Source organism: Telopea speciosissima, chromosome 7, assembly GCF_018873765.1.
Source record: "Telopea speciosissima isolate NSW1024214 ecotype Mountain lineage chromosome 7, Tspe_v1, whole genome shotgun sequence".
Taxonomy (NCBI): Eukaryota; Viridiplantae; Streptophyta; class Magnoliopsida; order Proteales; family Proteaceae; genus Telopea; species Telopea speciosissima.
This window is the reverse complement of record NC_057922.1, coordinates 56,431,468-56,575,646: the sequence shown is the minus strand read 5'-3', so window position 1 is coordinate 56,575,646 and position 144,179 is coordinate 56,431,468. Positions and strand designations below refer to the sequence as shown.

The 144,179-nt window shown below is 40.5% G+C and overlaps 4 protein-coding genes and 1 non-coding gene across 7 annotated transcripts in view; 4 read left to right on the top strand and 1 right to left on the bottom strand.

Moving 5' to 3' along the window:
* Positions 1-12,270, top strand: part of LOC122666845 — a 20,459-nt gene extending 8,189 nt beyond the window's left edge. Inside the window, exon 8 of the mRNA XM_043862935.1 lies at positions 11,882-12,270. Within this exon, the coding sequence (XP_043718870.1) occupies positions 11,882-12,037 (156 nt within the window). The 3' untranslated portion in view covers positions 12,038-12,270. The remainder of the gene's footprint in view (positions 1-11,881) is intronic.
* A 14,123-nt stretch (positions 12,271-26,393) lies between these two features.
* Positions 26,394-27,753, top strand: LOC122669455 (E3 ubiquitin-protein ligase ATL42-like). Its single transcript, XM_043866221.1, has one exon. It carries the CDS (start codon positions 26,430-26,432, stop codon positions 27,723-27,725), a length of 1,296 nt encoding a protein of 431 aa, XP_043722156.1. The 5' UTR covers positions 26,394-26,429; the 3' UTR covers positions 27,726-27,753.
* Positions 27,754-47,242: 19,489 nt separating this feature from the next.
* On the top strand, positions 47,243-50,634 carry LOC122667045 (ankyrin repeat-containing protein ITN1-like). The gene is made up of 3 exons (XM_043863217.1): positions 47,243-47,749; positions 49,088-49,503; positions 49,627-50,634. The coding sequence occupies exons 1-3, from the start codon at positions 47,296-47,298 to the stop codon at positions 50,590-50,592; spliced, it is 1,836 nt and encodes a 611-aa protein (XP_043719152.1). The 5' UTR covers positions 47,243-47,295; the 3' UTR covers positions 50,593-50,634.
* A 5,722-nt stretch (positions 50,635-56,356) lies between these two features.
* TRNAT-CGU lies at positions 56,357-56,428 on the bottom strand. Its single transcript has one exon. It is a non-coding gene; the product is annotated as a tRNA-Thr (tRNA).
* Positions 56,429-56,602: 174 nt separating this feature from the next.
* LOC122666573 (asparagine synthetase domain-containing protein 1) lies at positions 56,603-137,971 on the top strand. 3 transcript variants are annotated; one of them, XM_043862585.1, is made up of 15 exons: positions 56,603-56,762; positions 58,836-59,196; positions 68,373-68,566; positions 68,711-68,846; positions 82,549-82,863; positions 83,009-83,106; positions 91,392-91,506; positions 103,217-103,322; positions 104,734-104,827; positions 117,252-117,448; positions 132,181-132,280; positions 132,361-132,477; positions 134,005-134,061; positions 137,704-137,850; positions 137,946-137,971. In XM_043862585.1, exons 1-14 carry the CDS (start codon positions 56,673-56,675, stop codon positions 137,815-137,817), a joined length of 2,094 nt encoding a protein of 697 aa, XP_043718520.1. In that variant the 5' UTR covers positions 56,603-56,672; the 3' UTR covers positions 137,818-137,850; positions 137,946-137,971. The 3 variants fall into 3 exon arrangements, with proteins under 3 accessions (XP_043718520.1, XP_043718521.1, XP_043718519.1); XM_043862586.1 differs by having other exon boundaries at positions 82,567-82,863; positions 137,704-137,971; XM_043862584.1 differs by having other exon boundaries at positions 137,704-137,971.
* The last annotated feature ends 6,208 nt before the right edge of the window (positions 137,972-144,179 follow it).

Here is a 144,179-nt window from a genome sequence, read left to right as displayed (position 1 = left end):
GGAGCTAAAAGAGCTAGGGCAGGCCTAAATGACCATAGGAGAAGTTCTGAGGAAGGACATGCATAGTCTAGGTCTTGTGCTAAGTATGACCTCGGCTAGAGCCTATTAGAGGGCAAGGATCCATGTAGCAGGCCCCATTTAGCTGAGATTCTCCTGACTTGCTGGGCTGTGCCTCTTTGCTCTAACTTTCATTTTTCATTTTTCTTTTTATTTTCTTCTTTCATGTGTCATTTTCCATTTTCCATTTCTCATCTCATTTCCCATTCCTCTTTTCACTTCTCTTCATTCCCGTTTTTGGTGTAGACCACATTTTTCCTTTCTCTGTTTTGTTTGGATCCATGTAGCTGACCCTATTAAGTTGGGATAAGGCCGAGTTTGTTGTTGTTGTTGCTGAACTTGCCCAAACAGAGAACCACTTGAAAGTTGGAGAGCTTTGTCCAGTTATCAAATCCATGGTGTGTACAAGGTGTTTAGCCCCCACCCCTCTCTTGTGGGATCATTTGTTCCAAATGTAAGGGAACTGCACTACAAACAACCTGTGTGTTAGTTCATCACAGCATTTGAATCTATGTCTGATGATGCCTACCTTAAAGCCTCAGTTGTTTCATTCGTCATTTTGGTGGCACGCTCTTATTTCAAGGGATGAAGAAAGATGAAGGTGAAGATATTTATTTAATTCTCTGAATAAATTATTCGGCCAGTCCGAATAATATGAATTATTTAGCCGAATCCAAAACAGAGCCTATGATTCAGGAAAAGTCGCAAATCTTTTTATATACCGTGAATAATTTGCCCAGACCGAATTCTATGATAATAATTCGGGAATTATTAAAAGGCAGGAAAACCCCCTTTACAGTTTTGTAGGGTATAGGGTTTTTAGCTGTTCAACTTTGTCTTGAACCATTGTTCACTTGTTGCAGGGTCGAGGACTCGATCGTGATATGCAAACCCTCTTCCCTCTCCCTCTGTCTCTGAGACCCCGACTCTTCAACTGAGGCAGTGCTGTATGATGTTCGACGTTCAGATTTCTCCTGGAGTTGTCAATATCTTGGCTGGAAAAAGGTCATAATCTGTCGTTTGAATAATTCCAGAGTTGTTAATCGTTATCATGTTCCACAGGGGCATCTGAGATATCTTTTTTCCAATCAATCATAGACTTTAGACGAAATCAGGTCAGGTTTTCCTGCACTGTGCTTCTGCAACTGCAAACAACCGTTTTGACTTTTCACATTCACCCACCTCAAGCTTTGGAAGCTCCTGCGATGACCCTTCTTGTTGGATGACCTGCAAATACAACGTCTGATCCCAAATCGTCTGGTTCTGCAATCAGGTATCTGCCACATTTCTTGCTTTCACTTTTTCCTTCACATCCCCTGTTTTGCAATCAATCTCGTTCTCAATTTTTTTTTTTAATTGGCTTTTTGGGTCATTGGAGAAAGTACCCAGATGGGAAATGGACTGGACTTGAGAAATGGCATGGAAATGAAGTGGATTTGAGAGAGAGAGAGGATTCCGATCAGAATCAGAGGTTGCGAACATTGGATTCCGATCTGAAGTTTCAGTAATGGGTTTCTGTTTTATGTTTCATGGATTTTCCTTTCCCTTCGCAATTTTGTGGAACGCTGTTTTTGAATCTGTCTTCGACTGATAGGTTTCTTTATATAGGATTCCTGTTATTCTGCTTGCCAATTGCGACATAAGCTATGGTACTGGGCATTTCATCATCCAGCTTAGAGTGAGATAGTTATAAGAAATTAGATGAAGGGCTAGTTGTATAAGCTTGCCATAGAAAATGTTTGATCTTGTACAGAAGAATTGAGACGTAATGATGCTGTAAATGTTTTATTGGGGATTGGGGGGTAAATTGTGGTGTAACTGTGCTCTTTTATTATCTGGTTGGGAGACAGGCGCCGAGCATCTTGATCCATGTGAAAAAAGGAGGAAGAGAGTGTTGCTGTAATTTGATCAAAATACGGTATTAAAATATGGCTGATGAAGGGAGATCCTACTGAATACTGTGAAGATTGAGGAGGGAACCAGTTTGCAATTGCTAAAGTTGAAGTAGAACTGAAGTGATATTACTATATATGACCTATAACTCCTACATGAAAGTCATGCCAAAGTTTAACTTGAGATCCCTGTAGGGAGATCCTATTGGTTACTGGGATGCTATGATTATGAATCTTTGTTATGCTTTGTGATTAATGAATCAAATGTCGTTCCAATTTGTATATCACTTGTATATTACAATCTTTGTTTTTTTGGTATAGACTTGTATATTACGCCCATATGATAATTGATTGATAATGTGAAACATAGATTACAATATTAAAAATAACATCCGAATTTTTGCCCGAAAGGTTTTTTGGTAAATGAATAATTCCCAAATCCGAATCCAATCCCAAATTTTGTTTTGCCTGCTTTTTTTGACCGGATCTTTGAATTAGCAAAACAAATTGTTTTGAATAACTCTCGATCCAAATAGTTTCCAAATCCAAATATGCTAAATATGGGTAGGGGGTACAGTGTTGTCAAAAAGGGTAGATTGGGTATTCCCCATCTCGTGATTAGCGTCAGATTCTTTGGCGCTAATATCGAGAGGGGATCCCCCCTCTTCCCTTTATTTTATTTGGTTTCCTTTTATGCCCCTGTACACAATCCCTCTATATATGTTATTATTCTTGGACTCTCTCATTCAACGAGAGTTCAGCCATTCTCTTGCTCTGTCTTCTCTTCTCTTCTCCTTTCTCATCTTCTTCTTCTTCTATTTCTCTGTTATTTACATGGTATTAGAGAGAATCTGATAAAGAAGAACACGCTTCCATTCCTTTCTTTCGGTCCTTTTATTACTTCCACAATCGACAGAAGAAGGTGGGATAAGACTCGATCAAGGTTTTGAAGACTTTTGGTTTCTTCTCTGCCGCAGGGGTGTCTTACCCCAGTTTTGAAGTTTTGAAGTTTTGAAGACTGCCATGATGATTTAAAGACATCGATAATCACTCAAACTTAGGTTTGATGTCTTTTACATTAGTTTATGGTTGATTGGATCAATTTTTTGGTCTGTTTTAAAGTCTTACTTTGATATCGTTTTTTAGATTGATTTTTTAGGGCTGTGATGCTGCTGGTTTGTTCTCAGTATTGCTGCGATATATGTTTAAATCGATTTTATCGATTTTTATGGACTGTGTGATGTTCGGTTCACCTGCTCCCACTTTCTGGTAATTTTTTGGTGGATGTGTAATGATCGGTTGATCTGCTACACACTTTTTGGTGGATTTTATGGACTGTTTTGTGATTCGGTTGACTTGCTCCATATATTGCTGGTGATTGCTTGAGGGCTGCTACTGTTTGTTTGGTATTTTCTTGGTGTTCTCTTTTTGGTGGCATTTATGGGTGAGACATCGAAGGATACAAAGCTGGTGACTGAGGTGGTATCCTCTTCGTCAAATTTCTTGACTTACAAGAATTTGGAAGGTAGTCAGAATTATCAGCAATGGCACAAGATTGTGTCCTTGATTCTCACAGGTAGAGGTGAGAAAAATCATTTGATTGGGAAGAATCCTGATAGCATGGATGCAACTACTTGGGAGATTACTGATGCCCATATCTTGGGACAGATGTTGAACTCTATGGAAAGTAATATCGTAGATCTTGTGACTCACATTGATACTGTTCAAGAACTATGGGATTATCTAGCTGTTTTTTCTGGACACAATAATCTCTCCAGGATTTATGAGCTGTCCCAAGAGTTTTATCAGGTTGATCGGAAGGGTTGTCCTATTACCCAACATTTTGCAGACTTTAAAAGAATTTACGAAGAATTGAATGCCTTGCCGCCCATTACATTTGATGTGACACAAATGCAACAACAACGTGAGCAATTGGCAGTTATGGGTTTCTTGGGTAGCTTGGGCCTAGAGTTTGAATCTATTCGATCTCAGATTCTTGGAGGTGTTACAGTTCCATCTCTTGCAGATACCTTTTCTTGGGTTCTACGTTTGTCTCGTGACACAACTAGATCCTCTTCTTCTAGTGATAGCACTGCTCTTGTCAGTAATGGCCGCGGTGGGGGTCGTCAACCTGCTAAAAATCCTCCCGCTACAATACCTGTTATTGCTCAAGATTCATCTGATAAGTCTGATAAATCTAGTTCTGTGAGGACTTGTCATCATTGTGGCAAACCTGGCTAGTACTGAACTAGCAGCCCCATTTGTCCCTATGGGGGACCGTTGTGTGACTTTGACCATGACAAAGGAGGAATATGCTCGCTACAGCCAGGGAAAGGCCTCTCAGGACATTTCTTTCACTGCTAATTTTGTTCAGACAGGTAATGCCACTGCGTGTCTCTCCACTTTTAGACCCTGGATTATTGATTCAGGGGCCTTAGACCATATGTCTGGAACCTCAGGTATCTTTTCCTCCTTACAGACCTCTAATTCTTGTGTTACTCTTGCTGACGGTTCCTTTGCTACAGTTAAAGGTACTGGTACTATTCAATCCACTTCTTCCTTGTCATTATCCTTTATATTGTATTCACCCAAATTTTCTTTTAATCTCTTGTCTGTTAATTAACTCACCAATGCCTACAACTGCTCCATAACCTTTTTACCTGATTCTTGTATTTTTCAGGATTTGCAGACGAAGAAGACAATTGGTAGAGGCAGGGTATCCGGGGGGCTATATCTTCTTGAGGACACACCTTCGGTTGCCTGTTCGAGTACATCCTCCCCTCATCAGATCCATTGTCGGCTTGGTCATCCTTCCTTGCAGAGTTTGCAGAAACTTTTTCCTAGTTTTCGTTCCCTTTCAGTTTTAAATTGTGAGTCGTGTCAGTTTGGAAAGCTTCACCATGTGAGTTATCTATCTCGTGTCAATAAACGGGTCACACATCCTTTTTCTTTAGTTCATTCTGATGTGTGGGGTCCTTGTCGTGTAACGTCTAAATTGGGCTTTAAATATTTTGTTACTTTTGTTGATGATCATTCTCATGTTACTTGGTTATATTTAATGAAATGTCGATCTGAATTGTTTTCCATATTTTTCTCATTTATTGCTGAAATTAAGAATCAATTTGGATGTTAGGTTAAAAGTTTGCGTAGTAATAATGCACGGGAATATTTTTCTACTCCCTTTTATGACTTTATGACCACTCGTGGAATCATTCATCAGTCTTCCTGTTCTGACACACCCCAACAAAATGGTGTGGCAGAAAGGAAGAACCGTTACTTGATGGAAGTTACTCGGTCCCTTCTCTTTGAAATGAAAGTGGACAAGTCTTTCTGGGCTGATGCAGTGTTAACTGTTTGTCATCTTATTAATCGTATGCCTTCTTCTCTTTTAGGTGGTGGCATTCCTTATGCTTTGTTTTTTTCCTTCTGAATCTCTTTTTACATTGCCACCACGTGTCTTTGGGTGTGTCTGCTTTATTCAAGACCATACTACGGGGCTATCTAAGTTAGATCTCAAAGCTATTAAATGCATTTTTGTGGGTTATTCTCGTGTTCAGAAGGGGTATCGGTGTTATTCTCCTGGTCTTCGTAAGTATTTTGTTACTGCTGACGTTTGTTTCTTTGAGTCTCAGTCTTATGTGGATGAACCTATTGTGGATCCTTCCTTGGATGAGGATATTCCTCTTTGTGTTATTCAGTCTCTTTTGCAGCCTCTTGTTATCAATGTTTACCGTCGTCATCCAAGGGAAGAAGCTGCTGCCCCCATCGATCCTCCATCTGATGCCGCGTCTTTGCCGTCTGCTGATCCTACCCCGCCCCTGTTTTGTCTGACTTGGACCAGCCCATTGCCCATCGGAAAGGTACACGTCAGTATGTTCAGCATCCTCTATCTTCTTGTTAACAGGAATAAAAACTAGAGTAAAGCTTGGAGGCTTTGATGATTAATGATCACCCCAAGCTCCTAATTCATATTAATAAAAATAGAGGACAGAATTACAAGTAAACAATGTGGGACTAAACCCACATAAGAATAAAACAGCAACATAAGAATAAAACAGTAAAAAAGGTCCAGAATACCCCCCACGGTATCTGGCCCATATAATCCAACACTTCTCATGTTTCTTATTTTGGTTATCTTCTACCTTTCAAACCTGTCTTTCCACTGTTGCATCTTGTTGGTTGAACCGCGGGTCAGAGAGAGGGAATAAAATAATGGAATGACTTGTATTAATGATAGAAAGGCCCCTCTATTTATAATAGAGGGGAAGTTACAAAATAAAGTAAGCTAGGCGATGTGGGACTAAAACCCACATAGCCGACATAAGCTAAATACACTTAATAACATAAAAATACCCCAAAAGGACTAGAATACCCCCTCGGTATTCTGGAGTACATATATTTTAACACTCCCCCTCAAGCTGGATTATACTAATATTAAAGAAAGAAGATCCAGCTTGGACTAAAGGAAAAAAGAACTCCACAACAATGCTAACATTCCACCTCAAGTTGGCGCATACAAGGTACTAATGCCCAACTTGAATAAAATGGGAAAAGATAAGTTGTAGTTGAATCCAGCTTCAAGATGAACGCAGCTCCCAAATAAACCTTCAAGAACTTGTAAAATTAGATCTTCAAAAGTTGGGCAGACTTGATCAGTAAACTTTCACCAATCTTCAGTAGCTGTCCAGTGATGAATCTCGGACTGATAATCTTGAAGATAAGTGACTAGGGTAGCGAGCAGATGTATCAGGCAGCAATAAAGAGCAAGCAGCGGAAAAACAACCCAACTGTAGAACCTCATATAGGCAGGCAATAACCAAACATCTTCAAAATTTTAAGACCACCCTCCCCCTTGCGGCAAACTCAACCCAATTACAAAGTAGATACCCATTGGCAATGGTGAAACCTCTGACCTTCTATGGTTTGCACCAAGTGTTCCTGCAAGTTCTGCTTTCTGCAATGGCTGCAGGTATACTGTATATAATCTCCCCCCTCACGTGTAATACAAGTGGACATAACAGGGATGATGTAAGATATAGGGCAAAACATAATATTCCAGAATTTTCCAAGAGCTGCCAAGGGTAATGGAAAAAGAAGAAATGGCAATGAAGAGAATACCATTAACTTCTAAGGTGGTTATGGGTTATGCCAAAGGGATGGTTTGGGAGGTGGTGAAGAAAAAAGCAGTGGAATAATGAAGTACAGAGTAAGTAATGCAACACATAAATCTCCAACCATCTTCAAACGATCAAACAAACACTTTTGATGGAAACTCCTGCAGGGGAGAAACTCTTAACTCTAATATTCAAATCTGACAAGTATACAGATCTGATTTGAAGTAAGGAAAGGCTCCATTCTTCAAGGCTTGATCAATCTTCAAACAAGGAGGAACAAGTGTGCAAAAACCCCAATGTATAAACTCCCACATGCTTAAAAGAACAAACGAAAATATCTGGACAGCAATGGATTGTAGAAGCTTCAACAAAAATTGGATCAGATCTGAATTAGTAACAATGCTAGGATTCAAGCTCCAAGGTGAGCCAGATATGGACCAGAAAAGCTTCACATAATTGAATAGGTTCGTAGTTGCAACCAAGAACCGTGGAACACACTGTTGTAGTCCCAAATAAACTGATCTCCAGGATAGCAGATTCGAATCTTCAAAAATGAAGGAAATTCGATCTCCAATGGTAGGAAACTCTGTCATAATAATAGGGCAGCAGGATACCACATAAAGGCAGCAGTAACATATCAACCGGTCATGGTTACAGAAGCCAAACAATAATACCAGCCATGTAGGTAGTAAAGCTCAAACTAACCAGCAAATGTAAGATAAATAACCAAATAGATCCATAGGTAGTTGAAGCAGCTAGCCATATAGGAACAAGTAAGAAAAATAGGTTGATAATTGGAGAAACCGAGCCATAAGAATGAACCTGAATTTTTCCAAAAAGAACTGATGAATGATGCTGAAATAGGGGCTGAATACTCCTATGATTTTTATAAAACTCCTCAAAAAATCAGCAATAGTGGACTGCCCTAACCCTTAGATTGATTATAGTCAGGGTTTTGGAAAAAACCCTGAAACGGAAGATCGATTGTAGGGAAGGGGGCTTCAACAAAGTGATGATGACTTGTTAAAGGTGATGTCTTCACCAAAAAATTGCAGAAAAATAGGGCAGCAGCTATCATGTGCAATAGACCTTTGTCAAGTCAGGAATAGTTGAAGTAGAATGTCCTTGATGGTAGAAACACCTCCCAAAAAACTCCAATAGCAGCAATCAACCCTAACCCTAAAATCGATATTTGGTAGGGTTTTGAAAAAACCCTGAAAAGAAGGATCGATTGGGGTTAGGGGTCTTCAAACACTTGGAAAGAGGCTGAAACTGAGGTCGAGTGATTCTTGTAAGTGGAGTAAGCATCCCTCCAAAAGGCAGCAAAAACTGAAACCTGTAACCCTAATGTCGATTTGAGTCAGGGTTTTAACAGGTAACCAAAAATAGCAGGTTGAGAAGATTTTGCTGTAGGTACAAATCCAGCCATCAGATAGTGGCCAAACTGAGGTCGATTAAGGCTGGTAGTAGTAGGAAATTATCCCTGAAAAATTAGCTGCATCTGACAAGGGAAGCCCCAAAATCGATTGGAGTCAGGGTTTTGAAAAAAACCTTGACAAGGTGAGATCGATTTAGGGATTGTGCCTGGAAAACTTAATAAAAGATGGAGAGACAGAAAAAAAGGGAAGTTAGGTTTTGGAGTAGGACAGAATAGGGCTGGAAAAGGCTGCATGGGGTGCTCCAAAATTGGAGGATCAGTTTTCATTAGGTAATAGAGATCTGATCTCCAAAGAAGGGGGGAACTCCAAATCGCAGATGTGGCTCCAGCAGGGTTTGAGCAGAATTTTTAATAAAAAGATAGAAAGGAAAGGGTGGGCAGCAACTAAGTCATCGATATTCTTAGTTTACCTTATTAGTGCTGCCCCTTTATAGGCTGAGAAGAAGAACAGGAGAAGGAGAAAACCGAGAAAGGGAGAAGAAGAGAGATCGATGGAGGAGAAGTAGGGAGAAATAGGGTTTTTTTCTTCTCTCTAACCTAGATCAGACCAGCTCTGATACCATGTTGGTTGAACCGCGGGTCAGAGAGGGAATAAAATAATGGAATGACTTGTATTAATGATAGAAAGGCCCCTCTATTTATTATAAATAGAGGGGAAGTTATAAAATAAAGTAAGCTAGGCGATGTGGGACTAAAACCCACATAGCCGACATAAGCTAAATACACTTAATAACATAAAAATACCCCAAAAGGACCAGAACACCCCCACAGTATTCTGGAGTACATATATTCTAACAAATCTCATCCTGTTCCTAAGACAATGGCAGAGGCATTATCTATTTTTGGCTGGAGGACAGCTATAGAAGACGAATTACAAGCTTTGAAACTTTGAAACATAACCACACTTGGGATCTTGTTCCATTACCCACTGGGAAGTCTGCAATTGGTTGTCGTTGGGTCTATGTAGTCAAGGTTAATGCTGATGGCTCTTTTGCTCGCTTGAAAGCTCATTTGGTGGCCAAAGGCTATGCACAGGTGTATGGTGCAGATTACTTGGATATATTTTCTCCAGTTTCCAAGCTATCCTCCTTTCGTCTCCGGATCTCTGTTGCCGCCTCTCATCGGTGGCCTATGCATCAACTGGATGTCAAGAATGCTTTCCTCCGCGGTGATCTGCAGGCAGAGGTGTATATGGAGCAACCTCCTGGGTTTGTTGCTCAGGGGGAGTCTGGGTTGGTTTGTAAATTGAAAATCATTGTATGGACTAAGACAGTCTCCGAGGGCCTGGTTTGGCCGCTTTACAGAGGTTGTATTTGAGTTTGGTTTGTCACGGTGTAATAGTGACTACTCTTTTTTCTCTCGTCAAACCAGTACGAGCAGAACTTATCTGATTGTATATGTTGATGACATCGTGATTATTGGTGATGATTCTACAGGAATTGATAGTTTGAAAACTCATCTACAACAGAGATTTCAGACTAAGGATTTGGGAAAATTGAATTATTTCCTAGTAGTTGAAGTGACTCACTCGAGGAAGAGAATATCTCTCTCACAGCGGAAGTAGACTCTTGATTTGCTTACGGAGACTAGTATGATAGGGTGTAAACCTCTTGATAATCCAATGGATCCCAATGTTAAACTTGTTGCAGATGAGGGAGATGCTCTTGATGATCCAGAAATGTACAGAAGGTTGGTTGGAAAACTGAATACTTGACATTCACTCGACTTGACATCTCATTTCCGGTCAGTGTTGTGAGTCAGTTCATGTCATCTCCTAGGACTCCTCATTGGGATGTTGTTATTCGGAATTTGAGGTATCTCAAGAAGGCTCCAGGACGTGGGTTACTGTATAGTAATCAGGGATATACACGAGATGAGGGATTTTCTGATGTAGATTGGGCCGGATCACCGATTGATCAGAGATCAACTACAGGTTACTGTATATTTGTTGGAGGTAACCTTGTCTCGTGGAAGAGCAAGAAACAAAGTGTGGTGGCTAGATCTAGTGCAGTGTCAGAATATCGAGCCATGACACATGCTACTTGTGAGCTGGTTTGGTTGAAGATGTTGTTGACTGAACTTGGGTTTGAGAATTCTACACTGATGTAGTTGGGGTGTGACAACTAGGCAGCAATACATATTGCCTAAAACCCCGTATTCTATGGGAGAACTAAACATATTGAGGTGGATTGTCACTTTGTGAGAGAAAAACTCCAACATGGCGTAATCTCTACAAAGTATGTCAAGACTGGAGAACAACTTGCTGATATTTTTACTAAGTCTCTAGGGAGTGGGTGGGTTGACTACATTTGTAACAGGCTGGGCATGATTGATATATATGCTCCAGCTTGAGGGGGAGTGTTAGAAAGGGTAGATTGGGTATTCCCCATCTCGGGATTAGCATTACATTCTCTGGCGTTAATATCGAGAGGGGATCCCCCCTCTTCCCTCTATTTTATTGGTTTCCTTTTATTCCCCTGTACACAATCCCTCTATATATGCTATTATTCTTGGACTCTCTCATTCAACAAGAGTTCAGCCATTCTCTTGCTCTCTCTTCTCTTCTCCTTTCTCCTCTTCTTCTTCTATTTCTTTGTTATTTACAAGTGTGAAAGGGATGATTTTTTATTATTTATTTATTTATTTTGGAGTGAAGGGTATGATGTTGAACTGAAGCATTTGCCTTCATGGAAGCCCTTCTGCATGAAGAGTTTCATTTTCCCACTCAAAATTTGAAATGTTCGACTTGCATTGTTCAGCTTGAGGTGTTTCAGGATTACATTCTGTGTCTCTTTCTTCCATTGATCTGTGTGAGGAAATATGAAATTTTCTTTAAATGCCTTTGGCACTTATATCAGAGTCTGTTGACTAGTTTTTTGTACTAATTTTCATTCTCAAGCATGGAAGTTCACACTGAAACCATGAATGAATGTTCATACTGAATCCAAATCATGGTTTCAAGGATCGGGATCAGATCTGATGGATTGCCCGATCTGGATTGGAAACAGCAGTCTACAATCCAGCCAATACTGGTCAATAATAGCCAATACCTGTGGAAATTGGTCAGAGTTTAGGCTGGATCAGCCAATCTGAATTGGGATCTGTGGCCACTGATCCGGTTTCCCATACTGTTCTGTACATCCTTGATCCAAATTAGTTTTAAACTATGCTTTAGATAACACTCAATCGATTAATACTGCATTTGTCTCTCTATTTTGAGACATCAGATAAAGAAAAACCTGAAAAGATCGGGATTTGCTTGAAATTGGACTAATTTTTTGTCAAAAAAGTATTAAGATGCTGCTGTGTCACTGAAACTAGGCAACATGCTCTAGTACTGTCCTTGCTTTGTTGCTTACTTGGATGTTTTATTGCAATAGATGAACAAAGGGAAAACTCAAACAAAAACGTCGAGCAACGGAGAAAGAAAAGTAGAATTATTTCCTGCAGCGTCCCTCGATCAGTATGCTGAACTCAGTATTGAGCAACAAGAAGAAGAAGAAGATGATGATGATGAGGACCAGATATGTAATTGACATATGGGAACAATCGTTGACAGCTTTGGTAGGTCAGTTTTTATACATCTTTTCTTTAATGCATTGTGATGAAGATGCCTGTAAGATTAGTACTAGCCTTAATGAATCTGTTGAATTCAGTAAAGAGCAGGAAAAGGCAGTGGACCAGATATGTAATTGAGAGATGGGAACAATCTCTTGACAGTTTTGGTATGTTAGTTTTTATACATCTTTTCTTGAATGCACTGTGATGATGCAGGTGCCTTCAACTCTATGTTTATCAATAAAGGCCCTGTTTGCTGCTCAGCCCACATAAAAAGGCCTTCCTGGATAGCCTACATATCTTCAATGTGGCAGCTTAGTTGGGCTTCAAATTTAGTGGATACGTAGATCCCAAGGTGTCCTGCTACATATCAAATGTCAGCCCAAATGGAGTTTGCCAAGTGGCAATACCTTTTGGTTTTTTGTTTTTTTTTGTGTGTGTGATAAGAAGAGAATTTATATTATAAAAGGAGGGGAGATTTACATCAGAGCGATCAGGATCGTCTCCAGGGAGCAAGGAACGCCCAGGGTGCTGCCAGCCGTTGGGCTGTGTTGCATACATCTCTAGGCATGCGCTGAGATGTGTGCAGCACAGCTCAACCCTGGCTGCCCCCTGGCTGCACCCTGGGCACACTCCTCCCTGGAGACGATCTAAATTCAAGAGGGGTTGTCTAATGGTTAGCGTCTCTGCCACTACAGAATGAGTGCTCCAGATAAACTCTGAGAATCTAGAGAGAGTATCCTTGAGTATCACAGAAAATTCCGATGGAGAAGGACCAGGATTGCCAAGACTAGAACCATCCACATTAGACTTAACGTAAGGATAAGGTAAGGATAGGGAGGGGGGCTTCCAACGGATGTGAATAGGACTAGTGAAGCCTTGACCTCTGAATCTGATAATAAGCTGCAGCAAAAGAGGATGATCGTCTCATAAGAGAGGATGCATTAAGCAATATATTCTTAAAGACAACTTCTGTATATGCAATCCATAAATGCCAAATGATGCTAGCCATTAGGCTGATGAATTTTGTTTTTGGAATGCTTGTTCATACAAAGGCTAAAGATGTAGGTGACTTGGTCCTTAATAATTTTTAGGGTTAATTACATGTAAGGTGCCCAATTTTTTTATTAAAGTACCGATGAGGTACCTCAAGTTTTTTAAAAGGGATGTTTGGGGTTCTTTGTGAGTTTAATCCTACTCTAAATTGAATATTTTACCAAATTTGCCTTTTTAACATTTAACCCACTCCCATTTCTGCACTTTGCGCTCCCACCCTCTGTTACGAACAGATCTCACTGTTTCTCTTCCTATCCCTCTCTCCTTCTGCAACCTGGAACGGTGGTGCATATTAGGACTACAATCAACACAGTAACCCCTCTCTTCTCCATGACATGTTGAGAGTAACGGAAGGCCTTAGAGATCTTCTAATGGGGATATAGTAACAACAAAACAGTAAGCAGAACATCCCGCTAACGGGCGCATGCTTTGGCTTGATATAACAAACGATGGCATGGTACTTTGTTGACGAGCAAGACGCCTAACTCCAACACGTAGTTCTCTATTCTACCTCCTACATATTCAGTCAGTAAAAATACAAAGTATAACTACTCAAAATCCTAAAAATGGGAAAGCGGAGAGAAGATGTGATCATATTAATTAAAGCCCTCTGCTAAAATACCTCAGGAAAACATATTAATTAAAGCCCTCTGCAGTTAAAATCTTGCAGAAAGAGTGAACGGTAGGTCGTGGAGGTTCAGGAGTGCTTGGATCAGGACTCCTGGGCACACTTTGTTGTACAAATTATATCAGAAAACTTAAAATTAAATTGTCTCCACTTGCAACTTCACAATTGAATGGGTTGAAATTTGAAAAGTAAGTCTTACATCTGCTTCAGGTTGTAAGGTAATTTGCGCATAAACTTCATCTGTTTCTTGTTCAGCCTGGAAATATTAGAAATCAACAAAAGTACAAACACCCAAAGAGAGAAAGAGAGGAGAATTTACAAAGAGGAATACCAGCAACTCAATGTGTCTAACACGATAAAGGATCTTCGAAGGAAGATTAAACATAGGAATTTGCTGATTCAATTCCTGGTTTGTCGATGCTTCTAGCTGTAAAATTCCGACATGGAAACAATAAAGGGTAAAAAAATTCATGTCAGATAGGAAGAAAGATCGAGGATGAAAAAGAGTTTGATTCCGGAAACGAGAAACAAATAAAAAAAAGAGCTCACATTTAAAAGAAATAGAGAATCACTCACTTGTTCCCACCATTACAATATGTTTTTCTCCCTCAAAGTGGTCCTGGGATAACACCAGTTCCAAGATGAGTTAGCTCCGGGAGAGACATCAATTCCACAACTGAATCCGGTGACTTCTCCCATAAAGGAACTGAGGATGCTTCAGCTCAATGGATTGTGCCCTTCGTTTTCTTCTAACCGTGACTTCATTGATTTCAACCAGACTTCGACATGAATTCTAGGTTGAAGATAGTGAGAAGCACGGCTCAAAGAGATGGGTGGTTCTGATAGATAGAAGGACCTTCTATTCTTCATAAACCCAACAGTAGTTTATACAAGGGGGTGGGGGTAAGTGGTGGTGGTGGTGGTGGTGGGGGGGCGGTGGTCTAAGGGGAAGGAGCAGGTGGAAGCGGTGGCACAGGTGGAGGTGAAGGTGAAGGTGAGGTCAGGAGTGGGGTTGAGGGGTTAAAATTGAAAATATCTTTCGTTTGGAGGACTAAGTTCACAAGGAACCTCATATGTTACTTTTGAAATTTGAGGTACCTCCAAAGAACTTTAATCAAATATTGGGCACCTACCCTAATTTTTATTTAGGAGAGAACGCTTTCTGATTGTGTGCGGTGCGCTGCCTCTGCGCCCAGACACAGGCACACGAAATGACCACTGCGCCCCCATGGAAAGGCCGAATTTCCCAAGGATGTGGCAATCATTTTGCGCCCGTGTTTGGGCACAGAAGCAATGCACCACACACACCTAGGTAGTGTTCTCTTTCCCTTTTAATTTTTATTTTTGGTAGTTACTTTACAATGTTTTTCTTTTTTTTTTGATGATAAAAGGAAATATATTAAACTAGAAAAACGAAACATATACAGAGTTCTTAGATTGAGCATGCCTAGCTAGTTTACGGGCTATTGCCATACAAAAAGAATCTCCCTTAGTATGAAAGGAGATATTTTGTCCTATAGCATTTATATACAACAAGTCCTTTAGAAGAAGCCAGGGTCGAGGATAATTGGTTGGAGACAGAAGAAAATCGGTGATCTGTTGATTAGAGCATCACACTTCTTTTATCTTCAACCCCATTCTGGAAGCATGGTCAAGACATGTTCGAATACTAACCAGCTCTGGTTCCATACAACTAGAAGAGATAATATCCCTTGCAGCAAATAATATAACCTACCATCTAGCAAAAAATATAAGACCATCCTCCTGAATACTCCAGGTATCTAGTATCCTGCACAAATTAAAACAGGAAATTTGAAAATTGGTAAAGAAGCAAAGGTAGAAACTATAAACTCCTCATTACAAAAATATACATTATGGGACAAAATTGGGGTGGGGATAATTTAAAATCCACTAACCAATTTTTGACCTGTTTCACTACCCAGATAGGATCAAGTTTTTCTCACCCAATAACAACTTTGTTCCTGACATCCAAAACAAAATAACAAGTAATGATAAAAACCCCAAAAAACCAAATTAAAGATTGTTTGTCTAGTTTACGGTTGAAAAAAGTAGCAAGATAGAAATCTTCCAAGGAAGCATGGGACACGAAAGGGTTCGGCACCAGAGGTCTAGCCACCCAAATATCTTTAACCCAATCACAAGATAAGAATAAATGCCAGTAGGATTCGACACAATTTCCAAATAGAGCACAGAAAGGGTCTATCTGAAGCCATTTGGAAAGAGTTGCCTTGATTGGAAGTCCTGCATTTAACACACGACAGAAGAAGATTTTAAACTTGGGGTGAATCTTAAGTTTCCAAAAAAATTCTAGGAGAGATAAATATTACGACTAGGAGATAAAGAAATCAATGATCTAGCAGCTAATTTAGTGCTAAATTTGCCATTTTGGGCCAAGGTACACCATCGGCTATCATCAGAATCCGACAGGTTAATTCTTAGAATTTGTGATGAAATATCCAATGGTAATGAAGTATGTAATAAAGAAGAATTCCAAGTAGATTCCGCAACAAATTTGTCAACCTTATCGATTCTATTAGAAAGATTAATCGATCCTCCAATTGAGTAATATGAGAACCAGGACGAGAGGGAATCCAATGATCAGTCCAGAATAAAGTAGATTTACCGTTATCAATTCTCCTGATCAATAAAATTTTTTTCCAGGGAAGGAATAATATGAGTTATGCTATTCCAAGTCCACGAACCTTTCCTAACACGAGTTTTGGGGTCGAAAAAGGAGAAATTAGGAAAATATTTGGCTTTAAGGACATGAGACCAAAGAGAAGAAGTATCCGTGATTAACCTCCATCCTAATTTCATAAGTATTGCCTTATTATGATGTTTTGCCTTATGGAACTCCAAACCCCCTCTTGATTTAGGGACACACATCTTATCCCAAGCAATAAGGGTAGATTTTTTTCTTTTTCCTTGAATTACCCAACTAGAAATTGAGACAAATAGAATCAATACTACGACAGATTATAAGCGGGAATTGAAAACAATTCATCAAATATGCAGGAGTGGAAGCCAAAACAGATTGAATTAAAACATTACGCCCTACATACGATAAAAACTTGGATTTCCAAAGAGAAAGTTTCCTTTGCATTCTCATAACCACCCCACTTAACTCCTATACTTTGGACCTGCAATGGAAAAGATTAGTTCCCAGATAGATAAAATCCTTTGACATTTCTTTAATACCAATAAGAGAGCAAAGAGACATCCTATCCATGGAAGAGACATTTCTGCTAAAATGAACCCCACTTGGTTAATCTCTGTCCAGAAAGATCAGAGAAAAGGTCCAAAATAGCCTTGATAGTTAATAGATCATCTCGAGTAGCCTGACAAAATATAAAGATGTCATCAACAAATAAAAGATGAGAGATTTCAGGGTCTGATCTAGACACCTTAATTCCTTGAAAAGATTCAACTCACGGTAAGCAGAAAATAATTTAGAAAGAACCTCCATAGCAACAATAAACAGATAAGGACTAGGGGGACACCCTTGACGGATGCCCCTCGAGGCCTGAAAAAAGTTGAACGGACTCCCATCCAATTTGATAGAAAACGATGTTGAGGAAATAGGAGAATAAATCAGACCACACCATTTATCCCCAAACCCCATAAATCTAAATAAAGAGACAATCAAATTCCATTCAATTCTATCATATGCCAAGAAAACCGAAGAGAAATGTGAATATGAGTTCAGCCATGCAGTTGATTCAACCAAAGAAAAGTGAATGTCATAACAACGTCATCTTTTTCCCTTTGATTTTAACAAAAGGTTTGAAGGTCGTGCTTGGCGCGTTGGTCAAGTGCTCACTTGCTGAATGCTTGGTCACGGATTCAAGTCTTGGAAATAGCCTCTTTCGAAACAAGGGTAAGGTTGTGTACATCTGACCCTCCCCAAACTCTGCTAAACGCAGGAGCCTTGTGCATTGGGTATGGCCTTTTTTTTTTGTTTGAAGGTGAATTTTTCTAGAGAAATATAGGTTTCTATCATTTGACTCTTAAGTTTAATAATGATGAAAGTTTTTCCATATCTATCTTAATGAACAGTGAAGATGAGTCCTGAGAGTTCGTATGTCAGGATGGATCTGACTAAAATAAATATACAATGTTCTTTTTGGTGGCTGTAAACAAGGGTAAGGCTGCGTACATTTGACCCTCCCCAAACCCTGCTAAACGCAAGAGCCTTGTGCACTGGGTATGGCCTTTTTTTTTTGTTTGAAGGCGAATTTTTCTAGAGAAATATAGGTTTCTATCATTTGACTCTTAAGTTTAATAATGATGAAAGTTTTTCCATATCTATCTTAATGAACAGTGAAGATGAGTCCTGAGAGTTCGTATGTCAGGATGGATCTGACTAAAATAACTATACAATGTTCTTTTTTGTGGCTGTATGAACTTATGATATAACCTTTTTTTTTGTGCAAAACTGCATGGAAAACTTTTATTAATGATATATCTTGTTGGGAAAACACTTCCCTCATTCCATGATTGTTTTGATGGTAACAAACGCAATGATACAAGCTAATGTGTACTAGAAGATCTTAAGTTGACAAGGTTGCTAAAAGAATAAATAAGATCGAACCTAGACTTGAAGAAACAAGATTTGAAAGACACATCATAAAACTCAAGTGAAGAATAGAGAAGTTCAAGACAGAACTTAAAGGAACAAGACTTGGAAGACATACAATTAAACTCAAGACAAAGATCCATGAATCAAAGGCAACTTGAAGACCTCCAAAAAGATGCTCGTGTGCACATAGAAACACGTTGCATAATTGTAATTGCATACACACATAATGAAAAATCATATGCTTCATGTAGAGACTTTAGGAGGCTTTTATAGAACCTTTCTTGACCTTAATATAGGTTGATAAATAGTTGGAACGAAACCCCAATGGTCAGACTGTCAAAAAATTGGCAAGACAGTTTGTTGGTCGATCGGATCACAGGGCCATTTTTTATCGGTACTGGCAGAAGTCTGTCGGTACGTTCCAGCAGGTCTGCTTGGTCGACCGGATGTTGCCGGACGATCTACCGGTCGATTGGATGGTCCAGCTCATGCCTCAACGGCTAGTTTTCCCCAAACGGCTGAAGGGCTACGAGACTTTGGTTGGTCTGGTCAGAGATTCAGGGTAAGTGGTTAGGTTACGAGAGTGGGAAGGTGTTAGGCACCCACCTCGCCTGGGTAAATCGGTCTTTCTACTAGATGCTGATTTTCGAATATTCTCCCTTTATGAATGTCTTATACCCACATGTATGGTTAAATAATGATGCACAAGCTATTTAATTAAATTAAACTATGTTACACTAACTACTGTACACTACACTAGAATATTTGAAAGGACTACATTGTGTTGGAATTAAAAGTTACGGAGGAAATGTATACCTATATGATTTAAACAAATGTAATTATGCAAAACGGACAGCGTCCCCCGGCTCAAGTGGAGGCAAAAGACTGGCTTTGTCCCTTCGTCGAATAGAGTAACGACTTACGAGTGTCGAATCTTAGGATCCTGGACAGAATAACGACATTCTAAGGTTTTGAAAACAAGGTTCTCAAATGCCGGACAGAGTGGTTACACCATGGGAGGTTTCCCAGATTTGGTCGAAAAGGGGTCGGGGAAGCCGGACTCAGATAGCTCGGACTTTGGACAGGGGGACGAAGCTTGAAGGTTCGAAATCGGACTGGGGCAGGTCCCCGAAACAAGGAAAACAAGGAAAATTTGAAATATTGGAGCTCTGGAGGTGCCCTCTCTCCCACAAACTTTGAATATGCAAATGATGGGGTGAGGGGGACTATTTATAGGCAAAATTGGTCCCTGCGGTACCGCAGAAATTGTGCAGGGCTGCAGAAAGTGGAAAAAATGGCAAAAACAGAATCTGGGCACCCGCAGAGCCGTACGGCAAGGCCCCGACGCCGCGCGGTAGGGCTGCATGGTAGGGCCGCGGTGCCGCGCCACCAAGCGACAGGGTTGCCTGGCGGGGCCGTGACCGCAGTGCTGCCTTGCGGGGTTGCGCAGGGCGCGTTGGGCTGTGCCTTTTCTGCGGGGTTGCCACGCGTTTCCTGTACGCCTTACAGGGTGAATGGGGATGTTTGTGGTGTTTGAAAAGTTGGGTTTTCGGGGACATTGCCAGTCGTCTGCGTCTGATTGTCGTCTTCGCTGGGGGTGTGACAAAATTCAACGTCTACACCATTATGGGTTTGAATATGAGTTTGGCACATTTTTCCTCCTAAAATTTGATCAAAATGCCATGCAACTGCAGACAAGGTTTCCCTTCTCGTGCCATATCAAATTCTCAATAAGTGATTGATAGAATGATTTCAGATCCTTGATATCACTACCCTTGAGAGACGATGGGGGTAAAATGAAAGAAAAAGAAAATAGATGATGAACAGCAAAAGCCGAGTATTGTAGGCCCGGGTCAAAAAATCATGAACAAAAGCATGGTTTTCTTTAGGTTTTATTGATTATACAGTAAAAAATGGATAATCAAATCCTTATAACAAAATATGTTTTTCATAGATGTTCTTTTACATGTAAATGTAAAATGAACTGTATTATTTAGAGGATGTGAAAAAGTTACAAATAATGGCAACTTAAAATGTCTTCTAATCCTTATTTGTTTAGCAACTTTTATCCTCAAAAGTGAAATGAGTATAAAGGAGAAACATACCTAGAAGAGTTTCTTACTTGCATTGTGAAATTGCTAGAGCACATATCATTCCTTGCCATACCATTTTCATTATGGTTGCCCTATGGGTATAAAACAAAAGGTTTCCTTGACCTGTAGACATTAAGTTGGCTAATAGATCTGCTACTTTGTCCTTGAAGAAGAAGATTCAAAGAGAGAGAGAGAGAGACAGAGTAAGTATTACAACTTTACCTATAATTCCCTACTTACTGTCAAACATACTCGTACAATATACTAACTATCAAAAACATACTCTTAGAATATTACATAACACTTAATAATCTCCCCTATAGAGCAAATTCAAACGCAATGTTTCATTAAATAGGACTACAAGACAGCTTAACAATCATCCCTATTGTTAGCACACAATTGTGGAACAAATTAACTTCTTATCATTTTCAGCTCATCCAATATGAATACAGGAGTAATGATAAAAATGCGACATCCGTTGGCTCTTTCCCTTTCATGTAGATAAGATATAATAAAAATAATATGACATAAAATACAAGGATAAAATGCTAATAATATGGGCCTAGACAACATACTCTTTCTCTCCAACATATGGCCTGCATTTGCACGTGTGAGTTTAGTAAAATAAAAAGAATATACCCTTTAATTAATCTTATTGTATAATATTTCGAAGTCAATTTGGTTTATGGAGGTTACCTATGCGCCATCATGTTTGACTTTTATATAACTAAACCAAATTGAAATTTATTATTTGTATATGGTAGGTATGTTTAGAAGCGTGTAAGGTGAGGACATTCATACAAAAATTTTATTTGACATTTAGGGTTGTAAACTTGTAATAGAATAGACATCCAGGCTGAGGTATGAAAGCCGTAGACCATGACCAATAGCTCCTACTTGGAATCCTTACCAGATATTAAAAATTGAGCTTAGAGATGTTGGTGCATCAAAGAAGCTGTGATACAAGATTCTCTAAGCCGGCAAATGGGAAAAGAACTTCCAAGCCGCATTTGAATACCTATCACGTATCTCCCCTGAGGTATCACGTAATTACAAAAATATCCGTTAATTTGAGAAATTTCACGTGTCACTTACTTTTTTAATAAGTTAACACATGTTTTTAGAGTCTTCTTCAACCCCCTGTTGCTTTGAATATTAGTCTTCCTCGTAATATTTCTTGCCAATTTAGAATTTATACTGATGGTGTTCGGAATTCTTCTTTTTTAGGAGGTAGAGGAGTGATGATTTGTAATCCTAGGGGTACTTTTGTTGCTGCCAAATGTAAGCATGGATCCAGCGATTCAGCTACAGCTATGGAGCCTGAGGTAATCAGGGATGCTCTTCTGCTTGCTCGAAGTATTGGGATAGATGGCATTTCAGTGTTTACAGATTGTAAACCTCTAGTTGCTTTCTTGAATGGTTTGTCGGCTTCTTTGGGTTGGGTAGGGACTGTGATAGCAGAGGATATTTTATGCTTGAAAGTTTCTTTTGCTCTTGTATTTTTCCTGTATGTTCCTCGGTTGTTAAACAAAGAAGCTCATATATTAGGTAGAGGTGTCTTTGTTAATTTTGTCTTCTATTTGGTGGGTTAATCCTCCTAGCTCTATTGTAAACTCTTCTCTTCTTAAGAGAAGGAATCTCTCTTCTTTGTTTCAATAAATTTGTGTGGGTCCAAAGGCCTTTTGATAGACCAAAAAAAAAAAAGGAAAATTATCAACGTCACCCCCTAACATTTGCCTTTATTTTAAAGCACACCCACTAACTATCATAATATCAATCGTTACCCATTATTGGACGGTGTTAACTTCTAAAATTCTTTTGATCAAAATACCCTTTACATTAAAACATAAGGGTAAATGGCAACCAAAATACCTAATGTCTTAACAAATTATAATTTAGGTATTTGATGTTTCATATATTGTGTTTGAGGTGCCTACATCAGATTATAAGTAACCTAATTACTCAATATACTTTTTTTCTTTTTTTCTTTTTTTCAATTTTACCCTTAAAATAAACCCACCCATCACTGCCTCTTCTCCTCCTCGTTCTTCTTCTTCTTCCTATTCTACAATCCTCAACATCACCACACATCCTCTCTCCTCCCTGCATCTATCCCCGTCACCTTCTAGTTGCTAGTCGCCACTACCGTCACGGCGTCACCTACTGCCCCGCTTTATAGATCCCTCTTCAGGTCAAGAAGATCCACAAGGTCTGTGATGAGATATGTTGTTCCACCCAGATCCCAAAATCAAATCCAATTTAAACCTTCGTTGATACAACAATCTATGGAGAAAAAAACAAGAAGACATTATTAAGTCAACAAGTTAACGTTTTTTAGGGGAAACCATATAAAAATTCAAGTGATAGATTAGGATAATTTGGGAAAAGACAGAAGAAACTGTTAAAGATACCTTTCGTTTTCTTCATCAGAAAAAATCAAACCAAAAAAGACAGATCAGTATTGAAAGATTGTGTGAGAAATTGAAAGTGAGATCTGTTAGGGGGATGATAAATTAAAAGACAGGAAAATATTGGGTGGTGGTAGAACCCAAGATGCAATTTATAATTTTTTGAAATTTCTGACCCCAGAGAAGCAATTGCAATTGAAGCTTGGTATTCATCTCAAGAACAACTGCGAGAGGAACTGAGAGATATATGGCTTTGATTTGTGCAGGTGGGGTTGCGGGGAAGCTGGGGGTGTAAATGAATAGTCAAAATTAGTTTCCGTATTTATTTTCGAATCCGTCCGAAAGCTAAACGGATAGGCTATAGCTATCCGAAAAGATATATTTACATGTAAACGGATAAAATATCCGATTAGCATCCGTGTCTGTATCCGTTTAGCACTATCCGAATATGTCCGATAGCTAATTGGATGCGAATGCGGATATAGCACTATCCGAGGCGAATCCGATCCGTTTACAGCCCTAGGGGAAGCAGGGGTTGGGGTTGGGGTTGGGGAAGGAATAGACGGAGAGGGAGACTGAGAGGGAGACGGTGTGGTGGTGCGGTTGGGTTGCAGCGGGGTAGTGGCAGGTGGGGTGGGATTGGGTTGCAACAACTGGTGGGGCCAGTGGGGTTGCAGAGGAGGAAGAAGAAGAAGGAGGGGAAGAAGGGAAGGTGTTAGGGTGGTTCCCATTAAGTTTATTTTAAGGAAGAAGAAGGGTTTGTGGGTAGTTTAATTGAAAGGGTAAGTTAGGTACTTCACCCACTAAGAATGGCAGAATTGTCTTTTAAAAAATATTATATAGCTGACATCACCACTTAACAGTTCTTAACTAATGGTAGGGGGTTTGTGTGAAATTATTTTGGTAAAGTAGGGGGTGGCGTTGATATTATAGTAGTTAGTGGGTGTGCTTTAAAATATGGGCAAACGTCAGGTGATGGCGTTGATAATTTCCCAAAAACAAAAAAGAAGTAGCGTCTCAATCCCAATCCTAGTAGACTTGGCCGAGTTTAGCAAGATCGAGATTCTTAGACAATGAGAAGGCGTTTCAGACATTCGGATATAGGAACAGTGATCATAATGGTGATTTGAAAGATCACTGGTTCACTTTGGATGAAGGTAAAACTTTATTTCTTGCAGAATATCAAATTGAAACTTTTTTTTTGGGGGGACAAAGTGAGGTGAAGGTTTAGCCATCATCCTAGTTCACAAACCCCTATAGGGTTTTAGTATAACTCGAAAATACCTTCTTGATACCTTTCTCCTCCTCATCTGAAGCCCATTCTGAATGGATTCCCAGTCACTATAGCTAAGGAATACTTGGTCCATTAACTGTATTATTTTTTTTTAATTTCAATTGGTAGAATATATCAAAGCAAGTCAGCTATTTGAAGTCAACTTGGATAGATGTTAGGAGTATGTAGGCTTTCTGATTGGAATTAGATATGATATCCGCAATTGTTTATTTACTGAATCGACCCAGTTCCCTCGTCCCTTTTGTAGGGTTTTGTAGAATGTAAACATTTACATAGAGGGTAAATTTCACAGACCTCCCCTATAGTTTGGCCTAATTACAAACACACCCTCAAAACTTTCAATATCAAAGACACCCCCTTATATTATGACTTTATTATTATTAAGTCCATTCTGTTAGGTCTCTACACTTAAGGGATGGTTAACTCTTTCTTAATGGTAAAACTACCCTTATCAAATTCTGAACTTTCCATAATACCCTTAAGTCTAAAGCCCCAAAAAAACCACCACTCTGAAGACGAAAGAAGGAAGAAGCGGAAGAAACGCAGATGAAAATTTGGTTGTGCGAAGGGAGATTCTCCCTCCCAAGAGTCTGATGACATAGCTTATTAAATTCACCCTTGCTTAACTTAAGGCTCAATAGTCCATTCAAATAATGGGAGTACAGCTTTGCCCTCTCCGGCCAACCTTCTTCACTATCTGTGCCTTCAAGTCAGCAAGATTGATCAGTGATTGCTTTGCTACAAACACAAACCCTGAAACACCGAAACCCCAATTATTACCAATTGAATTAGGGTTTTCTCTGTTTCCAACAACGCCACCTGCACACACCTGAACTTAACTTTAATTCCACCATGTGCAAACCAGACAATGTAGACACAAATATAATCATCAAGAACGGTAACCCTAGCACACAAAATAACAAAACCTTCAAACAGATTTGGTAACTTCCGTACTCATCAAATCCCTTCAAAACGCAAACACCATAAAATTCCGATCCTTCAAAATCAAAACCCAAACTTTTAATCACCAACACTCTACGCTACAAATTACAAATTCATCCTCTTTGAATTGCAAACGCTTTGAAATCCACCTCCCTGCAAATCCCAAAAAACCCTGAGTACCCAATTTCTCTCTCTCTCTGCTCTAAGGTCTCGAAACAAGCTTAACATAATGGATCACTGGAAGAATTTGAACTGGAAGTAACTTCAAGAATTCGATCATAGGTTGAAAATTTTGCAGAAAACAGAACCAATTCAGCTCGCAGGAGGGGGGAGTTTGCTACTGGTAGAGGAGGAGGGAGGGTGCGGGTAGTCGGTGGTGCATGATGGTCTCCTTCCTCTGAGTTGCAGGTCTCCCAACGGTTTGAGAAGGGATGAAGACGTTTTGAGAGGCTTTTTTTAATCTATATAAGGGGGTTAAAATGGACACTTCAAATTTTAAGCTAACGGTGGTTAACGAGAGGGAGAAAATTGATATATTAAAATTTTATGGAGTGTCTCTGTAATTAAGCCAAACCTGCAGGGGGTGTCCATGAAAATTACCATCCGTAGCAACCAGACGACAGCCAAATCCGAGAGGAAGAAACCAAACCTTAAATAAGCCGACAAAACCCCCACTCGGAACAATTCCACAAAAGCAAAGCAAGAGTAAGAGGAGAAGTGGCCCTCCCCATTCCCTGCAAGGCAGCAATTCTCTAGTCATTCAAAGTCTTGGCCAGTTCCTTCCTCCCACCGCTCCTTGTGGGCCCCTATGGGCCCATCGACTTCAATATTTCTGCCTGCCCGGTACTGCCGTGTGTCTCCACAGACAAGTGCAGCGAAAAGGATTGCCTTATGTCTGCCCGAGTAGGGGTAAGGTGGTACATTTTGCCTTGCTTGTGTGTGGGGCACACGCAACAATAGAAGCAGGCGGAGGTAGAGGTGTCGAATTGTTAAAGACTTGGTCATTAGATTAGATGTGTCCGTTGTTTGTAATTAATTACTTAAATTTGTTTGTTAATTAATTTGTTGATTAGTGTAAATTATTGTATTAGTCAGTCATATAACACAAATTAAGCAACAAAAAACGTCCAAAAAACTCTAATCTTTTTCAAAGTTTCAATAATGACGAGATGTTCTCCTTCTGTTTATCTTAAGAGTTCCGTCTGGGTTTAGTCGTTCTCTTCGATATGAGAAAACTGGGTTTGGGTTCTGGTTCGATCAACTTGTTTCATTTCTTCATCTTCTTCTTCTTGGGCATCGACGCGGAAGCGCAATCCCCAGGAAGCATCGACAACAACGGCAACGGCAGCATGTCGACGGGGTTCCGCCCAAGCTTCGCCGTCATCATAGGCGTCGTAGCCATTATGTTCTCCTTAACCTTTCTTCTCCTCATCTACGCCAAGTACTGTCGCAGAACCCCCTCGTCCGAATTTACCATCGACGATGTTGACCAACGCCGCTTTGGTTTTGGTTTTAGTCTTGGGGAACTCCGGGCAGCAAGCTCTCGGCGCTTCTCTGGAATCGACAAGACGGTGATTGAGTCACTCCCTTTCTTCCGCTTCTCTTCTTTGAAAGGAGCGAGAGAAGGCCTCGAGTGCGCTGTCTGCCTCTCCAAGTTCGAAGACACCGAGATCCTGAGATTGGTGCCTAAGTGCAAGCACGCCTTTCACATCGACTGCGTCGATCGATGGCTCGAAAGCCACTCTAGCTGTCCCCTCTGTAGGCATCAGGTCGACCCTTCTGACCTCACCATCTTCACCTATTCCAACAGTTTGAGAATCTCTCGGAACCCTTCGGATCTCACTGATGACCCAAATCTCGAGCTCTTTGTCCGTAGGGAGCAAAACAATGATAATAATCAAGTGGGTTCGTCGTCTTCAAGGTTCAGCATCGGAGGTAGCTTTAGGAAGATCGAAATAGACAAGAAAGGGGAAGAACTGCCAATCCAAGAAGAACAACACGTCATCATCGACGGCGAAGATGCTGGCGATGGTGATGATGATGACCGTAAGTTGCTGCATAAATTCAAGCACATGATCATCGTCTCCGACGTCGTCTGCAAGAACAGATGGAGCGACGTCAACTCTTCTGATCTCATGTTGTTGAATTCGGAGATGCTGAGAGTGATGTCGAGCAGGAGATTCCAATCTTCTGCTTCGAGCAACGAGCGATTCACTCCTGCAACGGCATCATCCGATAATGGGTCTTCATCTAACTCAACTGATCAGATAATTTTGAAGATTAAGGAGGAGATGGAGAGGAAGAGGGTGTTCGAGAGTAAGCTCAATAACTATTCGTTTTCCAATTCAAAAGTCCCTTCTACTCCTGTTTCGGAGTCGACATCGGAATTGAATCGGAATAATCCGCGGGGTCCATTGATTCTATCGGGGACAAGATCCGTCTCAGAGACTAGCTTCTCTAGATTTCCCGATCACATTGAGAAGAACAGAAGAATTAAAGAGTCTTTCCATCGTAGCGGAAAAGACGAGAGAATAAGGAAGGTTTGGATTCCAATTGCTAGACGAACGGTTCAATGGTTTGCAGGTCGAGAGCAAAGGTCGCAGCAGCAATCTCATTCTCAATCTCAGCAGACATCTAACGTATAGAGAAGTTAGAAATAAAAGAAATGATGTCTCTGTACGTAACTATTAAGGTTGGTTATTTCATTTGATGCCATCGCCATCGCCATCGCCATCGCCATCGCCATAGCCTGGGTGGACGGAACCGCCAAGGCCTTGGAGGCTGCGGCTATGGTGATTCACTGACACACCCAGTGCAACGACGAGGAATGTAAATCCGTGATATGGGTGGGGGGTGGAAAAGGTTTCATTTGTAGAATATGTAAATACAACAGATGCAGATTGGAAGGGGAAAACTACGAAAAAGAACAATCCTTTTCCGATTTATATTCTTTCAAAAGCTTTTTTTATAATCATCGTTCCTCATGTTGTGAACTATGTGTGCTATTCTTTACTAAACAATTCAAAAAACCTATGTCTGCAATTAATGCTTCTGTTTGTACCTAGTTAACGCATGGAGACTGGACAATGGAAATCAGTGCCTTTCCCAGTTTCTTTGCCCAGAAAGGCCGATGGACATGGTTCGGGAGACATCTAATCAGATCAGATATCTGATGGTACGATTTGTTTGGTGGGGCCATGGGTGTACGTTTGTTTGTGGGTTTCGTTTTCGGATAACGAAAACTCTTGTAACACGTGGCAGGCATTTTAACGACTTCCGTTGAGGTCTCCAACGGAGAAAAATCGCTCTCTCTCTCTGGTTGACCAATCCATTCCCTTACCCTAATCCTAGTTAACTATACCATTTGAAGGACGATTAACAAAAGGGTTTTTATGATTTGGAACCATGGTTCTTCCTCCCAGCTCTAACCTAATCTCTCTCTCTCTCTCTCTCGGACGGCAACCTGAAATCCAATAACCATAGTTCTCTTCCACTGGCGAGTGCAGATCTTTAGTTCTCTTCCAAACGAAGTTAAGTAGTGCGACTCCAGGCTTGTGTGACCCCATTGCATCTCAAAATTTGAATTGTAACCGTTGGATAATGGTGGAATTAGATTCCTCTACCATTTCCATCATTTCATTGCAAGCTTGACAAGAGTGAAACTAGAAATCCCACAAAACTAGCTCTAAAGCAAAGAGATTTAATGGTTTCCAAACATAGAGCAACCGTTCTATTCCAAGCTTCAGAATAAACAAATTCTCAAAAGCATATAGCAAACAAAAGATCTAAGAGAGCCACGGGAAGGCTTGATTGTGTAATATTCAATAAATCAAAGAATCCTGCCCCATTTAACTGATTGGAAGACAAACTATCACGCCCTGATTTCTGTACCTCAGAGACACGTGACTGGATTTACATACACACTCTGCACTCCCATTAGGATTACTGGTGCAGTATTTAATCTAGCTCATCCATACCACACAAGATAGATCAAGAGGATATGATGAAATATACATAAATACAATAACAGTTGAAGTTTATCAAAGTTATCATTATATCACACCAAAGTATTTCAAGTTATCTCTCATTCCTAACAGGACTTATGAATTAAATAATATCTAAATAATACATCTTTTATGACGGAAATCAAAATAATAAAGTATCAAAATATAAAAGTCTCAAGATATGGCCACCGGCCCAAAATCCAATAACACTACTCTGTCACGCCCCAAACCACCCCCTAGGAGGATTTGAGCAAGTGACCCGTATACCATTCCTTGGACAGCCCGACTAGCTCTCTAAATTACCATTGTGCTATCACCAATCCTATTGACTGATGAAACAACCAACCTCACCTATCCTAATGACCCGATGAGTCTATTGAACAACCAGTGCCCTCCTTCAGGACATTGACCTCATACAATTATGGTATCCAACACCTTAACCCCTATTGGTAAGGGTTTATAGCACGAGTGGTGACAACCTAACCATATGCATTCTACATGACATCGTATGAGTTGGGTGGTGCCCCGCATCCCATTTTACGGGCCACCACTAGCACAGTTTCCAAGCCGGCTACAACAGCTAGACTAGCAATTATATGCAAGTAATTCCATCAGCAGTATAATTCCAATAAGAATAAGAGTGTATAAAGACAGTAAAGTAAATTATTCTTATTATCATAATCCAATAGTTATGTTACACCTACACGTATGGTGTATTTCCACTCACCTTGTCTAGTATCTAGTTGTTCAACTGGTTGTCGGTTCTCGATCGTAGTCCAATTTTCTTCCTCGAGCAAAGTGCTATATCCTAAGATTGATTACATCAAAATCAGGTATTAATTAGTGTTTAAGTGGACATCGAGTCTAAGGATACCCTTGGTCTTAAGTCTAAACCAAGGCCAGACTCAAAACAGAGAAGACAAGAACATTGGTCGAGCGGTATATATCGCTCAAATTGTTTCGGAAGGCTCTTAGATCATTGTTTGTCGAATAGTCGCCTCTTCCACCCTTTATTGTGATATTCATTCTCCTCTATCTCGTGTCTTTTCTTCTTAGATTGTCCTTCTTGGTTCTCCATTTTGGACTCCAGGGTCTCCAGAGCGTTCATATAGTCTTCGTAACGCACTTGCAGCTCAACGAGATTGTCGGGCTGCTTCTTGTAGAGCTCCCAGTTGAGATCTTTATCACCGATCCCGGACAGAAGGGTAGTGAATTCGATTGCTGGGTCTAGGTCTTCAACTTCCAGCTTCACCTGGTGAGGTATGATCTGAGAGACTCACCAGTCCTCTGCTTCATTATGGTTAGACTCATTAGTGTTTTCTTAAAACTTCGGATGCTTGCGAAGGCTGCTACGAATGTTGTGATCAACTCTCAGAAGGCCTTGATTGACTTGAGTTCCAATCGATTGAACCATGTCTTGGCTGCCTTCTTCAGGGTCGTGGGGAAGGTTCTGCACATGATGGGGTCCGAAGCTCCATAGAAGGCCATGAGCGAGTTGAACCCCTCCAGATGTTGCACAGGATCTGTGGTGCCATTGTAGTGCTCCAATGTTGGCATTTCGAACTCTTTGGGGAATCAAACGTTCATGATCTTGTCTGTGAGTGCTGTCGTACCCGAGAAAATTGGTTTCTCGGCATTAGCTTGCCTTGACAAGACCTTGTTGAATTGTTCCTGTAGTTCCTTCATCTGCTTACCGAGGTCATCCTTGGCAGGAGCTTTGCCGCGAGAGTCTACAGGAGCCGCTTCGAGTGTATTTCTTGGTTTCCCTCGCCCTGCTTCTGGCATTTTTCTCGTCGCTGACGAGGATCTTGCTTTGAATCGCCTGATCCCAAGCTATTGTGTTTGCTGGCAGCATCTTCTGCAGCAAGGGGCGGAATGAGCCCATGGTTTGGCTATTGTGCGTTGACTGGGACTGCCTGTTGGAACGCCTGGGCGATTTTTTGGAGCTCTTTCTGGAGGGCTAGGAATTTCCCTTGTGTAACACGAGCCTGGAGGTCAAGCTGGCCTACGGCTATTTGGTCGGCCTCGATGCTCGCCTGATTGTGCTGAGGCTCGGCTTCGTGATCCTCTGGCAAGGCCAAAACCGCGTGGGGGTGAACAAGTGCGTTGGACACTCGGCTCAGAGCGAGGGTTGTCCTAGCTTGGCTTAGTTGGTTTTTATTGAGGTTTGATTTTGCTTTGCTTCTTGTGTTCATTATGATAGTTTGCTTTCGTCTTACTTCCTCTCAGGGCCCCACGGTGGGCCCCAATCTGTTGCTGCCGAAAAGCCTCCTGGTAACGTGTACGACCTGCAAGGGGAGAAAAGGATAAAGAAGAGACCCGGAGCGGAATCCTAGGAGGGACTCTCCGATGCTAAAGTCAGTCTGGCGCACAGATTAGTTGATCAGAGGGGTACGGAGAGAGTAGTAAGTAGAAAGTTATCAGAATACCGTACCTGGGTCCCCTCTTCCCTTTTATACCTGGCACAGTTATCAAAGCGGTTGGAAGTCTTCCTTCCATCCATTGTCTGACGCATGGCGGAGTGGAGTTGGTTATTCCCCTTAATGGAGGAGGGATGTTCCCTAGTGGGGAACGAAATCTTCTCTTATGTGCTATTGGTTTTAACTACTCTTTGAGGCATGCCCTGAATCGGTTGCTTGCCACCCAAGGCAAGCTTCGTGACATGTGTCACATTGTCCTTCTAGTGGGTTACTTGATAAGATCCCGCCACGTGTTGGCCGCTTGTTGGTTGGCTATTTTTGGGCGTATCATAGCTAATGGAGGCCAAACTCCCATAGTTCTTAGCCATCTTGTTTACAACAGGATGAAGGAGAAGTACCCAGAATTCTTTGAGAAGCTGGATGATTTGGGTTTGATTTATACTAGGATATTAGGGGTTGGAGACGATCCTTCTTCACCCATCGGTCGTGGATTGCTGTCCATTTTCTTGACCACCGATAAAAGCATAGCAAAGGAAAGTTTTGGTTTTTCCTCCCTCTCTGTTTTTTACTATTATTTTTCCGAGCTAATTTTTCCTAAATCATTTAATCTGAAAAATAGAGATACTATTGTAATACCATTTTGTTAGTATTTCCATTTGGTTGATTGATGCATTGGGTGATTGGGTAGAATTGGTTTGTCATGTCCTACATCACTTATCACCAAGTATCATGCCAAAAGCTTCATTTTTTATTACCTTCTTTGTTTTATATTTTGTCTGTTTTAAGATTCCCTGAGGCCATCTATGTTTATGCACTTGGAATTTATTAGTGAGTGGGTGAGATGTGAAACTTGATCAAGAAGGATCTATATTATATACTGTACACACAGAATCTCTTTTCTCTTGTGGAGGAAATGGAAATCCTAGATTGTCTTCTAGCAAAGTTATCTTGGTCTTCTCTAGGAGCTTATCCTTGTCATTGAGACCAGCTTCAGTGTAATGTACAGACTACCAAGGCCATCAGGCTTGTTACTTACTTTTGTATTCTCTTAATGAATAATACATTTGAGGCTCCAAATGTGGCCAATATCCTTTGTTTAAAATTTCCGTCCAACAGTGCCACATAACTAAATAGGAAGATTCAGTATTCAAATTGATTTACTGTCGTAAGATAACCCATTTTCCCGTGCCATAATATATACCTTGCAAACTCTGCCTTCACAGAAACTACTATTGCTGCAACTAAACTTTCTGATGAGTTATTGTAGTCCTGGAACCTGCTTTTCTGAAGTTGAGAATGACAACTTAACCCAAAAACTGTCATGTGATAGAGCCATCATAGTTTTCTTGTATCAATAAGAGGATTTATCTTCAGAAATTCTTGAATTCCTTTCTATCTGAATATCTAAGTAATTGACAACCCTAACAAAAGGATCCCAATGTTTTCTTTTGGGGCTTGTCAGTGGAGAGTTATTACTTCTCTGGCTTGACTGCTTCGGTAATCACAGATATGCTGCTTCTCTGGCTTTACTATTTCAATAATCATATTAGCATCGGCAACTCACCCAAAGAAATTTGATTATAATTCAATTGCATATTCTTCAGTCATCGATAAACAATTTGTTGGACAATACTCGGCGTTACCGCAAAATATTTCAATCAATACTGTAATTAAACAATCGAGAATATCCGTTTCTCTCTCTACAACGGATAGATCTATAGGACATACACGAACACATACTTCACAAGCAATGCATGTATCAAATTCAAAGAGGATTCTGCGGAAACACTCGATGTGATCAATTTTCATAAGGATATTGTATAGTTACTCTTCGCATGGGATAAGGTAATCATGAAACTTTGACTGATGTACCTTGCTCGTACTGTTTGTTGACCATAATTCATGAACCATTACCATAGGAGTATATTTATCTATGAATAAAATTAGAGTTCTCTCTCTCTCTCTCTCTCTCTCTCTCTAACCACACACACACACAAACGTTTCATGTTCTCTCCTCTCTCAGCTCTGCGTGTACAAAGCCATGGATTTTTTTTTAAAAATTCCTTATTTTATTCTCTATTTAATGATGCAGGTCATATTCTGAAAACCGATTTTTATTTTTATTTTCATCAATGACTATGGGAAAGGACACGGGACCCACAGATTTTGAGGAATTAATCTAATTTCGAAAAAAAGAAAGAAAAAGGTAGCTTCACAAGCCATTAAGTCTTTGTTTTCTCCCTTTTTCCCACCTATTTGATTAGGGTGTAATCTTAGATCTCCAGGCCACCCTTAATTTCCCACTGTTGTGGAGATGATTGATGGCATTCTTTCTTGCTGGACAGACCCCCTGGTTTTAAAGTGTCTCTCTTCTCTTTCTATTTTGATAGTGGTTCTCAGGGTCTTTTGTTTTTTTATGTGATCTGAGTTGGATGTCTTTGACACAAATTCCTGATATCAACTGAAATTGGCTACTTGAATACATGAATTTACCCCACTGTTGTGATGCTGAAAGATGGCATTCTCTATATATTATTCCCATGTCTGTGATCTTAGTTATTCGAGTACTAATTTTTGTGTTAAGTTGCTCTTTAATCATGTTGTTAAAGTTAATTATGAAAGAGAGAACCCTTCAGGATTATCAATGTTAGCATTGATAGTGCATCTCATGTTTCATAAAACACAAACACACACACCCAAGAAGATACCCATCAGGATTATGTTTCATGGTCTTCAGAATAGATCTTTGGTACTAGTTTGAATCTCTTTCATTTCTTGGTTTAGAAAATTGTTTGCAATCTAGATCTTAAGTTTTCCTAATTTTTTGTTTTTTTTTTCTTTTTCGAGCATAGACATCTTTCCTTGTCAGGATTTGCTATGTTTTGTTAGAAAATCCAGAGTTTAAGTTTTGATTGTGGGATATAACTGGAGCTATTGGAAGGCCCTGAACTTGGCTTTTGAATTAGTCTAGAGGTTCTAAGAGTCTTGATCATCAAAGGGGCTACTAAGATCCTAATCATTTGATCCATGGTCTAATGTTTCCCGCTCAGAGAAATGTAAACAGAGTTTGGGGATGATGAGGGGCCATCGGATGGGTTTAATAGACACTTTTGTGGGTTAGACCCATTGACTGGATTTGAGACCCAAGCAGATAAAGGTCGATCCGAGTCCCTTTTATTCCCAAGCTGAGAATGTAAAGTGTCCATATTGAGATTAGTAAAATGAAATATCTATTACGGTTATTCTGCAAAGATTTTTCAGGTACCTTGGGCTGTGAACCGCCAATTGATTCAATTTGAATCATCAAAGCTCTTAAATTTGTTACAGTTTCATCACTTAAACTTGCAGTTAGTTTCAAGTTGGAAAGCTAAGTTATCAGAGGGTGATTGTGCTTGCAATAATCATTGAATCTGTGTTTACTATTAAGTAGATTGAGTGAATAATCTTAGTGGTGGCAAGTTAAATTATGTCTTTTTTGGTGCACCCATTACCTATGGCTAACCATCTTTCATATGCCTCTTTTTTGTTGAGTCTTGTTATACTGACTAAATTCTTCCATTTAGTCTGTATCTTTCAGCCCATGACTTTGACTCAAAACTCTTTATGAATTGAAGCCCCAAGGGTCTCTAATTCAATTTCTTAGATGCCATCTCTTAGGCAAGAAGAATATAATCCTCAAAATCCCTAAAGCAACAACACAAGAAGTGCTTCCTTTTATACTTGTGTACTGCTTTGTCTCTGAAAGTGTCAACAGATCTGCTGCTACTCATTCTTATACTTAAGTTGACATGTTATACATTGTTATATATTTTTTAAAATCACTAGTGGAACTTATAGAGTGTAGGTGATTGGAAGTCTCTTGATAATAAGAATATACCACTACAAGAAACTTGTGGTGGCTTAAAGCGTAATATAAGTTTCGACATTTTCTAAGCCGTGTTTAAAGGTCAACGGGGGGGGGGGGGGGGGGGGGGGGGGGGGGGGGGGGGGGGGGGGGGGGGGGGGGTGTGGGGGGGGTGGGGGCTGGTGGAAGGTAGTTCGGTTTTCTTTAACAAGAGCCACCGTAGCTCACCGTTTAAGGGTGTTTTTTCTTTAGGTTTCAAAGAAATGTCGTGTTAAATACAAGGCGTTTAAACAAAGCCGAAAAATTAGTTTCAAACCCAAAACTGTTTCCTTCTAAAACCTTTGTTTCCCCCCTCTCATCCTCTCCAAAGTTTCAAAATTTTTCATTTTTAACGAGGCGCTTTTTCCTCTATGGGGACCGCGCTGTGGGAGGAGATGTGAAAAAGGGGGGGAGTGAGTTTAGGGAAATTAAAAGGGGAAAGAAGGAATCGAGCGGAGGTGGGAGAGAAAAGAAGAGAGAAAGAGGGAAATGGAGAGAGAACGTGAGTGAGAGAGAAAGAAAAGGATAGAGAACGTGAGAGAGTAGAAAGAAAGGAGTTTGAGGCTTTCTTCTTCAAGGTTTTTTGATTGGAATGATCGAGGTTTTGCTCGATTCAAACCAGATCTGGTGACTCTGCGAAATGCTTAAGTCGTTGATTCAATAGAGATTCACTGGGGATGCCCTTGGAGCTTCCAGTTCACGAGTGTTTGGTCGCGAATTATCTTTTAGTGAACATCCAACCTATTTTCCCTTGATTTTCTTCATTCTGAAGTAAGATTCTTCCTCAAATTACATTTTAGTTGATTAAATTCTTGGGCCTTCCTATTTGAGTATGAGATTCAGTTGGAGAAAATTTTGGAAATTCATGTTTAGGGTATTAGCTATGGGAGACGATTCATGTGTTTTTACCTAGTTCTCCATTTTCTTCTCATCTAATTGAATTTTTGTGGACAATGGAACCGAATTTGTCCGCATGGCAAATGCTTGGCGAGACCATCGAATGGCTATTCTCGTTGAAGGAATTCGACTTGTTGATTCATAGTTACTTTTGTTGAATGTATAATCTCAAGTCTCATTTCTCATGCAATTCTCGAAGTTCATTTTGACAATTTTTCTCAGATTGATATGAGCAATATGATTCATTTTGCTCTTTTTCTTTTTTCCATTTTATTTCCATAATGAACCTCTAGAATGATTGAACCGAGACCACTTGGTCATTCCCTCGAAGCAATGCTGGCCTTCTTGTGGTCCATCTACCTTTGCCACAAACCCGTCGTATTCTTGGAAACCTCACTATAAACCTCATGGTATATGCTCAATCAGCGGGCTATAATCAGCCCTGGTTAAATTCTCAGATCGGGGGGGTGGGGGTGAGCCACAAGACACGAGAGAGACTCGATATATGCAGGTTGACTAAGTCCAGGTGCATGTGTGTTGCTGCCCAGAGTGGTTGCGAGAGTGGTGTGTGGGGTCTGTGGGGGTGTGTGGTTTGGGTGTTATGTGGCTGTCTATTAGGCTGTATGTGTGTGAGTGTGTGTGTTTGTGGTGTTTGGGTGCTTGGTTGAGGTTCAAGTGGCCTCGCCACGACTACTAAATCGAAAAGAAAAGTAAGAAAGAAGAGAAAAGAAGAGAAAAAGAAGAGAAAAGAATGAAAATAATAAGGAGAAGAGGAGGCGATCCTATTACTTGTGTTTATGTTTGCATGTGTGTGCATGTGTGTTCTTGTGTGTATGTGTGTGGTTGCCATGTCCTAGTAAGTTGTGAGTGTGGTTGTGTGCATGTTTGGGATCTCAACCACCGGTATTGGAAAGAAAAGAAAAGAAAGGAAAAGAAGAAAGAGAGAAAGAAAGGAAGAAGATGAACCATTAAGGTGAGATCTCATCTTACTTTGGAAAACCTGCTGTAAGAGCTAAAATATTAGTTTATTCTTAATAGTTTAACCCTTGAGATTTAATCTAGGAGGGTAATTTTTTATAATCCATGAACAGTGCTTGGGTTTTGGAATTGGTCATTCAACTTGTACATTGGGGAGTTCATAAAAATATTAGTTAATAAGTCAATTCTTGGAAATCTTTTCCATGTTGTGGAATTTGTTTAAATCAAAATCTCTATTATAGTGTAGCATGCATGTCCTTGAATTCATTTTTAGCCACTCTTTGAATATAATAATAATGTTGCATTCCACCCCTAGATATTTCGTTTAGTGTGTCTTCTCTAGAATTTGTTACATGTCTTAGGCTCCACTTATTCCAATGGCAAATATTTTGTGGGAATTGCTTGAAATGCAACACCGTGAGGACTCTACAAAGTAAAAAGATATACAAAATAATCTTGCAATATTTCTTTCGACCTTATTAGTAGCAAAGTCCTATCAAATAGGAGACATGTATTAGAAAATGTCGCAATAGAAAGATTTTTAGATACTTTAAGAGATTCTTCTTTAAGCTAGACAAATGCGGGAACCTTCTTGAAATGCTTAGGCATCTTGAGCCACCAACTCTTCTTATCCATCGCATTCAATGAGCACAACAGGCCCAAGCAAATATCGCAATGTTTCACATGCTAATCAAATTCAACTAAAGGAAACTCGACACATCTTGTCGTGTCCTAGAGTGTTGTCCTACAACACATTTATTGACATTGGATGCTCCTATTGGTGGGTGTTATGCAACCTGATCGGATTGTGATAAGGAGTTCTCTGCTAATAGCTAAGCGGTGGAAGGGTATCCGATGCCGATGTTATGATAGATTGATAGTTAATGGTTCTTAATGTTATATTACAAAGTATAAATTATTGAAAGGTAGAGTATGCACTTCAAATTTTAGAAGCAAGCAAATAAGAGATATGAAGAGAGAAGATGCTCTCAAAATTTATATGAGCTAATGTGTATATCTAATATTATATTCTACATACATGTATTCCTTTTCCATGTACAAAGTGAAATCCTAAGGCAATTCCCTAGAATAAAAAAATGTGGGTGCTTATGGAAGACAAAGTGTGTTCTTTGGTTGAGGATATTGAGGAGGGTGACTCTAGTATTGATCAAACTTCAATGATAGTGATGGGTCATCCCTCCTAATATGGATGAATGCTGCTTACTATCTCTGGTTTGTTAGCTCTTTTTCCATTTGTGTATTTATTTATACTTATTCTTATTATTCTTATACCTTTGTATGCTCTGTCTTACTATCTCAGTTTACTCTTGAAACCTGAGGTGATCCAATGGACAGCTGTTTGGGAGGACTATAAAGATGAATTTGAGAACGATAGAATATGTTTGGGGGTTCCTTGGGTGAAAAGGCTGCAAAAGATCTAAGACAGAGAAGTATTGAGGATGTAATGATCCTATTTGCTTGAAGTCATTGACTTATCACTTCATAGGCCTTCTGATATTTAGTTCTTTTGATAAATTAATGCCAAATGTGATGTTAGAGTCGCCGTCCACCCCTACCCCCCAAATTTATTATTATTTTTTTTTGTGGGGGTGGGGGGATGGATACTGATTTCCCTATTATTTGCTCATAATTTTAAGATATAAAAGAATACTTCTCTGGCATCTAGAGATACTATGTATGATATGTGATTTTGTCTACTGTTTTATGTTGTCAACTATAATGGATCGTGTCTCATAACAGTTTTCTTTTCAACGTTTCTTTTAGGAAGCTGAGACGCACCTCTCAAACATTGTTGTAACCAAATCGCCAGTGGCAAAGATAGATAGACTAATGGGAACTCCAAACAGCCAAGGACAGCAACTCCATTCTTAAATATGAAGGGTTTGAATTCTGAAATGAGCTTTTCTTTACTTAGGTTGCGTTTGGTAACGGTCTGAACAAAGAACGTCCGTTCTTGATTAGAAACGTTCTTTTGCATTCTTGGTCTAGAACGGCGTTCTGAGACCGAAAATGGTGTTTGGTAAAATCTGTTCTTCCCTATTTGATATTAATTACAATAATACCATTTCTTTGTCAATTATACCAAAAAAAGACTTGTAAAATCCTTCTCTTATCAACCTTAACATAAAATTAAAATATCTCATTAACATAACCAAAGTAAGTATAAAAAGATGTCAAATTTCAAAGATACCATTAAAATTGGGTTCTTGTGTGGATTAGTGGCATAATTAACTATGCTATGAACAGTTGAATAAAGAGAGCCTTGGTGGACTCGAACCACCATCTTCTTGGAACATGCTCATGTTCCAAGTGCTCTACCAATTTGAGCTAAAGACCCATCAAGTAAAGATCCAAAACAGAAATACAACAAAAAAAGACATTAGCATGAATCTCTACATGAGGAATGCAATGAGAGAAGGTCTAAAACAGAAATACATCAAGATATACAAGGACATGCAAAGCATGAAAAGGAGGACATGGTAATTGGTAGAAATAAGTTGACTTTAGAATTTGTTCATTCACATGTGGTAGGCGTAAGACTTAAGAGAATGCAAGTTTCCAGTAGTATATATCTGGATATATAAGGAGGACATGAAAAGCATGAAATTGATTAGATCATATATGCCGCAGTGGTTTTAAACCCAAATACACATTAGCTATTTACAACTGTTCAGCAATTAAACATGGACATGCATGCCATACCCTAGATATATACCTCATACAATTATATATAGTGAAGATTCACAAATCTCATGCTGTGTTTGGTATGCTAGCTTTCTAAGAAAAGAATCTGAATCTACAACATTCCAAAATTCTGAAGCAAGAAAATTAATAGAGAAAAGTCAGATTTCAAAAATCCATCAAAGCAATATACCCACGACCCCATTTCACAGAAATAGTTGAGTTAAAGCTTTTTGAGGTGAATAATGGGTTTTGTAATTGGTTTCTCTTTTATTTTAAAACCTGATATTGCAGACCCATATGGCTGGCCATTATAACCCCTAAAACACATCCAATTCCATCAACATATGTAGTCTGATCCTTCAATTATCATTAAATATTCAAATCTCAATCTTGTATTGCACCTAGCAGTAAATGCCACAAAACCCTAGCTAATCAACTCATTTTGAACCTCCAAAACCCTATTTTTCTACATGAAATCCACCACTGCCTCCTAGCTGCATAAACAAACATGAGTTGTTTATCAAACAGGACCAAACATGACTTGTCTCATACTACTAACCTACAAAGTCCAATATTCAAAAATTGTCCAATTGCAATGAAGAAAATATAAGGAAGAGAACTAAAACTATACAACACCATGGTATACAAGAAGGAATAGAGGAAAATGATGGAATACGTGTCCATATATACCGAGCAGCTGTAGAATATTTAGAGCCCATCATCAACTCTGATTTGGTGCCACATACCACAACCTATGCTGAAGATGGTGAAACCAGAGCAGCACTTGCTAGTCCTGGTCTCCCACTCCAAGTACAGATATTGGAATGATGCACAAAGTTTCAGAGTTATTGCTATTGTTATTGTGGTAGAAATCCTGAATGATTTTAACAGTAATGAAATGTTAATGACATGACCAAATGTTTCCAGTCAATTTTACATTTCTGTCAAAATTCAAGGCCAAATGTTGATGACATGACCACAAATTTGTGGTTTTTAGGGCCCTTCAAGAAATGCTTCCCAAACAACCACAACAGATGGCTTAATTAATCCCACAGAATCAGAAAAAAACTATATAGAAATAGGCCTCCTCTTTGCTACTGAATCCTCTGCATTTGCTGACCACATGATGTGAGAAGGTCTCTAGTGCACCAATCTGCATTTTATTGACAAAATGATTACACAAACGAACTAATTCATTCAAGAACCTGATTTTAAAGAACATACCAGCTTCGGTTATTCTGTCTCAGTAGCTATTGTATTGAATATACAAACATAAAAATTTGAGTCCCCATTGTATCTGAAAACTAACAAGTGATTCTCACATGTAGTGATATTTGACAAAATCCTGCTAACTTTTCTGAAACTTCAAGCTGTACACAAAGCAAAAATCATTTCCGCCTCCTAGTACTCTGTAACTTATGGTTCTCATGTTGATCAACCAACAAATCAATACCTGCATAAACAGCTGATCTCACCGAAATATCAAATAATAGAGAACCCACACCCATAATAGAAAACCAGAATATGAGAGAGAGAGAATGTTGGTCTCAAGAATGATTTTGAAGAAATGCCATCTCTTCTCTGGAGAAATTCAGACTATGACGGCGCATCGCATGACACAGGCCTGAGAAGGGACTCTTGTGCTAGTCCCTAATCACTGGAGAGTGGAGAGTTTCCTCACGAAAATCTAAGAAGAACTGAATTGAAGCCCCCAAAAGCCCTGGAAGAGGGACATGTATAGCGGATTTCATTTTTCAAATGAGAAAAGAGGAAAGTGAAGGGTTCTCTCTCTCTCCCTCCCTCCCCAAAACAACTGTTACACTCTGAGAGAGGAAAGTCATATTTTGAGAGACTACCGTAGGACTCGTGACTCATGTGAGAGAGAGAGAGAGAGAGAGAGAGAGAGAGAGAGAGAGAGAGAGAGAGAGAGTAGCAGAGAATGCATATGGACAGAGATGACCGAGAGAACGAGACAGAGAGACAGAGAGACGGCGAGAGAGAGAGATAGCGAGAGAACGAGAGAGAGAGTTGCAGAACATCGGTTGGAACTCACCTCTGCAGATGCCTTTGAGCACAGAAGCCCTTCTCCTCTTCGTCGATGTGAAGCCCCTTTTCCTCTCCAGGAGTTGCAGATGCCTTTGCTCTTTCTATCGGGTTTTCCTCATTTTACGCCTTCGTTAGTCATTCTTGTTCTTTACAGACCGTCTCCACGTCTTGGAGACGGTCTGTAAAGAACGTTCTTTTGGTGTTAATAACCTCTGGTTCGTTTTAAAAGAACGAAAAAATGAACCACAAAGCCAAACACTTTTTCATGTTTTTTTGTTCTTTTTGAACAAAAAAACTGTCCAGAACGCTGTTCTAAACGTTACCAAACGCACTCTTAGTATCAATTTTTATGGTGCAGGTCAGCAAGCTGAGGAGAGAACTCCCATGTAATTGTGAATGAGTACTTGAATAAAACCAGAGTTTGCTGAGTTTACGCGAAGGCTTGGTGCCTTGGATGATGAAAACTAGGACCAGAGTGGTGGATGTGATTTGTAGAATCACTTATTTCTTTAAGAGGTTTCCATCTTTTATCCCCCTTTGTCATTATTTGTTATTTTATTTTTTCTTCCCTAGCTCTTATATGTGAGCCTTATATACTTCCAGTTTGTTTATCATTTACTCCTTATGTTGTGGATTCACAGGGGAAGGGGATTTGAAAGGACATTATCTGATGTACATTCAAGTAGTTTTACTGAGATTTACCTTATCTGATGTATATTCAAGTAGTATGTTACCGCTTGCCTGTCCCTGTTCTACTCCATCGAACCACACCGCTCCGCAGGAGTAGGGGGCTTTTATACCTAAATAGGGCTCGCCAAAACTAAGCCAACACGTGGCACAACCACAATCGCATGGAGCGACCCTTGACCTGTCGGGTTATACTCACATAGTCGACCTAGATTGGGAAATTTAGTTACGTGAGGATACAATCCCCACATAATAGGCAACACACGTATCGAAATCCCACTATGGCGCATATGACACTGCCAGTGAGCACAGTCCAACAAGGAAACAAAATCCTCTACCGATCAATAAGGAAACTCCCATATTTGGTGAACTCTCCCCAGCTATCACTCTCCTAACAGGACTCTTACCCTAACAAGCTCATTGTGGAAAGACTCATCGTCTCCTAGTGAGGCACAATCTCTACTTAGCCCGGCATATAAATAAGGGGCCTATGGGTCAAGTAATCTATCGAACTCATCACTCTTAACTTCTCTTGAATTGTCTGCTGCTAAAGAAACCTAACTTAGGCATCGGAGAGTCCCCCATTGGAGAAGACCGGCTCTCCTTTGTTTATCTGTTCATCTTTGTAGCTTCTATCTAGAAAAGATCAACTGAAGGTTTCTTGACGCAACAAGCGATCCAAAGTCCAAACTCGATTCTGATAAGAGAAAAGAACATTTATGATGCACCAATGAGGGGCTTCAACACAAGACTCCATTGGGTCAAAATTTTAGGGTTTTTTTCAAATGCCCCCTTAAAAATGTTCATTTGTCCAAATGTAGCCCTACAACTTTACAAATTGCAAACTCCCCCCCTTTCAAAACATTGTAACACTTTAGTCCAGTTCGTAAATTTAAGACGTTAGACGTTAGACGTTAGTTTCAGGGAACCTAATGACCAAAATGCCCTTCTGATAAAAACCCACCAAAATTAAAGAATGAAATGATCAAATTGCCCAATCGTTTAGGGTTTGAAACTGAAAATTTTCAAACCCTAAGGCTCGCATTCTTGGTTCCAAACTTGCGTTAATTAGTTCCCTCAATCTTGACTACATCATAGGATTATTGAAATACAGTAATAACCACTACGAGAGCATCCAATACCAGAGTTATTCCCAAGCTGCCCAACAAAAGGATTTGCAGCCAATATATATATATTTTTTTGTGATAATTCAGCCAATATGTTATTCTTTGCAGATGGGAGAAGACTACCTGCAGTTGAGATCAACTGAACTATGATGGAAGTCAGATCAGCAGTTATGAGCTGCTTCTGCTGAGCCATAATTTCATCTGGGCGAGCCAACACTCAACCTCCTCGGCCAACAATCAAATGTACCAAATCCTGGAGCTGGTGGATCTTTTGCTCAAGGAAGGAGAGATTGGTTAACATGGCTCCGGGATCCCAACCTTGAAGTTTATCAGCATCGATGGCTATATCTGCCATCTGTCCATTCACTTGATCCAGGATTTTGATTTCATTACCAGGGTTACTTGACGAGGGCTCTGAAGGCAGATCGAATTGAGAAAATGGCTGCTGCATTCCAATTCCATAATCAAGACTGGAAGGAGTGGATCTAAGGGGAGAGGGGGAGAGTTTTGGATGATTTATCCTCCAAAGAAGACTTTGTCCAGGCTTTTGAACAAAACCTTTCTTTAAGATCCATTGCAAATCAAAAACTGAAACAGAAAAGCAGAGAACTAACCCATCGTCAGAATTCTCATTCAATCGGTGAACTAAAACCCATATTCTACTCATTTTTTGTGAACAAAATACCCATGAAATTCAATTGCTTTCTCTGTCAAATGATGATGATAGATGGTGGTGCTTTAAAGCCAAAAATGGTTGTTTTAGTACAAAACTAGCAGCTGTTGAATTTTTATCCACCTCTAGAAACACTAATTTCTTTACCACCTCTTGGTGGAAGTTCTTTTGGAAACTCAAAATTCATTCAAAATTTAAGATCTTTTTCTGGAGTGTTCTAATGTAGGACTTCCTATCAAGGCTTCCCTTTCAAGATGGACTCAAATCGACTCTTCCTGTGCCTTTTGCGGAATCTGTGCCGAATCTTACTGGCATCTATTTTTATCTTATGATTGGGTTAAGCACATATGGGTGGCAGAGCCACTGAGGCTGAGGACTGAACACCTGGTCTTTTACAATTTGTCTGATCTATGTTTATCGTTGGTTTTAAACCGCGCACTTGATAAACAATCTCTTAATTGGTTTTTTAGTGTTTTTATTGTTACCTATTATTTTATATGGGTTACTAGGAACATGGTCGTTTTTAGAGGTGAAAAACCCAACCCTCTGTGGATTTTAAATCAAATAAGACATTGGTTAAATGATTTACATTTATCCCCTCCCCCAAATTTCCATCCTATGATGTATTTGCTGTTACAGAGGATATTCTATCTGTTCCCCCGTGTATTATCTTACCAACATTAGATTTTCCTGTTTTGATCTGTGCATGATACTATATTCCTGGATTAACTGTGGCAGGATGGTCTTACATCTTTTTGATTAAGGGACGGCTTAACTTTTTGGCTGCAGGATTTGTTAATACATCTCTTGCAATGGAACCTGACTTAGTTAGCATTCACACAGGATTGGATCATGCGTCTTCGCCAGGGTTGAAGATAAAAAAAATATGGTGCTGAAATCCATAGATCACTGAAGTTCTCCCATCTCCAACCACATCTACCTGGTCTTGGGAACTTATTGAGGACTTATTTTATATATCTAACAAGTATCATGATATATGTATTACAAATAATGGCAACCGTTTTTGTATAGCCGTAGCTGTGAACTTACCGAAATATGCCCAAACTAAAAAAATCTGTATATCACTTGGTTTCTTAGTAATATATTTCTATTTTATCACCCAAAAAAAAAAAAAACCCCCATGAAATTCAATGTCAATATAGAACAGTAACCCTTCCACATAAGTCAGAATTTCTCAAAAAGTCATCCCAAAACCCTAAATTCACCCATTATCCATTTCTCATCCAGAAAAAAAAATCCACAATCGTTTTTTTTCCAGAGAAAGAAAACAAGAAAACTATAACTATTGAATTCAATTATTTTCTCAAAACCAACCATTAATTTCTTTTACAAAATCACTAATTAGTCACTTCAAAATACAGAATCCAGGACCACAAGAATGAAAGTACTGATAAGACTTCTCTTGCCTTACCAAAAAAAAAAAGATAAGATTTCTTTTGAAGAATAAAAGTGAAAAAAAGGGGATAATCTTTCACTGAAAAGCATCCTCAATATCGCATGAACTACCCCATAGAACTTCCCAAAATTCCTCTTTTTTTCTCCTTTTCCCATCTTAAGAATCATCAGAGAAACCCATCTCTAGTTCAGAAAATCTAATCTGGGGGAAAAATTTTCAGTTTTAAATCGATTTGGGGAAGATGAGGGTAATTTGGTCATTTTATTTTTTAATTTTGGTGGCTTTTTATCAGAATGGTAGTTTGGTCATTAGATTCCCTGAAACTAACGTCTAATATCCCATATTAACGAATTGGACTAAAATGTTACAGTGTTTTGAAAGTACAAGGGAGTTTGCAATTTATAAAGTTACAAGAGTGCATTTGGACAAATGGGTATTTTTAGGGGGCATTTGAAAAGACCCAAAATTTATATGAATACTTTTGCTTAATCTTTATATTTAGGGAAAATTACAAAAAGCCCCTATAGTTTGAAAACATTACACAGAACCCCTTCAAAATTACATTCACCTCTCCTTTGGAGGGGGTAGGCATAATTTTGAGGGGGATTGATGTAATTTTTTCAAACTATAGGGTGGTAAACATAGTTTGCCCTTATAATTATTATAAAGTATAAACACCGACAGGGGTGTCAAAAAAACCCAGCCAACCCGAACCCACCCTTAGCCCGAACAGGACCGGGCCGGGCCTGTGTTTACTATAGGGCCGGGTTGGGTTTAGTTTTTATTGGCCTTGGCAGGGCCGGGTCAGGTCTGGGTTGAGGCCTTGACCCTGGCAGGGCCAACCCGACCCTGTATTATATACTATATATTTAAAAAATATACAAATAGAGGTTCTTGGTATAACGGATAAAATTCTTCTACCATGACCAGTTGGTCGAAGGTTTGAGTCTAGTAACAGCTTGTTTCCGAATTTGTTTTTTTTTTTTATAGCTTGGGCTTTGTTAAGTGGGTAGACTGAGTGGACTTTGTTAGTTCCACAAGCTCATGGGCAAAATATTCAGGACCAAAAAGGTTTAGTGCAAACCGGGCCCGTTGACGCCCCTAAACACCATTGACTTCGTCTAGCAGACACAAAAACCAAACATCTTTACGCGGCACGTAATTTCATATGGTCTTCCATGAAATTTCGAGGTGGGCGCAATGGTGGAAAATCGCGACTCGCCATCCTGTTCTCCTTATCCATCCCTCCCTCCCCCGCTAAATAATGACTGTCAGTGATCACCCATTTCCAACCCCTCTTCTTCTTTCAGCCTTAATTCCCCCCCCCCCCCCCAACCCTCTTTCCCCTACTCGCCGGAGCTTCTAGAGACATAACATATGGATCGGAGGTTGTATGAGGCATCGGTACGAGGGGAAGTGCCTGCCTTTCTCGATTTGATTAAAGAAGACGAGGACCTTATCAATCAAACGACCTATCAAACCTCCAACAGCGTCTTACATATCGCTGCGAAGTTCGGAAACCTTGACTTGGCCACCGAGATCGTTAAACAACAGCCGGAGATGGTGTCGGCAGTGAACGAGAAGATGGAAACTCCATTGCATGAAGCATGTAGGGAAGGGCACATGGTGCTGATGGAGCTACTGTTAGCAACTGACCCTCGAGTTGCTTACAAGCTTAACCTCCATAACGAGAGTGTGCTCTTTGTGGCCTGTGGTCGTGGCCAGTTCAACCTAGTGAAGCTGCTGCTGGCGCACCGTTCATGGCTGCTGTTGTTGGAGGATGATAGACCCACAACTTCCCTTCATGTCGCGGCATCGGCAGGCTATTTCGGTAATCCTCTTATTTTTCTCCCTACTAACTTCATTTCCTTCGTGAGTTCAAAGATGATTGATTACGATTAGCCGCCAAAATGGAAAACTATTCTCTCAGGATCCCTGCCGGATGCAGTGTCCTAGTGTCCTAGTGCCCCTAATAAGAGGGGGTGGATCCCACCAAGACAATGAACCTAAGAGGATAAAGATCCAACCTAATGTAGTGATTCAACTTCTCACCCGAAGAAAATTGGCTGTTGCCCGAGTTGCAGCTATGTTCCTGCTGCCCCAAATTTAGGTGTCGATTTGGAATTTAAAAAGGTATTTTGAAAAATTATTAAAATTTAAGATGGTATTTGTGAACCCAAAAAGGAAAGAGATTATTTTAAATTTACGCCTAGGATTAGAGGCAGTAGGAACATGGCTGCAACCCGGGTTTGCAGCCAAATTTTATCGCCATCGGTCTTCCTACTTCCCAAGATGGGCTAGGCAATGGTCTTCGGTTTACACGCCTTACCCTAATCTCCATTGGAAGATCTCTTAAACAAGGGTGCAGCTTGTTGTCACCACACTGGTGAAATGAGAAATTGTAATTTTGTTTTGATTGCCTTTTTTTTTTGTTTTCAAAACTTATTTAAATTGGTGGTATTGAAAAATAATTTTCAAAATAATTTGATAGGTACCCAACGTTATATCATTTTTTGACAGATCTATGTGAAATGCTATTTTTTTTTTCTTGGAAATGACAACATTATCCTCCTTGAAAAGGGTAATTTACACATACCACCTTGAGGTTTAACGAAAGTATGATTTTACCCCTCAGTTTTGGAAAATTTTACGTACCTCCCTGAGATTTATAAACATTAACAAATAAACCCATTCCGTCAGTTCATGACTAATAGTGTTAAAATCAAAGGGTAAAATTATAAAAATACCCCTTCAAGAAATAAAAAAAGAAAAAAAACCTGCAACTCATCTTCCCCAAATCGATTGGAGAAGATGAGTTGCAGGTATCCTTGAGTCTTGGATGTGTTAGTGGAGCTTTGTCCCTTCATCTTTGTCGAATCAAGATCGTCGGCCCGAGTGGGGTAAGGTAGTCATTTATCGCCTTGCTGTGTCTTGACAGTAAGGTCCTACTTGACAGCTCGGCAGTAGAGGATCAGGATCCACCCTAATATCCTGCGATTGCCTGCCCAAAAGTTGACCTCATTGACCTGGCCAGCTGCCTGGCTGAGCCATAAAACTTGGAATCTAACTCCTCTCAGGAAATGAAGTCCAAGATTAACCAGGCCCAACAATGACACTTTAATCACAGCAAATATAAGGGAGTTGGTTAATAATTTTATTTTTAATACAGATATTGTGAAGGAAATACTGAAAACACAGCCGGACCTGGCATCGAGAAAGGACCGTCATGGATGTTCTCCATTGCACCTGGCTTGTAGCAAAGGGCACTTAGATATAACAAGGGAGCTTCTAAGATTGGAACCTGATCTCTCTTCTTTGCAAGACAAGGACGGCAAAACACCACTTCATTCTGCAGCAAGCAAAGGAAGAGTCAATATCCTCGACGAGATCCTCTCGACGAGCCTTGATTCCGCCGAGATGGTAACCGAACAGGGAGAGACAGTTCTACATCTAGCCGTCAAGAACAACCAGTACGAAGCCGTCAGGTACCTGGTGGATAACCTAAATATCACCAACCTCTTGAACATGCCCGACAAAGACGGCAACACCGTCTTGCATCTCGCCTCTGCCGGAAAGCTCACTGCAGTAAGACCTCTTCCACTGAAATTGGGTTTCCTTTTTCTTAGATATCCGTTTGTCTCAAGTGTGAAGACCAACAAAATGGTTGTGGATCTTATTTAATTTAAGACATATATGGAAACATTGCAGATGGTTACATTCCTGGTCACCAAGACAAATATTGACGTCAACGCTCTGAATCGGAAAGGATTCACGGCCCTCGACGTTGTAGAGATCAGTGGCAGCAGCTCCGGTACCCTCCAACTCATACCCACATTACAGGAAGCCGGCGGTAAGCGATGCGATCAGTTGCCTCCAGGATCGCCCAAAATCCACCGACTTACTATCCAAACCAATAACCCAGAAGCATCAATATTAGTAGATGAAAGACCACCATCGCCAGTTCAACCTTCTTCACGGTCGACCACATCCATGGCCCATCGCCATAACCGACGGAGACACAGCAGTGGCCGTCGAGAAAAGCAACGGAAGCTCCACATGGAGGGCTTGACAAATGTGCGAAACACCATCGTAGTTGTGGCTGTTCTAATAGCCACCGTGACATTCGCTGCCGGCGTCAGTCCTCCCGGTGGTGTTCACCAAGACGGGCCACTGATCGGTAAGTCAGCAGTCGGAAGGAAGACTGCTTTCAAGGTCTTCATGGTCTGCAACAACATAGCATTGTTCTCTTCACTGGGAATAGTGATCGTTCTTGTGAGTGTCATTCCCTTCCGACGAAAAAAGATGATGAAACTTGTGGCAGCCACACACAAAGTGATGTGGGTTTCAGTGTCGTTCATGGCTGCGGCCTACATAGCAGCCTCGTGGGTGGTCACGCCAAGTGGCAAGGGAACAAAGTGGGTTCGAGTGGCTGTGCTGTCAATTGGGGGAGGGTGCGTGATGTTCATTTTTGTGGGGCTTATGATTATGTTGACAAAGCACTGGCTAAGGAAGTTGGAATGGAGGAGGAAGAGAGAAGGGAGGAAGAAGGCGAGCCCTAACAGTAGCATAAGTCGGGTAGAGGACGACCTGCATTACTCTAGGAAGAAAGGTAGCTCTTACTCGAGTAACTCTGATATGGAGAGCTCCGAGAAGGAAGGTATACACCCATTTTAAAAGTTTTTAAGCCCATCAGATTCCGTTAGCGTATCGATTTAGTATATACTGTATCAGTACACGCATTATCCGTACATATGCATTCCTCTAATTTCATTTTTTGGTAATGCATTATTGTAAATTTTTTTTGGGGTAAAAAACATTTATTAAGGATAACGTGAAAGCTCATGGTTGAAGATTACAAAGATCACTAAGCCATGGATTGGATATGGGCCACACCATCATACACGTTAGCTATAGCATCCTCCTTTTCAGGGAATCAGCTAAGTTGTTATTCTCCCTCGAAATATGGGTGAAAATACATGATTCAAAATAAGTGGAGAATAGACATATATCCTCTTGAATAGCACGAATCCTAAGAGGAGATGCATCAATTCCCATATGCAAATAAGATACAACATCCTTATTATCAATGCAAGCAATACCATGTCAAAACCTTTAGAGATACACTCCAGCATAGAGGATCGTATTATAAATGCTTCACCGATGGCAATAATATCAAAAGAAGCTGGAATAAAAACAACATGGAGAGGTCACCCATCGAGACCTCTACAAAATATACCCATACCATTAGTAGAATTGGGAAGCAACCTTGCGTCACAATTCACTTGAGTCATTCCAAGTAGTAGGATGCCACCATTCAAATCTGTAGGAGATATAGTTGCTGGAAAAGAAGATAACCCTGCTATTGGAATTTGGGGATTTTGAAACTCATGATAAGCCTTAAGTAAACTTTCAATCACTTCTGTTGGTGACCAACACCGCTAACCAAAGATTCTCTCATTCTGCGTCTTCCATAACATCTAGTAGATAAAAGAAATAAGAGATAAACTCAAACGACGAGAGGCTTTATCCATAGAGATTGAGTCCCAGTCCATGATCCATTAAGGAAGTGATAGATTTAACCGGAGGATTAAAATGACCCAATGGACACCCAAACTAAACTGCGTGATGTGTGTATAATAGATTGGGTTAGGGTTGTGATCGGCCGACCGGTATTTTAGTATCACACCCGCCATATTATTATACTCTTGCGTGTGTGTGTGTGTAAGCTTGGGAGGCTAGAGGATAGTCAGGCCACCGTGTTTGGCACTATGGACTCGACCTCTAGGCTACACGGTGCACCTTTGAATTTCAATAGTTGTTTGCTAGCTAGGATATAACTTACCCAGTACTATGACCTTTACCGATAGGGGTTTAGGTGTTGGGCGAGCGCATAGGTCCCAACCGTTTTTTCGAGGTAGCCCACCATGAAGTCCAAGCACCGACAATAGTTCAAGCTGGATACCCGAACGGGGTTTGTATCGGGGTTTGCGGACAACCTAGTGAAGGGTTTCGGTCTCACAGGCTTCCATTGTAGCTTGGGTTTGATATTGTCGGAATGTCATCCGAATTATAATAGTACTTGACCCGACTTAGAATCTTGATGTTAGGGGAAAATGAACAAATGCATTCATGCATCATATGTGATGAGCATACTTATGCATGCATTATTGATGTATTTATTATTGTATAGATGTGTATGGTTTGATCGCTCACTGGGCTTGTAGAAGCTCATCCCTCGGGAATCTTTGTTTTTAGATGATGATACATGCTGTAATGCCATGGAGACTGACGATGAGCCCTAATGGTCGTACTTGACTGGACTTGACATTTGGGGAGATCCTGGTTGGACACTTGTACCTGGAGATAACATTTGTGGGAAACCCACCGAGGAGGGATACGATGAAGATCAGACTTGCGAGATGCATGCTCATGGAGCATAATAGTTCGGGCTAGAGGCCCAGTGGTTATGAGACATTATTTTATTTTATCATGAGAGAACTTTGGTGGATGAATGTAATTGATGGTAGATAATACTATACAACTTCTCTTTATATCATATACTTGTTTATTATTAGGATAAATTACATATCACCCCCTGGTTTACAAATGAACTCAGATCACCCCCTGGTTTTTGAAAAACTCAAATCACCCCATCTACGGTAACGGTGTTAGTCTACTGTTAGTTATTGGTGTGAAAGGACTATTTTCCCCTTGTACTAAAACATTAGAATAAAATTTACAAGACTACCCTTCCTTCATCTTTAACATTGGTCAAGGGTAGTTTAGGAATTTAAATTTATTTAACTGGCTGACATCATTACTTAACAGCATAAAACTAATGGTAGGGACTAATTTATCATAATGGGGTTTAAATCAAGGGGTGATTTGAGTTTTTTCAAAAACCAGGGGGTGATCTGAGTTTCATTAGAAAACGAGGGGGTGACGTGCAATTTACCCTTATTATTATTATGGAATCTGATGACATTGTGGATGTTGGGATAAATGGTCACTTATACTTATATGATATCATTTTGGAAATCTTATACTATATGTTATTAATATTCCTTATTTCTTCCGCTACAACTCTGTATCCTTGTTTTTTAATTGCTCGAGATATGGTGAATATGACACAGTAAAGTGTCAATCCTGTGGTTAGATGTGGAATACAGGGGTATTCCCATTACATACCCTTATTCTAGGATAGGGGTGTGACATAGAAGGTTATGTGCGCCACCTTTATGCTTTAAGGAAAAGTGGATCAGTGGTGGAAAATGACTAAACCAATATTGGAGGCAGGTGATAGGCAAATCACCTAGGATGGATTCAAGGTGGCTTTTGATGACAAGTATTTTCTGCCTTGTGTGAAGCAAAAGTAGATCTTTGAGTTCATGCATTTGACTTAAGGAAGCCAAATTGTGATGATGTATAAGAGGAATTTTGAAGAACTATCTAGATAAACACCACACATGATGAGTACTGAGGAAATGAAGGCTCGACAATTCGAGCAAGGTTTGAGGTGGAGATCCAGAAGAGTATTTCTCTCGTGCAATTGTAGACTTATGCTGAAGTAGTCCATAAATCTCAGATTTATGAGGCTGCGGAGAAGAATGCAACAAAAGAGGAAGGAGTTGAACCAAAGAAAGAGTTTAAAAAGAGTTTTGCTACCCCTCCAGTAAACAAGGGTAACTGGAAGAAATTAGGCCTGTAAACGGATCGGATTCGGCTCGGATACGGATCGGATGTAATTGGATTCGGATATTTCCTGGTCGAATACGGATATCTCTAAACGGATTCGGATGCCGATCGAATTTGGATTTTCAACCATCCGTTTACACCTTTGCCTTATATAACCCGAACCTTCCTCCCCCTAGTGGATACAATTCACTCTCAATCCATAGTTTTAGATCATGATTCTGTTCTCCTCATATTCTAGAACTTGTTAAATCTTCAAAAACCCTTAAGATCATTATTTATTTAATTTTTTATAATTAAGTATTCGGATTTTTTTCCGGATATCTCTAATCGAATACGGATGCCCCTAAACAGATACAGATGCGGATCGAATTCGGATTTTCGGTTGTCCATTTACAACCCTAGAAGAAATTCCATAAAAAAAAGGCCCAAGGAAATGTTGACTGCAAGAAGTGTGGTAAGAACCACAAGAGTGATTGTCTGGTAGGGACATTCGCTTGCTTTAAGTGTAAGGAACCTAGACATCTTGCAATGAATTGTCCAACTCTTAAGGATCAGTCAGAGCAGAACCCACAAGGAGGGCAAGCCAATCAAAATGCCCAGAACAGAAGAGACACTCAAGGCAACCAGAAGCCAAGAGCCTCCGGTAGGATTTTCGAGATGACTCAGAAGGATACAGAAGCATCTCCTTCTATTGTGGCAGGTAGGGGTGTCAATCGGCCGGTTCGATTTTTTCAGATTTCGGTGTGTCTTTTAGGGAAACCAAAACCGAACCAATAAGGACATTTCGGTTTCAGTTCGGTTTCGATGCAGTTTGGTTTTGTGTCAATTTCGGTTTATGATAATAGGTTGATAGCGGTTTGGATTCGGTTCGGTACTGGGTTTTTTGAAACAAGTTGGGTTCATTAGCCCCACACTTAAAAAGGAGATCAATGGAACAAGCATTGTTACAAATCAATTTCCCTATTCTCATAACCTCATACTCATTGATTTGTAACAATTTCCCTTACAACCATAAATTTGCTCACTAATATTGAAATCAATTCAATTATTATAACCTTATACTCATTATTTTTTTTATTGCTTTCATTCGGTTCGGTTTTCGGTTTGTTATCGGTCGGTCCAGTTTTCAGCCGGTCCCGTCATACCCCAGCCCAAACCAATCGAATAAGGATCGGTTCGATTCAATCTCGGGTTTTTTCGATCGGCTTTGATCGATCTTAACGGTTTGGACTAGGATTTGACACCCTTAGTGGAAGGTATGACTTTATCTTTGAAATATTATGAATGAAAGATTTATATTGATGTTAATGCTGTGTTGTGGTAATCTAGGGTGAAGATAACCGATAAAATCATTTATTTAAGGGTAAATTTCACGGACACTCGCTTTAAGTATTCAATATGTCACGGACTTACCAAACTTGGTCAAAATGGCAACCTTCCCTCTGACGTTAAGCACAATTAGTACCCAAATGTAAAATATCCATTTTACCCCTTAGTTATTTAAATAAAAAAACTGTGAACTGGATGCTTGGGCGACCATCACCTGCTCCGGCTCCGGGGACTGTTATCAGCAGCATCTCCCTATCCCTTTCCTTCTCCGTCTTCGACACCCATCCCCCTCCTCTACGGCTCTTCTTAATGAGATGTTCTCTGCCTGCATGACCTCCACCTAAAGCTTCACAGCCAAATAGACCGCTGCCACATCATCTTCTCCTTCTCCGACTTCAAATCCTCAACCTCTATGTGTTCGACCGAGATTTTGCTCATCACAAGGAGAGGAATCTTCCACAACGAATTCTTGACCATTGATTCCGTTATTCTATTCTCCATGAAAACACCTTTGACGCCCCCATTGAAATTTCAAAACGACGCTGTCTCTGATTGAGACGCAAAACTGTTCCCGCATTCACCGTCATATCTAAAAATAGGTTAGAAATCCCGCCGATGGTGTTAGTTTTCAGTGAGAATCCGTTCTACTCCTTGCCCGGAAAGATGCAGTTTTGAGTAATGAGCAATGACATTTTCCCGTGCCTCGTTTTGTCACTCTGCTTCAGTTTGCTTTCAGCCATGGGTGGAAATGGAAGTCTGGTCATCTTCTTACTGTGTTCGATGTTTCTGCTTGGCAGGTAACTAACACTAGGGTTTCTTCCATATCCATCTCTTCCTAATTTGGTTTCCATCTCATCCCCTTATTTCTCTCAATTTTTTGGTCCATTGTTGTGATTTGTTGTGTTTCTAATCTTGCGCGAGTTTAATTACTGTTGTTCTGCAATGCTTGATTTTTCAAATGGTTCGACCATTGAACATTTCACTCAAGCTTTATTATCTAACTGGCATTTCATGTAGGTCGCCTCCCTTTGAGGACATGGAGAAGAAATCTCGATTGCAGGTCGCCTCCCTCTGAGTTGCAAGTCTCCAACGATGAAGAGAATGATTTGTATTTGGGGTTTTATCCTTCAGGGTATTATGGTAAGTTCACCCTGTGGTAAGGGTAATTTTGCCATTATAAAAGAATTAACAACATCTTAATTGCACAGATCTAACAAAGTGGACTAAGTTGAAATAAAAACATTAAGTAAAAGTAGTCTGTGATATTTTTCCAAAGTTTGGTATGTCCGCGCAATATTTCATATACTTACAAGGTGGGTGTCCATCTTTACCAAAAAAAATACAAGGAGAGTGTCCATGTGTCCATGAAATTTGCTCTTTAATTAATGGGAAAGATTGGGTAAAAACAAAATTTAGCTCCCGGCGAGGATCGAACTCGCGACCTTTCGCTTACGAAGCGAACGCACTACCACTATGCTACGGAAGCAGGATATATTTTATGTTAGCATTATATTAAAAAAATAAAGAAATATTTAGCGAAAAGTTCTTTAGGTTGCTTCGCTTTTTCTCAGGTTTCTCAACCCTTCCGGATTTACCCCCCCCCCCCAAAAACAAAAACAAAAAAAAACACTTTTCCGGTGTTCTTCTACTTTCTACTTTAGAATTCAGATGTTCCCAAAGTTGAAGTGAACACAAATCGAATTTCGATTGCAGGGAAAGAAACGAAGAAAATGTGCGGGATAGCTTTGATTATCTCCGGTGTGAGAATCGATTTGTCTCTTTTGCTTCCCGATTACAGACTTCCTCCCGAGACTGACGAGGTAATAACTATACTCACGTACTCTGAAGCCTGAATACAAATGACCTGACAACCGGTCTCATTTTGTTCAATTTCCGTTTATTCTCTCTATTTATTTTCCAGTACAAGTTAGCAACCATTAAGTAGCTGAAGAGGTCTTACATGGAAAATTCTTACTAATGAATTCGGCAACATGTCGGTCAAACATTCTGATCATGCGAGGTGTGACAGACCAAACAATCAATCCCATTGAAACTGAAAATATCTTTTGTTTTCCTGACCATTACCCTACTACAATATGCAAGCAATGAAAATTGGATAAGGCGAGATACAGTTTGCATTTAGGATGGGAACACACTTCTAGGTTTGAAAAAGTTCTCCAAGGTTCAGACTCAGAAATTAGTCCCTTCCCACAAAGTTTGCATTTTAGAATACAAAATATTTCTGTGATATAAACTTCTTTTCTGATGGTAATGTCTGTGATAATGGGTTTGTAATAGGAGGGGTGTTTTTATTCAAAGCTCGTATATCTAATTGATAATAAATCTTCTATAATTTTGGAGGGGCAAGACTGTTGTGATCCAATTGATAATGTCTTAGACCTGGGAGTGAATGACTTATCCATTTACTTGCCTCCTGAATGGGTGGGTTAAAATAATGACTGCTTTACTTCCAAGACTAGCCTAGTGAAAAAGGATTGACCTACAACTCACCTGGACAGGTAACAGTTATAGTTTTTCAAGTGAATATGGAAGGTTGGAACATTGCCTTCCCATCTCCATTCCGAAAAGGAAGAGGAATAAGATTTAATATGCTTCAGAAACTCCCTAAAAGAATAGTTAAGTACATGGATGGTAGTAGTTGCCCAAATTGGCCAATAATTCTGGAGTTAAAATAACGGAGTGTCAGCCGTTTCTAAAAAGTCCACTGATGTTTAGGAAGGAGTCAAAAACTATTTAAAGATGTGGTTCCTGTGACCAATCAAACACTAAAATCTCTTGGATCTTCTTTTGTAAGTACACAACCTTTCTGAGATTTTAAGCTAACCTTCACTTAGTTTCCTTTTGGTAAACAAGGAAAAGCCCCGATCAGAATTCTATCGTATGTGCATCTAACCAAGTAAGATTCTGGATAAAATTTGGCTAGAAGTTAGGAGTTTTGCAAGCTTTAACATGCACTCCAATAGGCTGGATGTGTAAACAGCACTGAGGTTCTTATTTGTTGGTTCCCGGCAAATGCTGGATTGCCGAACTCAAATGTCTAAGATTGATGATATGATAACACGAAAATAATTGGCACAATTAATGTTCTTAGAGATTTTAAAGAAGACATGTTTCCAAGTTTCCTAATATCTTGGACATGCCACCATTGGGTCAACTTTATATGGACTATCAGATGGGTAACTGCAAGCATTCACATCCTTTGATTGTCGGGCACCCATATATTGCATGGAAGTGTGCAGGCTGATTTTGTTTAATCGTAAATAGACCGGTGAATTTTTCTTTTCCTCCCCTACAGGAAAACATCTTCTACATGGCATGTGCCTCTTTTCTTCTTATCAAATCATCTGTATTATATTTTCTACCTTTCCAATGTCTGCGTCACATTTTTTAATGAATAAGTAGAGGATTCAGATTAATAATGGGAGAATCCTGATGACTCTACACAAAACTTACATGGTCTTTTGAAGGTTTATTTTAAATGAACTTAAGAAAGTTCTTGGATAAAAACAATTGCAACACTAAATCCTTTTGAGCATGTCATAGTTCAGCCACCTGAATTCCTTTTATGTAGTTGACCTTGAAACATTAAAACAGATATTAATCTTTCCAACTACTGTATATGCGTCCTATCCTTCCATTGCTATAATATCTGCTTTCCCTCTTTATTGAAAAGGAGGGTTTTAAAGAAGGTGAACAAATGATTATATTATTTGACAAGATGATGGTATTTGGGTAACGTTGGTGCATTATGGTTGCCTTCTGGCATGCTTTCAGAATCTTTTTCCCAGAAAAAAGAATGTCTTATTTTAGTGTAGGAGGGTGCTTGTGCTCCTGAGTTACTTTGGATATCTGTACTGTTAAGCTTTCTGCAGGTGGACCAGCCAGAGTTATCAGTGGATCATCTTAAAGCAGCTCTCCTTAGAAGAGGTCCTGATAACTTGGGATGCAAGAAAATTTTACTTCAGTTAAAGAGTTCAAGTTCAGTTGAAGAACTGTCTCACCTTGATGTAGGGAAGGTAATCAAGAGGGAGAGGTCTTGTTTGTGCTTCTCTGAGAAGAACAATGTTTGCATCGTTTCGGCAAGTGAAGTGTCTTGGACACAGGACAGTCATGTCACTGCAATGAAATCTGTGGCTGAACTTCACTTTCTTGGTGCAACATTACAACTTAGGGGAATTAATCCAGTTTTTCAACCATTGGTAGATACTTCCAGCAATGTCCTTGTTTATAACGGTATGTTTATCCTTGAAAAATAATGGGGCGGACTTTATATGTTACATTGGTTTCTTTTAGTAATTTCATGTTGAGTTAATTGTGATGGTGTCACCATACTGCAAATGCTTGTTGAATTGTTGGGGCCCTAGTTGCATGCATTCCCCATCTTACTCAGGTTGTGACATATCGGGTATCCTTTTTGTGTCCATTTATCTCAAGATGAGAAAACTTTATTTATTTACTCTTTTGGCGTATGAAAAAATTGCTGTTTGTAAAGTGAACCAAATAATTGAAAGGAAGGCAGTCCTGCTTCCCCACCCCAATTCCCCCCCGCCAATGTAGAAGCAGTTAAGTAAGAACCACTCTACAGGAGGATTGTTAATAGTTGCGGCAGATCATCAATAATGGAAGCAAATCAGAACAGAAAATAGAAAGAAAGGCTGAAATTAGGAAGTAAGCAATTCTTAGCAAACCAGCCAATAGAACTTTATCAAACTTAGGTCGAGTAGAGGTGAGGTTGATCAGGTCCTGTGCTTCAAATTACAGCCAATTCTGATGGCTGAATGTTGAGTTATGAGTTGGACTTGAAATTAGAAGGTAGGCCTCCAAAATAGAAAGTGTTACAGACCAAACGAACCAGCAGCAGGTGCTCAAACTGGAATTGAGTGAAGGCCTAGGCAGCAGTAGAAAACCCTCCAAATTCAGTCAATTCTGACCCAGGGTTGCTGAGATATAGGACAGATTCAAAAATAGAAAGTCTGTGGAGATCTTGCAAACCGGAGGGAGTTTTGGACTCCAAGTCAGGATCGAGTGTAGCCCTGGGTTGTGAGATCCAGTCCTCCAAACCTCTTCTGAAACAGAGTACAGGTTGCAGATAAATCAAGGCTCGAAGTTTGCAGGAGAAACTGGGCTGAAACTGCAGATCCACAGGTGTTCTAGGGCCTCCTCAGGTTGTATAACAGCAGCAACTAATAAGAACTTGACAGAGGCTTGATTCAGGTCTTCAAGGTATACTCTCACAGTGATTAATTGTAGTCACAGAAGCAGCACAGCAGTGTTGATCGAGTAGGGGAGGGAGTAAGAGAGGATAGAAGTGAGAGAAGAGGGGATAAGGAGATTCGGCTCTCCCAGCCCTAGGGTATTGGCTCTCACCGGCCAGGCTCCCTGCCCTTCATGTCACTCACAATGGACAAGAGAATATCCATGCATTAAGCAAACTTTCATTCATCTACTAAAATCATGGTGGAGTGGACTGTAAAGCCTTACATTAAATAGGACTCATAGTGTCACACCCCGGCCTGGTTAATAAGGGCCTAGTGTGACTGGATGCCATCCGACATCCAACAAATCCCAAGGATCGCAATTGCAGTACTCCATTCACAACAATTATCACAAGTACAGTAATTAAACACAGCGGAAGAGTTTAAATAGTAAGAATAAAGTCAATAATAGAGAGAACTAAGTGATAATTCATTCATATATATATATATATATATATATATTTTATCTGAAGCTTGAGTTACAACTGTACAATTCCAAAAGTAACCCAAGACACGTTTACAAACTATAATATCATTTCTATACAAAAGTGAGTATAAACACAAAAGAGGAGGGTAGAAATACCCTAGATTGTCAGGCCAAGATCAAGAGAAGGCACAATCATCACATGTGCACGAAGCATCGTGCACCTCATACATCAGAGCCTCAACTCCAACACTAGAAGGAAAATCCAAGGCGGAGGCAGCTCCAAGGGAAACACTAGCAGTAGTAGCCAAGTCATCTGAAAAATAAGGATATCCACAGTGGTGAGCTCCACTGAGCTCAGCAAGGGAAACACACAAGCAAATGTAGATAGTCCATGACGAATGACCTAAAACTAAGTATGCTCCTAACATCAATACCAAGTCTCATGGGGTATAAATGCTACTGTAGTAGGTACGATATCCTCGGTCCTGGAAACACAAACCAGACGTCGGTCACCCGAGCTATACCACTCTATCACGGTGGAGACCTGCCAGCTTAGGTATTACACATTTGTCGCCAACGAACCCCCAAATGTTAACCCTACTGTTTGTTCCCATTCCTGTAGTACTCTTCGGATATGGGATAGTGAATGGCATCCCGGAATCATCCCTTCGAACCTACCACGGGTTATCCAACATCTCTCCCCTGTTGGTAAGGGCTGTAGGCCCGTAGCATTGGGTTCATGATATCCCTAACCCAATGCATACTATCATGATGGCACATGTTCCAGTAATAGATTATAAGAGAGAAAATTTCCAGCAACACATTCCAATCAATTCCAATAAGTATCAAGATAATCTATGCATATGTAAGATGGAATGCACCCTAATATCATGCAACATCTAATGCATAAGAAGGAAAAGCTATAAAACTATATGTAATATCATGCTATTATGATGTATGACATGACAACCAATAATAAACAGAAATTAAAACAATAAACACACTGAAATTAAGTCAAAATCCCCTTACCTTAACTTGAAGAACTGCTAATGCAAAAGAAGAATCCAATTTACACAATAACCTCACCAACAACAGAATTAGGGCAAAACAGAAAAGGGGCTTAGGCTGAAATTGCATGGATCTTGCCATGCATAGGCTAAAAACATAAAAATTGGGTCAAGGGAAGTCATTGCAACCTAAATGCATGTTGAATTTGGGGTTTACACAACCAATTGCCTAAATCCTGAGGTTTGAGCTGAGATGGGTCAAGAACTCAACAAGAACAGAGAAGAAGGGGAATGAATTTGGGAAATCAGAATGGAATTGGGTGACCTACCTGGTAGTAGAGTGAAAGAGATGATAGTACACAACCAAGATGGTCTTCTCCAAGCTTTACTCAACTCAAAATGCTAAGATCCCCAAGCCCTAGCCGCCTTCTCCTTCCTTCCCTTTCTCTTGGAGCAAAAACGATTTCAGCTTAGGTAAGAATGAATCCTAAAACTAAGTTTTGTATATATATACTTAGTTATATTAAGGGCTATTTGGTTAGGGTCTAGGTAGAATTAGTTTTGAAAATCTAATTCTCTAAACTAATTAAATAGAATTAACTTCCTAAATACTTATGTTTAAGTCATGGGAATAATGTCATGTGACGTAAATGGGAATCTGGTCGAGGTGATTCACGGAAGGCTTGATTCCACACTAGGGATGTGGGTCCTACGAAGGAAATTACCATTTTGCCCCTACTTCATAACTTAAGTAAACATACTATATATATACGTACAAAAGCAGATTTTTACCTACAATCTGGCCTAAGAGATCGAGAGCTTTTGCATGTGCTCGTCCAAGCATGTTTGACATATGTAGCTCAGATGTAGGGACCCGACAGCTCCTTCGGATTCCAAGATGGCTAGCTGTGTTGGCTCCCCGGAATCTTCCATAGGTGAGTTGAGGAGTTGGTCCGAATCCACCACTGATGCAGTCCATAGCATTGAAGCAAGCATGGACACTGAACCAGAACCTGAAATCACACAAGTTCCAAAGTTCAAATTTATAGTGGGTTTCACATCCCCCCCTCCTTATACGAATTTTGTCCCTGAAATTGACGTATCTGGTAGATTGAAGACAAAGGGGGATCTTTCTTACATCAAGTCTTCCCGCTCCCAGGATGCTTCAGCAGAAGAGTGGTTACTCCATCTAACCTTAACATAAGAGATGGTACGGTTCCTCAGGTTGTGCTCCTTTCTATCAAGGATTTCTTCAGGTACCTCCTCATAAGTCAGATCAGCAATAAGTTCAGCCGGATGCTGAGGCAGAAGGTGTGTCGAATCAGGGATATACTGTCTCAACATGGAGACGTGGAAGATATTATGCACGCCAGCAAGTGATGGAGGCAGTGCAAGTTTATAGGCCACTGCACCAACTCTGGCTAGAATCTCAAAAGGACCAATGTACCTCGGATTTAGTTTTCCTCTCTTGCCAAAGCGTACAACTCCTTTGGTTAGAGACACCTTCCAGAAGGCCTTCTCCCCAACATTGAACCGAACATGCTGCCTTCTTTTATCAGCATAACTCTTTTGTTGGGACTGGGCAGCCTTGATTTTCTCCTTAATAAGGTCAACCTTCTCACAAGTGGTCTGGATTAGTTCTGGGCCCAAGATGCGCCGCTCACCAACCTCATCCCAGTACAATGGGGTGTGACAAGTCCTTCCATAAAGTGCCTTGAAAGGAGTCATATCGATGGATGCTTGGTAGCTATTATTGTAGGCAAACTCAATTAAAGATAAGTGTTCATCCCAGCTGCCACTCATCTCTAACACACATGCCCTGAGCATATCCTCAGGTTTGAATTGTTCTTTCTGACTGTCCATCAGTTTTAGGATGATGTGCTGAACTGTGATTCAACTCTGTTCCCATTGCTCTTTGTAGCCTCTTCCTGGATCTAGATGTAAATCTGGAGTCCCTGTCAGACACTATACTTGCTAATACTCCATGCAACCGAACAACGTTGTCAATATATAACTTAGCCAGCTGGTCCATGGAATAAGTAAGCTTCATGGGAATGAAGTTAGCTGTTTTTGTCAATCTATCCACAACCACCCAGATGGTATCCATACCCCTTCTAGTGCAAGGAAGATCTGTGACAAAGTCCATTGTGATATTGCCCCATTTTCATTCTGGTATAGCTAATGGTTGTAGCAGCCCTTGAGGTCGGTGTCTAACGGCCTTGATTTGTTGGCAAGTCAAACATTTGGATACATAGGCTGCTACATCTTTCTTCATTCTTCATTCCATACCACCACAAAGATTGCTTCAGGTCTTTGTACATTTTTGTACCACCTGGATGCATAGAGCAGGGAGATTGATGGGCCTCTTGTAAAATTTGGTTATTCAAGTTACCACTTGCAGGCACACACAATCTGTCTCTGAACATAAGAGCCCCATCAGTCGTCAAGGAGAAATCTGAATTCTTTGGTGTTCCGGCATGAATGTTATTCATTATGTCCTGAAACTCCTCATCCGTAGACTGGGCTGCTATGATTTGTGCCCGCAGTGACGGCTATACTATCAATAATTCAATACTAAGAGTAATTCAGTGGTCTCCCCGAGTACAATTACCATATTCAATTCCTGCATGTCTTTCATTACTTTATCCTCAACCATAATTTTGCCCATTGCCCAATCTGGTGACTTCCTACTGAGAGCATCTGCCACTACATTGGCTTTACCTGGATGGTATTGGATCTCACAGTCATAGTCTGTTACAAACTCTAGCCACCTCCTCTGTCTCATGTTCAACTCTTTCTGAGTGAAGAAGTATTTAAGGCTTTTATGATCTGTGAATATTTCTATCTTTTTCCCATATAGGTAATGCCTCCAAAATTTTAAGGCAAACACCACTGCAGCCAATTCCAGGTCATGTGTAGGGTAGTTCTTCTCATACTCCTTCAGTTGTCGAGACGCATCTGCAACCACTTTCCCCTATTGCATCAATACACAACCTAGCCCTATTTTAGAGGCATTGGTGTATACAACCATTCCTTCAGTACCATCAGGAACAATAAGAACTGGGGCTGCTACCAGCCTTTGCTTTAATTCCTGAAAGCTCTTCTCACATGCTTCAGACCACTCGAACTTGGTACCTTTCTTTAGAAGCTGAGTCATGGGCATAGCTATTTTGGAGAAGTTCTCTATGAACCTTCTATAATACCTAGCTAATCCCAGAAAGCTTCTGATCTCTGTTACTGTCTTGGGGCTTTCTCAGTTCACCACTGCCTCCACCTTGCCTGGATCCACTTCAATTCCCTTGGCTGAAATCACATGGCCAAGAAAACCCACTTGAGTTAACCAAAACTCACATTTGCTGAATTTTGCATACAACTGCTTTTCCCTCAACCTTTGCAACACAAACCTCAAATGCTCGGCATGCTCTTCTTTACTCTTGGAGTAGACCAAGATGTCATCAATAAATACAATAACAAACTTGTCCAAAGCATCATAAAACACTCTATTCATCAAGTCCATAAAGGCTGTCAGTGCATTTGTAAGGCCAAAGGACATCACTAAGAACTCGTAATGCCCATATCGAGTCCGGAAAGCTGTTTTACTAGTGTCGGCTTCCTTAACTCAAAGTTGATGGTACCCGGATCTAAGGTCAATCTTCGAAAAGACTTTAGCACCCTGAAGTTGATCAAAGAGATCGTCAATTTTTGGCAACGGGTACCGATTCTTGATTGTCAACTTGTTGAATTCCCGATAATCTATGCACATTCGCATAGATCCATCCTTCTTCTTCACAAACAAGACTGGTGCACCCCAAGGTGAAACACTTGGCCTTATAAACCCTTTCTTTAATAGGTCTTACAGTTAAGCTTGTAACTCTTTTAGTTCACTCGGCGCCATTCTGTAAGGTGCCTTAGATACTAGTGCCGCCCCAGGAAGCAAATCAATTACGAATTCAGTTTCCCTAGATGGAGGTGGACTGGTCAAGTCATCAGGGAACTCCCCTACAATAGGGATTTCCGACATAGGCCTAACCTTTGCCCTAGCATCTATCGTTGAGACGAGGAATCCTTGGCAACCCTTATTAAGCAACTTCTTCATCTTAAGTGCTGATATAATCATCTTCCTGGGTCTTCTCTTCTTGTCACCCACAAAAATAAATCCCTTCTCATCTCTTGGCTTGAAGACAATTTTCCTTTCTGCACAAAGTACATTCGCCTTGTATGCCGCCAACCAATCCATTCCCAATATGAAGTCGAAGTCGGTCATATCAAGCTGAATTAAGTGGGCAATCATCTCCTGGCCAGCAATCTTAACCGAACATGGTTTAAACACCGTGTTCAGATCTATCATCGACCCAATGGGTGTGCTAACGGCTAGACCATTCGCCAAACTCTTTGGCGAAATTCCCATTCTCTTTGCAAATGATGGAGACACAAATGAATGTGTGGCTTCGATGTCAACTGTCAAACAATGTGTATGCTGGCATTGAGCAGATGAGAATGGTACCTACATGACAATACTCAGTGAATGCGTATGCATGATATCAAACAATGAATATACTCATGATGCATAAACAAGTATGATACCTGTAACCACCGTCTGGTTCGCCTCAACATCATTAGCAGAGACTGAGTAGATTCGGCCTTGAGGTTTGTTGCCTTGCTGACGATGAGGAAGTGGAGGTCTTCGGTTGAAGCAGGTCCTTGAGGTATGGTCAGCTTGACCACAATTGTAGCACTTGTAATCTGGACCAGTTGCTGGTGTTGCTGTCTCTACAGCCTTGGTGCCAGGATTGGCATACACCGGCTTAGGAACTGAAGACTCAGAATCACTCCTCTGAGACTGAGATGGAGCTGAGCTATAATAAGAGGGCTTGGAAAACTTGCTGTACCCCCTGTCTGCAAATGGTACTGTCCTCTTGCCAGACCCTTGGTTGGCCAGATATGCATCTCTCTGCTTGTCTTCAATCCTCTTGGCAAGTTGTACCGCTTCAGAATAGCTCTGGGCTCTCTGGGTAGTCATGATTGTAGCAACTGATGGTCTTAAACCATCCTCAAACTTTTGGGCTTTTGCTTCATCAGTGTTTAGATGAGCAGGGGCAAAGAAGAAGAGCTCCTCAAATTTCTGCTGGTATTCCAGCACTAACTGGGGACCCTGAGTTAACTTTGCCAACTCTATTTCCTTCTTCTTCTTGACACTACTGGGGAAGTAGTTACCAAAGAATGCTTCCTTGAAAATTGCCCGAGTTAGAACTGGGTGAGCAACCGCTAAGATAGGCAGTGTAGTCTCCCACTAAGCCTCTGCTTTGTACTGAAACTTGTACTTGGCACATTTGAGCTTTTGTTCTTCAGGTTAGCCCAAGAAATCAAAGGCCTTCTCCATCTCCTTAATCTATTTAACGGGCTGCAATGTTTCCTTTGAAATTCCCGCAAATATAAGTAGTTGGATCTTCAAGAATCTCTCTAGTAACCGGCCATTTGCATCATTATTAGGTGCAGGAGGGGTTGCTGGCACTACTGGAGGAACCGGGGCAGCAGGGGCTGCCTATGGAGGATGCATAGTCCTCATGGCTGTTTGGAATTGAGTGACCATGGTAGTCATAAATTGTTGCGTCTGTTGCTGCTGCCTAGTCATGATGTCATCAACAAGATTGGTAACATCATTTATGGTGAGGTTAGGAGGATTTTCTTGTGTACCCTCTGCTGGCTGATCAGTATTAGTGGGGTTGGAAGAAGAGGCTGCATTAGCACGAGCCGAGTGTTCATCCTTTGGTAGGTGTTAGGATGCTGGTCCACCATGGTTGATCAGCTGAGGAAGAACCAAACTATTAACATATGCATTTATAGTTTGATTACAAGAATGTATACATATACAGTATTAATGCAGCAACTTATATCATAGTTAAGCTTCATCATACATAGAAATGTCTTAACGAAGACATTGGAGTATATCCGCCCATCGATGGAGGATACTTTCGATGCGGGTAATATGGAATTGAAGGTATTCCACCCTTCGATCAATAACATAATAGTCCCTGGTCATCAAGGTTCTACCGTTCCATAACACGGACTGAAGATACTTTCGATCATTGATGAGCAATTCAAGCTTATGATTCAACTCATCAACACTTTCATCATTATAACTATATTCCTCGATTGGCCTCAGTGTATAACTCATTCTTGAGTTGCAATGACATATCAGGTTGACATTCCTGAGTTCCTAAAAGAAACATAGCATCATATATTGTATTTCTCATTTTGTTAACATGCACATATGAACAGCATAAATATCAGGGTAATTAATTAATCAAAACAAGTATATACACATACACCACTTTTCCTTTAATCTTGCCTTTATGTCCCTTCTTAAATGTGTACATTATTATATTATACTAATATATGTTCCATGTATATTATATAATATATTTGATTTTTATTTTATTTTATTATCACTGTTTAGCCTACCGGATTCAGACCCAGCACCCATCGGATTGAGTTGTCCGGAACTTTCTAGTCAACTCGGTCTGTAATACCAGCAACTTGGGTTCCATAATCAATATTCTAGCACTCTCTCCAGACCGGTGGCAGATTCAGATGGTTGAACCAACATTATTGTTGCATAGATTTTCAATGGTTGTATCCCATTATATTTGCATTTCATCTTTTTTACTTCATTGATGACGGTTCATAATCTCAATAAAATTTCTCATTCGAGTTGTAAAGGTGAAATATTCGGTGGAATTGAGGTTGGCAGTGATAGCAATGATTCTGAAGTTCTTATGGATGCTCTTGGGAGCTGCTGCTCCTGTGATTTCCATACAAGTGAAAGAAAATGCTGTTCCACTGGAAAAGCTCTTAGTTCTGTGCCAGAACTCCTTTCAACAATTAAGGGGCCATGGGCATTAATCTATTGGCAGGTTCATATTTTTGCCTTAAAAAAAAATAAATCTATTGGCAGTTCTCCCTCTTTCAAATTTCTCTAATGTGCAAGTTCCTATAGTAGTATAGTACAACGTACTTGTATCCTTTTATAATACATCTTTTCGTTTTGTTGTGTAAAGGATAGTTCAAAAACCATGTGGTTTGGTCGAGATGCATTTGGGAGGCGCAGCTTACTTGTTCACTGGCCAACTTTGGATGATTTTCGCCTTTTGCTTTCTTCTGTGTCACCACTATCATTTATCAAAAATGATACTGGTAAGTACCATAGAACAAACAATCAATCATTTCTGCTTTTAAATTTTATTTGGGCAGAAAACAAGATACACTTGTTGATGGAATTAGCAGGAGTTGATCAGCTTACCTATAGTAACTCTGCAAAGGGTTTCTGTGAATTTGAGTTTATATGCTGAAATGAAGAAGAGGTTACTCGATTTATTTTTATTCACTCCCATTCTGGTTGTACTTCTTTTGATAATTGTGAGATAATTTTTATTGCAAAGAAATAAGACAATTAAATGGCATAATACAACAGTAACGAGGGAAAGGCCAAGAATCCTCAGTGAGGGGGACTATACTTAGGCTATGTTTGGTTAGGATTCTGATCCTGAATTTTGGGGTCAGAATTGGAATGGCATTTAGAAGGCTGCATATGAGCCAGATTCTAGTGGTTGAATTCCAGTATTGGACCCACAATCCAAAAGAACTTCAGTCTAATTTTTGAGTTCTGAAGGTTTTATTGAAGGCTAATAATGAAATAGCTAGATCCAATTCTAGCAAATTCTGTGGTGGACCGTTTAGGGTGCACATGAACAATTAAGGTCAAAATACGTTTAAGTTACACGTGGACAACCGAGGATAGAGTGGCCATTCATCCATCTAGAAACAAATGGCCCACAAAAGGGGCATGTGTGATGAGAACAAAACTGAGGATGGTCATCTCCTCCGTCATCGATTGAATCTGACAGATTTGGATGGAACCAACGCCAGATTGCAGGGATCTCCGGCATGAGTTCCTGTCACTCTGTCTCTCTGAGGCAAATAGAGATGGAACCCCTGGAACAATCGGGGTGCTGCAAAGCCTCCAACTCCATTTTCTGTTGTCAGGAGTGTGTGTGTACTTCAGCAAAACCCAAATTTTTTAGTCAGTTTCTGCTACTAGGGTTTTCAGATGGGTATTTTTTTCCCAACTGATCATGAATTATTCTTGTTACAGAAACTGAAGATTCTTCAGTCGTTTGCTTCATCTTGCTTTTGTGAAATGGCTTTCAGGGATTTGGCATGTCCATAATGAATTACAGCCTCCTTTTTTTCAGCTTTTGTTTATTGCTTCACTTTTCCATAGAACTCTGAGGTCTCCATTTTTATTTTTTCGGAATTTGGCCAACCGAACATGATTCTATTCTAAGCTATTAGAATCAGTAAAACATTACTTGTGCTCTCCAAACGCAATTCTGGCATTCCTAGAATTGAGGTAAAAATCTTGATTCTGGAATTGACTAGAATCTCAGACTTAAAATTGAACCAAATATAGACCAAGTGGAAAGGATGTAAATATAAAGTAATGTGGATACCTAGGTCACACAAAGGTGAAATAGGGATTCCAGCAATGACCAGAATCACAGGGCTTTAACAAACCAAAATTAAGTGGTCTTAGTTGTCTCACATGCAACCAATCAGATGGGGGTATGACACTGGTCGATGGGCTAATAGGTGGGAGGGAACAATGCCTTAAAATATCTCCTGATCTCCTCAATCCAACAGTTGGATCTGATTTTATGACCAGTTCCAGAATTAGAAGATAGATTAAAACAGGAGTTTGAAACTAGAATAGCAATGGTGGCAACAGAAATAGAAGGTCCAGCAAACAGATTTCAGGAAACAAATAGCAACACACGGGAGGAACAGCAACTAGCAGAAATTGGAAAGTAGAGGCATGATATTAGTATCTGATCTTAGTACTGTTAATTAATGTCAGGTTTTGAAACAGAGAAATTAGTATTTAACGAAGGATAACATGATGCAGTGTAGGGCTAGTCCAAACAGGCCCTTATTAATTCACATGGGTCAAAGTATCTTCAGCTCATCGGGGCCAATGCTGGCCATCAGCTTTTGTGACAGTCTGGTTCATTTTTGGGCCTATGTGTTAATAATATTCAAGTTCATAGGTCCAGCCAGGTTCTGCCCTAAATATCCCATCGATCTAGCAGTTTAAAGGGGGAGATTCTTATCTGATTTCGTGGGGCCGAGCATGAAGATAAATGACGGAGATACACCACATTAATAATGTGATTTCTGATTCGGACAACACATGTACCTTTGTGCAACAAATTATTTGATATCCATGGTAGCAGAAACTATGAGAAGAAGCAAAGGAGAATAAAACCGATCAAAACCAATTATTTGATCCAACAATCTCCCACTTGTATATCAAAACCAATTTCCCATACATTGTAATCCCATGTCCTTCATGTGTTTTTCAAACACTCCAGGAGACAAACCCTTTGTCATGACATCAAACACATTTTCAGTAGTGTCCACTTTAGAGATACTCACGTCGCCTTGCTGGATAATTTCCTTGATGAGGTGATACTTCTGTTGCATGTGCTTGTTCCTCTCATGAGCCCTAGGCTCCTAGCTTGTGCAATTGCTCCTCTGTTGTCACATAACAGGGGATTAGGACATTTGACAAGGTTAAGGGCTACCTCTAGATCTGATAGGAACTTCCTCATCTGAACACCTTCTTTTGCTGCATTACAGGCTGCAAGGTATTCTGCTTCGGTAGTGGAATCAGCTGTAGATTTCTGTTTTGCACTCCTCCAAACAATAGCCCCACCCCAGATGTGGATTTTTTGTCATCTTTGTCAGTTTGGAAATCTGAGTCAGTATAACCCAAAATTGACAACTGATCACATCCGTAAACTAAGAAATAATCCTTATTCGTCCTCAAATACTTTAGGATGTTTTTTCACAACAGTCCAACGCTCTCGTCCGGGATTCGACTAGTTACGGCTCACAATACTTACTGCATAACAAATGTCTGGCCTCGTACACAATATAGCATACATAAGACTCCCCTACTGTAGAGGCATAGAGAATCCTCTTCATCTCTTCAATGTCCGTCTGAGTCTGAGGACACTGAGATTAGGAAAGACTGACTCCATGCCGAAAAGGAACACTTCCTTTCTTGGAGTTCTTCATACTGAATCAGACCAAGACTTTGTCTATATAGGTAGATTGTGAGAACACTCTGCTAGCATTTGCCGTGAGCTTGGTCAGTCAATACATGCATGATCCTCACTTTTCTCATTTTGAAGCTACCTACAAAATCTTGAGGTACTTGAAGTCTTCCCTTGGAAAGGGAATTTTATATTCTCCTCACAGCCATACTCGAGGAGAAGCATATACGGATGCTGACTGGGCTGGTTGCCCTGACGACAGGAGATCTACTTAAGGGTACAGTACCTTTGTTGGAGGTAACTTAGCCACTTGGAGGAGCAAGAAGCAGTCTGTTGTTGATCGATCAAGTTCTGAAGCTGAATTCAGGGCTATGGCACATGGAGTTTGTGAGTTACTATGGTTATAAGGCCTTCTACAAGACCTACACCTTCTAATAACTCTTCCCATGCATCTCTACTGTGACAGTAAATCTGCTATTAGTATAACACACAACCCAGTCCAACATGACCGTATCAAGCATGTGGAGGTTGATATGTACTTTATCAAGGAGAAGCTGGAGCAAGGAGTTATATGTGTCCCATTTGTTCAGTTCAGTGATAAGCTAGCAGATGTTCTTACTAACATGGTTCAAGATTTTGCGAAATATGCCGATATATATCGGCATATTTCGAAAATGTCGAGACATCCGAGACGAAATGCTCAGGCGAAATGGAAAAAGTTCATATTTCGGCGAGATTTCGAAATATTTCGGGGTATTTCGGAACATGACCGAAATATCGCCGAAATCTGCTACAATCACTTAAAGCCTCACGTGACTCATGGTTTAAATACAGAATCTCGCAAGTCTCGGTCGAAATTTCGACCGAGACCTGCAGAGAGCTCTCCTTGCTTCAGTTTTTGGGGTTCTTCCACTCTTCCAAGCCTCATTCAAGCATTGTGTGGCTTCATTCTCGATGGATTGTTGCCGGAAACACATCGGAGCCTCATCCAAACACATCTTCCAAGGATTTTTCACTATTTAAGATAATTCTTTTTTCTCTAAAACTATTTTTTTTGAAAATAGTATGTTGAATACATGTTGGATGGTGTGCTATTAATATATATTAGACATCGGAGGCCGATCTACAACCTCACGGTGTCGAAATTTTTTTTTCCATATGTATTTTATTTTTTTTAATTTTTTGATTTAAAAAATTGATTTTCCTACAACAAAAATAGTTATAAATTAGGGGTAATATAAATTGGATGGGGGTCAATTAAATATTTGTTAAACACCAATGGCTGATCTACGGCTTCACGGTGCCGAAAATATTGACTATTGAGTTGTGAACTTGTGACTTTGTCTATTGACTATTGAGTATTGAACTAATGACTTTATGCACTTATGAATTTTTGAGTTTGAAGTTTAGACTGAAGGCTACATTTGACTTTATTTTTGATTCATTACTTTGTTTCAATTTGTTATTATGTCTTTGAGTACTTATACAATGTGTATTTAACTATTTATACACCAGGCTCCGACCGTATACTGTCAATCAAGGGTGCAAACCTAAAACACCACTTTGAGTTCACTTTTTGCAATATGAAGGTTTAAATGTGTTTATTTAGCTTAAATAAGGGTGTACATGAAGTATAAGGCCTTAATGTGGCCAAAAACCCACCAAGATGGAGTGCCAAAATATGGCAGAAAAAATATCATATTTCGGATATCTCGACCAGCCCGAAATGGCGAGATATCGCGAGATTTTAAACTATGCTTACTAAAAGTCTTTGTCATAAGTCTTTTTCTTCTGTAATTAGCAAGTTGGGCATGCTTGATATTTATGCACCAACTTGAGGGGTAGTGTTGTAATGTAATAGGTACATGGCTACTTCTATCCTAGGGGTATTATAGTCATTGTATCCATTCTGGAATGTTCTTTCTCTAATTATAATAAAGTGGTTGTGGACACATTGTTCATAAGCTAGTATTTCACAGAATTCCACATGGCATCAGAGCGGGAATCCTGGCCATAATTTTTCCTTTCTTTTTTTGGTTCTTTTCCCTCCTCTCTCATGGCTGTAACCTAGCACCACCACCACCTCTCCGCCTGCTACCTTCCTCTCTTCTGCCTCCCCTACACCTCTCCACCACCCTTTTTTCCGCCTCCCACACCCCTCGGCCACCACCTTAGCCCTCCACCTCCCTTCCGCCAGAGTCTGGATCAGCTCCACATATGTGGAGACTAAATACTCTCCACATATGGCGAGTATCCGACACGTGTATCAAGAAACCGATTACCCATTGAACTCTCTCCCTATTCCTCCCCTTCTCTCTGCCTTGTGTTTTGTTTTTTTGCTTTTCTTCTTTTTTCTTCTTCTCCACAGAACACCAATGCCCATCCTCGCCCTCTGCTACCACTCACCCTGTCCCGCAATCCCCACACCCTCGTCTGCAACTCCGCCCCTATCCCCTACTCTTTCTTTCGCCCCTACCCCTGCTCTGTTTTTTCGTTCCACACCAAATTTTGAAAAGAAGAAAACGAAAATGGACCACATCAACTCATAGGGTAAAGAATTGGACTGGAAGGTTCAGTTCAAGGCTCATGCTTCAAAATTAAAATTTCAGATTGTTACCCCAAAAAAAAATAAAAAATTCAGACGACTATAATCTTAGGATGCCAAAGCCAAAAAATGCCGATCTATATTCTTTGCCTTTTTCTTTGATTTGTTTTCCCTCAGGTATAAGTTTCTTTCCTTCTCGACATGGAAAATTGAAATTGGAATCAGAAGAAACAAAAAATGGCTATTTGCTGGTTTGCGTTTCTAGAGTTTTGAGAGACTCTGTGAGTATGGAATAGATAGGTATTGTTCCTTGTCGTACGGCACTGCATGCTCGCATTCTCTTGAACACTTTAAATCTATTTTCTAGCGTATCATTCTCTCTCTCTGTCTTGTTCGTTAATGTCTCTCCCTCGCTTAATTTTTTTGGAACTTCGTTTCTAAATCAACTACTCTATCAATTGATTTGTGGATATATTTCAGTATATTTCAGGATTAAATGGAGTTTTAGGTCTTTCAAGCATAAGATTTTATTGTTTCAACGGTATTATCCTGCAGAACTTTCCAGCAATAATTTGGCCAACAAATCGACATGAACCCTAGAAAAAAGTGTATAAATCATTGTTCAAGTAATGGGAATCTGCCTAAATCCTTTGCAAGTGGTGGGACGTTGGTGTTCTGTTGTGAAGAAGAAGAGGGGTGGGGGTCGAATAAAGCAAAAAAAGAAACGAGAGAGAGGAGGAGGGGGTTCAGTGGGTAATTGATTTTTTGAGAGACACGTGTGGGATACTCACCATATGTGTAGAGTATTTAGTCTCCACATATGTGGAGCTGATCCAGACTCCTTCCGCCACCTCTTTTCCCACCTTCCCAGCCCCTCCCGCCCACCTCTCTTTCTCGCGGGGGTTTTTACCGCCGCCTCTGTTTTCCGCCATCTATTTCTCACCCTTGGTGGTGAGTTGACTCCCACCAAGGGTTGCTGCTGATCCCTATGATTTAAACACTGATCTGCAATTTTTTCCCCCTTTCCCGGTGATTTGTTGTTTTAGCCTCTCCAACCAGCCACCATGTCAGGAGATTCCGACATTACCATTGCCTCCTCTGGACACGATGAAACGACTCAACGTGATTTCCTTCTGTTCCAAACCAGCTCCATTAAATTAAATGGTAGCAATTATTTGCTGTGGTCTCGCTCCTGCCTATTTGCTATCGGTTCCTGTGGTCTCTCCGGCTATATTACTGGATTGGTAGCCAAACCACCTGAGGCTGGTTCTGCACAAGACAAGTGGGTGACTTCTAATTTCCTTGTCATGCCCTATCTTGTGAATTCTATGGAACAAGAAATCACCGGGCGTTATCTTCTTTTGGACACGGCTGCGAAGATTTGGAAAACAGCCAAGGATACTTATTCTAAGATCAGTAATGCTGCTGATCGGTATGGGCTTAGTCAAAAAATTCTTCAGACCAAGCAACTGGAGTTGACTCTTTGCCAGTATTATTCCAAGTTGTGTACCATGTGGCAACAACTGGATTTTTGTGGGACTTTTACTGCAACCTGTGATGCGGATACGACTGCTTTTTATAAATGGGAAGAAGACTTGCGTGTTTTTGATTTTCTTGCAAGTCTCAACATTGAATTTGATCAGATCCGGGCATCCGTGCTCAATCGTGATCTGCTTCCCTCTCTTGAACAAGCATATTCCCTTGTCACTGTTGAAGATGATCGCCGGACAGCAATGATTCAACCTGTTACCCAGGAACGATCTGCTCTTCTCTTTGGTTCTCAATCTGGTGCTCGTGGGAATTCTACCCGTGGTACTGGGACTGATCGTATGGGCAATGATTGGCCTCCGGTCAAGTGTGACTATTGTGGCAGGGAACGTCATACCAAGGACCATTATTGGAAGCTTCATTAGCGCCCTGCAGATACCCGGGGACGTGGTTCCAACCGTTCTGCCCGAGCCAACCAAGCTTTTCTGAGGATCACTTCTCTGATCAGACTGGGCCTCTTTCCTAGGACGAGATGCAACACCTTCGTACTTTGATGTGCCGGCTGGACACTAATGCTTCCTTTGCTTCTTCTACGACTGCCTCTGCTATTTCCCTACCCGAAAACTCTGGTTCAGATATTTCTTTTAGTGGTACTTGTTCCTTTGTCGATTCCACCTCTTGTGTAATCGACTCTGGAGCACCGGATCACAAGATAGGTTCTCCTAATTTTTTGACTTAATCTCCTTGACCTGGTAATTCCAAAGTTCGTGTTGCTGAAGGTTCCCTTCTCCCATCTTTGGAAAAGGAATTGTGCAGTGTTTGCCTTCTATGCATATTTCCTTTGTTTTACATGTCTCGCAATTTTCTACTAATCTCTTGTCCATTAGTAGTCTCACCCGAGACTTGAAATGCAAAGTAACTTTTTTTCCTTCTCACTGCTTGTTTCAGGACTTGGACTCTGGTTGTACGATTGGTAGTGGTAAAGTGGTCGGTGGTCTCTATGTGCTTGATGGATCCTCTTCGGAAAATTCTGCTTTGGCTTCTCATGGCTCTATTTCTGGCTCTTCGGATTCTGCCCTTGCTGAATTAAATAAATGGTATAGTCGTCTTGGCCATCGTTCTCTTGGAGTGTTATCTACTTTATTTCCTACTTTGATTAAACGTTATAATCCAAACAATTTGAATTGTGATGCTTGCACCTTTGCTAAACAAACTAGAGCTACTTTTCCTATTTCTGACAAAAGAAGTTTGGTTCCTTTTGGTCTGATTCATTCGGATGTATGGGGCCTTGCCCGGTGTGTGTCGACTTTTGGTTTTTGTTGGTTCGTCACTTTCATTGATTGCTTTAGTCGAACCACATGGGTTTACTTGATGACTCAGAAAAGTTATGTATTGACTTGCTTTCAATAGTTTCATAAAATGGAAGAGAATCAATTCGATGCCCGAGTAAAAATTGTGCACATTGATAATGGGAAGGAGTACATGGACAGCCGCCTTCGCACATACTTTGACAATCATGGGATTATACATCAGACTTCATGTGCTGACATACCCGCCCAAAATGGTGTTGCTGAGCAAAAAAAAGGCCATCTCTTGGAGGTTGCTCGCTCCCTCATGTTTACCATGAACGTTCCTCCACGGTTTTGGGGAGATGCTGTGCTTGCTGCCGCCTCTCATTAATTGGCTGCCCACTCGGGTATTGGATGATCGCTGCCCCCTTGAAGTCCTCCTAGGCGATTCATCCTTTGTTGTGCCTCCAATGGTGTTTGAGTGTGTTGTTTTTGCCCGCAATCATCACCATATTGGTAAGCTTGATCCTCGTAGTTTACGGTGTGTATTCTTGGGGTATTCTGCTACTCAGAAGGGCTATAAGTGCTACCATCCCCCCACACGTCGGATGCTGGTTACTATGGATGTTGTTTTTCGTGAATCTGAGGCCTATTTTTGCCCTCTACACCTCTTCAGGGGGAGCCTAGGAGTGAAGATGTGTCTCCTCTCATTGAGCAGTTGGAAGTTGAGATTCCCACTGTTGAAGAACCATCTACAGAAATAGAGCTTCAAGAAGGGATCACTGGGCATGAACTGTTGTTGGTGAAGCCTGATTTGGTCCAGAAAGTGCGGCTGAGACCTTTGGCGGCCGTTTTGGCCTCGAAATGACCTCGGAATGCCGAAAAATGGTGGGGCTCCATGCTGAAGGCTTGGAGTTGTGTTGGGCTCGTCAAGATCTTCGAAATGAGTACTTATGAGCCATGTGTTATGTTTTGGTCCGGCTCTGTTTTTTTGGCATTTTTTGGGCTAGGGGCACTTTTGTACTTTCTGGGGTTATGGCTTCCTTATATAATGTTCTTATCTCTTTGAGATAGGGTTATGAGGGTTTGTATCATTTTCAGAGAAAATTAGTGAAACCTGTTCTACTGCTCGGCCGTGGATGTAACTTCCATCTTGGAGGTGAACCACGTAAATCTCTGTGTTGTACCTTGTGTACTCTTTATTTTTCGTTTTTCTTCTGCAAATCGCCATTCTGGGCGTTGTTTTCTTAACAGGAACAGGATCAGGGGGAGCTTCAGGAACAACCTCGATTACAAAGGGAGGTTGAGCAGCCTATTGTTCAGGAGGAGACTAGAAAATATTCTTACTTTGATCAGACATTCGCCAAAGGAACAAAGAGTACCACCACTGACCCACCTCCACTTGTACTACCGGCTGCAAGTTCTACTCAACCTGCTCCAAATTCGACTCCTGGTAAGCCTGTTTATGATCCTAGTCTTGATTTACCTATTGCTGTTAGGAAACCTAAAAGCAGTTGTACTCAATATCCTATGTCTAATTTTGTGTCTTATGACTCTCTGTTCTCTTCCTTTCAATCATTTGTTTCCTCTCTATCCTCTGTGTCTATTCGTAGCTCTTGGCAGGAGGGTATTGTCGAACAGAAGTGGAAAGAAGCGATGAATGAGGAGATGAATGCTCTGGGAAAAAAATAAAACCTTGGAATTGACATCTCTTCCTCCTGGAAAGAAACTGGTTGGTTGCAAATGGGTCTTTGCCATCAAACAAAAGGCAGATGGGTTTGTCAATCATTCAAATATCATTAAAATAATAAATCCAACAATAGCATGAAGAAATAATAATATAATATTGCACAATTCAAAACATTAAACAAAAAGGCACAGTCCACTTACCCTAAGGTAATAGTGGCTCTAAAACAGCTTCCATCAATTCCTCGGAGATCAAACCTATCAACATAGGAATAAAATATCATAAATGACAGTCCTGAAAATGCGGGGCATTACATGAGCAACCATTGCTGGTTCCTTCAGCTGCTCAGAGATTCCTTGGCGAGCATTCTCTTGTTGTAGCAGGGCAATAGTCTTTGTAAGACGTAAAAGCCCTCTCTACCCCCTCCATTCAAGTTGGCTGGAATCGTAATAACCCAGGTTCTCTGTTGAAGTTGCCATGAACTCCTTTCTTTGTAGATGTAATGTCACGCCCCCATTTCAGAGAGGAATAAAGTATAATAAAAGGGGTTACTAAGATGACACATGTCATCCAAATAAACCTCCAGGATCACAGATACTGTGTCCCAAGCCACAGTCAATCAACCAACATTAAAACACATTAACATTAGATTGCGGAGAAAGAAAAATGATATTTCAAATGGATCAGAAATAAGCGGAAGCGTATAGTTAATAGTTACATGATGTTCATTGGCTAATGATAGTAAATACAGTAGTTAACACGTTCCTATGACCATCAAGTAACTACAAAAAATTGTATAACAGTAAATGTTTATACAAGGGCTTCAAGCCCCAAAATAAACAAAAAGGGACCAAGTCCTAACCATCAGTATGGCCCGTAGGCGCAATCATCACAAGGAAATCCTTCGCCGTGTTCCTCTGACATAGCCTCCGGTTCCTCGGTTCCAATGTCGTCATATCCCGAAGACTGGACTTCTAGACCAGCAAAATATCCACCATCTGCATCAAAATCTAAAAAAAAGTGTGCACAAGGGGGGTTAGCTCCACTGAGCTAGTGAGGGGATGGGGAATGTACAAACACACAGTTTATACCTAGTCCATGATGCATGTAAATGTTAGTAGATTTTCCACCTATCACACAGTCTAAGTCAATGGTATATGCTACTATAACAACTCTTGAATCACCATGGGTCACTTATATTATCACCATAGTGAAATCTCAATTATTACCATGGGCCCGTGCCGGTCGAAGCCACCAAAACCACCCAGAGGCAGACCCTGATGATCAGTGGTCATCCTTGACCTGGCTCTCTCCCCCACAGGCAGCAAGAGCCCTAACCACTCAACACCTAAACCCCTGTTGGTAAGGGTCGTAGCATGGGGAAGTAATACCTAACCGCAGATATACTACATGCAAATTGTATCGTCTCGAGAGGTATTCCTGGTGCATCAACGTCCCATACCATCTAGCACCTGGGTACCAGCACGACACGGCGCATACAAATCATCATGGCATGTAATAGAAATTCATATACAATTCCGGGGTTATGGTGTCGGGAGGGGTTCCGGTACCGGTACTCCCGACACCGTAACCCCGATTCAAGATTAAATAATTCATACGTCACAATCATTTCAAATCACAACCAAGATAATAATATGCAATTTATGCAACATGAATAATAATGATGCAATAACATGAATCATATATATATATATATTTTTTGTGTAGTTAGCAAACCCAAACAAAGCCCAAAACCCACTCACCGGTGCTTGTTATAGAACTTGTATAAGCGTATCGATTCTTGTTCGAATCACTCCCTCGTATGAGTATTGATGCCTAGGGAAGTGTATAAGTATGTTAGAGAGGGTAGGGAAGATCCCAAAAAAGAAGCCTTTAAGATTACATGGATAAAATACCATGACAACAGCATTGGAGGCACGCACGGATGTAGGCAGAGTCTTGCTTCTGGCCGTGCCTCCGATGTTAGGAAACCTGCAGGACTCATTGGATCCAAGCACGGGTGCACGCCCAGGCTTGGATCCGGCCTTGCCTCCGATGTAGGTCAGACACAGGTTTTCCAGGTCTTCTTGCACCCAGCTTGCTCCACCTGGGTTTCTAAGCTTCAAGGCTTAGGGAGGAGCTGTCCTAGGGTCCAAATAGGTTCTTAGAAACATAAATCACTCAAGGATTGAGGGATTCAATAGATCAAGCCTCAAGATTCCAAGATCTAGGATTTCTCTCGAGTGTTTGAAACCCTAAAAATCAATGTAGGTTCAAATGGATGCTTTGAAGGGTGGAAATAGGAGACAAAACACTAACTATGGAGTTTCAAGGTAAGCTAGGGCCATGCCTTGGGTTCCAAGAGAAACCCTAGGTCCAAAACCCAACCACCAATGCCCAAAATCCAAAAGAGAAATTAAGGAAGGGAGAGGATCGATTGTTAGGGCTTACCAAGTTAAGAGGATGGAACTCCACCAATGAGCTCCAAGGTTGCTCCTTTGTGGGACCAAGTTCCTCCCACCAACCTCTCTCCTTGCTTTCCCTCTTTCTTCTTAACTCTCCCTCCCGCGATTTGTTAGGTTAGAAGAGTAATGACTAATAAATAGTCATCCACTCTCATAAAGCAAAACTCCCCACTTGGGGTCTGTTTGGTTAAGGCCTCCTAAATGTAGACCTAGGGCCTGTTTGGGTAGGGTATCTTAGTTACATACTTAGGTCTTGTTTGGGTAAGGTCTTTTAATGTTTAAAGTACATTGATCCTAAATCAAGCATGACTTGGGCTCAAGGTCCACTCATGAGGTTACCAAAGTGAAGGGCCCAGGGTGGGAGTTAACCATCCCGGGGACACTCGTAACACCCAAGACACGGGCATGCGGGCCCCACACACAAATTCAAACAAAAAGGGCATGATAGCAGCATTGGATGCAAGCACGGATGCAACCAGTCAGCTTGCATCTGGCCTTGCCTCCGATGCCAGAAAGGAGACAATTTAACACTCCAAAAGGCCCGGGCTTTGACCGGCACTTCAAGGACTTAAAGAGGGTAATAACAAGCAATAAATAGGGTCAGTAACTTACACTTTGACCATCATGGTGTGTCCTCCGTGATTCCGAAAAGCTTCCCAACAGCGATACTAAGTTCATCACAAAGCGAAGTGTCTAAGTGGAGCGACACGGGGTGTGCCGTCTGATATGCCTCACTCTTAGTACTTGTACTAGGAGGAAAGTCGATGAAGTCGTCGTCAATGAATCTCCCCCACAGCCGGTTGAGGAACCTTTCCTCGACGGGCAAACCCGTGCTAAAGTCAACGATCTTGTAGCTAGGCTTGACAACCATCGCGAACAGCTCACCGGCATACAAGGCAGCAGTATCTACACGTCACGAGGAAAAATAATAAACAATTAGGGTCCCGGGTGCGGGTATAACATGTAAAGCGTTCATTCATCAGTAGTCATAGTAGTAGCTATAATTCAAAGGCTGAAAGGGATCTGCTCGAACCAGAACTCAGACTGGAGAGGGGGGTGGATCCTGCATCGACCAATAGATCTTATGTTCTTGCTTAGTTCCTTTTGAACGCTTGGACAGGTCGGGAGTATATCACTTTATGGGTATGCTAATCATTTGTTTGAGCTGGTCCAACAAAGCTTGGTGCATTTTAATTCCACAATGGTCCTTGAATATGCTTGATTATGGCTGTTTTTTTTTTTTTAACTATGGTGAATAGCTTATAATGTTTCCTCTCTGTCAACTCATGACTTAAGTCTGCTAACAGATTTTGAAAGTGAAGAAAATCGTGGCCTCAATTTCTGGGAAGAGCTTCCATGTGGGATATACAGCATATGCTTTGATGCTTCAAAAGCCAGTGGATTTCTGGTTGGCACTGCCAGAAAACACGAATGGACTGATCCGGGGCTACAGGAACTGATTAAATGGGATCGAGCTTTTGTAAAACCCCAGGCTGAGGAATTAAAATTCGGCAACCTTGCAGTTGTAGAGCAACAAAGTCTCATAAATTCAACTTCTCTGGAAGGCATGCCCTCTGAATTATGTTCTCATCATATTATAGAGCAAGCAAAACTTAATACAGGTATTCCAGCTTCTTTAGTGACTGATATCCTCTGGGAACTTTCCATCTTAGGTTATGAAGGTGTATTGCTATTGCAAATCTTAGACTGAGATATTGCAGCCAAGTAACCAACAGACATTCTGACTGCAATTTTTGGTTTTTGCAGGGATTATTCAACATTCAGTTTCATTGCCAGCATTTAAGGTGCTTATTGCTCTGAAAGAATCTGTGATGCGACGAACTGCTGAGAACAGAATCTTTCAGGTCCTAAAATTCATTGATGTTTGTTCAGTTCCATGCATGATTTGACAATGTTTCATGCTCTGTTGTGTTAATTCTGCCAATAGCTACCCAACAATAGTCTTTAATGGCTTTACTTTTTACCCTTTAGTAACTCAGGGCATTCAGAATTGAACTTTCCTTTGTGAATAGAATTATGACGTGTTAATTTGCTGATAGGGGCAATCAACTATTAGAATTTGCTGATATCAATTAAAGGGAGAAACTTCAATCTTGATCCATTATTGTTGTTAAATTCAAGACGCTGGAGTAGGTTTTTTAAAAAAAAAATAGTCTTTCCTCCTTTTGGTACATAAATTGGTAGAACTATTGCTATTATTTTATAAAAAAGTAATTTTTATATTTCAAAGATGAAGCTTCAATTTGTATTGTATTTTCTAAATCTAGTCATTGTTAGTCAAATAGAAGTCCATGGGATCATCTCATTGGTTCCCTTGGAAAACCAACCTGAAATATTATCTTGGGTTCATAAGAATTCGAAAGTCTGGGTTGCCCTAGGGCACCCTATTTAAATTTTAGGGTTTCGCATGGTCGCCCATGGGAACCCTACAGTGGCCAACCTGAAATATTATCTTGGGTTCACAAGAATTGGAAAGTCTGGGTTGCCCTAGGACACCGTATTTAAATTTTAGGGTTTCACATGGTCGCAATTAGGGTTTGGAATAAACATCATTACCAAATCCTTCTCTTTCTTGTCCCATAAAAATTATGGGATCCATAAGAGAGAGAAAACTCATCTCTTTTCCATCCCATGGAAAGAGGGATCCATCCCATACTCGAATGTGCAGCGGAAAGAGATCGATTCGGGTTTCTTTCACATCCCATGATTATTATGTAATTATAAAACTAGAGGAATCAATAATAACTTGCTAACTTGTTGAGCCTCAGTGTTGCTCCTCCAATAGACAGTGGTTCTTCCTCCAATGAGCACGCCAGGTAAACAAAAACTTGAACCTCCAATGGTGCAGTCAAGGTTCTCCAAGCCAATCCTAGATCCTCTTCTTCAAATCTTCAAGCACGGATCTGGGTTTCCAAAACCCTAACTCTCAAAAGCTAGAGAGCAAGAAGGAGAGAGAAGAGATCGAGATCGAGAGAGAGAGAGAGAGAGAGAGAGTTCGTCCAAGGGGGAGGGGAGCCAAAATTCGCCCAAGGTTGGGAAAAAACGTGGGCTGCCTGCCCCTTCCCCTTGGCGTGTTTAAATAATAGGGTTTCTAAAACCCTGCTAGAAAGATTCCCAGTAAGAGTCTGTTTCTCTCTCTCCTCTTTGACTTGAACCTGTTTAAACTTGACGGGCTTCAAATTGGTGAAGAAGCTTAATCTAATACGGAATAGTAAATTAATTATTTATTTTATATTTAATGGATAAATATAATTAGCACCACATCCATTAAATTAAATAAACAATTAATTAATTAGCAAATTCCAATTGTACCCTCACATAATAATAAATTATTATGTACCAACCCACCACTAATCAACATCGTCATTAGGGAATCTAGGGCATGTACACATGTACTGCCAAACCCCATTCCATATTACATGTCCATATGAGAGCGTCTGTATACGGGGTCTTAATAGAAGTGGGGAAGAGTTTAGGTATCTGTGGTTTATGTTGGCTAACCAAGTTGTTTAATAAGATTATGAGCACAAGGAAAATGCCAGATGAATGGAGAAGCATTGTGGTCTCGATTTACAAAAATAAAGGTGATATTCAAAGCTGCAATAATTTTAGTGGCATAAAACTAATGAGTCATACTATGAAGTTATGGGAGATAGTTATTGAAACCCACTTGAGAAAAGAAACTACTCTTTCGGAGAACCAATTTGGTTTTATGCCAGGAAGATCCACGATGGAAACTATTTAGAGAGGGCAAGAAGTACCTCCATATGGCTTTTATTGACCTAGAAAAAGCATACGATAAAGAGTCCCTAGAGAGTTAATCTGGCATTACTAGAGAAGAGATGGGTTTCAAGTAAATACGTGGACATAATTAAAGATATGTATGATGGTGTGGTGACTAGCTATGTGGGGGGTCAAAGTAGTGAATTCCCAATTACAATTGGGTTACATCAAGGATCAGCTTTAAGCCTTTGTTTGTTTGCGCTTATTATGGATGATTTAACCAGAGACATACATGATGAGTGATGTAGATCACAACTCCATCTGTACCTGCAGGAACAAGCCCCAAAACCCGCCCAGCAAGGTTGTGGTTTTGACTGCTGTGAGAGGCAGCCTGGTCTAATGATGTGGCAAGTTTCTGTTGGTTCGATGGAGCATCACCTAAAGCAGCCCCAGCCTAGAGAGAAGCATGAAGAATAAGACAAAACAGGCTTCCTAAAAAAAAGGGAGTTACTGTTCACATGAACAGTACCCGAACTACTATTCACGTGAACTGTGTTGTGGATCCATAAGCCTTGTATGGAGAAGGAAATCAAGCAAATATTTAAGATTCTGTGGGCCCGACTGAAGATAGCAAGACAAGGCAGATTTTATTGTTGATTTACTTGGTTACTATTTACTTAAGTTTCTATTTTATTTAGTTTCTATTTTAGTATCTTTGCTTTTGTTTTAGAACGCTGAAATATAAAGCCTTAGTAGTTTCTAATTCTAGTTTCTATTTTCTACTTTCTAGGCTTCAAAAGCCAGTGGATTTCTGGTTGGCACTTCCAGAAACATGAATGGACTGATCCTGGGCTCCAAGAACTGATTAAATGGGATCAAGCTTTTGTAAAACCCCAGGCTAAGGAATTAAAATTCGGCAACCTTGCAGTTATAGAGCAACAAAGTCTCATAAATTTCAACTTCTCTGGAAGTCATGCCCTCTGAATTATGTTCTCATCATATTAGAGAGCAAGCAAAACTTAATACAGGTATTCCAGCTTCTTTAGTGACTGATATCCTCTGGGAACTTTCCATCTTAGGTTATGAAGGTGTATTACTATTGCAAATCTTAGACTGAGATATTGTAGCCAAGTTGTTCCTGCGGGTACAACTCCATATGTACCCGCAGGAACAAGCCCCAAAACCAGCCCAGCAAGGTTGTGGTTTCGACTGCTGTGAGAGGCAGCCTGGTTTGATGATGTGGCAAGTTTCTGTTGGTTCGATGGAGCATCACCTAAGGCAGCCCCAGCCCAGAGAGAAACATGAAGAACAAGACAAAACAGACTTTCAAAAAAAAAAAAAAAAGTTACTGTTCACATGAACAGTACCCAAACTACTGTTCAACATACTTGTCACGTCGTCACAGTGATCCAAGTTGGTGGAGGGGTGTCTAATCGATATATCGACAAGTCGCCCGCCATGGCGATCACAACGCCATGTCGATCATGTCGACGATGTTTTATTTTTTATTTTCTCTATTTTTAATGTCATTTAGTATGCTATAATATATACCCTATAACATAAAAAATCAACATGAAAGTGTTGCTTTACCAAACAAAAAAATATTGCTCTCTCCCTCTTTTTCTCTCTCTCTCTCTCTCTGCGTGTGTGTGTGTGTGTGAGAGTGGTGGACTACTGGCTGTAATAAATCCCTCCCCTCCCCCCTCTCTGTCTCTGGACTCTCTCCCTGTCTCTGTGTGTGTGTGACTGTACAAGGCAAGAAGAAGAAAAAAGAAAAAAACCCCTTCTCTGTGACTGTGCAAGCCTGCAACTGCAAGGCAAGAAGAAGAAAAAAGAAAAAAGAAAAAAACGTGAGGTCTGTGACTGTGTGCAAGCCTGCAACTGCAAGGCAAGAAGAAGAAAAAAGAAAAAAAACCCCTGTGTGTGACTGTGCTAGCCTGAAACTGCAACGCAAGAAGAAGAAAAAAAGAAAAAAGAAAAAAAAACCTAGAGGTCTGTGACTGTGTGCAAGCGTGCAACTGCAAGGCAAGAAGAAGAACTGAAGAAGAAGAAGTTAAGAAGACAAAGAAGTGAGAAGAAGAACTGAAGAAGAAGAAGAACTGAAGGAGAGAGTTGCTGGAAGTGAAGAAGACGAAGAAGTGAGAAGAACTGAAGAAGAAGAACCGAAGAGGAAGAACTGAACTGAAGGAGAGAGTTGCTGGAAGACTGGGAGGAGGAGAAGAAGAAGAACCAAATAAAAAAGAAAATTACTTACCTGTTTGAAGAGGTTGCTGGAGGGGTTCGAAGAAGTGAAGAACTCTCTCCTTAAGGCCGAGAGTTGCCGGAACTGAAGGCCAGAGTTGCCGGAACTGTGTCTCTCTGTCTCACGAACTTTCTCCTATGTCTCTCACTCTTTTTTTTTTTTTTCCGGTAATACTCTGTCTCTCACTCTCCCTTTGCGATTTCTATTTGTTCCAATTAGTGTTTCAAAATTAGGGTGTAGTGTATTGTTTAATGTTTTTAATTTTTTTATGTTAATGTATACTCATTAAGGAAAAAGCATTTAAGCTCTTAAATGATTTAAAATTTTTTTTTTTTTTAAAAACCAAAGTTTTATACATTGAAACACAAATATCGACCGATATGGCCATATATCGTGATATGGCGTCCATGGCGACTCCATGGAGGCCATAACGGTTGATATTTGTACCTCAACCATATCGACAGTCGATATGCACACTTCTCCAGCGCCATGACAACTATGTTGTTCATGTGAACTGTGTTGTGGATCCACAAGCCTTGTATGGAGAAGGAAATCCAAGCAAATATTTAAGATTCTGTGGGCCCCACTAAAGATAGCAAGACAAGGCAGATTTTATTGATGATTTACTTAGTTACTATTTACTGAAGTTTCTATTTTTGTTTACTTTATAATTTATTTAGTTTCTATTTTAGTATCCTTCCTTTTGTTTTAGAATGCTGAAATATAAAGCCTTAGTAGTGTCTATTTTCTAATTCTAGTTAGTTTCTATTTTCTACCTTCTAGGCTTCTATTTTGTAAGCTTGCCTAAGCTATTAATAGGCCCCGTATTGTAAGGAAGGATCAGATTTTGGAGAACAGAATTTGGAGGCCGTGTTGCCATCAGTTATGGGAGAAATTCCATGTTTCAACCGCTGGGATAGCTGTGGGTGAGCGGGCTGAGGGAGCCATTCCCCTACCCCCCCTTCTCTTCTTTATTTTCTTCTCCTTTCTTTTTATCCTTTATGTTCTCCATTCATATGTAATAGAAAGCAACAATTAAAAAGAAGAAGAGAGTTTTAGTTTTTTAATTTGTTCCTTATCGTGTTGATCTTGGCTGCAATCGATCTCTGCTGGTTTCCCTGGTTCGAGGTCGACTCTTGCATTAATGAGGTTCCTTGGTGTATGCTTTTTGTTGATGATATTGTCTTGGTGGATGAGACAAAAGCAGGGATTAACCTCAAGTTGGAGTTATGGAGATCAACCTTGGAATCAAAAGGTCTTGAGATAAGCAGATCGAAGATGGAGTATATGGTGTGTAACTTTAGTTACACTAGGATGGTTAATGCGGTGGTAAATATTGATTATAGGGACATCCCACAAAGTGATTATTTTGGGTATCTGGGCTCAATCATAAATAAAGAAGGTAATATAGAGGATGATGGTGCTCATAGAATTCAAATATGATGGATGAAGTAGAGAGGTGCATTGGAAGTATTGTGGGATCAGCGTATTCCTTTAAAGCTTAAAGGAAAATTTTATAGGACTGTCATACGACCGACTATGGCGTATGGTGCAAAATGTTGGGCAGTTAAAAAGCGTCAAATACATAAACTAAGTGTAGCGGAGATGAGGATGTTGAGATGGATGTTTAAAGCTTAAACGAAAATTTTATAGGACTCATATGACGGACTATGTTATATGGTGCGGAATGTTGGGCAGTTAAAAAGCGTCAAATAGATTTAGTAGCCAAGATCATAGTTGTCATGGCATCGCCATATCGTCGCCATGGCGCCGCCATGGCGTCCTGGCGTTGGAGAAATGTGCATATCGACCTACGCCATGGCGTCCTGTCTCTCTTTCCCTCTTCGATAGCTTCTTTAATTTTTTGTTTTTTCCCAAACCTTAGACCCACTTCCTGTTTCCCTAAATCTCCTATTTTAGCCTTGGTTTCTGAGTTTTTTCTTTTTATCGTGTTATTGCAAGGTTGAAGAAGACATAAGTCTTTAAAATTGCAAGTAAGGACAACTTATAGTATTTAAATTAAGCCCCCTATATTCTCTATTGCTATTCTGTTTAGCCCATTCAGTTTTCTCTTTAACTCCATTAAATTACAGTTCTGTCATTCCTTACCACTTCAGATTAATTACAATTCTGCCAGTGCTCTTATTAATCTTGATTTATCTATTAGTTTGCCATTCAACTTTGAATTTAATTACAAGTCTGCCATGGTCGACATGATCGCCATGGCAACGCCATGGCGGGCGACGTGTCAATATATCGATCAGACACCCTTCCACCGACTTGGATTGCCGTGACGCCGTGACAACTATGGCGGAGATGAGGATGTTGAGATGAATGTGCGGCAAAACTAGGAAGGATATGGTAAGGAATGACCATATTAAAGCTGATTTGGGAGTAGCTCCGATACAAGATAAGCTACAAGAAAGTTGTTTGAGGTGGTATGGCCATGTCCAGTGGAGGCCTTGGCGTACGGAAGAGCGATTTGATTCAGATTGTAGGAACTAAAAAAGCCAAGGACAGGCCTAAATTAATAATTGGAGAAGTTATGAGGAAAGACATGCATACATTAGGACTGGTATAATATATCACTTCGAATATAGCTGATTGGACAGCAAGGATCCATGTAGCCAACTCCATTCAGTTGGGCAAAGGCTATGTTGTTGTTGTTGCCGATCACACAACACTCCGGATGCATTCCTCCATTTCATCTACCTTATTCGAATTCTCTGAATAATATCATCATCTATCTCTCCTTTATTACTCATGATTGAACCTACGAATCTAAAGCTATCACATTGTGGTAACTCCCTATCATCAATTTTCACCAGCCCCGCTCTCATTCCTATTTTTACCAAAGTTACACATCATATATCTTGTTTTCGTTCCACTTATCTTAAAACCTTTCGATCCCAAGGTTGATCTCCATAAATCCAACTTTGCATTTATCCCATCGTATGTTTCATCCCCCAAAACAATATCATCTGCAAAAAACATACACCAAGGGATTTGATCTTGATTAGTGCCAACAAATATGGGTGTATGAACCACTTCGGTCCTTCTTGTTCACCCGAGCTGAACCTATGAAACCTCTCCTCTTCCTCTCAATCGGCATATGAACTGCTTTGACCCTTCTTCACCCGAGCAGGGGTCCTCTCCCACCTCCTCCCCTCTTCTACCCTTCCCCTCTGGGCAGTTCTCGCTCCCTCTATTCAAGCGCTCACCTCCACCTGCCCTTGATCGTCCATCATCCCCCCCCCCCCCTTCGTTATTACCATCAGCGTCATATAAGCTCCCCTCCATATTACAAGAAGTTGTCCTAACTGGCCTCTTCCTTGCTCAACTCTTAGAGGCTCTTACCACATTCTCTCTTCATGCTTCAACAGTCTATTTTTTGCTGCCTTGGATACTGAGGGTTTTGGCCTTCGATAGAGTATGGATATCTGTGGCCATGGCCATGCCTTTTGCTGGATCATCTTGTTGTGATATGGTGGGCAAGCCGGCATTTATTGCGGCTACATTTTCTAGTTTGAGTGCAAACTGTCTGCATTGTCCAGATTTGGGTCTCTTTCTTATTTGTTGTTAGATCATTGTTACTTGTTAGTGTTGGCCCCCTGCTTGATCCGCTGAAATAGCCTGTTTGCAGCTTATTGGGGGTCTTTCGTCTCTTTTACTGGCCTTTGCCTCCCTCCCTCTGTAAGGCAGGGTCTTGTAAGTTGTTTGTTTCATTGTTTGTTCCCTCCCCCCTCCCCCTCTCTTTCGTTTGGTAATGATTTTTTTATTCAAAAAAAGGGTGTACACAGTGAATGAGACTCTCGCATCATTCATCCAAATTAAATAAATAAATAAATAAAAGGAATGTCAGTACCGTTAGAGGATTTGATTCTTTCTTTCTTTTCTTGTGCATTGGTACTGGTCTAACTTTGATTTAATATAGTTACAGTCTTGTCAGACCCGTGTCTTTTTTACACTGATTCCTGCTCTTCCATTGTCTATATACCGTATATGATGTCTACAATGGGTAATGTACTGGACAACCTGAAGCTATAAGACTGAGACCCATGTTTTGTTTGTTTCCTAGACTGAAAGTAAGAAGAGTATTCCTCTTTCTGTTCAGTTGATCTACTACTGTTGTGTCGATTGAATTGTGTGACTTCATATATGCAGAGAACTATTCCAGAAATCAGAAAAGAAAATCTTGCCCAAGTGGCAATTCTTTTTTCTGGTGGATTGGACTCTATGATACTAGCAGCATTATTGGACAAGTGCGTGGATCCCATCTGTAAGTTCAACCAATTATGTGGCACTCTTTGGTATAGAAAGGTTTCTCCTTTCCATTATTCAGGATATTTCCCCCCTCCCCCTTGTTATTACACATTGTTGCTCATCATAGAAAAAATATGCATTTTCTGTTAGAGTGACTAGAATTTATGTTCTAGGCGTACTTTAGGAACTGGACTTTGTCTAGTTCCCTTTCATTGTACTTTCTCCTTTTTTATCTTTTTACCTTTTACCTCCCTAGGGGGGTTGGATGTAATATGTTTACTGTTGTTAGTGGAGTAATATAGGTGTGGAGAGAATCATCTCACACACAACAATTACAACCGAGATATTCTCTTCTCCTCTTTCTTGTCTCTTCCTCCTTCAACTTCTTCCCCCTCTTCTACTTGCTTTCCTAACCTAAATCTCAATTTGGTATCAGAGATTAGGGTTTGAGAGTCGTATCCATCCTTCTTGTTCCTATTGTTTTCCTCTCTTTGGAATCCTAACATAAGGGATTCCAAGGAAAAGGCTCCTATGTAAACTGCTTGTTGAAGGAGTCTGAAATAGGTTCTTTACAACCTATTCAAGTGATTGAAGCTGTCCCTTGAGCTACATTGAAGCCCTCATGAAGTTTTGGAGCTCACCAAGCCTCAACTAGGGTTTCCGCCAGGTTTATGTTGCAGGCCCTGTCTCTCCTCATCTCGGGCTGTGTTTAGATCATGGAGTAGCTCGTTAAGATCGTACAAGGGTCCTATTTATGCCTCAGGTGTTTGCTCTTGATGGATGTGGATCTGGTTTGAGCATAGCTCATTTTTCGTGTGACCTCTTTTCTGCCTAGGTAAAGCCGAGCCTGATATTTGGTCCCTATTCTTGCATCTGGAGTACAATAGGCTCCCCTCTTAGTTGAGAAATGATTATGGACATCTTGTTTGAAGTCTTGGAACATTGTTAAGTGTTTTTGTTGCTTGGAAAGTGTTTTGGTGAAGGCTGGTCCATCTTATACTATTTTTCTTCTTTGCTGGAATTTCTTTTTCTGTGTTGGAATCCTTTCTTGGGTTGAGTGTGTACTCCCCACTTGTTGTTGGTACCTTGTTTACGGTCATAGTTTAAAATCTCGCGATATCTCGCCATTTCGGGCTGGTCGAGATATCCGAAATATACCGAAATTTCGTCGAAATATGGTATTTTTTCTGCCATATTTCGGCACTCCATCTCGGTGGGTTTTTTGGCCATATTAAGGCCTGATACTTCATACATACCCTTATTTAAGCTAAATAAACACATTTAAACCTTCATATTGCAAAAAAGTGAACTCAAAGTGGTGTTTTGGGTTTCCACCCTTGATTGACAGTATACGGTTGGACCCTAATGTATAAATAGTTAAATACACATTGTATAGGTACTCAAAAACATAATAACAAATTGAAACAAAGTAATGAATCAAACATAAAGTTACATGTAGCCTTTAGTTTAAACTTTGAACTAAAAAATTCATAAGTGCAAAATCATTAGTTCAATACTCAATAGTCAATACATAAAGTCACAAGTTCACAACTCACAACTGTCATGAAACCAATCCTAATAATAATTACTATACCTTCCTGGATCGACTCCACTCATGCTCCTCTGGAGTCGTCGTCCATTGCTCTCTATCTGAAGGACATACGTGGACCATGGTATAGTTTCGGAGAAGAAACGAGTGTAGTCATCCACAATTGCCATGTCAATGGAGTCATCAACATACTGAAGGTAACCTATCCTAGGATATTGGTGACCAATCTTTGACTGTGAAGAAGAACCATGACTACCCACTGTTCCAGTATGATGTGATGTCGGCACTGACAGTATGTATGGTTGGTGAGTTGGATAGCTAGGGTATGAAAAGATGTTGTCCATAAAAGATGATCCAGTACGTCCCTGGGGCTGCTACTGGGACTGGGAATCATAGTCCCCAACGAGCTGCCCATATCCATATCCATATCCACCTTGAGGTTGTGATGCACTATAATCCGATGACGATGGAGTGGTATGTGCACCAAAAGATGGGGCACGCCAATGCCCACTCGATTCTCCCTCCCTATCACCCATACTTGTAGTCCGTATCTTATGTGGCATGATCAAATTGTGTTTCTCCGGTGAATCGGACTGGCTCTACAAGCGCTGTTTGTTGGTCTACCACATAATGCTCTCGCATTCCATCAAATGTTTCGCCACCACCACCACCACCACCACCACCACCACCACCATCATCATCATCACTGCCATCATCATTACCATCACCATCACCATCACCATCACTTCCATCAGTTCCAGTCTGAGTCTGATTCCTACCAGTACCACCTGAGGACCTGGACCAGTCGTCATCCTCATCAGCATTGCCACCTATGGGCTGGAATGGTATGGGTGATGCTTTCTATGCGTGTATCTGACCCTTGTTAGCCTTATAGTCATCCACATCAGCACCCATCTCAGAAGCTATCACGAGGTCTGGCCAACCTCCCTCCTGATCCAGCGTCGGCTGACCTCTGTCCCTCACCCAATCCACAATAGGGTCCTCATCGTCTGAGTCAACCTGAAAGATGTTGGCGAGGTCAATAGTGCCCCTTTGTCCCTCATGTCCCGTGTGTATGTGTTGCAGTTGTAGTTTCAGCCTCAAGTTGTAGTGCACATACATTAAGTCAGATAGACGTTCGGAAACCAATCTGTTGCGCCTCTTGGAGTGGATGAGCGAAAACGTAATCCAGTTCATCTCACAGCCAAATGCGGAACATGTTTGGGTAAGGACCTTGATTGCTATTCTCCTAAATTCTCAGCCGATTCCCCATACAACACCCACCATTCAGCTGCATTATAAGCTTACAACAAAAAAAGACGTGTCAAAATTTTCACAACTTTCAACTTTCAATACAAATGTAATTTAAAAGAATAAGATATTGAATTGAGTACCAGCATCACCGCGTGCTCTGCCTTGTACTGCAACATCGGTTCCAAAACTCCCTAATGCATCCTTAAAAAGCTTCATCTATACCCATGTGGAAAATTAGTAATGACTCATTAACTAATTACTACTTACTAATTATATTCCAAATGAATTATAAGACTCACCTCGTTGTTGCATATAGATTGTAGTCTACCATCTGGCTCCAATTTTTTTACTAGTTTCACAGCATCAATAGGTTGAGTATCCAACCCAAGCCTATTACTATATTGATACTTGGGGTTCAAGTAGTATGCTGAAAATTGACATATAGAAATGAGATATTGTCAAATGCATACGTAATTAGTAATATTACTAAGATATGAATTAGTTACATAAACAAAATTACTCACCAGCCTTATGCAGTGGATGCATAAGTTGATTCTCCCACCGAGCATTGATAATATCCAAAAAGTGCTTGCTACTACGAGGAGTCACATTGTCCTTCATCAAGTCAATGGCAGCATATAAGACTAGCATGGTGGGGCCCTTGAGAGCGGAGTCTGCTATATTTAGAACTTTAACTACTGGCTCTAAAACTTTCACCACTTTGCCTAGCTTTGCCTAGAATTCCTCAGAGGACATGGTTGCCTGTGCTTCCCTCCCATTTGCGGTATTGGAACCCTTCCATCCAAACCACTTCTCAGAAGCAAACATAGATCTTAGCCCGACTTTCTTTGTCTCAAAGCTTTTTAGGGCAATGTAGTTTGTGGCGAATCTAGTGATGCCCAGCCTCACCAAGTCACCCCCACATTTTTCCCTTAATAGATTTAGAGAAAAGGAGTGGTTGTATACAAAGTTGGTGACTTGTCATGCACTTTCCACCATAGTCTTCACCAACTTTAAGTTCCCTATATCCTTCAGCATTAGATCAATGCAATGGGCCGCACAAGGAGTCCAAAAGAGCCGGTACATACTGTTATTCATTATCTTCTCACTAGCCTTCTTGAAGTTGCTTCCGTTATCCGTTACAATCTGAACAACATTCTCTATTCTTGCATCTTTTTCAATCACTTCCTTCAACAATCTATAAATGTATTTTGCATCCTTTATCTCTTTGGAGGCATCCACAGATTTGAGGAAAACTGTCCTCCCATCATAATAGACCATAAAATTGATAATGGACTTTCTTGTAGGTCTAGTCCAACCATCTGCCATTATAGTCACCCCATATGTCTTCCACATACTCCTCATTTCATCAATGTACGCATCAATCTCAGACTTCTGTTGAGGTAAATAAGCATTCATTACCTCATATGGGGTGGGCCCCTTGAACCCTGGGCCAGCCTCTGCAATTGTATCAATCATGGTATCATAATGGGGGACCTTGTATGGTGTTTGCTGAGATGGTATGGTATAGTATAGCATCCACTTAGCTATTGACTCTTTCACTAACCCCTTCATATTCTTCCATGCTCCTTTGATTTTTTGTTGAGTGTTTCCCTTCTTCCTATGTAGTTTAGGATCTGATGCTGATGGTGGTACTAGTACAGATAGAGGTGTTGGAGCTGCCTTCATACTTTGTGATCTTTTAAAAGGATTCAACAACCCACCAACTCTAGAACCTCCAGATGTGCCAACTCCTCCACTACTCCCTTCTTTCTGTCTCTGCTGATCATCTTGAAAACTAACTTTACTTCTCGAAACAGACCGTCGAAAGTCCCTAGCCTCCTGTGGTGTTTGTATATCATCAGGCACATAGATGGGGGTCATCACTATCATCATCATCAGAGTCATCACCATCATCATCATGGTATTCTCCTTCTCCTCCCATTGAATTCCTCACTGCCTCCTCAAGTTGTTCCCTTACCCTCTGCTTGTCAGCCTTCCTCTTATTCTTTTCCCTCAAACTGTTACCAACTTCCTTAGCTCCTTGAGTAAGGACCATATGGCAGCCTACAACATCTTTAGATCCTCCAATTAGATGTTGTTCAAGTCTACTAGACCCACCTCCCAAAAACTTCATGTGACAATAGTAACATTGTGATTTTCTCTTATCCCCATCAATTGGAGTGCCATGTAACCATGCAATGTCATCACTAGGCTGCTTGGCTGGCCTTTGCTCTCTTTGCTCCCTCTGTTAACTACTTTCCCCTACCTTCTTCTTTCTTTTCGCACGTTGTCTTTCACGTTTACTGCAATGTAAGTAAAACAAATAATTAAAAACTTAATGTAGAAGCACTTCAATTGATACTTCAATTGTATAGCTATTTAATATTTTCCCCCTAACCCTTATATTTTTCTCATAATTAAAAACAATATTTTATAAATAATTTTCATATAAATATTGACCTGACACAACAAAACCGAAATGATTAAACATAATATATATCTAATGCACTTAAAAAACATGTAGAAATTACTTTCATATTTGATGATTTTTCATACCAAAACCTAATAATTTTCCTTATTTATTTATTTTTTTTGAATTTTTAAATATTTTTCTTAATTTCTGAAAATAAAAATCATTATTTATGGGCAGAAAAATAATTTCGGCACCGTGAAGCCGTAGATCGGCCATTAGTGTCTACCATATATTTAATTGATCCCCAAAAAAAATTTCGATATCGTGAGGTTATAGATCGGCCTCCGGTGTTTAACATATATTAATATCATCACCATCCAACAACTCTCGAACATAGTATTTTCAAAAAAATAGTTTTAGAGGAAAAAAATTTACCGTAAACAGTGAAAAATCTTTCACAATCTTGCTAGGAGGTGTTTTTGACGTGTTTCCGGCGATGATCCATCGAAAAAGATGCTTAGAATCCAAGTTGGAATAGTGAAAAACAAGAAAAAACCCCCAAAAAGAGCCTTTGCCCAGCTCAGTCAATATTTCGACCGTTAGCAGCGAAATATGGCTTTTATAGGGGGCCTTTAATGAGTCACGTGGGGGGGGGGGGGGTGTTTGTAACATTTCGGCGATATTTCGGTATATCGCCGAAATATGCCGAAATGGCCCGAAATTTCGACGAAATCTTATACTTTTTTATTTTGCCTAGCCATTTTGTCTCGGACATGTCGAAATTTCCGAAGTTAACCAATATATCGCGAAATCTTGAACCATGTTTATGGTTAAGTGCCATTTCCGCTATACTATGGCTGCTTCGGATACTTCTGGACTTGGTTTGGCTGATTCACAGCCAACCATAGCAGCTCCTCAGCTTGTGTATGAGAACCCACATCCACAGATTTGCATCGTGAAACTTGATAACACTAATTACTTGGACTGGTCCCATTTAGTGAGGCTTTCCCTTAGGAGCAAAGGGAAGCTTGGGTACATTACATGTACGATTACAGCCCCAACAGCTGGTTCTCCTACCTATGAGAAATGGGAGACCGAAAACGCTACTGTTATGGCATGGCTAATCTTCTCCATGAAGCCCAAAATTAGAAGAGGGTTTATGCGAAAAGAAACTCCCAAGGCAATTTGGGATAGTGTCTCCCAGACATTTGATAGAGTGGGTGACTCCGCCAAGGTTTATCAGCTTCACCAAAAAATTAACTCAATGAGGAAGGGTGATAGGACCATTTTTGAGTACTAATGCTTACAGTAGTCTTTTGGAGGAGTATGACCACTACAGGGATCTTCAATTGTCCAACCCAGAGGATGATGCAAAGGTCTATCGTACTCTTGAAAAGGAGCGTGTCTTCACTTTACTTGGTGGCCTGAATCCTGACTATTATCCAATCAGGGTCTAGATTTTAGGCCGGTCTCCTCTTCCATCTCTTAATGAGGTTTGTAGCTACTTACAGAGTGAGGAGACTCGGCGTGTTGCTATGGAACCAACACCAACATCATCTCTCAATTCTAGTTCCTTCCCAGACACCCGTGGAGGTGGTAGAGGCCAGGGGCCTAACCATGGGGGAGACAGAGCAGCCGAGATAGGTGGTGCTAGTGGGGGTAGCTGAGACAGGTTTAAATGTGATCATTGTGGGTGATCTGGACAAAGGATCGGTGTTGGATTCTTCATGGTCGTCCTCTTGGTACACGAGGTGGTAATCGTGGTGGTCGTAGAGGGGGAGCTCGAGCACACTCAATGATGATTGAGGCAGATGCTACACAGGATGACTCTCACCTTGGCCGATGCACGTGTTTCGCAGGGTCATGTCACACCGAGCACATCTTCTACACCAACCATGCGGCAGGCTCGCGCTACTCTTCATCCTCGCGATTTTTAATGTCATTTAGTAGTAAATATATGTCCTAAACATCAAAATCAACATGAAAGTGTACTACACTACTACTAGTATACTATGCCCTATGGTTTAATTAGAAAGTGTAACTAAATCCATTAGATATGAAAGTATGAAAATTGAAAATATAGATTAACGTCAAAATATCGACCGATATGCCAACATATCGTGGTATGGCGCCATGGCGCGCCGCGTCGCCTAAGCATATAATGATTCCTACACCATTTGCCACTTCCAGGAGACGCCATGGCGACGCCATGACAACTATGGTTAGGGCGCTAGTATAGGTCTCCATGGGTCATGATTCTTCCTTACGTCCCATTATAATGATTCCTATACCATTTGTTCGTAAGGACAAGGTTAGGGTAGGAGATGCTTCTTCTCCTCTCGGTAAGGCATCCCTATTACACCTTCCATTTCTCTCACTACTCCTTCATGTGCCTAACCTTACCTGTAACCTTTTATTTGTGAGTCATTTGACTAAATCTCTGAACTTTTGTGTCACTTTTTTTCCCTCTTACTGTCTTTTTCAGGATTTGGTGACGAAGAGGATTATTGGCAGTGGTCGTGAGGAGCATGACCTTTACCTTTTTTGCTCACAGTTCAGTCTTATGTGTGTGGACGTACTGATAGTAGTTCTGTGGATTCTGTTATGTTATGGCATCGTCACCTTGGCCATCCATCTTTTGTTGTAATAAGGAAACTATTACCTCACTTATTTTCTTCTATTGCTTCTTCTCATGTTTTTTCAATGTGAACCATGTATGTTTGCCAAACACTATCGTTCATCTTATCCATATCATGGGAATAGATTTGCTTCTCCTTTTCATATTGTGCATACTGATGTTTGGGGATCTTCCCCTCCTACCTCTTTATTTGGTTATCGTTACTTTGTTTCACTTGTTGATGATTTTTCTCGTGCTACTTGGACTGTTCTTTTGAAGCATAAAAGTGATGTCTTTGATGCATTTAAGAACTTTTATCAGATGATTCTTACTCAGTTTGATACTCGAATCAAAATTGTTCGTTCTGATAAAGGGGGGGGGGGGGGAGTATATATTTGGTGGCCTCCAAACCTTTTTTACTGACAATGGCATTATCCATCAGCTAGCGTGTGTTGACACACCCCAACAAAATGGGGGTAACTGAGAGGAAAAACCGCCATTTATTGGAGTTCACTCAGAGTCTTCTCTTTGGCATGCATGTTCCTAAGACCTTCTGGTCTGAAGCTCTTCTCACTGCTTCTTTTCTCATAAATCGCATGCCTACCAAACTCCTTGGTTCCAAATCTCCTTTAGAAACCTTATCTCCAAAGGTTTATGCTTTCTCTCTGCCTCCCAAAGTCAGTGGCTGTGTTTATTATATGCATGTTAACAAATCCCATCGCACTAAACTTGATCCCAAGGCCCTCAAGTGTCTCTTTCTTGGGTATTCTTCTACTTCCAAAGGTTACAAGTGCTATCGTCCTTCTTCTCGTCGGTGTCTTCCCTCCAAATATGTCACCTTTCTTGAATCTGTCCTTTTCTTTGCCCCTTCTCAGCATCAATTGTGAAAGGAAACAGGTTGCTGATGTCCTTCATTCTCCTCTCCCTATCTCTCCTTTTATGCTTGACATTGGAAAACACAGGACTGTGTATGTGGTCGATACTGATGATCAATCAGGTGACAATACAAAATTGGTTGTTGCAAGTGGTTCTGGTAATGAGAAGGAGAAGGATTACCACATTAAGTACAAAAAAGGTGAAAGCTTGTAGAGTAAAGGAAATAAGACCTATCAAGAGTCCTCTTTGGATCCAAATCCACATCTTGAGATTCATTCTCCTTAATTAGGTGATATCCCTTCTCCTCCATCTGATTTAGACCTTCCTATTGCTATTAGAAAAGGGAAAAGAGGTTGCACTAATCCTATAACCTAGTTTGTTTGCTATGATGCTCTTTCTCCTACAGATCTTGCCTTTATTGCTGCTCTCTCTACTGTTTCTATTCCCAAGAATGTTACTGATGCTATGTCTGACCCAAAGTGGAGACAAGCTATGTTTAAGGAGATGATGACCCTTGAGAAGAATGGTACTTGGCAATTGGTGGATCTTCCCAGAGGACATGTCCAAGTTGGATGGAGATGGGTCTACACAATCAAGTATAAATCTGATGGCACTGTTGAGAGATACAAAGCAAGGTTGGTGGCCAAGGGGTACAATCAAGTCTATGGAATTGACTATCAGGAGACATTTGCTCCTGTGGCCAAGCATAACTCTATAAGAGTTCTTTTATCATTGGCTGCCAGTAAAGATTGGCCTTTATATCAGTTAGATGTCAATAATGCGTTGCTTCATGGTGACTTGGAAGAGGAGGCGTACATGCAAACTCCGCTAGGTTTCAATATACCCTCAGTTGAAGGGAAAGTGTGTCTTCTCAAGAAGGTACTGTATGGTCTCAAATAGTCACCAAAGGCATGGTTTGAGAGCTTCCGGTAGGCCATTTTGAAGAATGGATATTCCCAGAGCCAAGCTGACCACACTCTCTTTACCAAGCGGGGCAATGGTACCATCACAACCCTTATCGTTTATGTTGATGATATTGTGGTCACTGGAGATGATACAATTGAGATAGATAAACTGAAGATCTACTTGGCTCAACAATTTGAAATCAAAGATTTGGGTCCCTTGAAGTACACTTTTAGGAATTGAAGTATCAAGGTCCAAGAAAGGAATCAACATTTGTCTATGGAATTTTATTCTTGATTTATTGACAGAGACATGGATGTTAGGTTGCGAACCAGCAAACTCTCCTATTGAGCAGAACCACAAACTAGGAGAAGATTGTGGTCCCTCCCTTGTTGATGCGGGAAAGTACCAGAGGCTCATTGGGAAGCTTATCTATCTTTCTATGACACGCCCAGATATTTCTTATGCAGTGGGGGTGGCGAGTCAATTTATGCATGCCCTCAAGAGTGGCCACTTAGATATTGTGTACCGCATTCTCAGATATTTGAAGTCCTCTCCAGGGAAAGGATTGTTGTATGCCAAACATGATTATTTGAGAGTGGAAGGTTTTACTGATGCCGATTGGGCTGGATCCATTACAGACAAGAGATCTACATCCAACTATTTTACCTTTGTGGGAGGTTATTTAGTTACGTGGAGAAGCAAAAAACAGCCTGTTGTAGCCAGATCCAGTGCAGAGGTAGAATTTAGAGCTATGACTCATGGAGTATGTGAACTCATATGGTTGAAAAGACTAGTTCAGAAACTGGGGTTGGACACTGAAGGCCCTATGAGACTCTACTGTGACAACAAGGCTGCCATCAGTATTGCACACAATCCAGTGCAACATGACAGAACCAAGCACATTGAAGTTGATTAACACTTCATCAAGGAGAAGATAGACTCTGACTGCATTTGTACTCCTTCTGTGAAGACTGGTGATCAGTTGACAGACATGTTCACCAAGACACTTGCCTCTCTTCAGTTTGGTATTCTCCTATGCAAGCTGCGAATGCATGACATTTATTCTCCAGCTTGAGGGGGAGTGTTAAAGTTACTAGAATTTATGTTCTAGGGGTACTTTAGGAACTGGACTTTATCTAGTTCCCTTATATTGTAATTTCTCCTTTTTTTTTTTTATCTTTTTACCTTTTTCCTCCCTGGGGGGGGGGGGTTGGATGTAATATGTTTAGTGTTGTTAGTGGAGTGATATAGGTGTGGAGAGAATCATCTCACACACAATAATTACAACCCAAATATTCTCTTCTCCTTTTTCTTGTCTCCTCCTCCTCTTCTCTTCTTCCTCCTTCAACTTCTTCCCCTTCTTCTACTTGCTTTCCTAACCTAAATCTCAACTTTTTCTTCCTACTGCACATTACCATATATGGAATATGGTAATTCAGTAGTAGACAATTCTATTGTTCTCTTTATCCTACTAATTCTTACAAGGAGCTAAAACGCACTGTGGGATATTATGCTATGCAAGAATTCAAAGTGTGGATACAAAGTAGTGAGACAAGCAGGGTACGAGAAAGGATATACACAAAGGATGCATCCTTTATTTGGATAGGTCCTTAAGAGGGATATAAAAAGGATATACAAAAAAGATGCATCCTTTAAGGATGTACAGCATGTCATGGAATTTACACCATGACATGTGTATATTCAATTGAATTTCACTGCAGCTTTGTTTTTCAATTTCCAATACTCCTTAAGGGCAGACACCAAACTATTAGAAGATACAGAATACCAGCTCCTGTTATTTGGATGTATGTTGGGCAGAAGCATAAGGATGCAGGAACGATGCCTAGGACTTTCTAGTTTTAAAAAGGGTGTACCCAGTGCACGAGGCTCCTGCCACTGTGGGGCCTGGGGAGAATCATAATGTACGTACCCCTGCTTTCACAGAGAGTCTGTTTCTAGACTCGAACCCAGTGGAGCAACTCAGCAACCTTACCGTTGCACCAAGGCCCCCCTCTAGTTTTATTTTCTTTTAATTCTGGTTCAATTTGTGTTAAGTTCTTTGCTGAGATTGCTAACCAATCAAGTTCTCATTTTTTATTTTTTTGCAGATAAAATTGATCTGCTTAATGTAAGTTTTGATGGCCAGTCTGCTCCAGATAGAATATCTGCAAGAGCAGGACTAAAGGAACTTCAAAGAAATGCTCCTCTGAGAAGGTACTTGAAGTTTTTATCATGGAATAATTTGCATATCTGAGTGGGCCATGCACTTAATTGTGCCATGGCTGATGCTATTTTAGATTAAGAATCCTGGTAATGGATGTTTTCATCTGAATTGTCCTTTCCATTCCAGAATATCCATGGAGCTGCATCGTCCTTAAGTTAATACAGCTATTGGGTTCATATTAAATTGAGCTAATATGGCATCCTAATACTTTAGAATGTAATGCATTTACTATCATGCCGCTTAAACAATTACTGATTTACCAAGATGTTTTTTGAACGGGGAAATGTGTGGATTGACGGACAACATCTAGAGGTCTCGGACAAGGTTATTTTCTAACCAAGTTTGTTTATTATTGCAGAAGAGGTTCTTAGTATAGGTCTAAACTTATGCTTGAAGGCAAAATGAAACCCTTCTAAAGAAGCCTTCGTGCTTGTCAACCAATCAGCCACCTGCTCATCTATAATATAATGAATTCACCTGCTTTTAGCATAGGTTGCTAGAAATGATAGTTTTCCTGAGGTCAGGATTTCTAAAATTTGGATGTTGACTTCTAATTATGTTTTAGGCCAACAGCTTTGTCTATAGACGAAAGTCTTTGTATCAGACATCTTTTATTCAACTTTTATTTGAAAGGTGGAAATGATTTGGATCGTCTTACCGGTAGGGCTGGGCATTCAAAAAACAATTAATGGAGGGTGAAGACGGTTATCTTCAACCTCTCTATCACAAGGCCTCCACGTGGACTAGCCCTTCTGCGGATAGTTTTACCTTCACGACAGCATGTTGGTTTTCTGTTCATTCCCACAGAGAGACAGTCAACTTCTCTTCTTCCTCCAAGCTAGAGTGGAGAAGAAGACCAGAGAGAGAGGGAGCTTTTTCTTGTCAAAATCCGAGAGGTAGATGGAGCGCAAGATTTAATTACCCATACAGGCAATATTAATCTCAACAATTAGGGGGAGGTGGCAGTTTCCCAAACTGCTTCAACTCCCCTCTTCCCATAACCCGTTTAGGTTCAAATAACCACTTTAAGTGGTTGGAGATCAATTCCCTTCAACATAGGACATGGGAGTTTTAATATAAAATTCAAACTCTCATATCCATACCTAGATAAGCTGGTGGGCCCACTTTGATGGACACATGTCCACCAACATTATTGGCATACAATTTATCCAATTTTTGTATGATTCATCTATTTATATATGTTCTTTTAGAATGTGATTTTTATATGCTTCATCTAATTTACTTTTTTGAATTATAAAAATATCAAAATATGTCGTAATATATGAAATAAGCTCTATTAATGTGTCGATCTATCAGTTTTTTCAGGCTAGTCTCTGACAGTGTTTTGAGATTTGACACATGGTTATGTTCTGAGGATCCAATACCTTTTTGAGAATACAGGTGGAACCTTGTGGAGATTGATGCAGATTTATCAGATTTGAGCTCAGAAATCAAGTGTGTCATGTCACTCATAAGTCCAGCGAATACCTACATGGTTTGCAATTTATTTTCGTCTGAGACTTTATAAATTATTTAACAAATGTTTGCCCTAATATATTTTACCGCTATTGTGGACTGAATAAAATATGTATCAAAATCCATCAGAGAGAAAGGTAAAATATGTGAAAAAGAGTACTTGGAGAAAACATAGTTCAAGAACTCGCCGAGATTTCGCCAAGATCTCGGTAATATCTCGGTTTTTGAAAAAACCGAGACTAGATTGAAGGCAAAATGGAGAAATATAGTGTCTCGGCCAAGATCTCGGTGGGTGTTGAATGTTCACGGATTACCCGTTGATCCGTGATCCGGATCCGGATACATTAAAGTGTCCAGGTTCATTATGCACATGTTGCACATGTGATTTGACTAGGATTTTATTTCCTTTATTGTAATGATCTTTGATTATAAATAAAGAGGCTGTGGGCACATTATTCATAAGCCATTATTCAAGGATTTCAACATGGCATCAGAGCCAATCCGAGAATATGGGATCTAAATTTTTTTTTCCTTTTTTGTTTTTTTCTCTCTTCTCTCCATCGTGAAGTCACCCTAGCAGCAGCACCACCTCCAGCAGCACCTTCGCCGGTCTTCCGCCAGCACTCCACACCACCGCCAGCCTCCCGCCAGCCCTCCGGCAGCCTTTCCTCACTTTTTTCACACCACCGCCAGCCTCCCGCGGCTCTCTCTCTCTCTCTCTTTTTCTTGGAAGAGGACTTCCTGCCTCCTTGCGATCCTTTTAGACCCTCCTTTGGTGGTGAGTTGTCTCGCACCAAGGGCTCTTTTTCCCCCTATGCAGTAAACAAATCTGCGATTTTTTTTTCCATTATTATTTTTTTCTGACCAGTCACCATGCTTGACAACTCTGATGTTACGTCTGCTTCCTCTGGCCCTGACGGCACATCGCAAGGTGACTTTGTTCCTTTTCCAGCCAGTCCTATAAAGTTAAATGGGGCCAATTACCTCCTGTGGTCTCGTTCATGCTTGTTTGCAATCGTTTCCCGTGGTCTCTCTGGCTACATCACTGGAACCTTTGTTAGGCCTGCTGAAACTGGTTCTGCCCAAGATCGGTGGGAGAATTTTAATTTTCTGATTATGTCCTATTTGGTGAATTCCATGGAGCAAGAGATTACCGGACATTATCTTCTTCTCGATTCGGCGGCTAAGATATGGAAAACAGCCAAGGACACGTATTCTCAAGCTGGGAATGCCGCTCAGTCCTATGAACTTCGTCAAAAGATTCACTCTACCAAGCAGTTAGAGTTGTCCCTTTCACAATATTATAACACTATGTGTACTCTGTGGCAACAGTTGGATTTTTTGGGCACCTTTACTGTAACTAGTGCTGCTGATGCAATGGCTTACAGAAAATGGGAAGACGGTCTTCGTGTTTTTATTTTTTGGCCGGGCTCAATATTGAATTTGATCCGATCCGATCTAATATTCTGAATCGTGATCCTCTACCTACTCTTGACCAGGCATATGCAATTCTTTCTGCCGAGGATAGTCGACGTATAGCCATGGTTAATCCTGTCCCTCAGGAACAATCGGCTCTTATTTCTGGTTCACAGTCTTCTGCCTGTGGCAATATTTCCCGTTCTGTTCCTAGTGATCGGCCATCTGGGGGTCGTCCTTCTATTAAATGTGATCATTGTGGAAAGGAGTGGCACACAAATGATCGTTGTTGGAAGCTACATGGTCGCCCTGCAGATACTCGGGGGTGGGACAGGGGTGGTTCCGATCGGTCCACTGGCACACGTGCAAAGCAGGCATCCATTGAAGAGGAACCTGCGTAGTCTCTTTCTCAAGTTATGGCTGAACTCAATCATCTCAGGGACATGGTGACTCGTTTGGACACGTCTTCTTCGGCATCTACATCCTCTTCATTGGCTGCCTCTGCTGTTTCTGTGCCTTCTACTACTCCTACCACTCCTTCTCCAGGTATTTCATTTGGTGGGAACTGTTCCTCTGTCAGTCCTGATTGTTGGGTGATTGACTCTGGAGCAACCGACCATATGACAGGTTCTTCATCTCTTTTTTTCAAGCATTTTCCTTTATCTGGTCATACTAAAGTCCATGTTGCTGGCGAATCTCTTTCTTCTATCTCGGGAAATTCCCAACCATTGCTTGTTTCAGGACTTGGAGACGGGTCGTATGATTGCATGTGGTAAAGTGGTTGGTGGTCTTTATGTACTTGATGGTGCACCGACAGCCTTGACATCTCAGTCTTCCTTTACTGAATCGGATTTGGCAATTTTGGAGTTGAATAATCGGCATAAACATTTGGGCCATCCCCCTATAAAGGGTTTTATCTGATCTTTTTCCCAGTTTGGTTAAACGATGTAATAAATTTAATCTTTCTTGTGATGCTTGCATTTTAGGCAAGCAAACTCGAACGGTTTATCCTATTTCTGATAGTAAAAGTTTATCACCTTTTAATTTGATTCATTTTGACGTTTGGGGCCCTGCTCGGTGTGTTTCTACTTCTGGCTTTCGGTGATTTGTCACCTTCATTGATTGTTGTAGTCGGACCACTTAGGTCTACTTGATGCACAGTAAGAGTAATGTTTTCCGCTGTTTTACCCTATTTCATAAGATGGTTCAGACCCAGTTTGATGCCAAGATAAGAATTCTTCGGTCTGACAATGGCAAAGAATACATGGATGGTGCCTTTCGGTTATACTTGGAAACTCATGGGATTATCCATCAGACCTCTTGTGTGGATACACCTGCTTAGAATGGGGTCGCTGAACGCAAGAACAGGCATTTACTCGAGATGGCTCGATCTCTGATGTTTGATATGGCTGTTCCCCCTCGTTTCTGGGGTGATGCGGTCCTCACAACGACTTATCTTATTAATCGGCTTCCCTCAAGAGTCTTAGGAGGACGCTGCCCGTTGGATGCTTTATTGGGCTCCTTGACTTTTGTTGTACCACCAAAATTTTTTGGTTGTGTGGTGTTTGCCCGAAACCCTGTTCATGGCAAGTTCGACCCAAAGGGACTTTGGTGCATTTTTCTTGGCTACTTGGCTACTCAAAAGGGTACAAATGCTGCCATCCTCCAACCAAAAAAATATTTGTTACCGTGGATGTTGTGTTTCCTGAATCTGAGGCCTACTTTTCATGACCGGAACTTCTGCAGGGGGAGATCATAAGTGCAGATTTAGAGGTCCCACTGATTGTTCCTTTGGATATTCATGTACTTGTTATAGAGGATTCTTTTGTGGAATTGGAGGATGGGATTACAAGTCAAGAACAAAAAATGGGACAGATTGAGCAGCAACCAGTTCAGGGGGAGAAAGATTTGAAGAATTATTCTCAGGGGACGTTTTTTCCTCCTCATGGACCATTGTACAAAGAGACCACTACCACACTACCTACTCAATCAGCACCTTTTCCCAGTTCTCCCACTTATTCTCCTGGTAAGCCTCCTTATGATCCCAGTCTGGATTTACCTATTGCTGTTCGAAAGCCGAAGCGGAGTTGTACTCAACATCCAATTTCTAATTTTGTATCTTACAACTCCTTTACTCCTTCTTTCCATACCTTTGTGTCTTCATTATCCTTTGTTATTATTCTTAACAATTGGCAGGAAGCAATAGCAGAGCAAAAATGGAAGGATGCGATGCATGAAGAAATGCGTACCTTAGAGAAAAATCAGACTTGGGATTTGGTAATTCCTCCATCAGGAAAGAGACCCGTTGGCTGTAAATGGGTATTTGTTGTGAAGCATATACCTTTCAATTGAACCATCAGATTTATCATAAATCTGATGATGGTTCAGTTGAAAGGTATAAAGCAAGGTTGGTTGCCAAAGGGTTCACTCAAACCCAAGGAATCGATTATCAAGAAACCTTTGCTCCTGTGGCAAAGATGAATACAGTGAAAGTCATCATTTCCTGTGCTGTGAATCAATGTTGGGATCTTCAACAACTTGATGTGAAAAATGCCTTGTTACATGGAGAGTTGGAACATGGAAGAAGATGTCTACATGGAGATACCTTCGGGTTGTGCCTCACCAAACACTCAAGGAAAGGTGTGCAAATTGAAGAAAGCCTTGTATGGCTTAAAACGGTCTCCCCGGGCCTGATTCGGTCGTTTCCATAGAGCTATGGTTGCTAATGGATATTAGCAAAGCAATGCTGACCACACGCTATTTGTTAATAGGGTGGGATAGCATATCACTATTTTGATTGTCTATGTAGATGATATAGTGATCACCGGAAGTGATAAACAAAAAATTCAGCGGTTGAAGACCTATTTGATTACCGAGTTTGAGGTCAAGGACCTGGGCAGGTTGCGGTATTTCTTGGGAATAGAGGTTGCCTACTCTGCTAAAGGTATATCTCTTTCTCAGAGAAAGTATACTCTCGATTTATTGAAGGACATTGGGATGCTTGGGTGTAAACCTGCCGATACACCTCTGGAACCTAACACACACTTGAAGAGTAAGGATGGTGACCCTATTGATAAGGGCAGTTATCAGAGGTTGGTTGGGAGATTGATATACTTGTGTTGGATATGGGCCAGAATACCGTGGGGGGTATTCTGGACTTTTTTCCTTTTATTTATGTTTATGTTTTGTATATGGGTTTAGTCCCACATTGCTTGTGTACATGGTTTTATGTTCCAACCATTCTTATAAATAAAGTGGGGCTTGGGGTGAAGAGATCATCCAATCCTTTCCCTAATTTTAAATCTCTCAACATGGTATCAGAGCGGATTTCGAATTAGGGACCGACATCCTTCGATGTCAGTTTTTTTCTCCCTCTCTCTCGATCTTCTTCTTTTCTCTTTCTCTCGGTTTCTTCCCCCTCTCTTTTTCTCTCTTTCTCCCTTGTTCTCTATCCCATATAGGGCAGCACTGATGAGGTAATCATGCGATCCAGTTGCTGCCCCCATTACCTCAATTATGCTCCATGATTCTGCTGATCGATAGGAACAAGCCAGACGTGCCTGCGATATTGGTTCTTCCCTCTTTTTTTGGAGATTGCTTCTACAACAAAGGCATCACCACCTATCTTTGAAGACCACTACCTGCTGCAGGATATTTTTGCTGGTTCAGTTCTTATCCCACAGAGTTGAAGACTTCCTTAAGATCGATTTCACCATTACAGGGTTTTTTTCAAAACCCTGACAATTATCGATCTTAGGGTTACTGCTGCCTATTGAACCTGAATTTCTGCAGGCTGCTTCTCCACTTCTAAGGCACCACTAGACAGCAATTTGGGCTTCATCAGCTCAGTTTTTGAAGGCCTCCTGGAGATCGATCCTTCATCATTACAGGGTTTTTTCAAAACCCTGACACCTATCGGCCTTAGGGCTGCTGCTGCTTCTTTGGATCTGATTTTTTGCAGGTGTTTTTCCTCAATTATATAGGCTCCATCGACTTCAGTTTCAGTCCATTCACTGCAGTTTTTTGGCCCCTTGTTTCCTTCATCGATTTCAGCCATTTAGGGTTTCTTCATAACCCTGACAGAATCGATTAGGGGTTTTCACTTGGTTGCTGGTTCTGGTTTTTGGAGACTTATTTAGTCTCAATATAAGGGGCTTCTTCTACATATTTTAGCTTGTAACTTGGAGGACTTATTGGACTTCTCTGTCGCCAGTATGGGGGATTCTTCCAATTCTACAGCCACCTCGGATCATGATGGCCACAGCAAGACAGACTACCACAGTTTTCCACCCAACCCTATTAAATTGGATGGCTCAAATTATCTCCTATGGTCCAGATCTGCCTCCTTTGCTATTGCTGGCCGTGGTTTCACCAGCCATATTAATGGCACTAATGTTATGCCCACTGAAACAGGGCCTGCTCAGGAAAAGTGGCTTGCTAATAATGGTGTTCTCATGTCTTACCTGATAGGCTCTATGACTTTAGATTTACAGCATAACTTCCTTCTTCTGGACACTGCCTCCCAGATTTGGGCTGCGTGCAAGGAAACATATGGGCAGCTTGGCAATGATGCCTAGGTATATGAACTCCGGAAGAAGGTCCTTCACACCTCTCAGGGAGATTTTTCAGTTTCGAAGTACTATGCTACGCTCCGCAGTCTATGGCAACAGTTGAACCATTTCTCTAATTTTCACCCTACTACAATGGCTGATATTGCTTCCTATAAGAAGCACGTGGACAAGATCAGAGTCTGACTTTTTGGCTGGCCTCAATGTGGAGTATGATTAGATCTGTGTTCAGGTGTTGGGTCATAAGCCTTTTCCCACACTTGAACAATCTTATGCATTGGTGTCTTCTGAGGAGAACTGTAGGGCTGCCATATTGCACCCTCCTATTACTAACAGATCAGCTCTCAAGGCTGCTGCCCCTGCCACTCCTGCCCCTAGTGGCATTGCTTCTCTTGGCGATTCTACTACAGGGACTGTTATTTGTGAGCACTGTTACAAACCCTATCACACCAAAGAGAAGTGTTGGAAACTTCATGGGAAACCAGCTGATTTTGAAGCTAAACGGGCTACCAAGACCAAGACTAAGACCAAAACCAAGGTCCATCAGACTGAGACTGTTACTGTAGCCCCTGCCACTGACACTGGTCTATCCCAAGATGATCTACAGGCACTCCTACGTATGCGAAGGTCTTCCGCTGTTGCGGCCTCTACTACATCAGCTACTGCCAATTCCCCTGCTCCTTCAGGTTCACACTTTGCCCGGTCAGGTATTGCATTTGGGGGTCATTGTGCTTCTGTAGCTTCCCATCCTTGGATCATAGATTCTGGAGCTACAGATCATATGACCAGTTCCTTTAGTTTGTTTCATAAATACTCTCCCACTTCTGGGAAAGACAAGGTCAAGGTGGCTGATGGTTCTCTTTCTTCCATCTCTGGAAGGGGATCATCAACTGCACTTCCTCTCTTCCCTTGTCTTCTGTTTTGCACATTCCTAACTTCACTACTAACCTTCTTTCCATTATTAGTATTACTCATGATCTTAATTGCAAAGTCACTTTCTTTCCTTCTCATTGTGTGTTTCAGGATCTGGAGTCTGGGAAGACAATTGGATTGGGTAAAGTGCACGGTGGGCTGTATCTGCTTGATGACGGTCGCTTCTCTCCACCACCATTACATTCTCCACCACACCAGAACTCCATGGTCTCTTCTGAACTCTACCAGTGGCACTCTAGGTTAGGTCACCCCCCCTTTAGGGATTTTAGCTCATTTATTTCCTAGTTTGGTCACCCTTCGTACTAAGGATGACTTTTTTTGTGAGGCTTGTGTTCTGACCAAATATACATGTTCAAATTATCCTATTTCAAATAAAAGGAGTTGTTTTTGTTTTAATTTGGTGCATTCTGATGTTTGGGGCCCTGGTCGTAAACCTTCTATTTCTGGCCATCGTTGGTTTGTCTCTTTCATTGATTGTCATTCTCGGCATAAATGGGTGTCTTTTGCACACAAAAAATCTAGTTTTTTCATGTTTGCAGCATTTTCATAAAATGATACAAACTCAGTTCCAGGCTACTCTCAAAGTCTTGAGAAGTGATAATGGAACTGAGTATATAGAGTCCCAATTTCAAAAATATTTGGCTGACCATGGCATACTTCATCAAACTAGTTGTGTTGATACCCCTGCCCGGAATGGTGTGGTAGAACGCAAGAATCGCCACTTGTTAGAGATGGCCAGGGCTTTGATGTTTGAGAGGAATGTCCCATCTCAATATTGGGGGGGATGCGGTACTCACTGCAGCCTATCTCATTAATCGGCTGCCTTCTAGGGTTCTTGACTCTCGTAGCCCCTCTGATGTTTTAATAGGAAATTCCTCCTTTATTGTGCCCCCCAAGGTGTTTGGTTGTGTGTGTTATGCTAGGGATACTAGATCTCCTGGCAAACTTGAACCTCGGGGACTTTGTTGTATTTTCTTGGGTTATTCTCCTACCCAGAAGGTTACAAGTGTTACCATCCCCCTTCCCGCCGTACCATGGTTAGCATGGATGTTATTTTCCATGAGTCCCTTTCTTACTATTCTTCACCACCTCTTCAGGGGGAGAGTTCTAGTGAAGATGTGCCTTTTGAGATTCCTCTACCAGAGGTTCCTCAGGCTGCTGTCCAGCCTACTTTATCACCACCCACGGCTGCTGCTCAGCCTACTTTACCACCACCCACGGTTGCTGCCCAGCCTACTTTGGATGTCCAACTTCCTCTGGCTGTTCCTCCCTCACCTGATGGGAATCCTTTACAGGGGGAGACCATAGAAAATAGTGTTGTTAATGTTCCTATTCAAGAGGAGCTGACTCCAGTCCAGAGGACTATTGGTGAATTTCAGAAGAGACTTGACAACTCCAACATCATCACCTATATAAGGGGCAGATCCAACAGAGGGCAGCTGCAAACCACTGTAGCACCAGTACCCATCCAATTGCCGGGTCCAGACCCGGATCCTTCATCTCCTGGTAATCCCTCTCCTTCCGACCTACCTATTGCTCATTGCAAAGGTACTAGGACTTGCACTTTACATCCCATATCTCGCTTTGTTTCGTATAGTTCTCTTTCTCCTTCTTTCTGTGCTTTTGTATCCTCTCTTTCTTCTGTCTCTATTCCCAAAAATTGGCAGGAAGCATATACAGATGGAAAGTGGAAGGCTGCAATGTTGGAAGAAATGAGAGCACTACATAAAAATAACATGTGGGATCTTGTGGCTCTTCCTCCAGGGGAAAAACCAATAGGATGTAAATGGGTCTTCGTGGTCAAACAGAAGGATGATGGTTCAGTGGATCGGTATAAGGCACGTCTGGTTGCAAAGGGGTTCACTCAGACTTATGGAGTTGACTACCAGGAGACCTTTGCACCAGTGGCAAAGCTCAACACTATCAGGGTGTTATTATCTTGTGTTGCAAATCTTGGGTGGGATCTTCAACAGTTAGATGTAAAGAATGCCTTCCTCCATGGGGAGCTTGAGGAGGAGGTATATATGGACATTCCACCAGGCTTCTCTGATGACAGGACTAGGGGTAAAGTCTGTAAGTTGAAACGTGCTCTCTATGGGTTGAAGCAGTCACCTAGGGCCTGGTTCGGCAGATTTCATAAGGCTATGATTTCAGCACGTTATAAGCAGAGCAATGCTGATCACACCTTGTTCATCAGATGAGTTGGTGACAAGGTTACTCTACTCATAGTCTATGTGGATGATATCGTGGTGACTGGTAATGATGATGCTGCTATCAGGGATTTGAAGCTTCTCCTTGGCCGGGAGTTTGAGGTCAAAGATCTAGGCTCTCTAAAATATTTTCTAGGGATAGAAGTTGCTCGCTCTTCAAAGGGCATCTTTCTTTCTCAACGAAAATATGTCCTTGATCTACTAATTGAGACAGGGCTGCTAGATTGTCATCCTTCAGATACTCCTCTGGATGCTACTACAAAACTTAGGGAGAAAGAGGGTGAACCTGTTGACAAGGGTGGTTATCAGCGGTTAGTGGGCAAACTAATCTATCTTTCTCACACCAGACCTGACATAGCAGTTGCTGTAAGTATGGTGAGCTAGTTCATGCATGATTCCTATTCCTCTCATATGGATGCAGTCCGTCGTATTTTGAGGTATTTGAAGTCTGCTCTAGGAAAGGGAATTCTCTTATCTCCCAATGGTCACCTCAAGGTTGAAGTTTATACTGATGCCGATTGGGCTGGTTCTTCTGACAGAAAATCTATCTCTAGCTATTGTTCGTTTGTGGGTGGAAACCTTGTCACATGGCGTAGCAAAAAGCAGAATGTTGTGGCAAGGTCCAGTGCTGAAGCCAAGTTTCGTGCGATGGCCCAAGGCATTTGTGAACTTCTATGATTTAGAGGATTATTACCGGATATTGGTGTTGCTGTCCATCTTCCAATAATGCTTTATTGTGACAATAAAGCTGCCAGTAGCATTACTCATAATCCTGTCCAGCATGATCGCGCTAAACACGTGGAGGTTGGCAGACATTTCATCAAGGAAAAGCTTGAAGCTGGCCTCATTTGTGTTCCCTTTGTGAAGTCTACTGATCAGCTGGCGGCTGTGTTCACTAAGGGGCTGAATAGCAAGCTGTTTCATCCTATATTAGTCAAGTTGGGCATGCATGATATATATGCTCCAACTTGAGGGGGAGTGTTAGATATGGGCCAGAATACCGTGGGGGGTATTCTAGACTTTTTTCCTCTTATTTATGTTTATGTTTTGTATATGGGTTTAGTCCCACATTGCTTGTGTACATGGTTTTATGTTCCAACCATTCTTATAAATAAAGTGGGGCTTGGGGTGAAGAGATCATCCATGCCTTTCCCTAATTTTAAATCTTTCAACAACTTATCTCATACCCGACCAGATATTGCATTTGCAGTAAGTATAGTTAGCCAGTTTATGCATGATCCTCACTCTTCTCACTTGGAGGCAGCATACCGAATCCTAAGGTACCTAAAGTCCTCTCCTGGTAAAGGAGTCCTATATTCCTCACATAGTCATCTCCGGGTAGAAGCTTATACTGATGCGGATTGGGCAGGCAGCCCTGATGATAGAAGGTCCACTTCTAGATATTGCACCTATGTTGGAGGAAATTTGACTATTTGGAGAAGCAAGAAGCAGGCAGTGGTTGCTTAGTCAAATGTTGAAGCTGAGTTTAGAGCCATGGCACAAAGCATTTGCGAACTTCTTTGGCTCAAAGGACTTCTCCAAGATCTTGGATTGTCAGTTGACCTTCCAATGAGACTCTATTGCGACAGCAAGTCTCCAATCAGCATTGCCCATAATCCAGTCCAACATGATTGCACCAAACATGTTGAGATTGATCGGCACTTTATCAAGGAAAAGCTGGAGCAAGGGGTCATCTGTGTTCCGTTTGTTCAGTCTAGTGATCAAGTGACTGATATTCTTACTAACGGAATTGGTAGTAAATTATTTTGTTCTATTATTTGCAAGTTGGGGATGTTTGACATGTATGCACCAACTTGAGGGGGAGTGTTGAATGTTCACGGATTACCCGTTGATCCGTGACCCGGCCCCGGATACATTAAAGTGTCCAAGTTCATTATGCACATGTTGCACATGTGATTTGACTAGGATTTTATTTCCTTTATTGTAATGATCTCTGATTATAAATAAAGAGGCTGTGGGCACATTGTTCATAAGCCATTATTCAATTTCAACAGATTTCAACAGAAACCTTGGTATACAGACACTTATTATGCAAACCTTGGTATACAAACACTATTTTAAGCTAGAAAGCAGGACAAACACTTATTTATGCCTAATATCATTTAAGTAAATGTTTTTACTTAAAGATATTATTCATAAATAAGCAAATACCCCCTATTTGAATCCAATAAAAATAGTTAAAAAATAAAATTCCAAAAGGATAAAAAGTCAATCCCCAAATTCAAGAACAAAAACTGGATTTTCAGCGGTAGGTGCAATTTTCAACTTTTAAATGCTAGGGTTTTTCTTAAATATATAAATTCCATAAATCTTAATATGTTGAAACGTTTCTAAAAACCAAGTGTGGTAAAATATTCATTTGTTTTGATGTCTAAAAATATTTTTTTCATTCAAAACGATTTTGACAGCATTCACGCTCACCAATTAAGGTTTGACCGAAACATAACTTCTTCAATATAAATTAGATTTAAGCAATCTTGGATTTATTGGAAAGCTTTCAGTCAAACCTAATTTGGTGTGCGCGAATGTTGTCAAAATCGTTTTGAATGAAAATATTTTTTTAGACATCAAAACAAATGAATATTTAACCGCACTTTTGGTTTTTAGCAATGTTTTAATATATTAAGATCTATGGAATTTTTTGATTTGAGAAAAACCCCAGAATTTAAAAGTTGAAAAATTATACCTACCGCCGAAAATCCAGTTTTTGTTCTTGAACTGGGGGTTGACTTTTTGTCCTTTTGGAATTTGATATTGTAATTAATTTTATTGGATTCAAATAGAGGGGCATTTTCTTTATTATGAATAATATTTTAAATGATATTAGGCATAAATAAGTGCTTGTCCTAGTTTCTGGCATAAATACGTCTGTCTTGGTTTTCCAGTAAGTCAAACTCCTATTTGGATTTTGTTGTTGCAAAATCTGATAGTGCTATTATGTTTAAGTGGCCTAAAATAGGCTGAGTACCAAGTTTCAGGCCCAAACTAGGTCTAAAACCCACCGAAACCAGCCTTCGAGTTCAAAAAGAAAAAAAATGCACCAATTCAGTTTTTTGGCTCGGCAAAACCAGTACCGAAACAGAGTTCTTGAACCTTGGTAGAAAATCGATCATTTGTTATATATGTAAGCATATATATATGTGAATTAACTTACTGACAATTTAAAACACTCACTGGTGTAAAAATTTAAATTGTTCCACTATGTTTCCATGCAGCTGAGTTTATTATTTTAATTTGCAGCTTCTTTTGAGTTTTACCTGAGTAGTTGGATCCCTTTTCCTTCTTTATGTTATAGGATCTGAACATTGGGATAGCATTATGGCTGGCAGCTAGTGGTGATGGGTGGCTGGTTGAAGGGATTTCGAGCAACCATGAAGAGGATCACCGTCGCATTAAGTACAAGTCTGAGGCCAAAATTCTTCTGGTTGGTTCTGGTGCTGACGAACAATGTGCTGGCTATGGCAGGCATAAGACAAAATACAGGCTGAGCGGGTAAGTTTATCTTGTTAGAAGAGATATTTAACCACTTCTTGAATGTAAAGCCCTGCTGCGAATGTTTTCTTTCTCCCTTCACCTGGAAGTGGTGTGTAAGTAGCTGTGGCAAATGTGCAGGTTTATTCAAATCCACTCAAACTCAGCACCCTTCTCCCTAAGAGGGGGGGGGGAGGGGAGTTCAAGCTTGATGTATGTAATTGTCTATATTTCTGTGCATGTGTGTGTACATATCAGTCCCTGGGGATACAGACATTTCGCCAATTTTGGCAGATTCAACTCAAAATTTTGCTGTATTTTGACCCCAGAGAAATTTTTTTTTTGCCAATTTCAACAGATTTTGCTTGAAATTTCAAACATTGATCACACCACCAGATTGTAGTGTATGACTACACCTGTTAAGTTTATTTTCTCTGATTCCTGCTTTATGTTCGTTCCTAGTATCCTATTCTTAATGGGTCCCTGCACTGCCTTGCTCCATTTATAACTGTTGAACTCCAAGAAGAATGAGAAGTGTGCGGGGAGAACTGAAAAGGCAATAGCCAGGGTAGAAATCAGAATTCATAATCATGGGTAGTGGGACCCAGGTCTGGTTAGGAACTTTTCGGATGTTCAATTTGATCTCTATGCAGGTTTCAGGATGGAAGAATTGGATAAGATTCAGATAAGGAGGAGGAGGAGGAGGAGCTGTGACCTTCTGTTCAAATTACTCTCTATGTGCATGTGCGCGCTTGTGTGTCCCCCCACCTTTTCCTTTGTCTTTTATTTAATCTCTGAAACAAATCAGTGATCAGATTTTAATGGACCTCACCTTTTCCTTCATCAAGACACCACACTTCAAAGATATTGTTGTAATATGGGTTCAAGGGTAAAATTGTCCTAGGGGTAATTGTGTCCTTGTACCTATTCTAGATGTTCTCTATCATATTATAAATAAAGCATGGCTATGGTCACATTGATTAAGCCAGTATTCACGGAATTCCACATGGCATCAGAGCCAAAAATATTCCGGGAATATGGGAATTGAAATTTTTTCCTTTTTCTCTCTTCTCCTTCGTGATTCTGCCCTAAGGACAGCCACCACCGCCAGCCCTCCGCCACCACCACCACCACCACCACCACCACCACCAGCCCTCCTCCACCTTCCGCCAGGCCCTCCGCCTCCTTCTGCCACCACCGCCAGCCCCCGCAAAGCCCCCCCACCTCCTTCCGCCTCCACCGCCAGCCCCGCTGGCCTCTCGCCTTCCATTTTTTCTCGCGAGAGGCTCTCTCCCCTTGCCGTTATTTTTTCCCCACCCTTGATGGTGTGTTGACTCCCACCGAGGGTCCTTTTTTTCCCTCCTTATGATCTAATTTATTTTTGGAGGCCTTGTTTTTGGATTTTGCGATTTTTTTTCCCAGCCAACATGCATGACGTTTTGGGGATCACTTCTACTTCTTCTAGTTCTGATGGTTTGTCGCAACGTGACTTTATTTCATTTCCGGTGAATACCATCAAGTTAAATGGCAGCAATTATCTTATGTGGTCTCGCTCCTATTTGTTTGCTATTGGTTCTCGTGGCTTGTCTGGCTGCATCACGGGTACTACGGTCAGGCCTAGCGAGGCTGGTTCTGCATAGGATCACTGGATGAAGCTTAATTTCTTGGTCATGTCATATCTGGTTAATTCCATGGACCAAGAAATTGTTGGGCGATACCTTCTTGATTCGGCTGCAAAAATTTGGAAGACAGCCAAAGATACTTATTCTCAGGTTGGGAATGCTGCCCAATGCTATGAACTCCATAAAAAAATCCACTCTACAAAACAGCTGGAGTTGACACTTTCTCAGTATTACAATACCATGTGTACGATGTGGCAGTAGTTGGATTTTCTGGGCACTTTCACTGCAACCACTGATGTTGACGCCACGGCCTACCGAAAGTGAGAGGTTGGTTTACGCGTCTTTGATTTCTTGGTCTGCCTGAATATTGAGTTTGATCATATCCGATCGAATATTTTGAATCGGGAACCTCTCCCAACTCTTGAACAGGCCTATGCGATTCTCTCGGCTGAGGACAGTCGACATACAGCCATGGTTCACCTTGTTACTCAGGAATGCTCGGCTCTTATTTCTAGTTCACAATCTTCCTGTGGGGACTCTTTCCGGTCTGCTAGTACTGATCGGCCATCTGGTGATCGCCCTCCCATTAAATGCGATCACTGTGGGAAGGAATGGCATACGAAGGACCGATGTTGGAAGCTTCATGGTCGCCTTGTAGACCCTCGCAGGAGTGGGAGGGGTGGGTTCCAATCGGCCCAATAGCACCCATGCTCATCAGGCAACTACTGAGGACCAGCCTGATCCTTCCCTTCCACAGGTTATGGTGTATTTGCAAAATTTTTTTTACAGGATATGGTGAATCGTTTGGACACATCTTCTTCGGCATCTGTATCTCCTTCCATGGCTGCCTCGGCTCTGTCTCTGCCTACTAATCCCAATACACCTTCTTCCACAGGTATTTCATTTGGTGGGAATTGCACCTCGGTCATGCCCAATTCTTGGGTAATTGACTTAGGGGCAGCCAACCATGTGACCGGTACTTCCTCTTTTTATTCCACATATTTTCCTTTATCTGGTCATAGTAAGGGTCGTGTTGCTGATGGGTCTCTTTCTCCTATCTCGGGAAAGGGATCTGTGCAGTGTTCTTCCTCTCTTAACCTTTCATCTGTGTTACATGTTCGAAGTTCACTACTAATTTGCTTTCCATTAGTAGCATAACTAAGGATTTAAACTGCAAGGTAACATTTTTTTCCAACCCATTGTTTATTTTAGGACTTGGCAACGGACAGTACGATTGCATGTGGTAAGGTGGTAAGGTGGTTGGTGGTCTGTACGTGCTTGACGGTTCCCGGGCAGCTTTGACGTCTCAGCCTACATCTTCTGATTTTGATTCTGTACTTTTTGAATTGAATAATTGGCATCGTCGTTTGGGCCATCCTCCGATTGGTGTTTTGTCGGATTTATTTCCTAGTTTAGTGAAACGATGTAATAAACATAATTTTTTTTTGTGATGCTTGCACTTTGGCAAAGCAAACTAGAAGCATTTTTCCAATTTCTGATAATAGAAGTTTGCGTCCTTTTGGCTTGATACATTCTGATGTGTGGGGCCCTGTCCGTTGTGTCTCTAGCTCTGGGTTTCGATGGTTTGTCACTTTCATTGATTGTTTCAGCCGGATGACTTGGGTGTATTTAATGCATAGTAAAAGTGACGTCTTCACATGTTTCACTATATTTCATAAGATGGTTGAGACACAGTTCGATGCCAAGGTCAAGATTCTCCAATCGGATAATGGGAAGGAGTATATGGATGGTGCCTTTAGGTCATATTTGGACAGCCATGGGATCATTCATCAAACTTTTGTTGTCTCCCGAAGTCTTTGGTTGTGTCGTGTTTGCCAGGAATCACCATGTATATGGCAAGTTTGATCCCAAGGGATTGCAATGCATATTTCTTGGTTATTCTGCTACCCAGAAGGGGTATAAATGCTATCATCCTCCTACCCAAAAAGTGTTTGTCACTATGGATGTAGTGTTCCGGGAGTCTGAGGCTTACTTTAAATAGCCGGAACCTCTGCAGGGGGAGATTATAAGTGGTGAAGAGGTCCCGCTGATTGCTCCTCTAGACATTGAGATACCTACTATAGAGGATGCTTCTGTTGAATTCAAAGATGGAGTTACTAGTTAAGAAGAAGAAGTGGGACAACAAAAACAGGCAAAGGGGGAAAAAATGTGTACACTTGGGGAATTGATTTTCCTCTGGACGGCCGTCTGTACAAAGAGACCACCACCACTGATTCTACTCAATCGGCATCTGTTCCTGCTCTAAGTCTTGCTCCTAGTTAAATTTCTAGTAAGCCTCTTGATCCCAATCTTGATTTACCCATTGCTATTCAAAAATCAAGGAGGAGTTGTACATTGCACCCTATTTCCAACTTTGTGTCATACAACTCACTAACTCCTGTTTTCCATGCCTTCGTATCTTCTTTATCCACTGTTTCCATCCCTAACAATTGGCAGGAGGCAATAGCCGAACAGAAATGGAAGGATGCGATGAATGAAGAAATGCATGCCCTTGAGAAAAATCAGACCTTAGATTTGGTGAGTCCTCTACTAGGGAAAAAACCTGTTAGTTTTAAATGGGTCTTTGTTGTGAAGTACAAGGCTGATGGCTCAGTGGAAAGGTACAAAGCAAGACTTGTTGCCAAAGGGTTTACTTAAACCCAAGGAATTGACTATCAAGAGACCTTTGCTCCTGTAGCAAAGATGAATACTGTACGGGTTATTATCTCTTGTGCTGTGAATCAAGGATGGGAACTCCAGCAACTTGATGTGAAGAATGCCTTCTTGCATGGAGACTTGGAAGAACATGTTTACATGGAAATACCTCCTGGTTTTATTTCTTCACAAACTCAGGGAAAGGTATGTAAGCTGAAAAAGGCCCTATATGGTCTGAAACAATCACCAAGGGCTTGGTTTGGCCAGTTCCATAAGGCTATGATTGCTCATGGGTATAAGTAGAGCAATGCTGATCATACATTGTTTGTTAAGAAGATAGGACAGCAAGTGACAATGTTAATTGTCTATGTTGATGACATAGTTATCACAGGCAGTGATGCACAGGAAATCCAAAAGTTGAAGACTTATTTGGGCACCGAATTTGAAGTCAAAGATTTGGGTAGATTAAGGTACTTCTTAGGGATTGAGGTTGCCTATTCAGCTAAGGGCATATCTCTCTCTCGAAGGAAATATACCTTGGATTTATTGAAAGAAACAGGGATGCTTGGGTGTAAACCAGTAGATACCCCTCTTGAACCCAACACTCATTTGAAGAGTAAGGAAGGTGACCCGGTGGACAAGGACAGTTATCAGAGGTTAGTTGGCCGATTGATCTACCTCACATACCCGGCCAGATATCACATTTGTTGTAAGCCTTGTCAACCAATACATGCATGATCCTCACTCTTACTTAGAAGTAGCATACAGAATTTTTCGTTACCTCAAGTCATTTCCTGGGAAAGGAGTCTTGTTCTCTCCATATAGCCATCTCCGGATAGAAGCGTATACTGATGCAGATTGGGTTGGCAGTCCTGATGATAGGAAGTCCACATTCGGGTATTGCACATTTGTTGGAGGAAACGTAACTACTTGGAGAAGCAAAAAGCAAGCTGTTGTGGCTCGATCTAGTGCTGAAGCTGAGTTCCGAGCTATGACACAGGGTATTTGTGAGCTTCTTTGGCTCAAGGGGCTTCTTCAAGATTTGGGGATGCATACTGATCTTCCTATACGGCTCTACTGTGACAGTAAGTCCTCAATCAGCATTACTCACAACCCGGTTCAACATGATCGTACCAAACATGTTGAGATTGACCGGCATTTCATCAAAGAGAAGTTGGAACAAGGGATAATCTGTATCCCATTTATTTAGTCTAGTGAACAGCTGGCTGATGTCCTTACCAAAGAAATCAGTATAAGTTATTTTTTCCTATAATTAGCAAGTTGGGCATGTTTGATATGTATGCACCAACTTAAGGGGGAGTGTTGTAATATGGGTTCAAGGGTAAAATTGTCCTAGGGGTAATTGTGTCCTTGTACCTATTCTAGAATGTTCTCTATCATATTATAAATAAAGCATGGCTATGGTCACATGGATCAAACCAGTATTCACGGAATTCCACAGATATGTACGAAAAGTTGGTTTGCTGAAGTTAAAGAAGCCTTAAGAAAGATGAAAGTAGGCAAGACACCAGGACCATGAGATCCCAATAGAAGTGTGGAAGGCCCTAGGAGTATGTGGGGTATTTTGTTTAACCAAGTTATTTAATAAGATTATGATCATAAGGAAAATGCCAGATGGTTGGAGGAGAAGCATTGTAGTTCCGGTTTACAAAAATAAGGGTGATGTCCAGAGCTGCAATAACTACTAAAACATAAAACTAATGAGTCATACTATGAAACTTTGGGAGAAGGTTATTGAAGCCCGTTTGAGAAGAGAGACTAATATCTCGAAGAATCAATTTGGTTTTATGCTAGGTAGATCCACAACTGAAGCTATCTACCTACGGAGGAGGCTCATGGAAAGATGTAGAGATAGCAAGAAGGATCTCCATATGGTCTTTATTGACTTGAAGAAAGCCTATGACATAGTCCCTAGAGATTTAATCCAACTTGTTCTTGTGAAGAGAGGGGTGTCGAGTAAATATATAAAGGTAATTAAAGATATATACGAAGGTATGGTGACCAATGTGAGATCTATGGGATGCTAGTGCAAGGAATTCTCAATTACGGTTGGGTTACATCAAAGATCAGCCCTAAACCCTTATTTGTTTGTGCTTATCATGGATGAGTTAACCAAGAACATCCAAGACAAGGTACCGTGGTGTATGCTCTTCACCGATGATATCGTTTTGGTGGATGAGAACAAACCAGGGCTTGACGCTAAGTTAGAGATGTGGAGATCAACCTTGGAAACAAGTGGCTTTATAATTATTAGATCAAAGACGGTGTATATGATGTGTAACTTTAGTCACACTATTATGAATGATGACATGCTGAAAATTAGGGAGAGAGAGATACTGCCAAGTGACTATTTCAGATATCCGGGGTCTATCATACACAAAGAAGTTGATATAGATGATGTTTCACAAAGAATTAAAGTGGGATGGATGAAATGGAGAGGTGCGATCGACACATTCCTTTAAAGCTTAAAGGAAAGTTCTATAGGATTGTTGTTCGACTTGCTATGATGTATGGGGAGGAATATTGGGTAGTTAAGAAGTGCCATGTAGCGAAGCTATGTGTTGCAGAGATGAGGATGTTAAGGTGGATGTGTGGCAAAACTAGGAAGGATAAAGTGAGGAACGAACATATTAGAGCTGATGTGGGAGTTGCCCCGGTCAGCAATAGGCTCTGAGAATGTCGTCTTAGGTGGTTTGGCCATGTGCAACGGAGGCCTGGGGACACCCAAATCAGGGGGAGTGATCCGATTCCGATTGAAGGAGCTAAAAGAGATGGGGCAAGCCTAAAACGATCATAGGTGAGGTTGTGAAGAATGACATGCATAGTTTGGGTCTTATTCCAAGTATGACCTCAGAGAGAGCCTATTGGGGGGCAAGGATCCACGTTGTCGACACCATGTAGCTGAAATTTTCCTGATTTTCTGGGCTATCCTCTTTCCTTTTAGTTGCATTTTTCATTTCCCATTTCTCACTTTTCTCATCTCATTTCTTCAGTTGTATTCTTCATTCCTCTTACTTTCATTTCCCTTTATATGGATCTCAGTTTTCACCAAGGTTCGAGAACTCGCGAGATCTCGCCGAGTTTCTCGGTTTTGGGCAAAACTGAGTCAAGTTGCTAGTCGGTTCCTAAAAGTGCAATTTCTCGGCCGAGATCTCGAAGGTTAAAATCAAGATATTTTTAGTACAAAAAAAACAATATCTCGGTGAGATCTCGAGATCTCGGCGATATCTTGGTTGGGCCCAAAGGTGCTATTTACTTGTATTCAGCCCAATTTTCACCCAAAAACCCATTTCCAACATAAGAGAGCAGGAACAGAAGTTCTTAGGCTCTAAACCAAGGGGAAAAACACCTCTCCTTCAAATTTCTTCTTCTTTCTTTCGATTGTTGGATGGAATGCACTGTTTGGAGTTAGATTGAAGTGCCAAAGTGAAGATTCAAGTGCCAATTTGGAGCATCATCACCTATTTGCAAGATTTCAAAGGTGTTTTCTATTTCTTCCCCAAATCTATTTTTTCCAAAAAAAATTTTTATAATCCTTGTTAGATTCATGTGGTTTTAATATATGCTGAACATCTTTGCTCGATCTATCACTTCATGGAGTCGGATTTTTTTTTTCAGTTAATAAATTATTTATTATAATTTCTGGAAAAATAAATGATTTATATGAAAAAAGAAAATGAAAAAAATAGGATGAATAGTGATTGTTTGAAAATGATTTTGATATATGTTAAACTACTTGGGATGCTCTACAGCCCCATGGATTATTTTATTTTTCAGATTTAATAAATATATTATAAAAATAAAAAATATATATATATAATATTAAGGAAAAATACTTATTGCTTATGGAAAATTATGTACAACATATGTACATAATATTCAACTTCAAATGGTGTCAAATTCATCATTACATTATATTTTTCTTATACTTTAAGGTATAAATAGTTTTAAAAAAAATTCAAAATATTATTTTTAATTAACAAATAAATACTAGGGTTAGGGGATAAATAAGAGATAGTTATTTCATAGTTCTAGTAGTTTGACATTACGTTTAAGAGTTATGAATAGCATACTTTAAGTCTTGAATACCTTACTTTAAGTGATCCATGGTTATTAATACATGCTTTTTTATGTAACAGTGTAAACATAAGACATTTTGTATACAATGTCCGATATAGCATGGCAACATGGAGTTCCCATGTCCATGAGACAAAAAGAAGTCCAAATGCAATTATTGTGGAAAGTTGCTATCCGGAGGAGCCACCAGTTAAAGCAACACTTGTCCGCATGCAAGGATGTTTCATCATGCCCAAATGTTCCTATCCAAGTGAAAGTGGCAATGACACAACATTTGAAAGGAGGAAGATTAAAAAAATCTGAGAGGGACAAAATGCAACAAGAGTTTAATGAGGCAATACTAGAGAGGGCTAGTGCAGAGGTCCGTGGCGGAGATGATATTGACATTGGGCCTCCACCTGGTGAGTTTCAATCAAAGGCTGAATGGAGAATTTACCAGTAGACTTTGACTGAGAGTAGACAAAGTTTTCATTTTGATAATATAAGAGCATATGAGCAAGCAAGAGGAGCTGGTGGATCTGGCTCAGCTGCACCAGTGCAAGAAGATGAGAGGAGGAGAAGCACTGGGACAAGAAATATACCACTACCCCAAACCCGACCATGAGTATAAGGTCCAGAACCCATTTTTAAGCAGGATCCCACCACTTTTAGGCAACAAGATGCCTACCAGCCAACCATCCCACAAGTATTTGGTGGTAAACAAGAGAAAGCACGAAAAGCCTTCAGCAAGTTCATGCTTTACCATGGCATTCCAGCCAATGTAGCACAAGGAACATACTATAATGCATTCCTTGATGCTGCAGGGAGGGCTGGTGCAGGATGGAAGGGACCTTCACCATTTGAATTATACAATGTATATTTGCCTTAGGAGGTAGAGGAGCTAAAAGAATACATTGATGGTTTGAAGCCAATGTGGGAGACATATGGGGTTACTCTTATGGCTGATGGTTGGACTGGACCTACTAGGCTGTCCATCATAAATTTTATGGTGAGTTGCAATGGAAAGACTATATTCTTGAAGTCTATCGATGCATCAAAGCATATAAAGGATGCATCATACTTGTATAAGGAGTTGAAGCAAGTGGTGGAGGAGGTAGGACCAAGGAACGTTATCCAAATTGTGACGGATAACGGTTCCAACTATAAAAAGGCTGGAGAGAAGTTGATGAATAAGAAGAGTAAGAGGATCCGGCTCTTTTGGACCCCATGTGCAGCCCATTCTATTGATTTAATGCTGAAGGACATGGGGAACAAGACTTTGGTGGCGGGTGTGGTAAATAGGACAAGACAAGTGACAACTTTTGTGTACAACCATTCTTATGCTTTAGCCTTGATGAGGGAGAAATGCAATGGAGATTTAGTGAGGCCTGGTGTCACTCGATTTGACATTGCATTAAAGAGCTTTCAGAGTAAGGCGATAGGTCTAAGGTGTATGTTTGCAAGTCATGAATGGTTTGGTTGGCAAGGTTCTAAGTCAGAAGAAGCAAAGGTAGCACAACAGACCATTGCAAATGATGGATTTTGGAAGGACTTGGGAAAGTGGTTGGCATATTAGAGCCAGTGGTGGCGATCGAGGATGGTTGATACGAGAAGAAGCCTATTTTGGGCCACATTTATGCTGCCATCCAAAAATGAAGGAAATGGTTAGAGCTGCTATACCTCGAAGTCAAAGTCCTACACTAACATCATTGATGAGCGGTGGGAGAAGCACTTGAGTCATCCATTGCATAAGGTGGTGAGTTCAACATACTTTATACTTTAAATGTTATAACTTTTTTACATTTACATATTCAAAACCCTAAAGGCATTAAAGCGATTAAGTCACTAACAAATCATATTTGTGGTGTTTACTTTACCAAGATACTATTTGAATCCAAAGTATCACTACTCCCATGATCTTGGGCTAGACATAGAATTGTTAGAGGCGTTCAGTTTCTATCGAAGTTGGAGCCCCATCCAAAGACACAAGCTGCTTGCAATGATGAGGTGAGAGTATGGGACTTTGGCACTTTGGTAGTTAGTTTATGAATGTAATTACTAAATAGGAAATACTAATGCCTCAAATTGAAAATAGATCAAATACTTCAGAGAGGCCTCAGCAAGTTTCGGTCGAATAGCTGCAGTGAAGGGTAGACAAAAGTCAGACCCTGGTAGGTGGCATGATATTACATTTATGAATTATAATTTTATCTCTTTAGAATGTACATATTCTTACTATTCTATATTTGTAATGCACATTGTGGTGGGTGCTTTATGGTACAAGTTCACCCAACCTGAGGAAGGTAGCAGTGAGAGTGCTCTCACAAACTTGTTCATCCTCCGGATGTGAGCGCAACTGGAGTACATTCTCATTGATACATTCAAAGAGGCGGAATAGGTTGGGTAGCGAACGACTGGAGCAGCTTGTGTATGTGTACTACAATATGAGATTAAGGATGAGGTACATACGTGAAGGAATTGAGGCCAATGATAAAGAACCCATTGAACTGTCCAACATTTTTCAAGAGGACTCTGATGACGATGAGGATCCCCTATTCCAGTGGGTGAGGGATCGTGGTACACCTGATATGGATCAATCTGGGGGTAGGCCCGACCCCACCATTGCGTCTGTAACCGGCACTGATGTTGATGAATATATGTCGACACAAGAGGGGCGTGCACATGCAGAGTCACCGAAACCTTTTGAGCCTACTGTAGGAAGTCCTGCTGATGATGATGATGACACTGGTGATGCTAGTGATGGTGATGGTGATGCTGGTGGTGGTGGTGGTGGTGAAGCTGCTGCTGCTAGTGGCATGCGGAGTGGCGGTTATTATGATGATCGTCATGAGGGGATGCGTGAGCAGTACGAGCAAGAAGTTGGAACGTAGGACCCTGTGCGTTTCACTGGTGAGTCTCAGTTTACGCATGCCACTCAAGATCAAGACCATGGTGGCCACCCTAAAACATACAACAGAAAGAAGGGTCGCAAACACTCACATCAGTCATATGCTTAGGAGGAGGACAACAAGAATATAAACACCATGCTTACAAGTTTCGGAAGCATGAGTATAGATACTACTAGTGAGCATCGATCATGCAATCATCTCAAAGCCATCATCATGGCTATGACTATGGCCAGCAGAGCACCGGTTCTGATTATAGTGCCTATGGTCAGTATGGGCAGTCAGCAGCTGAGTATGACAGTCAAAGCTCTGGGTTAGGTGTTGGGTATACATTCCTAGTCCCAAACCAGTCATACATGCCTCATACTCAATATGACAATGGCATGGATCTTATACCTCATACCAACGACCTCCCATGTACCCTAAGATAGGGAGATTGGTATATGTTGATCAGAAGACTTATATGGAAGTTGTGTCACACTATCTGCAACACTATAGCAATTCCATGACATGGGAATTCTATGTGGATCGATATAGGGATGAATTTCTTATTCAATCTCATTTTATGTAACAAATTAAGTGAACATTGATGTAATGTACATTTTATTTGAATGTTTTGATTGATGTGTGCCATAGTTGTCATGGCGTGCGATGGCGTCCTGGCAGAGAGAGGCTGCATGGCGACCTACGCCCATGGCGACCCTCTTTGATTTCTTCTTCCGACTCTCTTTCCCTCTTCGATTTCTTCTTCTTGTCTTCGATTTCTTCTTCCCTCTTCGATTTCTTCTTTCCCTCTTCAATTTCTTTCGATTTCTTCTTCGATTTCTTCTTCCCGTCTTCTTTCCCTCTTCGATTTCTTCTTCCTGTCTTCTTTCCCTCTTCGATTTCTTTCGATTTCTTCTTTCCCTCTTCGATTTCTTCTTCGATTTCTGAATTTTCTTCTTAAAACTTGAGAAACAATAGAGAAAAAATAAAACATGGCTTGAGTATACATCTATTAACACATTAAAAATAGAGAAAATAAAAAATAAAACATGGTCGACATGCTCGCCATGGCAACGCCATGGCGGGCGACATGTCGATATATCGACGTGACACCCCTCCACCGACTTGGATCGCCGTGACGCCGTGACAACTATGATGTGTGCTAATTAGAATGTTTTGATTGCTAATTTGCTATGTTTTACTAAATTATATATAGATTATGTTGTTTTAGTACGACTCGTCGCCTACCAACCTATGGTCCAAAGTGAAACTCATATTTGGAATTGTTTTTTGGCAAATCTGGGCATGCCATTGTGTTTAAATGGCCTGAAATAGGCTGGATACCAAGTTTCAGACCCAAAATATGTGTACAACCCACCGAGTTGGGGGTCCGAGTCCAAAAAAAAAAAAATGCATCAACTCGTCGAGATCTCGGCTCGACTCGGTTTCTGGCCTGGCCGAGATGCCACCGAGACCCGAGTTTTCGAACCTTGGTTTTCACTACTTTGTTTTGAAAGGATCCATGTGGCCGACCCCATTTAGTTGAGATAAGGCTGAGTTATTGTTGTTATAATCATATGTAGATCAAAATGGGAAACCCTAGACACGTCTAGGAAATTGTCCTATATGGCCACTATTTCTGCCATATGGAATATCTAATAGGGCTGAGATTTTGCGGACAGGTAGACCTGAAGGTCCCCTGCTCACACATCAAGCTTCAGCCTGAACAGAGTTTGCCAAGTGGCAAAATAAAGCATGGAAAAAATCAGAAATTGCCACATCATGCTTCCATCTAGCAGAACTTGGGAGTGCCCGTGTAGCATAGTTGTCAAGGCGTCGCCTGGTGTCTGGGAGGTTGCCGCCTTAGTGGTATTGAACGTCTTGGCCTTTATTTATGCCATGGAACTAAATCTCCGTAAAAAACTTGCAGTTTCGACCGAGACAACTCGGTTTCACAGCGAACCGAGACAAAACCCTAGGAGAGTTTAAAAATACCAAGTCTCCAATGGTTTCAACTACTTTCGACAATATTTCAGAAATTTCGATAGTTTTGAACAAAAAATACCAAGTTTCGACCAATTTTAACCAATTTCAACCAACCCAGTTTAGGTAGTTTTGACCAGCTCATCATATGTCGAGTTTTACCCCAAAAATACCAGGTTTTGACCTGGTTTCAACTAGTTTCGACCAAATTTTGGTTTCTGGCTGGTCGAAACCTACGTCGGCACCGAATTCTTTATCCTTGATTTATGCCGAATAGCATTTTTCATTTACTTAGCATAATAAGCAAATGGCCCACCTATTTGAATCCACTAAAAATAGTTAAAAATCAAATTCCGAAAGGATAAAATATCAACCACCTGGTTCAAGAACAAAAACTGGATTTTTGGCGGTAGGTTAAATTTTCAACTTTTTAATTTTGGGGTTAACCTCAAATTAAAAGATTCTATAAATCATAACATAGTAAAATATAACTCCTTCATTATAAATCAGATTTAAGCAATCTTAGATTTGTTGGAAAGATGGTTTTGTGGTCTACCTAATACAAAAAGTCTCATGTAAAAATAAAATGATTTGACCAGTCAAACTTCTTAGAGAACAAGAACATTTATCTAAATCGAGAGCAGTTTAGTCACTTCTAGATAAGATCAGATTTTCTAATAACAATATAAACCAAATGTCAGACTAGATATACCATGACAATGACCAATTCCAAGAATAGTATAAACCAATTGTATGTTTGATTGTTTCAAACTTCCAATAGCTTGCTTCTTCAGTTCTGTTGTCTTCTAGTTCTATGTTGATTTTTAATGACTTGATGTGGCTTGATAATGATTTTTGATGACTTGATGTGACTTAATGTGGCTTTATGTTGACTTTTGATGGCTTGAATGCTTGATATGGCTTAATGTTGATTTTTGATGATATAAGGTATACACTGTAACATACTAAATAATGTTGGAAAAGAGGGGAAATAAAAATAATCCTTGGGAGCCTTGGTCGCCTGGGTGACGCCTAGGCGGGCACCTTGTCGCCTAAACACTTAGGCACCCCTCCTCTTCCTTGGGTTGCCTTGCCGCCTTTACAACTATGATGTGTAGGAAATCTTCCTAGACTTGCCTGATTAGGAAACCTTTTTGCCTATGCTAAAATATGATCTCAATCATATGTGATTAATGTAGGTGATGTTGGTGTATTGTATTTTTTAGATCTCTACTTTCTATCTTTTTCTTTTGAAAATTGTGAAAATATGTTCAAGTAGCAGAACACATGCTCTTAAGCTATTGCACTTTTGTGGGAAGTGTATCATCTTTGATGTGAAGATTCTGAGAGAGCCACCAACTACTACTGTGTGAATATCTTGAATCTCAGTCTCCTGTTTTTACCAATTTGGTTGAATGTACATATGCAAGCAGGTTTCTCTTATTATTAGTGAAATTTTTTTCTTGTTCTCTGTATTCTTCTGTCTTCTTGATTTTACTCATTCTACTGATGACTATTTTATCAGTTGGCTTGGGCTGCATGAGGAAATGAGACTGGATATGCAGAGAATTTGGAAAAGAAATCTAGGGAGAGATGACAGATGTATTTCTGATAATGGCAAGGAGGTAGTTCTCAAAAAGTCAAACAATCTTTTCTCCTTGGCTGCTGACACATTATAAATGTCTGATTTCTTTGTATTTTCTAGGCTAGGTTTCCATTCTTGGATGAGGATGTTATCAGGACTTTACTGGATATGCCCTTATGGGAGATTGCTGAACTAGATCAACCAATGGGTAGAGGAGACAAGAAAATTTTAAGAGAGGTGCGTACAATTTCTTTTGTTTTATTTACTTCTCTTGTTACCGGATGCATAAATCTTCTTCACCAGTGAATACTTTCTTAATGACTCATTGCTGTTTTAGTATAGTGCAAACTGACAATCAAGAGCAAAATATGAGAGCCCATTCTGGTTTTCTAACAATTGACTATTATATAGAGGGAAAAAGAGTATTACTGTGGATTGCACGTTTTACCTAGACAAGAAAAATGTGGTGTGCTCTAGATATTTTTATGGGTTTTCCTCCTTGGTCTATCGGACATTGCTGATATAATAGAGTCCATGACTCAACTTTGTGTTTTTTTTTACACATAATTTATTCTTTCAACGGCCTTTTTAGCTTTAGATCGGCTTGGAATTTTGTGTGTAACCCTGGCCTCTCTGTCCCTTGGCACAAATTAGTCTGGTTCAAAGGCCTCATCCCTCGCCATGGCTTCACGGTCTGGAGAACCCTTAGCCTTTGCCTTCCAACCCAAGCCTTCCTTCTCCACCGAAATATCCGTGTCTCCCCTTCATGCATCTTCTGTTGGAATGGCTCCGAGGACTTTGCCTACCTCTTCTTCACCTGCCCCTTTTCCTCCACCATCTTGAAAAAAGCCCTTTCGACCATTTGCCTCATTGCAGGAGACCCTTGCCCTTTGATAGAGAATGGCTTTGGTTGGACATGACCTTCCCTGGCTGCACTAGCTATGACACTATTGGAAAGCTTGTGTTTGGCTCCGCTATTTACCATATCTGGATGGAGAGGAATCTTAGGAGATGGACCTCCAACTCTCGGTCTTTCGATTTGATTTGGAAAGCCATCTCTTTTGATGTTTCCTCCAAGCTCAGCTTTATCCCTCATAGGTCCATTTTTGATACCCCAAGGAACGGGCATATTGTTGTATCATGGGGTTTAGATATTTCTTCTTTGCAGCCTCCTTCCTCTTCTTAGGTAGGCTAGAGGCTTGCGGCTTTTGTTTCTCCCCCCCCCCCCTTTTTTTTTTCCCGCCCCCTCCTAGGGTTTGGTAATAGAATTTTTATTCACCAAAAAAAATTTATTCTTTCAAAAGCACATTTATATTTGGATGTCTGGTCAGGCTTCTATATTAATCCAGAAAATGTCTATTTAGAATCTCATTTTGCATGATTAAGCTCATGTCTAGGTTTTTTATTTTTTATTTTATTTTATTTGCTCCATAATCATAAGAGGACTGTGGAAATGTTAGATGTGTTGATTAAATGATTCATCAACATTTGTCTAATGTTTGATTTTATTTATTAGGTAGCTCCTGCCTTTTGCATATAATGTGTCTAATAAGTTATTGATTAAATGGAAGTTGCTATTCAACAAACCTCTAAGTAGGTTTTAGCAGATGGGTCTTGTGGTGACTCGTACTAGTGCTAAGTTTATTGGAGTCTCATAACATCAACAAATCAGTTGCTGGTCATCTTTCTTAAATATATATATGATGGATTCTTTTGCTGAATGCTAACCAGATACCATGTTGTCTATTGTTAACTTGCTTGAAGGTTGCATGGTTGTTGGGTTTAGAAGAAGTTTCAAGTCTTCCAAAGAGAGCAATCCAGGTATGTTCCCTTGCTCACTAAACCTGTGACATGTCATCTAGGGACACATTTCTGCTTTTTTCATATATCCTTATGAAGTCAGTTTTATTCTTTTGTTGGTAGTTGGTCCCTCCTTCGTTTGGCCAAATAAAGTTAAAATGTTGCTTTAAAGGTGTTGAAGTTATTGGTTTTATGTGTAAGGGGTACATGGCAATGTGTACCGTGGGGGTTACACTTGTGTCATGTACACATCATTAAATATGTGAAAGAACATTCTGGAATAGGTACAAGGACAATATTACCCCTATGATAATTTTACCCTCGAACCCATACTACAACACTTAGTTTCAATTTAGCTGCTAACTGAGTCTTCAATGAGGAGATATCTACATCGTCGTCAAAAGGCATTTTCATTTCTCAAAGGAAGTATGTTCTAGACCTTGAAGAGACCGGTATGCTTGGATGCAAGCCTATTGATTCCCCTATTGAAGTAAATCATCAAATTAGCTGCACAAGAGGTGACCCGGTTGACAAGGGAAGATATCAGCGCATTATAGGAAGACTGATATACCTTTCTCACACTGGACCAAACATTGTCTATGTTGTGGGAATGGTTAGCTGATTTCTTCATGATCCAAAGATTCCTCACCTTGAGGCTGTGTATTGAATTTTGTGATACTTAAAGTCTGCTTCAGGGAAAGGTCTTCTATTCTCTAATAACAACAATTTGAAGTTAGAATCCTTCACTGATGCTGACTGGGTTGGATCTATAGATGATCGGCATTCCACCTCTAGATATTTTACCTTCCTAGGTGGAAATTTGGTCACATGGCGTAGCAAGAAACAGTTTGTTGTATCCAGGTCGAGTACAGAAGCTGAATATTGGGCCATGGCACAAGGAGTTTGTGAACTAATCTGGTTAAAAATGCTTCTCAAAGATCTGGATGTTACTTCTGAAGACCCTATGAGGCTCTGCTGTGACAATAAGGCTACAATTAGCATTGCCCATAATCCAGTTCAACATGATAGAACTAAACATATTGAACTGAATTGCCATTTTATTAAGGAGAAGCTTAAAGAAGGCCTGATCTTCATACCTTTTATCACTACTGAGAACCAATTGGTCGATGTATTCACCAAGGGTTTGACTTGTAAGTCATTCCATTCTGCTGTATTCAAGTTGAGAATGTGAGATATCTATGCACCAACTTGAGGGGGAGTGTTGAGGATAACCGTGTCCAGATTCATTGTATGTAGGCTAAGAGCTGTGCCAGTGTTATAACTCAGCCCTAGCCATCATACCTTATTTGTAACTGTTATATTCTCATGATAAATAAGAGCGGCCTCTTGTCATATTTGACAAGCCAAATCATTCTCTCTTTTCTCAACTGTTTTGGAAGATTCTATGGAAACACCCTTTTCAACTGAGATTGATCTTGCTGTGGAGTATATCGAGTTTGTGATTCCACCCAAGTTCTGGAGAGACAGCCACGGCTTGAGAACTTCATGCCCAGCTATCATGAGTTGCCAGAGTACTTGTACGGGCTGAAATTGAACATTTATAATACATAGCTGATTCCTCGACTCTACAAAACTCGAGGACAAGTTTCTGCAAGCCAGAGAGAGCTGATGCAGTACAAGGCCGGCATAAGAGGAGAAAGAAGCAAAAGGGCCAGCGCAATAAAAAAGGGAGTACCCAGTGCACGAGGCTCCCGCCACTGCATGGTCTTGGGAGGGCCATGATGTACGTAGCCTTACCCATACTATGTGAGGGATTCTCTTATACCTTGTCAACATCTACTGTTACTCTGTTAGTTCTCTACTAAGTTACAGAAGCTTGTAGTTTTAGTTTCCTTATTCAGTTCTGTCCCCTAGTTGTTGCTGGTGTAACTATAGTTTGAACCCTTTGATTGGTGTCAAATTTGGTGAGTTTACTCCTTACCCTTTTACTTCAAATGATCTGAGTTTGTAGTCCAGTATTATGCCTGATTTGAAGGTAAAGTTTTACTTACTAATTCTATGTTCATCTTGTTTCTATTTTTTGTCCACCTATTTTACTACTAATCTATCCATTTGCTCTTGAAACTGCCCACATTAGACCATGACTTAAGTTATAGTCAGGCCCATACTTGGGCCCATACGCTGGTTATAACTTAAGCCCCATACATGTTGCTGCCACGTGGGAAGAATATTTAGTTAGTTACTATGTTGTCATAGTTTCTATTTCTCTGTGCTTGTTTTGTTGCTAAGCCTTTTTAGCAACATAGGAATTTCTAGTTTTATGTTATGGCAACTTAAATCTTTTAGGAAGTTTCTATTTTTAAGTTGTAAGCTACTTGGTAGCAATTACTTTCTATTTTTGTAACCCATACTTCTTATTTTATAAATACAAGAGAAGGGCTTGTAGCCCACGATTTTGGCAAACAATTATTGAGTCTTCTTCAATGGGGCAGCACCTCCGATGGTGAATTAGTAGCAACCAAGGTGGTGAATCCTGCCGCTGGCCAGTAGTGGTGAAGCCCTGGGCATATCTTCTCCTCTTCTCTCTTCTCTTCTTTTATGTTCTCTGTTTTTTTTTTTCTGCATATTCTCAGATTGTGTGGGAGTGTTCCTGTTGCATCTTGGACTGCTATTTGAGGGTAGAAAGTGGGATTCAGTCTTCTCCATACTATTTTGAGGGATTCTCTTATACCTTGTCAGCATCCACTATTAGTTCTCTACTAAGGTACAGCAGCTTGTAGTTTTAGTTTCCTTAGTCTGTTCTGTCCCCTAGTTGCTACTGTAACTATAGTTTCAACCTTTTGATTGAGTTCAAATTTGGTGAGTTGACTGCTTACCCTTTGCTTTCAATTGATCTAAAGAAGTAGTCCATTGATATTGCTGATTTGAAGTTATTCAAGTTTTCCTTGCTAATTCTATGTTCATCTTGTTTCTTTTTTCTTTTTCTTTTTTGTCGACCTATTTTACTCCTAATCTATCCATTCGCTCTTGAAGATATTTTAGTCACGAGTTCAGCAGCCTTAGGCCAGCATTCAATCCAAATTTCAGCCCCATTGTTGGGCTGGTTTTGGGAGATATTGACCTTTCCATTTTCTGCCCTAACCTAATTCACTGCTATCCTGTTCTGTGGGTTAGTTCCATGAGTCTGTCCTACCAGGTTAGCAGAATGCATAAAAAAATCCGATGTTGAAGGGCAATTTTTTATTACTTTCTTTCAAGTGCCTTTGACCAATAGGACCGCTACCTCTTTAAATCATGGCTAATTTTATTCCAAATATTAATTAAGCTTCTCCATGTGTTCTGGCACTTTCCCTATATATAATTGATACGTTGAGTTATCAATGTATCATGATGAACATGCATTGTCTGGGATATACTAATGCTATTTCTTCTCAAAATCTGTGTTGTGTGCTAACATACATGAAACCACCGAGTCCTGTTGAGTTAGTAGCTGATTACTGTCAACTGCTGATTGGGGGTCATAAAGTATCTCTCAAAATCTAAGCAAAACCACTTTAAAGGCCTGCATATTTTTTAACCGGGCAGGAAAGGAGAAACATTTCTCAAATATTGAGTTGATTCACAAGTTTTTGTACTATAGTTTTTTTCAGCAGTTTGAAATTGTTAGAACCTACGAGACTCTGATTTTATTTTCTTTTCCAGTTTGGTTCGAGAATAGCAAGGGAATCAAACAGGAAGAATTTTGGAAGCAATCGTGCAGCAAATCAGGCATCTGCAGGAAGTGTAGTTATCCACAGGCCAACAGGTGCAACTTGACATATTGTCTCGACACAGGCATCTTTAGTAAAGGTAGTCACTTCGTTGTGTCTATATTTAAGAGGGAGGGCCATGTGATCATTGTTTTGGTACTAGCCTGTGTTGTATTTGTGATGTTTGTCAATTGGCCAGGGCCTTGATCTGCTTAATACCATGAAGATGGACAACAAAATACAATGTGAGAATTGGCTACAGGTTGATGTTGGCCTATGCTTCATGCTATCTTCCTCACTGAAGAATGGATTGGGGGATGTGTAGGAAGTGAATTTTGCCCGCATCATTTATATGATGGGTCAACCCTGTAAGAATGAAAATAACATGGAACTACCTAAATTTGAATTGTTCTTTCAAGAGAAGGGGAGACCAATGAGGTCCTGGCAATATTGGTCAAACCCATCAAAGGGGGTTGGGGGAGAGGGGAGCCAAGGTCATTTTTGGTTCTTTGTTTACATAAATGATTGTAACAATCTAAATTTCAATAGATTAAAATTAGAATTATATGTATAAACTGTTCTCTGCCTATGTTCATGTCACTAGACATTTTTATCCAACAGTTTTTTTTTTCTTATATTTCAAAATTGTGCATGTAAAATATATGTTATTTCCCCTTTTGTTCTTTGTAATTCCTGGGAATGCCCAGTTTCATTCTTTTTAATCTTCTATTTAATATATTCATTCTGCTTCCAGGCAAAAAAAAAAAAGTCCTTGAATCTTTTTTTTTTCCCGGTAAGATGTCCTTGAATAATCATGTGACATGGATTATTAGTTTAATAACCAATTTGTGTATCATAAACTTCTCTTTTACCAAAAAAAAAAACTTCTCTAACAACAATAACCTACGATTTGATTCGGTTTCCAACATCCCACTTTGGGAGGCCTTTCTCTACGGACTACAGCCCTGTATGGGACTGATAAGAAAGGGGTCTAAATTTTGTGTACAGGTGGGATTCAAGGTCCCTGTTCATATTTCAAGTTACGGCCATAAGAAAGTTGGTCACATGGCAGAATAAAACTTTAAAGATCTGGAGAATGAAAAATAGGTTTTTTTTTGTTGGTAAGAGGCTGAAAAATAGTTGAAAAAAAAAAAAGGGGTGACGGAAACTATAGTGGTGATTTATATGATTGAATTTGGCTTTAAGATTTGAGAAATTGCCAATATGCATCATATCCTACCTATTCGAAGGTCTAAATCCTCGCATCAGTCTTCAACATGGCACAAGCTCTTAGGAAAAAGAATAATTAAAAATATTTAATTCCTAATATCAAATTAAATCTTTCCTACTTTGTATGATACCATATATAGATAAGATGATACAATATATAGATAGGATTTTTAGCATCTTAACACTATTACTATCAATGTCAGCAGGTATCTGAAGAGTTTCTTCATTAACTAAATCAACTTGGAAGTGTTGTGATGAGATGTCCATATGGAAGATTTCATGTCACTGTGAACGCCAAATCATTCCATGTGGGTCAAGATAACCCAAGAAAGACTAATTTTCTGTATGATGAACCCTGGATTTTGAATTTGGTGGAGGATTTAAGTGAAGAACCCAAGATTTTTACGGTTTTCTTTGAAAAATAAGATATATCTTGATTTAATCCATTTGATTATTCATGCATGGTACGTGTGCATTCTAGAATGTTTAGGATGCATGTATTGAAGGGTTTAAGGGTTGCATTTCATGCATGGAGGTTTGGGGATGAAACCCCCAAATTTGGGGCAAGTTCCCATGGCCACTCAGACTTCATGAGCTGAGAATTGCAAGTACTGGTTGACCAGTAGGCATTAAACGGTAGGGCAAATTTTGATAGTTTTGAAAATGTTCTTATATGACAATGTTTCCCGCTATGGTCAGTCTTTGTACACAAAAAATGAGGTTAAAATGTGGTTCTGTTTGTCGTGTAAGACCCTCAAAAGTTTGATTTTAATTGGACAATTGAAATGCGAAATCGGTGGTAAGGAGGCATTGTTAATCAATGGATATTATCTTACGATGTTTATATAAATGTAAAAGATATGTGAAATGATGTATAGAAATCTATGATACTTCGTTGTGTTTCTATTTGCTTGAATGATAATTGAACATGCTATAATGAATTGATAAATGATTTTTCTGAATGATGACTGTGAATGAATAAGAAAGGAATGAAAATGAAATAAAAGACGTGTACCAACGGGTACAGTCAACATACAACTCGGTTCTTATGGAGTGCCTATGAAGAGGGGCGTCGAGGCTATCGACTGAAAAATTGATAGACGAATGAATGAGATGTTTATGCTAATATGCAAACCCACGAGGTATACTAGGCCTTGTGTCATTTGACTGAAACCACTTTGGTGGTATCACTGTACCCATTCCAGTGGTTTGTAACTGGAGCCACCCTAGTGGTATTATTGAACCCATTCCAGTGGTTTGTAACTTGAGTCACTTTGATGGTATGACTGGAAACTGAGGCTAAGGACTGAAATGAAATGAGAATGATATAATGAAATAAAATGCTATTGATTGACAATGATTTAATGATTTATAGTAATTGGCTGATTGACTGATTATGATTCAATGATATGAAATGATGTCATGCTTATGAATAGAACACTGAAGCCTTATATGACTATTATATTGTGAGCATGATTAACAATGTTATTTCTTGTTGGGCGTTAGATGAGACAGCAAGGACAAGGGCAAGGGCATTGCTACTGTCGAAAGGGATGAAGACGGATGATCTTATGATATCTTTTTGGGAGTCTATTACTTTAATGTATATAGAACTCATTTGATGTAAATGTTTTATTTTGGAGGAGGGTCTTGAACCCAGATGACTGTAATTATGTTTAACAGTTTTGTTCATCTCTTTGGAGAGTATGGATATGTAGATGTTAGAGCCATCAGTATCATGCTTTAAGTTTTAAGATTGTTATCTTCCGTTTATTGTTTGTTTTAATTTTATGCACTTTGATTTATTTCAATGCTTGATTGAATGGTTTTCCTATGCAGCCCTGGTTGGATTCCGGTGTCATGGGCCCCACTTAGTCCTTGGATCAAGGTCATTACAGTCTTGGTATCAGAGCAATAGATTTAGTTAGATTCTGTAGAGTAGTGGTCTGATGCCATAGAAATGATAACTGAATAGAATTGAATTGAATGTGGATGTGAACGGACTGTGTAGAATGATGGATGATATTGATATGATAGTCCTTTTATAGATGAGGAATTGATTGAATCTGTGTCTTTAGTGACGAGGTAATGGCACCTAAGAGAAGGATGGCTAGAGCCCAGACTGAAGTGCCCCAAGAGAACCCTACAACACCAGTGAATGAAGGGCGATTCTAGATAGAACAAGTCCTAGGTGCTATTGGTAACCTAGTGGGGGCATTACAGAATCAAGTGATCTGGGCTAAGGAGATTGCTCAAGCTACACCAATTGGTGATAGTAGTAGTAGAAGAGAAGTGATTGAGACAATGGGCAAGCATGTCCTTAAGGATTTTAAGAAGCTACAATCGATAGCTTTCAAGGGAACAAGTTCTGATCCAGTTGTTGCTACACAGTGGATTAGTGATCTGGAGAAAGAATATGAAGTGATCAAGTGTACTGATGCAGAGAAGGTCATGTGCGCCATCTTTATGCTTCAAGGAGAAGCAGATCAGTGGTGAAAAATGTCTAAGCCAATATTGGAAGCAGGTGATAGGCAAATCACCTGGGATAGATTCAAGGGGGCTTTTGATTACAAGTATTTTCTGCTTTGTGTGAAGCAGAAGAAGATCTTTGAGTTCATGCATTTGACTCAAGGAAGTCAAACAATGATGATGTATAAGAGGAAGTTTGAAGAACTATCTAAGTACGCACCATACCTGATGAGTATAGACGAGATGAAGGCTCGACAGATTGAGCAAAGATTGGTGGTAGAGATCCAAAAGAGTATCTCCCCCATGCAATTAAAGACTTGTGCTGAGGTAGTCCACAAGTCCCAGATTTATGAGGCTGTGGAGAAGAATGCAACAAAAGAGGAAGCAGTTGAACCAAAGAAAAAGTTCAAGAAGAATTTTGCTGCCCCTACAGCAAACAAGGGAAATTGGAAGAAATTTTATAAGAAAAACCTCCAAGGAAATGTTGACTGCAAGAAGTATGGTGGGAACCACAAGGGTGATTGTTTGATGGGAACATTCACTTGCTTTAAGTGTACAGAATCTGGACATCTTGCAAGGAATTGTCCTACACTGAAGGATCAGCCAGTGCAGAACCCATAAGGAGGGCAAGCCAATCAAAATGCCTAGAACAAAAGAGACACTTAAGGCAACTAGAAGCCGAGAGCCTCTAGTAAGGTTTTCGTGATAACTCAGAAGAATGTAGAGGCATCTCCCTCTGTTGTGGCAGGTACAATTTTATCATTGAAATATTATTACTAAATGATTTATATTGATATTAATGTTGTGTTGTGTTTTCCCTAAGCTATTTGATGAATGAATATGTATTGGTAGGTATGCTGAAATCTCTGGAATACCTCCATATGTTCTATTTGATTCAAGATCCACTCATAGTTTTGGATTAAATACCTTTGCTACCTAATGAATGTTGTGCCCAAAGTTTTGAATTACCGGTTGTGTGTGTCTACACCATAACGAGGAATGATAGAAGAAGAATTAGTTTGTGAATCTTGTGATATAGAGATTATGGATAGACAATTTAGTGCAAACTTAATTCTGTTAGAAATGAAAGTCTTTGATGTCATTCTTAGAATGGACTAGGTAGCAGCATATCATACTAGTGTTCTTTGTTTTGAGAAGAGAGTGATTGTGAGACCAGTTAAAGAACCATAGTTTGAATTTTCTGGGATGTTGATAGGAACTACACCATTAGTGATAATTTCGGCGATGCAAGCCCAAAAGTTATCGAGACAAGGATGCCAAGGAAATTTAGTTTCATTTGTAGACACTAAAGTGAGGGGATCAGTTCTCACTGATGTACCTATTATGAGAGATTTCACAGACGTGTTTCCGGATGATTTGAAAGAATTGCCACCTGAAAGGGATGTGGAGTTTGCTATTGAGTTGATTCCTGGTACTGCACCAATATCTAAAGCACCATACCAGATGGCTCTAGTAGAACTGAAAGAATTGAAGGATCAATTGCAAGAGTTGTTGGGACAAGGGTTTCATACAGCCTAGTGTTTCGCCGTGGGGAGCTCCAGTCCTATTTGTCAAGAAGAAGGGTGGTACCATGAGAAAGTGTATCGATTATAGAGAATTAAACCGGGTTATCCTGGATTGATGATCCATTTGATCAACTTCAAGATGCAAAATTCTTTTCAAAGATTGATCTGTGATCAGGATACCATCAATTAAGGATTAAGGAGGATGATGTTCCAAAGACAGCGTTTTGGACGCAATATGGACATTTTTTTGGTTATGCCGTTCGGGTTGACTAATGCCCCAACAACCTTTATAGATTTAATGAACAAAGTATTCCATGACGTGCTTGATCAATATGTGATTGTATTCATTGATCATAAACTGATATACTCCAAGAGCAAGGATGAACATGAGGAGCATCTGAGGGCAGTATTGCAGACACTGCAGAAAGAGAAGCTTTACGCTAACCAAGAAGTGCGAGTTTTGGCTCGACAAGGTTGTGTTTCTGGGTCACATTATTTTAGCAGATGGCATCTTGGTAGACCGTAGTAAAGTGCAAGCTAACAACCTTTATAGATTTAATGAACAAAGTATTCCATGACGTGCTTGATCAGTATGTGATTGTATTCATTTATCATAATTTGATATACTCCAAGAGCAAGGATGAACATGAGGAGCATCTGAGGGCAGTATTGCAGATACTACAGAAAGAGAAGCTTTATGCTAACCAAGAAGTGCGAGTTTTGGCTCGACAAGGTTGTGTTTCTGGGTCACATTATTTTAGCAGAAGGCATCTTGGTAGACCCTAGTAAAGTGCAAGCTGTGTTGGATTGGGCTAGACCGACAAGTGTGACTAAGATTAGAAGCTTTCTTGGTTTAGCTGGTTACTATAGAAGATTTATAGAGGGGTTTTCCACCATTGTTGTACCATTGAGTAGACTCACTAGAGAGAGAGTTCGATTCGTATAGACTGATATCTATCCTAGTATTAATTATTCCATAAAGAATGGGAAGTTTCACTATTTATAATGATGCTTCAAGAAGCGGGTTAGGGTGTGTACTCATGCAACATGAAAAGGTGATAGCATATGCTTTAAAGCAATTGAAGATTCATGAACAGAATTACTCGATCCATGATTTAGAATTAGTAGCAGTGATCTTCGCACTAAACATTAAGGGAAAATTATGTTTACCACCCCTGTAGTTTGAGCCTATTACGTCTACCAC

Bases quoted from the DNA above. Each gene is read 5' to 3' on its own strand.
- LOC122669455 (XM_043866221.1), top strand. From the start codon at position 26,430: ATGTCGACGGGGTTCCGCCCAAGCTTCGCCGTCATCATAGGCGTCGTA.
- LOC122667045 (XM_043863217.1), top strand. From the start codon at position 47,296: ATGGATCGGAGGTTGTATGAGGCATCGGTACGAGGGGAAGTGCCTGCC. The intron at 47,750-49,087 runs GTAATCCTCTTA...TTTTTAATACAG, and splicing joins GGCATCGGCAGGCTATTTCG to ATATTGTGAAGGAAATACTG. The intron at 49,504-49,626 runs GTAAGACCTCTT...GAAACATTGCAG, and splicing joins CTGCCGGAAAGCTCACTGCA to ATGGTTACATTCCTGGTCAC.
- LOC122666573 (XM_043862585.1), top strand. From the start codon at position 56,673: ATGTGCGGGATAGCTTTGATTATCTCCGGTGTGAGAATCGATTTGTCT. The intron at 59,197-68,372 runs GTATGTTTATCC...CGAGTTGTAAAG, and splicing joins CAATGTCCTTGTTTATAACG to GTGAAATATTCGGTGGAATT. The intron at 134,062-137,703 runs GTATGTTCCCTT...TTTCTTTTCCAG, and splicing joins TTCCAAAGAGAGCAATCCAG to TTTGGTTCGAGAATAGCAAG.